The following is a 144179-nucleotide window of genomic DNA, read 5'->3' as shown; positions in this document are numbered from 1 at the left end:
CTTTACATTAACCATGGCGCAGTGTGCCGTACCCAGCACAGCTAGACAACAAATCGATAAATCATTGGTTGACAATACGCCGATCGATTAAAGAGGAATAATTTAGTATAGATGTTAATGCAGATGAAACTTGATGATAAAAAACAAAGGTACTTTGTTTGTTTGTTTATGTTTTTTCTTCTTTTCTTTCTTTAAAAGTTGGGATAATACGGCTTTGGAAGCTTTGATTGTATCATAAAACCAACACCCAAGCCCCAGGTACGCCTATTCCTGACGATGTAGCCTACACGAAGCATTTTGGGGCATCCCCTGATCCCTTTCAGAGTATAGGTCTAAATCTCAAGTCTTGACATATTACCTCCCCCCCCCCCGTCCCCTGCCCCCCCCCCCCCCTCTCTCTCTCTCTCTCTGAGTTCAAAGAGAGCATGTCCTGCATTCTAGTCTATAAGGCCAGCTCTCACTCAGCCTAAAAGTTTTGCCACAAAGGGAAACTCCACTCAAAATTAATAATCAAACACACGCAGCACTGAATTTGCATCAATATAACGAACAAACAGCCTTCCCTCCGCTTTTTTTGCGGATCAAAAAAAAAAAATCACAATAACCATGAATTTCCAAGGGTACCGGTATACCTTATTATTATTCTGTCTGTTACGGGGGGGGGGGGGGGGGGTAACATTGACATTGAGCCCCCTTCCCGGTTCCGCAGGCCCCCCCCCCCCCCCCCGAACTGAAATGATTCTTCGTTTTGTTCTTGTCATAGTTATAGCTTTTTTTTTTTTTAAGTACACCAAGATTATGCATAATGATTAGAGTACAGTACCTTCTAGAACTTGGTTGAGTACTCGTATATTACGTGCTTTTTTGGTAGTTGGATGGAGTCGCATAAAATTGAAATTTTGTGAAATATAACTTTTATCGTCTCCATAATTTCCTTTACTTTTTTCCACTATGTCATTGACATTTTTTAACGTTGTCAGAGGCTTTTAAGGGATATAATGCAAACGTTTCGGCTCATTCAAATCCTTTTCTTTAGTTGGTGGCGGATGCCTTGCTGAACAATGTACGCGAAAAGATGGGTCTGCATTCTAGACTATGTCGGAAGAGACATGACGTAAAATATCGTACGATGCATGTGTCTGTTCGCCTGTATACACAGAGATTATGCTGTCTGCTTCTGTCCTCAAAACTGCGCTGTCGTTACGTTTTTCCCCACTTCTAAGAGAGTTTTTAGTCTGCCGACAGTTTGCAGCACGGTATGTTCTCAGACATTTTTAAACGTTTACATGTTATGACTGTAAAGGGGGTCATTTAGAGCCCTCACGCCAGTGCGGTGTAGACGAGTAATACTATAGCCCGTTTGCAGAGACTGACCACAGTCCCACCCTATTGTTATTGCGTCATGTGTTTTGTGCGTAGAGTAGTTAGAATAATTTGTCGAGAAGTTCGTCTCTTTTCAACATTTTGGTTCATTCTCTTAATAGCGATTGGAGATTGTGATGTGTATTAAAACTCCAGTGATTCCCATTACTTAGCCGAGTTATTTTAGTATACTCACTCACATTTTGGGTCTTTTGCATGCATGTCTGCACGCAACGCTTTCCGAAATGATCTGGCAATTGCAATTGTACACTAAAGTGATTAAATTACGTTAGAGCGCGAGCGCATCATCTATTTTTGCAGCAGGCTGTTTGTGTTATTTTTTAAAGCATAATTTCAATCTCGAAGCAAAATTGAAAGGTCGTGTTAGTGTTTAAGTATGTAACTTAACATGTAGTTTCTATAAGGGACATATGAGTGTGTCTTGAATTTAAGTAATTTACATTTACAACTTAAATTTACTTATTCAAGATTTGTTGGTCTGATTTACTACCATTCACTAGGAATACCAGTAGGATTAGTCATATATTTTTCAAATCAAGAGAAAGCTCCCGCAATAATTTCAAAAAAAAAATATGATTGTTTACTGAATAGGATCTCTTGATCCTGTTTTTTTTTTCTCTTTTTTTTTCAGATCAGTGACATCTTTTATCACTGTATAAATATCACTACATAAATCTTTGATCACAGTAGACCCCCTATGATACTTTTTGCCATGTACAATTTGTACAATATCAAAGACAAAAATTATGTATTTGAAATCCTATTTGTTTTGTTTATTGGTGGACAAACTGACACATCCTGTTACAACTTATTGATAGGTTTACAGGTATAAACTTGACAACCTCGCCAAAGTTCATCTCGCACTAGTCAAAAATTGGCTAAGTCAAGGGAAAACTCTATTTGGCCCTGGATGTATATGAAAATGTGTTATTTCTATTACGTAAGTGTAAGTGAAAATTCTCGTAAATCAAAGTATCGTCCCTTGTCCCTTTGGATTCGAATTGGGCAAGGTTAACTGTATGTAGAAAACTTGTTTGAAATATCTATTTTTAGAGATTTCTAATGTCAGATTTACCTTTGGATAAATTGCTTGTTTGTTTATTTGTCTTTGTCTGTCTGTATTTCTGTATTTTCTCTCAGCGGGATCATGACCACAAATGGGCTGGATGACACACAAGTCAAGCTGCTTGCCGAGCAATGCATCGTGGTTGACAAGGACGACAATGTAATCGGAGCAGCAAGCAAGAAGGAATGCCACTTATACAAAAACATCAAGAATGGTGAGAGAAAGAATATTGAACACAGAGTGACACAGATGGGGAGTGAAATTGCATGAATTACCAGTATTTCATAGGATGACACTAAATTCGCTCGTGCAACAGTTGCTCCGGTCTTATTTCTCTAAGGACATATGGTTAGGGTTGTGATAGAGTTTGGGGGTTAGTTTGATGTTAGGATTAGGGTTAGGGTTATGTTTGATAGAAGAATTTGTGTTTGGCGTAGTGTGCAGCCATTTCATTCCAGCAATTGTCACAGTAGAGCAAATGTCATGGAACAGTTTTAAAGACATTCCCTTCCTTAATCATCTCGTTTTAAATTAGAATCTATGATCTGCACGACACAGATCAGAAATAAAAAATTAATCTCAAGTTCAGTTGAATAGTAATGGCATCACTTTTTTACGTCAAAGTAATGGCAACGTATTGTGTTTGTGATTTGAAAGTAATTGGCAATTAACATGGCCCTGGTTCCCAGGAACTTGAGCAGACCATTTTGCATCAGCAATTTCTTTTCCCCACACAAAAAGTACTTCAGCCATCATCAAACAAATATATAAATTTGTATGTCTGTGTTATTGTCTCTGCTATTACAGTGCATTGGCATCAGTTAATCAGAAATACTTGATTACATTATGTCTCCAGAATTTAAGTGTGAGAGCGGTAAAGGCATATTAAGCTCGACGGCATGATTGAAAGAATGCCTATGAACTGCAACATTGCATGAGTGTTGACTTTATTTAGGGTCATTTCACAAATTCCAAACTTTATATGCAGGTCTCCTTCACCGAGCATTCAGTGTTTTCCTGTTTAATCAGAAAGGGGAACTGCTTCTCCAGCAGAGGTCTGATGCCAAAATCACATTTCCAGGTACGGTACAGAGTAACCTCATTATGAAGATGTGGGATATAACAAAATCCTTTTATAATGAGGTGATTCTGCACATCCCAACTCTTTGTACTTCTTTGTTTGTTTTGTTTTTTTTTTTTTTTTGGTGTGTGTGTGTGTGTGTGTGTGCCCTGATATAGGGAGAATCCTGATATAACAGGGTAATTGCCATGTCTCTCTTTAGGTCCATGTTAGAATGATGTTCTCCTGTAGTCAAATTTGAGATTCTAATGAAATCAATGTGCACCTTGATTTGGCCTATGAATGTGATTATAAAGATACTGTATGTCACTACTGTTACAGACTTACAAATGTAGCAGTTGCTGTATGTTGTACAGATGTAGAGAAATATTTTGTTTTCAGGGAATTATGAAGTGTAGGGTTGTCCTGTCATCATGAGCAGTGATATGATCATGGTAGATGTTGGAGATAAATGCTGTAGAGATAGCTATTTGTGTACTCCTGTTGACAGACTATCAACCTATTTAGAACTTTGATAATTAGAGCTATGAGCTCCCTTCTTCATGAACTCAAGATGGAAGTAATAATCAACAACCTTTATCTGGTCTTCCTCCTGGTGAACTGCAAACTATCTCAAACCAAGACACATTCTGTGCAATGGCCAACCTTAACCCTATTCTAACTTGGCTATTTGAGACCAAGTTTTTACTGGGGGGTCAACCCCCTTCAGATCCTGGCCACCGATGGCATGATCACTGCAAAGTTTTGCCCGAACATAGAGCCGGGTGTCAACTACAAGATTATATGGTCATACAATGGAAAAATATTGATAATCAAGTTTTTGTAAATTAGAAAGTGCATATTTATGCATGAAATCATATTTTCCCCTGTAACTCTGTTAAAAAGACCGAAGGATTGCTACATTTTTTATCAGAATTTCTCAAGACATGTCAAACGATTTTCTTGCAAAAAATTAGTACAATCAAATTCAATTTGTTTTGTTTTTTAATCATTTTGTGAATTTCCGATGTATTTCATTGTTTTTTTTACCTTTTGTTTTCTATTATTTTTTGCCAAAATTTGATGCAGGCACTTTTTCAAGCTTATCTACATTAGAATTGATTAATTCCAATGATTAAAAGTTTGAATAATCAAATTTATATCAATTTAACAAAAAAAAAAAAACAATTTGCATTGGATATGCACACAATATCACAAATTTTAGCTGTTTTTGGGGTTGACGTGCATATGCAAAACATTATGTAACATAAAAAGGGTGTACCTGGACGTCGCTAATTTGGTTTCAAAATATGCGGGAGACTTCATGGAAACTAGTCATGAAATGGTATGGCAAAATCTTTGCGCGTTGTGGAATCATGGCGTGAAATGTCGAGGGGGGTCAATTTGACCCCACCCCCAACCAATTAAGATAGGGTTTTTTACTCGTGTGCCACCATGTGTTAAAAACCCCTTTTGTGCCACATTATTCTATGACTGCAATGCATGAGTGCTTTTTGAAAGCATACTGTTTTTCACATCTTTGTAACTTTTTATTAGAACTGTTAAGGCTGACATGCAGTGAGCAATCTTGGAGAGAAAATTCCAAGCTTTGCTGTGATGTAGCTTTTATGACAAAGTTGCAACTATGCTTCTTGCAAGTGGTCAGTAACTGCATTATTGTTCGGGTCTTGTAGCCATGACTAAGGTAGACACAGAGAGAAAATGAGAATTTACTCAAAACAACCGTATAAAACATTTAATGCTCTTCAATCACCAAACAACACAAGCTAAATGTATTTGTTTGAGGAATAAAAGTGCAAATGGAGCTTTCATTGCACTGTGGCATTTGAAGATTTATTGATCAGTTTTGGTGGGATTGTGAGTTTGAGCAAAATATGCAAACTTGATAAGCCATGTACTATGTAGGGTGTGTGAATGTAGCACATGAAGAGTGAAAAATTACACATTTTCATTATTTTCAAGGCTACTGGGCCAATACGTGCTGTAGTCATCCCCTCCATTTTGACGAGGAGATGGAAGTGAAGGGCGCCCTTGGGGTGAAGAGAGCTGCACGGAGAAAGCTGAAGCACGAACTGGGAATAGAGCCTGAACAGGTACCGTAAGCGACTGCATTCCAGTACAGATGCCAATAAGCTGTGTTCAGCTGTGAATCATGGGCCTCTACTGCATCATAGGGGAAAAGCTGATGGTTCTTGAGATATAACATTGTGGGGGGGGGGGGGGGGACCAAACTGGGGCCCAATTTTTACCTTTTCATTTTTTTCTTAAAAACACATGGTCAACTTTGTTCTCAAACTTGGCAGGCACTGTCACAAGGATGATAAGATATATTTATATATTTAATAGTACAAATTGGGACAATGAACCCATCCCCCTGGGAACCCCCAGCAGATCCCAGGATCCCCAAAGTTGAGAATCTAGAAGAAAAAAAAAAAGACAAAATCTTGTATAAAACCAGAAATATTTTGAGTAAGTACCTACCTTTCAAGGTTGTTTATAGCAGATCCAGGGGTGGCCCCATTGGGCTGGGACCAAATTTTTGAGCTAGTGGTAGTTTTCACATTTTGATCTTCTTTTGGAAAATGCTTGGTCAAATTTTCTATGCACTAGGCAGATAATAATTATCCCAGTGTGATACAAACAGACATTATCACCCCCAGGAGGTCCTCAAAGCCCTACCTCTCTCCCCCCCCCCTCCCCATTTGGTATGTTCTTAGGTAATAGTCTGCAAATAGCACATGGAAAGTGAGCTTGTGGTACTCGGATAAGCACTAGACTCCTTGGTGTCTTGTTTTATCACCTGACTATAAACAAAGTTTTATTTTTGCAAGACCTGATATTTCTAGCTGTTTTGTAGAAGACAGCATCACCCATGCTGTCTCCATAATGAAATAGATAACATGCCTAGCATTTAAACATAGAAGTTCACAGTGAAAATTTAAGTCATGTCTGTATTTGTCATTTTTATCAAAATTAGTAGTAGTATTAGTACCAATTCCAAGAACCAATATTAAGCATGGGTGCTTCATTGCTATGCTATTCATATTTTGTGCTAGGTGCCTGAAGAAGACTTCACGTACCTCACCCGCGTGCACTACCAGGCCCCTTCTGATGACGGTGTGTGGGGTGAACACGAGATTGATCACGTCCTCATCGTCCAGCGGGAGGTGGACCTAAAGCCAGAGCCAAACGAAGTCCAGGCGGTGCGCTACGTCACCCCAACCCAGCTGCAGGAACTCCTCGCAGAAGGGGATTGTGGGAAGGCAAAGGTCAGCCCGTGGTTTGCCAAGATTGCCCGGAACCTCTTGATTCCAAAATGGTGGTCGGGCCTGGATGACATCAAGAAATATCAAGATCCAGAGACAATTCACCGGTTATAGCATCCAAACAGACGCCCTCTCTCTTAGACTAACTTAGGTAAACTGTAAATACCTGGACTATCAAAGTGTCTGTCTGTATATTCTGTATGTGGTAACTCAATGACAAAACTAAACAAACAAACAAACAAACAAACAAACAAACAAACAAACAAACAAACAAGTTTATAGGTCAGAGTTCAGATCAGAAAACTCTGAAATAATGCAAAATGTTGCTCTCCCATGTGATTGTATTCTAAGACTAACTGACTTGCGTGTGATTCCAGATCATTATACGTACATGTATTTGTTATATGTTGACATCAGAGGTACATGGTATTCATCAAAGCCTGCAAATTTAAGAAATCTTTACAAATCTTCCATCTAGATTCTTGCTAAAACTAGAAGTGACAGAGCTAAGTTAATGTAACAAGTAAGTAGATTGTCCCCCCCCCCCCCCCCCCCCCCCCCCCCCCCGCGGCCCTGTCGGGTGGGGACCAAGTTACAGCTCAATTTTCACATTTTCATCTTGAAAATGTATGGTCAAATTTTCACCAAACTTGGAAGGTAGCATCTCTAGGGTGATAAGCTCTCAATTCGTTCAAACTTGCACCGTGCCCCTGCCCCCTCCCCCCCCCCCCCCACAAAAAAAGAAAGAAAAATAAATAAATGAGAAAGGAAGTTATGAGTAAGTACATTGATGACTGCAGTTTCATGTTTGTTCATAACAGATTTTGGGTTGCCCCCGTCATGAAAATCGTGTTTCTGATTGATGATTTAGTGTCTGCAGCCTCTTATCATTGCTGGATTATCTTGTATGACAAGTCGGCAATAACTCCTTGTGAAGGCTACGTCTTACTCTCTTTGATTTCTCGTCAGGAAAGGAAATTTATGATTTGTATACAGTTCACCTGGGCGATATTACATAAAAGGTGAGCTTAAATACTGTATTAACCGATTGAGGAAGGACTGATTTTGCTACAGCACGCATTTCCCATAGACACCTGCCCAAGTATACTTGGGACTCGTCCTTAAGGGGTTAAGTCAGAATATCAAAGAAAAATCTCCGAGTACTCACTTTTGAGTGGCTGATATCTGACCAACATTTGGTTCTTGGACTTTTCATGCAACAGTGTCCTCGAGACTTGTTAGATCATTGCGTCTAGACGTCTACAAATTTGATCATGTAGTAGTGAATAATGTCACCAACTTGTAAGAACAATGGAGACTTTAGTGAAATTTCATAACCTTTTCATTTGAGGAATGATTTTGATAAAACCTCTACTGTTTTGTTCAACTGATTTCTCTCTATTTGTTACAGCCAACTTTAACATGGCGCAGACTTGCACTTTACGGGTCGTACACATGAGCACTAATATGAGGTAGAATATTGTGTTTTATTCTGCTTAATGTGGTGCTGAATTTCAATTGTGTATCTTTGTTTTCTTTGATACCATGCATGCAGTAAACCATGTATGAAGAAAATGACATGTAACCCTAAAAAAAGTTTCATGTGCCAATTTTTTTTCCTCATCTTTTTAGGGACTTAAATGAGCATTACTGCTGTGTATGACCAGTTTTATTTTATTTTATCCTTGGAGGAGTGTGTCGGACTTTGAATCCATCATGGCATACAGTATGTCAAAAAAAAAATTACAATCGGTTTTATGCATTGGTAACTTCCAATAAGATTAAACTGTCTGCATGCTAGATAAAAAAATAAAAAATAGAATACTTGTATAACATTTTAGCTACATTTATATTTTGCAGAAAACCTCGTTCAATTTTGTTAAGGTCACGGAGAAATGTGGAAAGTTGTAAAGCAGGTCATGGGTCTGATTTTTCCAAGTTTAGCACTTAAATGCTCTTGGAACTGCATGATATTTGAACACAACTGACAGAACTGGGAGGGAAGGGATTCCTGACATGCTCTACAAAAATCCTCATTTTTCTTTGACAACTGAAGCAAATAGGATGGGGTTTCTGTAAGATGTGAGTGATAAGTTTGCGTACCCTTAAATTGTATTTGGATTGATTCACTATTTTTAAAGTTATCATTGTGGAGGTTCCCGTTGTATTTTTTGACATGTGGTATAGTACATGATTATGCTGAAAGGTATCATGTGTAGTGGTACAGTGCTTGATTTCTGCTGGACAGATGGAGACAAAATGAGTTTTTGGGTTCAACCTCCTTGCCAAATTTGCACTGGCATTGTTTAGAATAACTCTGATCACTTCTCTACTCTGCACCTAGCTTGGGCCAGTAGAGTGCGAAATGTGAAGTACAGTGTATATCCAGTCAGTATGATACAAAAGAAATCTTTTTGAAACGCTTTGCAAAGAGTTTATGGGACCAAAATCATGATCTTATTATCGTTGTCATTTTTTTTTTCATGATCATACAGCCTCATTTTCTCTTTCACTGCCAAGTTTGCTCTAGCTAAATTCATCCAATATTTTGGAGTTCTAGAGTTGGTGATTAGAAACACATCATTAACAACAATTAATACAACTGATAAACATGGATGTTGGAGGTAATAAAACATTATGATATGAACTTTCGTGTTGAATGTAATTACCTGCAACAGTTGATTCACACACCTTCTCTGGAACTGTGAAATAAAGCAACCATGTGACATTATGCGATAGTTTGTAAAGAGTTGATCGTTGTCCTTCATCAATTCCCTGATCTTTGTTATTCCCCTGAACTTCAACACTTCCCTGTACACTGTTACCACAGCGATCGCAAGTGGTATCAATAGCTTGACAATACTTTGGCCAGTAGATGACTTATTACAAATGTCACATGCGATGTGTGTGTGTGTGTGTGTGTGTGCTCATGCACTCAAGTGTTATATTTTACAGAAGATTTAAATGGGAAGTTACCAAGTTGGAAACAATTGAAAACAAACTGGAATTCAGAAGTGTTACCAAACGTCATGGATGCGACCTTGTTCATAGTAGATTGTACAAGAAAAAGAAGGCTTGACTTAACAACAAAAAACAAAAACAAAACCAGCCAATCTCAAATATTTCTTATCATGATTTTCCTCGTGAAAGCAACAACAAAAACAACAACATAGGAGCAAGATCACTGATTGTACACTGCAGTAGAATACCTGTTGAATGAATGAATTACTCTGCTTTCCCATCCGTCATTAGGCGTAGCTACTGGGCATTTTGCCTTTAGAAAAAAAAGTAATAAGTGAAAATATATATAAATCTGAATATATGTATATATGAAATATGATATATATATGTATGCCATGACGGTTTTTATGTTCTCATGTTATACATATATGTATATATATATATATATATATATATATATAACATATATATATATATATATGTATATATATATATATATATATATATATATATATGTGTATATATATATATATATATATATATATATATATATAATAACATAAGAAAATAAAAACCGTCATGGCGGTTTCCGCCGAGAATTGTGGTGCCGAAGACACGATGAAGAATTTTCCATCCGTCTCTGTGATACCTGAAAAATAGCCCTGACAGATTGTTAAATAATTTGTGTTGCTTGGAATGTGCAAGAATTATGTATCTGTGATCATCAAGGGATTTAAGGATTACTTGGAATCTGCATAGTCACAAGACAAAGGATGAAATGAAAGAATAATCACATTTGGCACAAGCACGAATTAAAAAAAAAATCATTAAACGTATGAAATCCATTCATTCAGTACTATCGTATACCATGGGGGGAGGGGTATGTTTGATTTGGGATGTGTCTGAAGGTTAAGATTTGAAATATCTTTCCTTGTACGATAGTCTGAATTATACTGGCAGTTTTAATAAGAATATACTAGTTTCTTGATTTAATATGGTTATTGAAAGTCACAGTTTAATATAGGCCTTACTATGTCTAATTAGTATCAACATATTCACTGGCATACGATACGTATGGTGAGTGAATTCCGCTAATCTAGATTGATTTCAAATAGGGCCTAAATGTACATATAATATATACATATATATACGTGATCTACAAGTATAATGACCAAAAACAACAGCTGGTGAATAAAAGGGTTACGACCGCTGATTAAACTTCGGATGTACTCAGTACCTCAGTGAAATGTAGGAGGATTTGTGATACACATAATGTCATAATCAGTAATTGAACGCCAGGAAAATTGATGTAGGCCTGCAGATGTACGTACACAACTTATCTGACATGACAAAACAGGTTGATTTTGATTAGCTCAAGAGCAACAGGATAAGGATCCATGTACGTATCTTAATCTGAAACTGAGCGGCGTCCGGACGGATTCATATGACTGCTGAGGAAATAAGTCAATGCATTTAAGCAAACATCTATACGACACCAGAGGCTTATTTTCGTTTACGATGGATTGTGACTATGAATATAGGCAATGCATGGGGATTATTATTCTCTACGTATAGGGAATAAACAGCAATGCCGCTTATTTTGCTACCAGAGGATTCAATTTGATTCGGTCCGGATGGAGCTTACATGGCTGCTAAGGAAAATGCTTTTAAGCAAGCATCTAACACACTACTGCGGCTTACATATTATATTTGTTTCCGATGGAAAAGAAGATTATGTGTTTGTTTGTTTTTTTGGTGTTTTTTTTAACGAAAGGGTGAACAGCAATGCCGTTGTTTATTACCGCCAGAGGGTTCGATACCGAGTACCGTAGGATTATTGAGAATCCGTGTTCTTATCCAATGAGCCACCTGTAGTGTTCCTCGTAATTTAAGGCTTTGTTTATTTATTTATTCTATTGAATATATGTAATTTTACAATAGATACAACTGTACTGTTGCCATATGAAATCGTTGTGCAGACGTATTGTTGTGATATTCAATTATATATGCACTCGCTTTGTATAGAAGTGTACATAACTATGCATTCCACAACTCAAATGATGTATACATCACACTTTAATTTTGTTCGTAACTGCACAGGAACGGCGCAGTGTTTTCAAAAGTGTGGGGGCCCACTTCCGGGTTTCATGAGCTAACAAAGTGATGACACCTTATGTATTCCTTTGTATGGTGCACAAAAAGTGTGGGGGCCCGAGCCCCCACGGCCCCCACGGCTGCGCCGGCTCTGCTGCATAATGGAAGTTGGATAAAGTGTCGATGTCATATCCGTCATAGTCCGTTAATTTTCTTCAAACGATAAACGATTGCTATAGAATAAAAAACCTCTAGCATTCGTTATACTATTATATAGTGTTGTAAAAACTTTAGATTGGTAACCTTTAATTGATTAGGGGTTGTTGTTGCAGATGTATCGAAAGAACAAATTATGAGTTTATTTTCAATATTCTTGTAAGCCTACAGAAACTCACGCGGAAGAAATATTGGCAGGTGATGACAGCAATATGTATCATAAGATTTGCATACATATTGGTGATCGAATCACTGCGTCCTGAAAATCTATGTCTTTTCAATTTTATGTCTTTCATGCATTTGAAGTTTGAGGGTATAGAAACCTGCTGTAAGGCAAAACATATTGATAATTCTTGTACGCAGTGGCGGCCACTATTAATTAGTACGAGGGGGTGGTCGGAAACACTGAAGGCGAACTAATCATACCCTCACGCGCGGGGGGGGGGGGGGGGCGCTATAACTATATACATTCATGGTGGCAAGCAGATTTTTTTTTTGAGGGGGGCCGGGGGGGGGGGGGTGAGACAATAATTTGCTCAAAGCGAGGGTATCTTCTTAGATTCCACAGGAAAATTGCATTTTGGAGTTAACATTCAACAGCTCTGTACACATTATTTAGTGGAATATTTGCAAAATTTCCAATAAAATAAGTTAGCAAAAAGTAATATTCAGGGACAATGTGAATGGCTAAATCATGGTTTCTAAAGAAACTTGAATTTTGCTTTAATGGACACATGAGAAATTTGTGAAATAACGATGTGAGGCATGATTTTGACTGGGTAACGACGGAAATAAGAAACGTTGCAGAATATAAAAAAGGTACGCCAGAGGTATTGCAATTTCAGAGCATACACGATCGTGGTTGCTGCGTGATGTAATTATATTCTATCACATGAATTACAATATGTCGGGCCATAATAGCAGTAGGCCTATCTATCGCGCGAGAGTTAATCGCACGCAGCAGTTAAAGGGAGGATACAGTTTTGGTTTAGATGGGGTTGCAGGTTTCAGACTTTGTTTGTATGTGTGTGTGTATGTGTGTGTGTTTGTTTGTTTGTTAGATAATGAGAAATCTTTTATGAAATATGAAGAACTTGTGATCCTTTAAGGGGGATACACAGTTTATTTGATCGGTAAATTGGTCCTGAAATGACTGAGATATCCAAAACAGAAGATCCTAATAAAATACAAGAAGCCACGACTGTTATTATGATCCCTTTGTTTCACCTTGTTTTTGGATATCTACGGTATTTCAAACCCGATTTTCATCAAATAAACCTTCAATTTCCCTTAAAACATTTCAAGGAGTGGTTTCTAAATATCTCGCAAAACGTTAAAAGGTGAATCCTCATCTCAAACCAACGCTATACTATCCCTTTAATACTAGTACCAGTGACATTCTACCAACCCGGAGCATCTATGGTAAAAAAAAAAAAAAAAAAAAGGGGGGGGGGGGGGGGACTCAAAGGAGTACTAATGTTACAGCCATTTTTTTTTTTTTTTGGGGGGGGGGGGTTAGGGGGTATATGAGTCTTGCCTTTTCTTTTGTATAAGTTTCTCCTCCTCCTTTTCTTTTCCTTGTCCTGTTTTTCTCTACCTATCTCTGATTATTGTTGACTCTCACTGTACCAGTTCGATATATGATTTTCATTATTTTTTTCTTACGTTTTGTATATACAGTGTATTATTCTTGTATTGTATTGTAAATTCGGGACCCTGCGGAAGAACAGACATATTTTGAAAATATGACTGAACAGGCAATCTCCCGTTTCTTCTGTACGTATATGCAATGTATATGCAACTTGCAATGTGTGTATTTTTATATGAAGACGGAAATAAGAAGAAACAAACAAACGGGGAGGGCGCTTCAGAAATAAAAGTCGTCCACTCCGATCGAAATTATCGTACTTTTTTTTTTTTATCTCAAAACACTCCAAAATATATCATTATTCTTGAAAATCACGCCAGCCAGACAGACTTCTCGGTAAACCCTTTCGATATCAATATTGCCTTCAATTAATTCCAAATGGTGACGACGGATTTTGAGCCCTTCTAAGAACTATTGTTTCAGCTTTGATTTTAGAGATGGACAAATTTTCTGTCACGTTTCTATTTATATGGCAAGCCGTCCTTGGAAAGGATATGTGAGAACATGCCCCGAGGGAACTTGCAGTTTCATCGCCATCGACAAATGCAGCGACCCCGCTATGAATGAGTATCATTAATATTGAAGTTAAATCTAGTCTTGATGAGTTCGATGACAGTAACAAAAGATGATTGGATTTTTACCACCCTTGCCGAAGGCATGTACATAGGATGGATTAATGATGGTCTTTCAATTTCTATGTAGGCCTAGTTCTTTTCTTCTTCTTTTTTTTTTAAAGAAAAAAAGAATGAAAACCTCATTTTCTATTCGTGTTATCTCTGCATGAAGACGAAATAGGGTTTGAATTGTCTCAGAGTGCGATAGTGCAATTTGCAAAGCCGGTATGTATCGTGGCGTACATTTTCTGTAACAAAACAAAACAAAACAAAACAAAACAAAACAAAACAAAACAAAACAAAACAAAACAAAACAAAACAAAACAAAAACAAAACAAAAAATACTTGCCGGCTGACGAAGGGAGAATGAAACGTCTTCATGTGAACTTAAGGCCGGTTCTTACATCACTCTCAGCACTCATTTAAGATCGTTCCCGCTCTTTTAATTATATTGTTCCCGTTTCAGTTATACACTGTTTCAGTACCAGTATCAACTACGCCGTTCCCGCGCTTGCGCAGACCATGGACCCTACAGAATAGGGTCCATGCGCAGACTTAGGCCTATATGCACCCGAATCCCGCTCTCGCCGCCGTAAAACGGATCCAGCCGATAGGGCCTATACATTTGAAATTTGCTGCCGACCAAACATATCTGTCAAGAGGAGGTCCAAGAGAGGATGAGCAAACAGTTATAGTGGGTTCCCACTGCCGATCAGATCTACTCGACCACGCCCAAATAAATTATTTTGGTCATGGCCGGGCTCGCTCGGCAAGGGCGATCTACCTTGATGATAGGCATTGGTCTGGCTTCCCATACGATATTTTTTGACAGTCAAAAATATTGTGTAGGAAGCTGAACAATGCCGAGCAAGCACAACCTCTATTAAATGTTATTCTGCATATCAAACAGATATGGGCTCTTTTTATTCAGGCATTGTTTATACTATTGCCCCTCGAGATCTCGGCTCCACGCTATTAGTATTATAAGTTTCCTTGGAGCAAGCTCCTCGGGCCATAGCATGGAGTTGTCAACAACGCCCCCAAAAGCAGTATACATCGCATCTGAATGGGGACCCTGGTAGATGCTTCCCGAACGGAAATACAGGGATGGAAAAAGTGTCAAAAATAATAGAATGCAATGTTATACATTTGCACTTAAAGTTCATCAGATGACATAAGACGATAAGTCATCATCACTTTAATTATATCTTTCTTCATGACAACGGCGATTCGAGTTCATATGAACAAGACTTGGCTTATGGTAACATGACCGCCAGTAGAAATATCCATTCCATGAACAAGTATGCTGTCATCTGTTGGCTGCTGTGATCATCTCCAACTTACTTAAAAATCATCACTGTGCTTACCGTGCTTGCACTTCGTTTTAGTTTGCTTGTGACTGGCTGATTATCATGTTTTATATTCAAGGTTATATCGTACATGTATTATGATACTGCTATATCCCCTTTCCTCCCCCCTCCCTCCCTCTCCTCTCCCCTTTCTCTCTCCCTCTCTAACACAGGCCCCTCCCTCCCTCCCACGACCCAATTTTTCAGCCTCCCCTCTCTTTCTCTCTCTGTTCACGCAATTAACCCTAGACCCGTTATATAAAGATGTTTACAACAATCCTATGTAGCAATCATTGCAGTTAAACAACCATTATAAGGCAACGATAATCACCCGATGATGGCTTTCAAATTGTCGCTAAATGTATGGTAACCGCAACTAAAAGTATATAGCTGCATGTACCTCTTCAGTGAGATGAGCATCCTGTTGAGCGTGGGTCTATTACAGTGGTTAGAATCGTGGCACAGTATTTGAATAATGGTCAAAACGCTTCCAAGATGCGTTCACTTTCTTTCATTTTAAAACGCTACAGGAGGGCGTCACCGTGCTAGTTATCATGTTGTCGTTATGATGATCGCAACTTTAAAGTAACTTTAAATGAAATCCCTCCGGTGAGTTATAGCCTCCAGCTGATCAAGCGTCAGTTTTCTGGTTAGAAACGGGACACAGCATTTAATAATGATCAAAACACCTCCAAGTCGTGTAGGACCTATTCTTTCTTCCATTCATTGGCCCGTATTCTATTGTAGACCAAGGTTTAAACCCACTGTAGATCCACTTTAGACAAAACATTGGTATAAACTCGGTTTAAGTTTGTAGCAGAATACGCACGAAAGACACGACATAATCCATTTGGCTGTTCATAAAATGTCACGCCACTTTATCAAATTTGATCTATACGTGCTCGTTCCATGGTCCATGCATCGTATTAGATCCTTATCTTAATGTGTACTTCCACAGGCATGCTACTTTATACGTCGGAGGACAAAGATCATCCTTATCTATGCGGTATCTCTCGGACATCGATATGATTTTGTACAAATTAGCTGTAATTGATTACGTTTGCAACTATGATATCTCTGGAAATCCACAGAGGTCTCTGGGTCATCCAATGTCGCGCGCTACAGGCCATGAAAGCAATCTAGACATTGCAAAGGGACGTGTAGTTTGTCTGCCGTATTGTTGTTGCAGTTAATTGACAAATTGCCCTACATCGAACCTACGACCTGATGATTTCCGGACAAGCGTCATCTTCACTAGACCACCGAGATTCCGCTCGACATTAAGCGTTGGTTCTAACCCTTGGCATGCAGCGGGGTATACATACTGCGTAATTTTTCAAATTCATGAAAATTTTCCGTCGAGATGTTTTCATTGCAACTGATTGACAAATTGCCCTATATCGACGTAAAGAAGCACTGAATTGATCAGTGTTTTAGTTGTAGCCATAATAAAAGAAATCATGGGCGTACGTACTCGAGCAGGATTCGAACCTACGACCTCCTGACGTCATCTCCACTAGACCACCGAGCTCCCGCCCGACAGCAAGTGGTGGTCCTAATCCTTATAGCATGCAGCGGGTACTGCGTAATGTATTCAAATTCATGAAATTCCGTGTTGTTGTTTTAAAAAGAAAATAAGAGAAAAAATGGGACCCTATTAACAGATATAAATCATTCCATGGAGACAATATGGACAAAAAAATCAGACCATAATGAATCTTAAACAAATCAAATATTATTACTAGATACGCAATATAATGTCTCCACGAGGGAGCTTATGATAGATGTCTCAACGAGGGAGCTCATAATGAATGTCTCCACGAGGGAGCTCATAATGTCTCCACGAGGGAGCTCATAATGAATGTCTCCACGAGGGACCTCATAATGAGTGTCTCCACGAGGAAGCTCATAATGAATGTCTCCACGAGGGAGCTCGTAATGGGTGTCTCCACGAGGGAGCTCATAATGAATGTCTCCACGAGGGAGCTCATAATGAGTGTCTCCACGAGGGAGCTCATAATGAATGTCTCCACGAGGGAGCTCATAATGAATGTCTCCACGAGGGACCTCATAATGAATGCCGTGCGCGAATACATGTAGCCATTGTATTTCAAGATGCCGATCTCAACTTGTCTCAAATCATCTGTTACAAGCAAGAACCACAGCGCGTCGCGAATTATGAAAAGATTAAGAAAAGACAATAAAATGCTTAGAAAATACGTATTGTTTATTACAATCAAATGTATGAATGAGTGTAAGGCACATACGTATAACAAAATGATAATGCGGTTTATATAAGATCATCTGCAATGGCTATGATGACAATACTCAATGAATAAATAGATATGAATGTACGAGAGACAAAAATAAATAGACTGATAAGACATCAATACCGATCTTGATAACCCTATTATTGTATGAAATGATTGTATCTTTAGAAACATAAATAGATGAATAATTGAATGATCTAACGCACGACCCGATAAAAGCACGGCTGCTCATTAAGAATATCAAATAAATGCAAGTACAATGGGAATGAGAAATTCAAACATATGATGCAGAGGATAACAATAGCTGATCCATTACTCACAGCTGTATGCCAGCTGGATATACAACCAACATAATTTTAGTGACAAAACATGACGATAATCCTAAATCTTAGGCGTGGTAAGCATCAAACAAATTACGTATTATAGTCGCTATAAACCCAACTGATACCACCTGTATGTTTTCTCGTTCCATACCTCCCCCTCCCTTCCTCACTTTCTCTTTCTTCTGTCTCCCCCCTCTTTTCTTTTTCTCACTTATTCTCCCACCACTTCTCATTAGTTTTTTTCTCTCTCTCTCTCAAAGTTGGGTAAAAAAAATAATCAATTTCCGTCCGGTCGCTTCGAGACATTATAGTAAGGAGCTCCAAGACTCATGATTACCTTGAATTCCCAACATTCATTATAACATCTCTATGTAGCATATCTCTTACAGGGCAGAGATCCTCTTATGTGCAAGCTGTCAAAATTGAATCTGACGCAAACAAAACAATAGAGAAAAAATCTAACCTTTGAAGAAGACGAAAAAGGTGGAACTCATTAAACAACCGAATCGTGATAAGAGCAGGGTTTGCTCTTAGCATCTCTTTGATCCGCCGATGTATGCTATTACTGAGAAGGATGTATTACTTTTCCTACTATACTGCTCTTCAGGAGGAGGTGTGAAGGGGAACAAGATTATAGTCAAAAGTATCACTCTGTCCCTGCGTGCGTGTGTTCCTCACACTACCGTATACACAACACCCAGACTTTGATCTCTTTTTTATTCTTCAGTCATGCACCACCGTCTGCCGTAGATTGCTTTCATCAGGTCAAATTCCTGTCCAATCATGACATAAAAGTTGTATATTGCTAATCAGTTTATACATTGTGGACACACTCTGAAAACGTGGCAACATTTGGCGGTACGATGATGACCCGATAATTAGAACGGCGTGAACTAAAATATGAGAGTTCATATCAGGACTGATTGCCTTTTGGTGGCATACATGAAAATAGTGTCATCCCAAGCTTGTCACCATTATTGAGGTCACAGAGAAGTAAGAACAACAGACTACTAGAGGATGGTGTCATTATATTTCTCCTTGTTAATTAGTTATCAAAATTATCCCTGATCATTTCCTTCTACTAGCTACTAGGTCATGTCTATCGGGGCCGAATTGCTTTAAAAGTTTATAAAAAGAGGCATGGTCTTGTGGTTGCTATAAGGATGTAGCGCATAATTATGAAGCACACCACCGGCAAGCTCCCGATTGGTTTTTATCGTGTTCTGGGAGTCTTGGGTTAGGTCTTATACAGTAATTGTCACTTTCCACGTGACTGAGATAATTGACCAATCACTGAGCGACACAAACTTTGCAAGATCACTATAAATAGTATCCAGGGGTCATTTAGCTATCATTGAGGGACCAAGCATTCTGCCCTTAGATCTTTCCGTAGTCCTTCGTCAACCTTTCATGCAGAGCATGATACCCGAGTATTTCTTTTAGGGATCTTCGTAACAGTATTTCAGTGGTTTTGATTGGTTCTCACAGGTCATTAAAATCTCGCTCACGATGCGATTTCCTACGAATACAGTTGCGATATATTCACAGATCACTGGGAGATCATTGAAAGGGCGGTGAGAACGTTGAACGCTCGTTGACTGGTCCCGGAGCATTTTCATTGAAAGCCCACTTCCCTTCGAAACTAATGAGAGAGTTATTTGAACCAGTTCAAAATCTGCCAAAAACTACACACAAAGATCATCGTACCGACAGGCCATATCATTCTTTATAGTGAGACAAGAAGCGAGCGCAACGTGAAATTTACTGGTGCTGTAATTACTGGGGGGAAGTTAGTGTCACTTGACTGTCCTAATTATGGCACGCGCACTTCGTATTATGAAAAGGACACGAACCCAGGATTTAAGAGTGTACTGTCGGGTGGCGTGATGATCGCCGCCATATTCTTTACAAAGATTGACGACGAGTGGCAAAACTATACAATGTAGGTAACGTCCAATCAAAGTAATTTATTTATTTATTTATTTCAGTTTTATTTCCTCAGGGTAGTCTCACTCTCAATTACCGGTAGCAAGTAGTATTGCATGCGCTCTCTCTTGTACAGATTCAGTAGTCATTACTGATTTGCTGTACTCTGAAACAGCCAGGAAGAACGACCAAATTAATCAGAAGACGATCTGAAATTGACAGTACTTCGACCATTTTCGACATAATACGAATCAACTTATTTGGCTGTTCGGAACATCGCAAATGCGCAAGCGTCAAAATAATCCACGGCGCCCCCATGAATCCCAAGTCTACGTGCATTTTACAAAATGTTCTAAGAATTAAATGGGTGGCTTAGGCCTACCTATCGGATGATATTGTAATATAATTATAGTGTTGTTCTGACGTATCATAATAACTTCAAACTATACTTCCATTGTCATCGGTAGTACACATCCTGTTATCGTTCTCCGAAGCGTCATTCAGGAAAACCAAAGTCGAATGTTGTTGTGTCATGGGATCGGCGTTAGATGTTGACATCGCGGTGCAATCCACGTCTGCGTCCGATTTCGACAATAGGGGATATATTTCGTCCGGCGCCGCAACACCACCCCCTTCTTCTTCAATAATCACTAGTATATCACGTGACGAATTGCACGCTGAATCGCCATTTTCATGATCACTAGCTCTCAGCTCGACGGCTTTCTCCAAAGTCTCGGGGATATCTATCGCAGCGATATTTCTGTCAGTACTTTCGTTACTACGACCAGTGGTATTCGAAAAATCTTCATTAGAGTTTCTTGCCGGCGCATCCGCGCAGGTCCGCATTTCCTGCGCGCGCGGTTTGTTTAGCACCATGAGGCAAGAGTTGACCGCGCGCCACCGCCTCCACAGTCGTTTGACGGTGTTGCTCAACTCGTAGCTGCAGAGGCAGAGCGTGAGCGCGTCGAGGCAGGCGTAGATCGGGAACAGGACCTCCGACGCCAGGGAGTCGCGGGTGAGGGCGGCGGACGGCTCGGGGCTGACGGTGACCCAAAGCATGTAGGAGAGGGAGACGATCACGAAGAGCAGGGAAAAGATGCCGAGGGCGAGGTGGAGGCGGTCCCAGCGGCTGAGGGTGATCGGCCGCCACTGAAACACAACAGTGGAGATAGTTCTGTTATCTAAGTGATGTTATTAATTAAGAGCATTTCATTATGAGATGAACTTGGTGCCTTATAAGTCTCATATATCATTATTATATCATTATTATTATTATCATTATTATTACTATTACATACAAAATGTTCAACTAAAACAATGATAATGAATAAGCAAAAAACAAACTCTTAAACACAGTATCAAAACTGCATGAAGCATATTCAGGAAAGGCGAATCAAGGAGCAACAGCAACAACTTTTTTCGTCTCTTTTATTTCTCGTCACTATAGCCTGGGCGCCTTCCTACGAATAAAAGAGAGGACAGGTGACCTCCTCTAAAACTCGCCTACATTGGCGGCTTCTCACCCAAGAAAAAGCGCCAAGTGGAGTTTTAAAGGAACAATGTCATGCAATGCGTGACCTCGCCTGTCAATCATTACTGAGGTACTAATATGACTGACAAAAGACATTGGGATGCATATTTCTTGAGACCAAGCATGACTTGCACGCTTCCGGGCAATTCCTTTTGTTTGTCATTTTAGTAACATGGAAACATACAAGTTATGCGCAGGAAGGTGCATTCCAATGTCTCTTTGTTTTTCATTCATAGACCTGTACTAGGCTCATATTACTTTTGTAGTAATTTAGCAATGAATGGCAGATGAGGTCACAAGCAGAACCTTGGTGGAAAAATTGTTTGGGCTCATTCACGTAATTATTTTGAAAAAAAAATAGTATACAGATTGTATTCATATTTTTTACTTTCTTATTTTTTTCAGCCACATAGGTAATGATGAGCGTATCATGAATCAAGACAAGCAAGTCAATGTGCATTTGCACTGCATAGGTCCTTTAAATGCTGACAAGAGGTTTGGGGCGTCTATATAGGCTCTAAAAGAAATCGTTTCTTTTTTTTTCTTCTAAAAAGGGCGAGTAGGCGAATTTTTAACAAGTCGCCTTTCCCCCGCATTTTAAGCTCCCGTATGACTTCGTAAACCCAAGTGATACGATTGTAATAACATGTAATGTCACCTACGGCGATGCACCGTGATTAATTCGCTATGGATTATCACAGTTTATTCCCATGCGTCATCACACTGAACTATTAAACGGAAATGAAAAGGCGGGAGGGGGTAAGTAGCCCCGGCAGAAATCGTTCGTCTGGTGATTACGAAAATTGCTCAAAGGGAAAAGGATGGAGTGCCAAACTGCCAAAGAACACGAGAGGTATTTTAGGCAAATGAGGTGAATGGAGAGAGAAAAAAGAATAAAAGAAGAACTTTAAAAGACATAAGAATAATGGAAAAGGTATGAAGAAAAAGGAATCAAAATGGGAAAGCGAACGAAAGTCGGCTAATGAATATGAAAAGGAATATTGAGAGCGGGTAAAGGCTTACAGTGAAAATAACATCTTCAAAAAAAAAAGGAAAAAAAAGAAACTCGGCTGGATTTGGGGATGTGCAACTGCACAAAGTATATGGGTAACGTTTGATTTTTATCATTTCCTTTTTCCAGCATGAATATCGACCTAATGATAATGTCTTTTCCCTGACTCGAATTAATAGTTGTTCATGGAGGCTCAAGTGCGCCACAACATGATTATTAGCGCCACTTACGTGCAAGATGTTTCGCACCGTCAGGGTGCGCAGGTGAAAGCGGTAACCGCACAACTCGCAGCTGGGTGTGCCGCTCTCCGCGATCCACCGGTTCACGCACGACTGATGCAGGTACTTGACGGAGCCCTCGCAGAAACAAGGGCTGACGAGACTGTACTGAACGGACCCGGGTTCTTCCGGCTGGAAGCAGATACGGCACACGGGGGTAGCAGTAGAATGGCTCGTTGAAGAAGTCTGCAACGAAAGGGGAAATTTTGATTTACTGAATACTGAGGGAAAATCACAGGGGGGAAATGTAAGGAAAATGTTGAGGAAGAGGATGAGGACATAAAGAGCAAGCCTGGGAGAAGATGGAGGAGAAGATGAGAAGATGGAAAAGGAGGATGAACAGAATGAGGAGGAGGATGAGGAGGAGGAGGATTAGGGGGAAAATAATGAGGAAGAGGATCATGACAATAAGCTGAAGGAGATGGGGTGAGGATATGGATTGGGAGAGAAAAGGAGATAAAGAGGGGCGAGAAAAGGAGAGAAAATGGATGTGTATTTACTCAAGCGGACACAGCAAGTACCCAATGAATGACAAATGCTATATTAAAGTTACCTTTTATTTGGAAAGGTCTCTGAATTATTCAAATGTTTGACTTTTTTAGAGCTCCAGACAGAGCTCCAGACAGCGTGTTATCTTTATGACTTTAAGTGATCGAGTAGCCTAAAAGTTAAACAAGAAGCCTGAGAAGGAATATAATATTAACCTGAAACACTACATCTCCTGAATCACACGACGAGGCCATTGACTCATTGTCATCTTCTTCGTCTTCAACGTCTTCCTTCTCGTTGCCATGGTCGTCGTCGACGTCGCCTTCGTCGTAAGCGTCGCTGTCCACGCTGTCCTTTTCCCCTCTAAACATCAGCCTGCCCTCCTCGCTGTCCCTGCTCGTTCGACTGCTGGTGACGATGGCGAACGGGATGGGCGAACAAATGAAGTGCGTCTCCGCGTCTACGCTGCGCAGTTGCGCGTTGGATGCGCGTCGCTGTGTGCGCCTCGCGAGGTGATGCGCCCTTCTGGCGGCGAAAGCGCGCGCAGCATCGACGTCATCCGTCTCACTCATCGCGCCTCTCGTCACGCGGGAAGGTAGACCTCGAATTTTCTTCTTTCTCGTCTTGACGAGTCGCCTGCTGGCCGCCGCCTCGTTGTCGTCCTCCGTGTCCACGGTTGTGGTGCCTGCTCGGCATTTATTCAGCGACGCGCTCACTTGCAGTTTGTTCGCTGGATGTTTCCTTCGAGAGAAGAATAATGATAATATTCATACTAGTCTGTGTGCTTTGAAGGAGAGAAAGGAGGGAAAAATAAGGGGAAATATAGATCGTGGTTCCTGCATACTCATTAGTTGTGATGCGTGATTTTACTGCTTGAGTCACGTAGCACCCAGTTCACTGAATATCTAGAAGCGAGTATTTAAAAGCTGTTATAACATCATCATAGTAACAGATGTCCCCCACCCCCCCTCTCCCCTTCTCTCCTGTGCCCATTCGAATTACTCGGCTCTCATCTACCTGTGTATGAATTTACTGTTAACTACAAATTTGACATGACGACCAATAATATTATAATTGTTTTGTTGAAAATCCGAGTAGGCCGATTTGAATTTCATGATTGAGATTCAAGTATTTGAATTTTTTCATTGTTTATGACTATTCTTGTTATGTTTCGAAATTACAGCTTCTACTGTTAGAAACTACAAATATCTGTTATTTCCTTACATTAAGTGGAAATTGTACTTTGAAGGAAACTGGCAATCATATTAAGCAAACTAGGCCTAACAGAAGCAAAATGTCGCTCACTCGTGGTTTGGCTGGTTAACTGATGTGCGGCCAGTTTCTTCCCTGGCCTCACTCTTGGAGCCTTCGACAGCTTTCTGTGGGCTTCTTTTCGGCTGATGTCGGTGATGGACGTGATGCCGCGGCTGGTCTTCTTTGCGATCCCTGGCAGTTCTTCTCAAGACGCGGAGCTCGATGATCTCGGTAGGCACGTACCGGAACTCCTCGTCTTCCGTCGTCGTCGTGGCGAAGTTGAACTCCGAACCGTTGAGATCATCCGAATCGCTGCTCAGCACCAAATCTGACTCCAAATCGACGTCGTTCCCGCGAATGAACACGCCCGGAAGAATCGAGTCTAATCGAGACTTTTCAGCGGACTCTGCTGCATTGTCGGGAGAATGTCGACCCTGAGGTCGGAAATGCTCTCCAGTGGGAAAAGTCGACGTCGTTGGTTCGTCATCGAGTTCATTCCCAGCTGATATAGACTGTCTAGATGGAGACGACATTTCGCTTCCTTTGGTAGCAGTAGGAGCGATATGTGGGTGTTCCTCCGCCATAGTTCACTGTCTACTGACTATCTACGTCGTGATGGCTTCGAGGTTCATTCTATGACGGGATAAATTTCAGTAAAAATACCGCTTGAAGAGGCTCATTTTGATGACTCCATGAATGCTAAAAACAGAGTGGATAACGATGGATGTGCAACGACCACAGTCATCAAGTTCGCTTTCATTTAAATGCAAAATGAGATACAGCGTGCGCTCAATCCACAGGGCGGTCATGATGGTTACGCGCATAATGTTATGTAGTGCATTGTCCATGCGCGAACGTGCGCGCATTCCTCTACAAGCTGCTGTGGAAGTACACGCCTCGATTTACTTCCTCATCATTCAAATTTACATATTCGAGGTTATAGAAAGAAAAAAAGAGCGTCAGTACAGGGGTGTACTGGTGTTGAATAAAAGTGTGTGAGGACAATAATTTATGCCAAGCTGCTGGAACACAGATACAAGCCCCCTCTCAGAAAATCTCTCCATACCCCATTGTGCGACATCCTTACATATTCATTTTCAATGTGTATAAGGGCCTATTATATTTTCAAAGGGCATTTTCACGTCTCTCTTATTAGGCCTAACTATGCCTAAACGTGATAGTACGAATGCATGTACCAATGCATATATAAAGCAGGCCAATACTGTCAAAACTCTAGGACGGCAATTGCCATTATTAATCCCGTATATACGTAAGGCACAAGGCACATGAATATTATAAATAAAAGGGCGCATCATTTGCGACAGATAATGATGAATGTTGTAAAAACATTTGACTCTTTGTAATCCAATAACTTCCTTTGTAGTCTTATTATCTGAGTTTACTCTGTTTTTCCACAAATCAGCCTTTCGCAAAAAAACAGAGCTCAGTAAACTGCAACGTCTTCAGAATTGTGCCGCTATTGTCGAATTGTGCCGCTATTGCCGAATTGCGCCTTCAGATATCTCTACGACAAGCGCCTTCTATTGATGCTGTCAACAAAAAAACCCAACTCAAAACCTACCTTTTTAATTTCAATTGACGATTACAATCCATGTATGTATTGTCTGGCTACTACGAGCAAATGACGAGTATTGTTCTCATGCTATCTTCTGTACTACTTCTATGGTAACATAATATTCTGTTCGACAGCACCATGTGTATCTTTTTTTAGGTAGTTTGAGCGCTTTAAGATTCTCTCTATAGTATTAGTATTCCATTTTGTATGTTTGTGTTTTTGCTCTGAGAGAAGCAAAGTTTCTGATCCTATAAGGACATTGTTGCTCAGAAGAACATAACTGCCTGTATAATAGAGCATATACAGTGGCGATAATATTATGACCACAGTAAAAAACAGTGTGGAATAGACAACGATATGGGAATAGGTAACAGTATGCTTTCTGCCACGTATACCCACCCTTTCTCTCGAACGCCAATGGCAAGACCGTTTACTCTGTCTTGGTACATGAAATATTTGGGCAGCGTATATCACGTGAAAGTCTCAAACCTGTAAACACATTCCCATGGAGAAGTGTACAAAATCGATAATCAAAAATTCCTATTAAATACACGAAAGATTCAAGCTTTTTTTCCTGGGCGATTTCCAAGTTCGGTCATCAGAATTGCAATGTTTTGTTTGTTATTTTTTCTGCTCAAACTGTGCACCCAATGTCCTTTAATAGATTACGCTCTGTCTCACTAAGAAATACCCAATATTTAGTATGCCTATAAATGAAATATAGTCCCCCTGAATTCTAAAAATGGGAACTGCAGACCTCCTTATGGGGTGCATTTTGTAATAATAAAAATAAAATCTCCCAAGCTCATTAACCACAACCAAAAAGTTTGCACAAAGCTCATAAGCCAGATTTGTCATATAATCATGTCTTCGTATTTACTTGGTTTCTCTGTTATACAAATTTGTGAGAAGACCAAGGGCAAGTCCATTCTATTTACGGGTGTGAGACCTGTAAGAGTGAAAATTCTTACCTCTCTATTCATCTTAATACAGAATTATTGCGTAATTTAGCAATCAGATGGTTATTTTGCTTTTTGTGCCGTATTTTGTTTTGCTTTGGGTATTGTTTTGTTGAGGTGGAGAAGGAGAGTCCCTCACATCTTTCGCATTGCTTGCACTTTTTTATTCAACGAGTGGGCCTTGGACAGAGACTATGATGCTTGATCCCAAGATAAAGGTGACGGGTAGTATCGTCCCCCTGACATGACTTTGAACTTTGGACAGTATGTCTATTGCTATTCAGTCCACTGTGGTTTGGCACATCATTCTTTTGGTTGTTTGTGTTTGTGTTTTCATGTGTGTGTGTGAGAGAGTGTGTGTGTATATGTCTACGTGTGGCAGATGTACGTGCAATGCTTGCAGTTTCTGTTCTCTTCTCTTTTTCGGAATAGCTAAACAAGCGCTGCTTCATGCAGTTGTCCAAGAATCGAAGTGAATTCGTTTTGTTGTTTGTTAATATCTAACTGTTGGATTGTGTTTTGTAGTATTTTTGTAAAGCTTGTGGATTTCACTATGTCGTTCATTACGACCACTTTGGGAACTGTTGTTTTATCCTTCTTTGGTTTCAAGATTGTCCAGTTTCTCTTGTCACTGGTTGCTAATCTTCGTCGTCTCATGTACATCAGACGACATCTTCCCGGGCCCAAGCCACACTGGCTCTATGGCAACGCCCGCGACCCGGGATTCAACGAGCCGGGATTTAAGTGGGAACAAGAAGCAGTGAGCAAGTACCGGAGACTTCTGGTCTTTTGGATGGGATGGAAACCGATTGTAATGCTCAACCACCCTGATAGCATTAAACCTCTACTGGCTACAAACATCGGAAGAAAGGTGTGTCCCAATGATACTCATACCTTGACCTATTATCAATTGACAAGAACTTGATAGTTAGGCCTATTCTTGTCATCCAAGTAAACTTCACAAAGATTATACAAGTGGGTACTACAAACGTGCCGAAGTTTAATTCAGCTCAATTACACTTTTTGTTTCCAATATCACATAAACTATTTCAAACAATAATTACAAGTAAATGTTATATGAAATACATGAAAATACACTGCATAAATTTGAAAGGGGAAAAAAAAATAAACGAGAACAAAACCTTTACCAGGCTGTTTGAACAAGCCCACTGTGTTACTGAAAAAGAGAGGTCTACGTGAAAGACGAGCACGTAAAGATGTTGGCTACTCAACAGATTGGAAGTAAAAAAAAAAAAAACCACACAAATCACACACACACACACACACTCACACACACACACACACACACATACACACTAACAACAACAACAACGACAACAAAATCGCATATTTTGTTGTTCGATAATTTATTAATCACGCAACTCATATTCCCTTAATGACATCACAGCAAGGTTATTCAACGAACACAGCAATGCTATGGTAGAGGGATATGATTTATTTGTAATCCTTTCATGTAACTTAACAGCGAAAACTGTTCAAAGTCAGGTCATTATATTTCATTGTTCACTTTGGTGATTATCTGCAGGATCCCTATAAAAGTAGTGACCTTATGTACCGGCATGACCGCAAATAGTCTGACATCTTCCGTATAATTTTTTATTTGCTTTTTTTTTGTATATATATATATATATGTGTGTGTGTGTGTGTGTGTGTATTTATATATATAAATATAAATATATATATATATATATATATATATATATATATATATGTATATATAAAGTGGCATTAATGAGACATGACTTGCAGAACACGGTGCTGACGGTGATGGACAACTCCTGGACTTAACAACTTGCACAACGTTGTTCGCTGACTTTGTTTTCTCGCATTCCACAAGGTCAATGTAACAGAAGATTATATAAGAAACAAAATGTTGCACGCATCTCATCAGATACCCCAGGAGACCGTTGGTCTATTTACCTTGCCGCATACTTATGATGATAGCGGGCGTGCTTTTCCTTTCTTCATTTTTTTTTCGTGACATCCGACATTTTGATAGGCGGGCAGACAGGTGTGCCTTTTGTTTTATGTTTTCTTCACTTACAATGATTTGACCTCATTAAGAAAAAGTCTAGTCTTTAATCATTTTCATTGTTTTCTATTCGTCATAAAATTTATTTTTTGTATGCGCGCAGGAGTTCATCAAACTGATAATCATTATTAGTATCGTTGTGACATTAACATGATTGTTAACATTATTATTACTATCATTATTATTATTATTATTATTATTATTATTACTATTATTATCAAAACGATTATTAATAGTAGTAGTATTATGAATATCATTACTATTGGTATTATCATTATCATCATCATCATTACCATCATTATTTTTATTATCATCATTATTATTATTATTATTGTTTTTATTATCATTATCAAAACGATTATTGATAGTAGTAGTATTATGAATATTTTTACTATTGTTGTAATTATTATCATCATCATCATTACCATCATTATCTTTATTATCATCATCATCATTATCATTGTCAATGTTATTGTTTCCATCATGATTATCAGGGGCACAGCCAGGAATTCCGTAAAGGGGAAGCGCCTTTGCAAAATTTAAGAGGAGTGCACGCACCCCCCCCCCCCCCCACCCTCATTATTTGGCTTTTTATTTCATTTGTTTAAACAAAAAATCAAGAGGGGACGCGCGTCCGGTGCGCCCCCTCTGGATCCGCCACTGATTACAGAACTAAATACATAACTCCCGTTTTCTTTCTCTGAATCAGGGTGACGAATATCGGGTTTTCAAGGACTGGACCGAGGGACTGGGAACCTTAGAGGGCGCTATTTGGAAGCGCCATCGCTCTCTCATTACGCCATCATTTCACTTTCAGGTCTTGAAACAATACCTGATGGTTATGAACGAGGTGGGTGGTCTCATGCAAATTGTTCAACCCTTCCTTCTTCCTTCTTTTTTTTCAGAGTTCATTTCCATAATAAACATATTGCTTCATATTACATGAATGAAAATAATGAAAAGCTAATACATGAAAATGAATAATCTTTATATTAGTATTAAAACCTTCAATTAAGAGCTTGTGTTATGTTGTCGTGAAATTCCTTTGGCGATTCTTTTTCAAAGCTATGACACGTTCTATTGTTTTTAAATGATTCATTGAAGAGAAAAGCATCTTTTTAGTATGAATGTTATCCTTGATTTACATGAAAAAAAAATGCGTAATGAAAAAAAAAAATCTATGCAATGTCCTTTCTGATAGTCAACGTGTATACGCTGAAAACAAAAACAAAATAAGATAGAGAAGCACTCTTCCATCCATAAAAATTTCCCAATCACTAACAAAATGTAATCATCTGTTCCTTGAGTCATTCTAAATCTTTCCTGCAAGTTTCATTTAAATCCGTGCACAACATTTTGAGTTATTTTGCACACGGACAAACAAACCAACAAATCAACGGTAATGAAAACACAACCTCCCCCCTTCAATGCCCGTGGCGGAAGTAAAATACAATGAATTTATTAACGTTTGTAGATGAGTTTCATTAAAGGTACAAGTTGAGGAGTCACTTACGCCTATTTTACACTTGCACATAGTGCCAAGTAGCGGCTTTTTGATGAACGATGTTAATTTGAAAATTCTGAATTCTTTTCTGTATTAATGATTTATAAATCAAAGTAAAACGAAATTTCAATAGGACTACCACAAAATCTTGCAGATTCAATAGGCCTATAAGTCAATTTCCTACTTTACTTAATAATGGTCCCCTCTCTCCCTGCGAGTCTGTTTGTGTGTGTTTGTTTGTGTGTGTGTGTGTGTGTGTGTGTGTGTGTGTGTGTGTGTGAGTGCGTGTGTGTGTGTGGTAGTATGTATCTTTTTTCATATGGGTAACAAAACTTGGAGTCTTTTTCTTTTTGATTTCAAACATTTGATTGGCTAAAATTGGTATGGATTATCATATTATATTCTGAAAATTGATGTCAAAAATTTACAGAAGAACCATTAGGGTTAATGACATCTCCATTACAGCTTAAATTTGATTCGAACCACCGTACCTAGCAAGACCGGACTGGTCTTTAATCAAAACATAGAAATTAAATGACAATACACACTTCAATATGACCTTTGTGTGAAACAGTCACGTGCTTCTGAATGCTACTACTTTTGATGACACTACTCAATAAGGACGTTGTATCAAAACGAATTTTGGCTTTCTTTTAAAATTTTAATGTCCTGACAAAAGATTCCACGTGAAAAAAAAAATCACCGCCGTTGTTTTTCAGATGTGTTTTTAGGATCAAGATTTTCCATCTTACATTTCTACTGTTAATGTTGTATAGCTACATAATATCCTCTATTTCAACGTACTGCATATGATTCATTTTATTCGTCTGTACTTTTAAATTGTAAATTGTTATGAATTTTATGCGAGGACCCGTTGAAAAACAGCTCTATTCTGAATGGGTCTTCCCGTATTGAAGTGAATGAACGAATGAATAAATCTTCAGTAATATCTTTATCCAAGTATTTCTCCACCCAAGCTATTTTTATGGCATGATTGAAAGACTGCAGATCGTGCGGAATGATGAGCCCTCTTTTTTCATTTTTGGATTAACGGACCTTGGACCTTAACGGACCTTCGGAATAAGAAACTGGAACCGAAATTTAATGTGCATACATCAAAATATCTCGTGACTTGTTTAATGTAATTCCTTAATTTTCGTGTGCTTGATTTCTTTCTTATTTTTGAATAATCATAATATATAGGTGCTAATTGTATAAGATTGACATAGAAAAAATGTTGAGCATCTGGATCCTGTGTAACTCATTTGTTTCCTATCATACATTTAATCTTTTCAAACTAGATTTAGCACACTTCTTATATTGACACTTAACCCCCATATTATGTCCCTAGAATTTCGATGCTACTATAATATGACTTATTATTTTCTTAAAGGCAACTTTTGCTTGTTGTCATTTTGTTTATCTTTGAAAGGTCTTTTTGGATAAAGTATTGTTTCCATTACAAAAAAAAAAATGTGCGCTTCCTTCTCACAGCTGTCTCTGGCTGAATTGTTCCTTTAATCTAGGCATTGGATGTCCTGATTGACAAACTTCACGTCGCTGCGGACCAAGGGGAATCTGTCAAAACACATGAAACCATGTCACTGCTATCACATGACGTCATACTCCGCTGCGCATTTTCCCACCAATCAAATTGCCAGCAGAAGGAGTCACGTGAAGTGGAGGTCTTTGAGAAACTGACGAATATCTGCGCCTACAGGTAGTTCGACACCATCTAAAACTCTGCATACAGTGTGTAATCTCCTCGCCAGCACGCTGGCATTAGCTTTATCATGCGATGATATCGTGTTAAAAAACAAACAAACAAACAAATAGAAAAATCCCGCAAATTAGGATTGCGATTGAACGCAGCTTTGAGGAAAATGTACAACGCTCTATGAACGCTCCATAAGCATTTGTGATTGTCAATTTGCAGTAAACGAATGTATACTCAAGAACATTAAATGTAATTCTCTTAAGTCATGTTTTGTGGAAAGAACACTTTGATATTATTCATGTCAGTACAGGTTAAAGAAAGGAAGAAAATAAATGAATATACAGCAATGGAATCGATTTTTACATGGTTTCTGCCAACGTCATCAGACTGTATATCATTATTATCATAATTATTATGATAAAGCAATAATCCACAGACATGTGGAGGAAACTTAAGTAAACAATGGTGAAAGGAAACAAAAATCAAACAGAATATATGAGATGTATAAATGTAAAGAATTAACCCTCTGCATGTTTATCACTAAATTTTCTTCAACAGAATGTTCAACCCTTTGATGTTCTACGACTTTATCTTCCGGTTATCATCCAAGTACAGAGAGTGGAAAGAGAGTTATTCGTACGTGCATAACGTACACGATAGGATCGTCGCCGAGCGGCGACGTGTATACGCCACGGAAAAAGAGGTAATCCCAGAGATCAAGAACGTATCAACTCGATCATTTCCATAAACCACCTGTGAGTTACTCTCTTAATAAAATCGAGTGAAAATATTCACTCTTAAAGGAGTGAATACAAAAAAGAGTGAATTTCGAGTGAATTTCGAGTGAATTTCGAGGTTAAATGTTCATTTTCACTCGTATAGAGTGACCTCAGGGATCGCTCCAAAATCTTCGAGCGATCCCTGAGGTCACTCCAAAATGAGTGAAAATGAACATTTTCACTCAAAATTCACTCCAATTTCACTCTAAATTCACTCTTTTTTTGTATTCACTCCTTTAAGAGTGTATATTTTCACTCGATTTTTTTTTAGAGAGTAAACGATTTCACTGGCATTTTGAGGGACTGGCGTAGAGAGGGTTCAATGGGGAATTCCCCAAAACATGGAATTGAAATGAGATTTATTTACTAAACAAAAAAACAAACATCTTCAACAAAGTCACACAACAATTAATAGTTAAGATATAGTTTGGCAAAAAAGAACTGGCAATAGCGTGCAGGCTAGTCGAGGCCAGTCCTTTCAATGATATAGATCATAATATAACGTATTTACAATATTCACAGAAGAATCATTGTTATATTATGTACATAATTATTTACATGTTTTTATAAGGGATCATTACTATATTGATAGAGAACAGATACTTTCGCAATGATATCTGAAAAACAATACGGGTGAGCAATGCAGAAAGATTGAAGTATCACACAGGACAATTTTGAGAAAACTTGGTGAAGACTCGGTCACGCCACTGTCCGTAACTAAACTTAGGTCTGCTGTTTCCAACTGTAGGCCAATGAAATAGCAAGTCACAATAATTGTGCATTGTACTTACATTGCTGTTCTTTGTTTTTGAAGCCTGAGAAGAAAACGATGGATTTTCTGGACACATTGCTGCTAGCAAAAGATTCGAATGGCAACGGACTGAGTGAGAAGGAAATACGTGACGAGGTATTTTTCAGTTTTTTGTCATGTTGTTTTATTTCTTTGTTTGCTTTTAAATCACCTGATATTCAGATTAAATCTTTATTCAATGATGGCATTAAAAGCTTTCGAACCCATTGAGCCAAGATCAGGCTCTGGTAAAAGATCATCATTCTTAGAAATAGTAGATTGATTTTTGCGAGACATCCCTGAAAATGTTTATTTTGCGATTAGAAGTTATTTGTGAAAGATATCCTTGGAAATGCTTATTTCATGATAAAGATTGAAAAAATGATGTTTTATGATAGTTAAAAGTGATATGAATCATACGTGTTAATCGTGATTCTGCGTCAGTTGTCGATTTTAGAGTGAAGAGATAATGACGTATACATGGTATATGAAAGTCATTTCGTCATTTAACTTTCATGTTCAATTTCCTTCTGATGACATTAAAGGTAAACATGTTCATATTCGCCGGTACTGACACCACCGCAAGCGCCCTCACATGGTTACTGTACACCTTGGCTCAGCATCCCGAGGAACAGGCCCGAGTTCAGGAGGAGGTCGATACGCTATTCGAAGGACGAGATGACGACAGCGTTCGATAGTATGTTCATATAAGAGTTCACCGTATTACTGATCTCGCTGCATGCGCGATTGTGATAGATACACACCAACACATACAAACGTATTCGTATACCATTGTATACGTTAATTCCTAAAATTTGTCTGTAAATGAATTGATACAAGTGTCGATTAAATATTATGGGTAAACCTGTCGGGATGATACCAATATTCAGGGTGAGTAAAATAAAGTTAAACTAAGAAAATTGCTATTCATTTTAAAGATCATCTATGAACGAAGGATATCATTCACGTTTTGAAGGAGCGTTTTATCCCGAACCATTTGGTATCATTTTTGTATTGTATAATTATGTTCACGCTTGGATGAGCAAGTGGCATTGTTTGCGAGAGTGCAAAAATCAACTTGCGCAAAAGTATAAAGTGAGAGACTGTATTTAATGTATCACATAAGATGCATTGCATATGATTTTTCCCCAGAAGCAAAGTCGCATGTATGCACAGCAGTTGTGACACACACACACACACACACACACACACATACACTGGTCAAACACACTAACGCACATATAACAATGAGATGAATATGCAATGCATCTCAATAAAGTAATTCTCTCAGTTTATACTTTTGCGGAAGTCGATTTTTGCACTATCGCAAACAATGCCTCCTGCAGACTCATCCAAGCGTGAACAGTACATACCACACAAAAGTGATATCAAATGATTCGGGAAAAAAAAAACACTTCTTCAAAGGCAGAGCACTCTTTCGTTCATTGCTGGGTTTTAAAGTAAAATGACAATATTGTGAGTGTCAACTTTTGTTGACTCACCATGTAGTAATTGGTTCCTACAACACAGTGAACAAAAGAAGTCGTATGATAAATGCAGCATTTACATACTGTAATATAAACGATCTTTACAAACTGGTCTTATGTCATATGATTATGAATTAAATAATATTTGGTAAGATACCGTAACTGATGGGGACCGTGTTTTGTTTTCGTTTTCAGCGAAGATCTGAAGAAACTAACTTACACCACGCAGTGTCTCAGGGAATCGATGCGCCTGTACGTAAATGTTCCACCATTTCGCGTGTTGAGGGAATCGCTGATGGTGAATGGATTCACCGTTCCCGCGGGAACCAACGTGATGGTGAACAACTACCAGGTCCACCACAACCCGGATGTGTGGGGAGACGACCACATGGACTTCAAACCTGAACGATTTGAGAGGGCCAACGTCGAGAAGCGAGACCCTTTTGCTTTTGTCCCCTTCTCGGCCGGAGCTCGCAACTGCCTGGGGCAGCAATTCGCCATGGACGAATTGCGGGGCGCGGCGGCACGGATCTTTCGCAGGTTCAGCGTCAGCCCAGTGAAGGGAGCCCGCCCCGTCTTCCAAATTGTAACCAAGCCAGACAACGAAATCCTTCTCAAGTTTATTCATCGTTAGACCGTGCTCGAGCCACATTGCGTCAGAGCCCGCAGTATACAGAATTTGAGAGAATAACGTCAAGATGATTTTGATGAAAATTAGAGAAAGAAACAAGGCAGAGTTCGGTGATGGGACTTACGATCTTTAGACATGTTGGAACATGTCGTTAACAGTGGTTAACGTGTTAACTAGTCACCCCTTTCTCCCGATTAATTCGCTCCTTTCATTCAAGAGAGGGCCCCGATCTGAACGTACGCCACAAATATTTATGAACATAAATTACACATTTACTATCACATACACACATCTAATCTCGAAACAAACTTTTCACATTTTTGCACGATGCACCAACTTTTCATTTCATTCTTTTCTCCACTCAGTGAGTGCAATGGTGTGGGCTCAAGTGTCTTTTTAATTTGTCGAACTGTATAGACAACTATTTCTGAGGCTAGTATTCTCGTGAAGCCTTTGCTTATGATGATTGTCTCTTTTTTCTGTTATATTTGAAGTTGCTTTATCTGTCATTAATTGAACGGCGGGTACGTGTAATTCCTTTCGTACTTAAGATAACACCTGCTGGTCTTTATTTTGCATTATCATGAAATAATGTACATTTTCGTTAATCATTTACCTGTTTCATCTCTTAGATTCAAACAATACTACACTCAACAACTTTGTTCAAATGACTTTTTATTACATAATGTGTGTGAAAGAGAAATGTAGAAATGAAATCAACCAATCAAATCAGTCCAAAATGTATCGATCAAATGACCAATGCGTCCCTATACTTTTCCCGGTTTGTGCGTAAGAATATCAAATTTGCTGTCCATGACAACCGTAACTGCATGCAACAAACTACAGCACTCCTTATGATGCCAGAACAATTTAGTTTGACTGAGCCAATCCTTCCCTTAGAAGAAATTTCCTTCAAGTAGCGAAACCTACTGTAGAATTCATTCCAAGCAAATTGGAAAGTTTGTAAACAGAGCAAGCATGATGAATATTGTTGAACGGTAAAATTAAGAAATAATGGTTATGTAGACAGTCATCACTGATATAGTTTTGGGTTCAATGTGGAAGACATTTTGATGTCGCGTTGTAAATAATCCAGTATTATGCTATACGAGCTTCTTGTATTTCTCACTAAGATAAAAAGCAACTTCTAGTTGTTTGTATGTATGTGTATTAGTGGTGGCAACGCGTGACTTGATTAGGATTTATTATTTCATTTCTACCTCGGCTTGTTGTAAGCACCACGTTGATTACAAATTTGCACTATGTATTCTTCATTGTCGATATTACTATTCACTTTTAAGCGTTGTCCTTGACCCACAGTTTTACAAGTTACCTTTTATGTACGCCCCATCATATTTCTGTTACCCCTTTGAGACATCTTTATACTATGATATGACCATTAATATTTGTGTTCAGTATGTTCTTTATTTGAAGCGATCAAAATATGTGGTTGTATATATTTTGGTGGTTGGTTTATATGTTGTGTTAATGTCAATGGATTTGTTATTTATTTTATTTAACTCAATTCAATTCAAATCTTATTTTCAATATCACAAATTCTTCAAAAATGCAATTGCAAAAACAAAAAAAAAATCAGTGTAATACACAGTTTATGAACATAACATAAATGGTGAAATAAGCAAGAGCATAACGTACAGCAAACTATTTGAGAAAAGTGATAGTGTTATTGGAAAGTAAATTGAAGTGAATTGAATCATGCATCATGAAATGATTTAAAAAAAACAACAAACATTACGATTAGTTAAGTCATGCTCCCTCTGCCTTCACGCTGGTCTCCCTGGCAGTCGCTTTCTCAGTATATGTCCCTAATGTCCCAGAATCTGATAGGCAGTACATGGCTATAAAAGCCCGCCAAGTTGCTATGATTTTTGACAGTGATGAAAATACTCGCAGATACTACCTGACCCCAAGGACTCTCAGGTTGACCCAGGTACCCAGTTTTTTCAATTAAATTCAAACTTTATTTCATTTTTCGAAAAGAGCATAAACATTTCACTTTCATTGGTAACAGAGAATAAGGTTACATATAATCAAAACAAAGTAAAATTGAAAAGAGAACATAATTGTGGAACCTTGGGGTAACAAATAATGTTGTAATGAAAATTGACTGAAGTGATATAGACGATATAACATTACACAAAATATCGAAAAATGGAGGGACCCACTGAAAAGGCAATGCTTGTAGAATGTGGGCCCCTCAGGTACAGAATGTCAATAGAAAATGAACTGATGCAAAAAGGGGAAAAAGATTGGGAATAAAGTCAGATAAAAAAAAAGATCTGGGAGCCCAATAAGAAGACAGAGTAACGGACAGACACACATACACACGCGAATGAACATTAAACGAGACTGAGACGACAAAACTTATGAAAGGGGACTTAAATACAAGACTGAACGAGACAAGGTTGACATAATAGAAGACAATACAGCGGACAGAAAGGAAAAACAGATCCAGCGATCCTCGACAGAACTATATCGAAAAAATAATGGGATGCGAGGAAGGGATACATAAATATGGAAAAATAGAGAGAAATAGATGCGGAGGTAATACAAGTAGAATTGAATCTACTCAGTAAGAGTCTCAGGACAATAGGGACGAGAAAATATGTGAGAGTATATTATTGGTAATCAAAATTCTTCGGAAAAAATAAAAATGAGCCAACAGGCTGATTCACTTCTGTAGGAACATAACATTGCAATAAAAACAACTTTAATATCCTTTTAAATGAAAATATAGAAGGTGAATTTCTTATGTCATTATTCAGAAAATTCCAATATGTTGGGCCAGTATAAATAAGTGTGTTCTTAGCAAGAATCGTTCGTAAGAGAGGTAAGTGAAATTCATTGGAACGTCGAGTGGGATAGTCATGGAATGATTGATTTCTTTGAAACATAGAATCGAAAATGGAGGGGAGGGAGTTGTTGCTGTACGTATACATAAATTGCCCCAAATTAAATAAATACAAATCTTTAATTTTTAGCAGCTTACTGCATTCACAAAACCCACATGTCTATTAAGGTGAACTTGTCCTTTAATTTAAACGGGGTGCACGCGATCCCCCCCCCCCCCCAATTTTTTTTCTTTTGTTTTAACCAAAAATAAGGAGGGGCGCGCCCCCGGTGCGCCCCCCTCTGGATCAGCAACTGATGTCTTCTTTTTCGAGGACTTGGTTGAGGAGAATCTAGATGGTAAAGGTTCTCGCTGGGACTACATTGATGGAGAGCAATCATGTAGACATTAGACTTGCGAAGCTCCCGATTACATTTGATGATGGCACTGTGTACTACTTACACTGGAAAGTCCAAAGTTGGTCATGCTGTGCGGCGAGCACACGTTCTCCGTGCTCCTTCGAAAACCACGACTCTCTAGTTCATTGAGCTTGCCTTGCCTTCCCAGTTTGAGGATAATTAGATCCTTGCCATCTAGCCTCGTACACACTTCCCCATCCATCTCCCCTATGAAAGAATTGTCCCCGGGTCCCCCAAGTGGTCCCCAGCATAGCATGCATGAACCGCATTCCCATTTATATTTGTGCCAAGTCAACCCCATGTGCATGGAGGATACAGGTCAGTCGGGTCTACCGATTCCCGATTGGCATGCGGCTCCGTCTGCCCAGCCCCATGGAGAGGTATCCCCAGGCCGATCTTTTGAGTCACTGGCCAGGGACTGTTGATTCAGACAAGGTCCCCCCCCCCCCCCCCTCAGACTAGGCGTGCTTTCCAGGAACTCCACGCTGAACAAAACGGTATGCTCTCTTCGTCAGTCAAGGGTTATAATAGTGCTTCTTGACCATTTCAAGCTGTTGTAAACATGGGCCCAGTACAACCATCTCAGCGCAGGGGCCGACTCCCATTGTGTTCCCTAGACAAACTTGTAGAGTTGCAGGAAGAGATTGATAACCTTGAGGAACTTAGCATTTTCGCATGGCCTGAGAATATTGGCGTCACTGTCGAATATACCAACCCATCTTTCCTGGTAAAAAAAAACAAAACAACAACAACAACCAATGGTGGTCAGCGGCTGGTCGCAGCCTTTGCTGATGTGGGTCACTATTCCAAGCCCCGGCCTTCAGTCCTACCAGATGTTGATTCCACATTACGTAAGGTTGGTCAGTTGAAGTAGGCCTACCATATCGCGTCAGACCGTGCAAGTCATTCTACCAAATACCTCTTTCCCATGAGTCGATGAAATACTGTGATGTGGCCATAACCCTTCCGAGGTATTCATGTTTAAATACTCGTGCAATGGGAATGCCAGGTTCTGAGACTGCCTTGGAGGAATTTATGTGTCGAGTACTTGGAGACTTTTTGATCGAATGTATCGTTGTCAAGTTGGCTGATGACTTGTACTGTGGTACTGACACACCGTAAGCCCTGTTGCAGAATTCTTGAGAACTGCAGGCTGTAGCTGCCGATGGTCCCCGCCAAGACTACAGTATGTCCCAATTATACCACTATCCTATAGGTTGGATACGGTCTGAAGGAACCATCAGTGCAAGTCCACCCAGGCAAGGTGACAACACTGTCAACCTGCTCCCCTCACACAGCAGCGAAAGGCATGAAATCTTTCATTGCTCGGGAACTGTGGACTCAACGTGATCAATTCCCTTGTGAGAAAATTCCCATGAGTGACAAGGATATCACCATGACTCGGCACAATAGGCGCCTTGCATGGCCTTATCTAGTGTCAAGTCTAAGGCGCATTACCTTCCCAGACCCTGACATTCCCTTCGGAATCGGATCCATTTCCGCACAGATCGATCCCGCTACCTTGTTTGTAACGTTGAGAATGAGTGGTGCAACATCCGCAAGCGTGTCTGTAACCAACTTCGTTCCACTTCTAACCATACGTAACGTTTCGATTGTTTGAAAGTTCCTTCAGACTTTCCCTATTATCTACGCAGCAATATCAGCCTCTATAGAGTGCGATGATGAGAGTAGATCTGCCCTCCACCACAACGAAGAACCATACCATTCCTCCGCCAGATCCTCCTGATATATCGGCAATGTCTGATGACAAAATTCCCCCTGGAATCCCCCTGATGTCATGTGGTTGGGCCACTTTCGAAACTCCTGATATCCCACATGAGCTTTCCACCCCACACAATGAACCTTCATCCTCGGCTGCTACCCCATAGCAGTGACTTCCATCAACCCGCGACTTTCCCCTCAACCAACAGGTGATATGCCCAACGAAGCCGCCGTACTCCATCTTATCACACTGATCATATCCTGAAATAGATGATTTATCCTTCTTCATTTCTCAGTTTGTAAGTTTCATTCGTGTATAGCATTGTCCTACAATCAAATCATTAAGTTTCCATCATGTCAGTGTATGTTTATCATCTATGAACCATAACAAATATACTTTGCTTCGTGTTCAGTAATGCATCTTGTTTTTGTTTGTTTGTTTGCTTGCTTGTTTGAATTTGGTAGTATATATTTAAGGTGCGTATTCAAAAATCTAATACTCCACCATTCTGTTCTATCTCAGTGCCGGGTAAAGAAAAAAAAACCCAAAACAAGCCTATATGGCATGCTTGACACTATTGTATATTACTATGTACTCTCAGCTGATTTGATTTGATTTGATTTGATTTGTTTTGATTTATTTGTTCTCTGTATAGCACATCATTTACAATATTATTCTTTCTTTTTGTTCAGCAACATCATAAAACATAATTATGTACATTATGGTACACAACACTATGGCTATTTTCTACAATTTCAGCAGTTTTTAATGACGTAATTACATGCGTTGTGAATCACCATTCAGAGCGGGTGATAAAAGAAAGGGATCCAACATGATGCTCGTGGAACAGGGGTAAGGAAAAGGAGACAAGAAGTCGCGTAATACACTGTGGATTCTATGGCAGCTGACATGCAGATTATTTATATTTCCCCCCATACATTAGCTGTAATAATAATGATAATGATAATAATAATGATAATAATGATAATAATAATAATAATAATAATAATAATAATAATGATAATAATAACAACAATTATTATAATAATGATAATAACAACAACAATAATAACAACAATAAATTTATATAGCGCATTTTTCATAAACGTCATACATGTACACATGGTTTACCAGTGGGCTATCATGTAAACCGAATGCCGTATTGTATGTACTTAGACGTTATCAATACAATGTACTATACATGTAGGCCCCTACCTTATAACGTCTCAATATTTCTTATCCTTTGGGACTTTTAGTGTATGTTTGTGGTCTTAATGCTCATTTTAAACAGTCAAGGTGGCTTAATTCTAGACCGTTCTTGCCGCAGTTGCTGTGTTTCTGCTTCGGCCAGTAATGAATCTACTCTACAGATTGTATCTATAGGCCATGGTCTCTCAGCACACCAACATCATACATTATACCCCCTTTTCAGTGGTATAAATGGTTTTGATACATTTTAAACCTGTTAAGCCATTAGAGGTCACATTGCTAAATCATTGTCATATTTCTCTACACACAGGAGTAATTATCATTAACCTTTTTTGAAAAGTTTATCTTGTTTTCGTGCGACAAAAAGAAGAGCACACACATCTCATGAAGAATCAATAATATAGCTATGCAATATTCATTAACACAACAGCCAATGACACTATGAAACAGTCTCATGAAAAATACCCCGTGTACAAAGTGAATGGCAAAAGAGCGTGTCACAAAGAGTGTGCTAGATAATAAAAATGGATCAGCAAACGGCGGAACCCTGGACATTACCTGTCTGGGTTTAAATAAACAATGAAAGGCACTTTGAACTTGATCATTTTTGAAGTCTTGATGTCATGCAAGTTAACGTTGTCAAAGGGTGCCGTTTAAACAGGGATAAAACACAGTCACACACGCACGTACATAATGTGCACACGCACACATACACGCTCATCAATACACACGTACATGTATTAAATGATAGTACTCATAATTATACGATCACAGTTTTGTGCACTGCGAATTAAGTAATAGTACTTGTGGATACCTTGCTCGAGGTGCGTGTATGTAAACAGGCTGTGGACATCATAATGTCGCTTATTACAAGCATTTTTGGGACTGTTGCTTTATCCATCTTTGGTTTCAAGATTGTCCAGTTTCTCTTGTCACTGGTCGCTACTCTTCACCGTCTAGCGTACATCAGACGACATCTTCCCGGGCCCAAGCCACACTGGCTCTATGGCAACTTCCGCGACCCGGGGTTTATGGAGCCAGGTTTTAAGTGGGAGCAAGAAGCAGTGACCAAGTACCGGAGACTTCTGGTGTTCTGGATGGGATGGAAACCGATTGTGATGCTCAACCACCCTGATAGCATTAAACCTATACTGGCTACAAACATCGGAAGAAAGGTATGTCCAAATGATACTCATAACTGAACCAAAAGAACAAGATAGTTATTTGATAACATTCGACTTAGATTTCGCAAAGATTACAATATACCTGTAAACTTGTCGAGGTTTACTCCATATTGAATTCAATTGAATTCAACTGTATTTCCACTATCATATAAGTTCCATCAAATTGGTAATTTCAAATCCATATTAGAGATTTTCATGTTTGCAATTGAAAAAGAAAACAAGAGAGTTAATAACCTTTGTCAAGCTGTTTGAACAAAATCATTGTGTTATTGGAAAAACGGTCCGTGTAGAAGAAAAGCTTCTGGAGGTGTGGGCCTTTTTATGTCATTTTCATTCATTTATTTGTTTCTATATCCAAATGTCATATTGATAATTTACGATTATGCAAAATTATTTCACGAAACATTGATATAATTGATAAGCTTAAATTTTCTTTTCCTTTATCGTCCCTGCTTACATTATATTCATCCCTAATATTGCCATATTTAAATTATGGTATTCTCGAGTGGGGGAAATATACATCAAACACTCTTAGATAAATTACTTCTAATACAAAAGAAATCACTCCGTATCATATGCCATACTGCATTTTTGCCTCATACTGACCCGTTATTTTTTAACACAAAATATTGACAATTAAAGATTTGTATTTGTTTAATCTAGGACAATATGTATGATTATAATCTTCCAAATGTATTTGAAACAATGTTTCGAAGAAATCAATCCATTCACAATTATCGAACAAGGACATAGAATAATTTCTATTTACCTTTTTTTAGAGCAATGCTGGCTCAGAACACATTCATCTACGATGGGCCGTAGTATTGGAACTTAGCTCACAACAATATAACAAGAGCTCAAACTTTGAACTCTTTTAAGAACAAATTAAAAAAGTGTTTGTATTGAGATCTTACAACATACAACCGAATTAGTTTCGTTTCGTCATCTCAGTCAAGTCATCATTAAAGCATCAAACAGTTATGTATAAATCATTTTTCTATTAGAGAAAATAATCTGTTAAACACAAGTCCTTGTCAGATAATATTCCTACACTGCAAAAAGTCCCGCGGTGTTAAATAGTGAACACCGAGCTGGTGTTAAATTTTCGGTGCTCATTTATGGTGTTAAATCAACACCTCCTGGTGTCATTTCCAAATTTTAAACTGTTTTTGAAGAGTTTCTTAGTAACTGCACTTCTTGTTGATTTTTAATTTAAACAAGACGATCAAGAATTTTACATTAAAATACTAGATTTTTGAAAAAATATGAAAATAAATTTACACCACAGTAACACCAGCTGGTGTGGTCTCTTATTGAAGCTGGACGGGTGTTAAACTATTGATATTAACTCCAACAAATATCAAATCAACACCATGTGGTGTCATATTTTAATTAACACCAGTACGGTGTCAAAATAACACCAGGTACAGTGTCAAATTAACACCACGAAGTGTCAGGTGAACACTTTTCAACACCATCACAGTGCATTTTCAACACCCGTGGGTGTGGTCCTTTATTGAAGTTTGACCGGTGTTAAATTTAACACCCGTGGTGTTAAATCTAACACCGATGTTTTTACAGTGTATTATTGTACCGTATATACCATTATGTCTATTCTCTCCTTCTTCTATGTCCGTTCTTCTGCATTGATTCTTACCCGTATAATTATGTACAAAATTCTTTGCAATATACTCAATCCAGGTTGTTGTTTTTATCATTACTCTTATATCATTAAATTCTGTTTGCTTGTGTCCATGATGGCACATGCTGTAGTTTCTTTTTCTTTCTTTTTTCTTTTTTACCTTCCCAATTTGATTTCATGTCAGTTAACATCGGTTCGTTTGATTTTGTTACATATCCGTTTGTAGCTTCGTTAATTCATTATTCGCTGTCTTATGTATTATCTGAGGGTCCCTTATCGTACAAGCTTTGCTTTTTAGTGGGACCTCCATTTGAAATCCCATCGTTAATTGTACTTTATGCATAATACTATGTATATACTTTAATACAATTATGTGTCTTTTTCATTTGTTACTCAATTTCACATGTACTTTACTTATCGATATTACTCTATATAGATCGGGTTTTCAAGGATTAGCTCGAGGGACTGGCCATACTAGAGGGCCGTTGTTGTTGGAATATCTAAATTTGTATCATTGTACTCATGTATCAATATTAATCTAATACTTCTCTCTCTCTCTCTCTCTCTCTCTCTTTCTCTGCATCAGACTGACGGATATCAGGTTTTCAAGGATTGGACCGAGGGACTGGCTATAATAGATGGCGATATTTGGAAGCGCCATCGCTCTCTTATTACGCCATCATTTCACTTTCAGGTCTTGAAACAATACCTGGTGGTCATGAACGAGGTGAGTGGACTCCAGCAAGCTGCTCAACCATTTATTTTTCATTCAAAGTTTATTTCCACAATAAACACGTTGCATGCGTCATCCCCCAGTTGAAGTACAACATGTAAAAACTTGATTTAGCATTAAGCATAGAATTGCAGAGATTGTCATTTGTTCTCGTGAAATTCTACAGGCGCTTCATTATTTTCAAAGCTGTGACATGTTTTCTTTGTTCCACATGCTTCGTCGAAAAAGAATGACTTTAAAGTACGCATGATATCCTTGACATTACGTGAAAATATGAAATGAAAAAATAATGTATGTAGTTATGAAATGTAAGTTCCAAAGTATGATTACTTCCTCATCTAAAACAATTATTTAGAACCGTGAATATCTTGTCTTTGAGCACAGAAATATTGAGTTCCTGTCGAGATTCCCCCTCCCCCCCCCCCCCAAGAAAAAAAAAAAAACTTTTGCCGATACGATTCACTGAAGTTATTGCAATTTTACAAAGATAAGTCATGGCGGCGATTTTGTGTGTGTGTGTGTGTGTGTGTGAGTGAAAGAACTTAAATTGAAAACTACGAATTCTATTTTCAATCGGCCTTCTGTGATTCAAAGGAAAACGAAAGACTCAATGATAAGTTAGTTTCGTAGTTTATTTGATGACCTGGTTACTGCAACTATTGTTTTATGGCTGTTTACATAGTATGAGTAACTAAGTTTTGAAACTTTATCTGATTTGAAGAATACATTTTATAAGCCTGATATCTCATGGATTCTGTGTTCATATGATATTCATACCACTGATGTGTTTTTTTTTTGTGCGTGTTTGCTTCTATTTCATTCTCGAAGAACTACATGTAATGATAGTGATAATGATAATAATAATAATGATAATAATTATAATAATAATAATAATAATAATAAGAAGAAGACAATATTACCATAAAGTGTTGAAAGATCTTCAATTCCATGCCTTTTATGTATGAATTTTCTTTAATTCTACAGATTTGGATTGTGATTTAGATCATAAAGATTCTCACATTCAGAAAGGACATCTGTATACTTAAATACATTAAAGAAATCTATTGGCCAAGAAAAATGGAATTCACCCACTGAGTATTTCTGAAGAATTCAAAGCTCTATTACATGAACTTCTTTCGATAAATCAATGAAACACAATTATGATCATCGCAAATGCTGATGTCAAAAAAGTTGCCGAGTGTTAACGCAGTTTCATTTAACTTCAAAATCCTTTCTTAAAATGATAATTCCTACTTAAATATGACTGGATTAGTGATGAAACTTATAGTTTAGCACACTTTAAAAGAAATATCATTTAAGACTTCTACTTTATGAATGCAGAAAATTCAGTGTACATACATGGACATGTTTTGTCATTAGATGAGCCTAATTTGACTTAGGTCTACTTATTATTGCACATATTGCCGAATGTATGTGGTGTGTTGTTGTTTTTTGTTTTCATTTGCTATTCTTGAATAATCAAAACAAAGCTGCCGATAGCATAAGACTAAATTTCCCTGCATGCGGTTTCTCTGGAACTTATTCATTTCATCCTTTGAATCCTTTTTAGAATTCTGACAATGTGCCTCTGTGACTAATTGGTATCTCTTGTTATAATATTCGGTTCATTGATTGGCTTGCTTGTTTGTGTTTATGGTTTTTCGGTGACTAAGTTTTTGTTTATTCATTTTTTAACCCCATTCCCTACTACAAATAAAGAAAATTTGTGTTCCTTGTTCACAACTGTCTCTGTCTGAATTAAACCTTTAATCTAGGCATTGGATGTCCTGATTGACAAACTTCACGTCGCTGCAGACGAAGGGGAATCGGTCAAAACACATGAAACCATGTCACTACTTTCACTTGACGTCATACTCCGCTGCGCATTCTCCCACCAATCAAATTGCCAGGAAACGGAGGCACGTGAAGTAGAGGTCTTGGAGAAACTAACGAATATATGCACATACAGGTGATTCGACATTATTCTAAAACCCGCATAGTCTCGGCATTTGCTATATTATGGAATGATGTTGTGCTGAGGAAGAAAAAAAAAACCGGGATTGTTATTGATCACAACTTAATGTTCGAATATTAGGGCAAATATAATCTACGAAAGGTTGTGTAACGCGACCAACCGCACCGAACGCGGTCGTCAGATGGAACGAAGTAAGCCTTGGGGGCGGAAGTGAAGAAATTAACCGAGTTACATAGCAACACTGGACTCGTAATTTTACATTGTTTCTCCCAATCTCACAGGCTGTCGATCCCAATTATCACACCAGCTCAATAATCCACAAGGATGTGAAGGAAACTTCCGTAAAAAAAGAGAGAGAAAAAAAGAAAAATCAATACAGTATCTAAAGTAAAAAAATTTCAGGAACGATTACGCCCACTCTTTTTTTTTTTAATCACCTGAAATTTTCCTCAACAGAATGCTCCATCCTTTGATGGTCTACGACTTTATCTTCCGGCTGTCCTCCAAATACAGAGAATGGGAAGAAAGTTGTTCTTACATGCATGGCATACATGATAAGATCGTCGCTGGGCGCCGACGTAGATACGCCACCGAAAAAGAGGTAACCTGAGGGATCATGAATGTATTATTTTCCTTATACTGTCATGTTCGAGGGCTTATTTGCCTATAAAGTGTCGAGATTGTGGCCCTTTTTTTTTCTTTTTGAAGAGTGTCGAGGTTGTAGGCTATATGATTTACAGGGTGTATGCGACACCCTTTTTGCAATGTCAAGCTCGTGGACTGTACGACTCGTGGGTGTAGAGATCGTGGGGTGACACCCCCTCTCCCCCCCCCCCTTAACGAATAGGGGCCCCCAGACAGAACCCTCGGGAAGTCACTGGTTTTATTGTGATTTTTGGTATTATTTTGACTTTTTTTTTTCTAAATGCCAAATGTGTCTGTGTGTGTGTGGGGGGGGGGGGGGGAGGTCCTTGGGGCTGTTCACCCCGTTTTGCGCTCCCTTATTTCATAATCTTACATTTTGCTCAAGGTCTTATCAAAGGCCCACGTTAGATTGACGACCTAGGGAAAAGAACCGATCAACAGAGACGAGTTTTACGAGTTTTACGCTGATCCTAGGAATCCAAACAGAAAATACAAACGCATACTGATGGCCACTTTCATTGAATGTATACAATGCACCATTTAAGTTTGCCGTTTCTAGTTGTAAGCTGATAAAATGATAGCCACAAATATTGTCCATTGTATGATGTTTATCGTTTATCTCTGTTTATGAAGCCGGAGAAGAAAGCGATGGATTTTCTGGACACATTGCTGCTAGCAAAAGATTCGGATGGCAACGGACTAAGTGAGAAGGAAATACGTGATGAGGTACTTTCTAGCACTTTTGTTGTGCTATTTGTTTCTTTGTTGGCTTTTAATTCACTAGATATTCAAATTGAATTCGTATTTGATGATAAAAATAGGGTTACACTTTGTTATTCGGAAGGTATGTTATTCCGAAAGTTTGTTGATCCAAACTCGAAATAAAGTTTGTAATAGCAAAGATTCTTGTACGAACCTTTTTTTTTTCCATTTTCAGATTAATAAACCTTCGGAATAACGGACCTGATTTAATTTTTTGATTAACGTATTTTCGAAATAACAGATTGTAACCTCCGGAACAACGCCACTAATGTGTGGATTAATGATCCCCATTTCATTTCTTTTTTCTTTGAATAACGAGCATCTACAACATGTATGTACATGGAATTTGTGTGTTTCGGAATACCGAACCTTCGGAATAAACGTAACTTTCGGAACAAAGAAAATCACCTGAAAATTCAAGCTTGCAAACCCAACACCTAATTAAGACTTCGGTAACAGAGCATTACTCTTAGGAATAGCAGACATGCTAATTTGTAAAAGATAGCTCGGTAATATAGTTCGTGATAGAGATGAAAAATATGTGCCTTCACAGTTACTATGCCTGCGCTATGAGTCTTAGGTGCTAATCGTGATTCTGCGTTATACAGTTGCAGATTTTACAGTGTATATTGACACGATTGATAAGCATACAAGTGATAGATTTATCATTTATTAGCCATGGTCTGCTTTCCGTTCTGATATCATGACAGGTAAACACGTTCATTTTCGCCGGCACGGACACCACCGGAAGTGCCCTCACTTGGTTTCTGTACATCATAGCCCAGCATCCCGAGGAACAGGCTCGAGTTCAAGATGAGGTGGACACACTGTTCGCAGGACGAGATGACGACAGTGTTCGATAGTAAGATTATGTTCGACTAGTCCATCGTCATACTATTTTGATGAACAAAGAGGATACTGTGAGTTCTTTATGAATAGCTTATCTTGGCTGATCCTCTCTAGCTCTATCTACATCCAGTCTTCTCAATGGCAAACAATGGATGCTACCCAAACACATTATGATGAGGGTCATTATCACAAAGACTCTATACAGTTCTTGGCAGTACACTTATCAACGTATACATGGCAATGCATGGTATAGATGTTATACGTAAAACGGTCCGGATTTTATACCAGTCGTGCTGGCCTACTGCTTCCCGAAATGCAATAGTAGGAAAGGAAGACCCATCCGGAATTCCAGTGATATGAATTATCATTACAGATCGGTATTACTTTGTACTAGAGTGAATGAGATAATCATATACCGTCATTTATGGGAATCATGTTTTGTTTTCGTTCCCAGCGAAGATCTAAAAAAACTAACTTACACCACGCAGTGTCTCAGGGAATCGGTGCGCTTGTACCTAAACATCCCGCCATCTCGCGTGCTGAGGGAACCGCTGAAGGTGAACGGATTCACCATTCCCGCGGGAACCAACGTGATGGTGAACCTCTACCAGGTCCACCACAACCCGGACGTGTGGGGAGACGACCACATGGACTTCAAACCTGAACGATTTGAGAGGGCCAACGTCGAGAAGAGAGACCCCTTCGCTTTTGTCCCCTTCTCGGCCGGAGCTCGCAACTGCATCGGGCAGCAATTCGCCATGGACGAATTGCGGAGCGCTGCGGCACGAATCTTCCGCAGGTTCAGCGTCAGCCTAGTGAAAGGAGCCCGCCCCGTCTTTCAGGCTGTAACCAAGCCAGAGAACGAAATCCTTCTCAAGTTTAGTCACCGTTAGACCGTGCTCACGTCACGCGTCAGAGCCCGCATTATACAGATTTTAACAGAATAACAGCAAGCTTGACGTCAAGACGATTTTGAATAAAATTGGACAATCAAAGATACAGGGCGTAGAGACAGGCAATTAACGATTATATCAGTAATACCGATCAAAATTTAAATCACCAATCTGTTCTACAATAAGGTCACTGTGTTTAATAGTCTACAAACTCTCCCCTTACTTCGGATGTGTAGGAATGACAATTTGAACGCAATTGTAAGGAATCAATGCTTTTGTAATAAAGATGCCTTGTCGACCTTGGACTACTAAACATAACAATGCCGGAAATTTGAAGCTTGAGTATTTGTTCCAAGTTAGATCGTGTCACTGCCGGCAACCAGGGACAGCATGGTGATGGTAAGGTCGCCGCCCGGAAAGCAGTAGATGACAGTTTTGATTTCAACAGGTTACTTTTTTCCGACACGTTTATTAATTGCGGTCTTACAGATTTCATTGGTAAAGAGAGCAGACAAAGAAAACTCATCCTTTATGATATAGAATTTGTTGTCAATGTTATTATATTATAACGGGTCCATGTAGAAAGGAAAAAAACCCCACTATTTCTTAATCCTCTTTACATGCTTGATGCAGGGTAATTGAGTTCGTACTGAAGCCAATCCCTTTCTTGGAATTGATTTCCTTCAATAAATAGATATGTGTTGTCCATTTCTTTTCACTCAAATGAGAAAGCCTTCTCACAGATCATGTGGGTAGGTCTACACAATTCAATTGAGATTGACATTTATTTCCACTTGTCAAGAAAAACCCGTAACAGTATAAATTACACAAGAATTATTTCATTATTTAATAGAAAACACATGATATAAGTATTATGAAGTATACAGAACTATACAGCATACACTTTCATTAAATGACAAAAAAATATCAGTGTACACTTGGAAGATGGAGAGAAAAGTGAATATTGAAATGGAAAAAAAAAGTAGCGTACTGAAAAAGCAAAGCTTGTAAGACATGGGTCAGACTCATTTGAAACGTAATATTTACTAAATATAATCTGAAATGTATATATATATATATATATATATATATATATATATATAATGTTCATCTTCGAATATCCCACGTGTTGAACTTCGAATGTTATTATAAGAAGAAGAAGGAGTCTGGAATACGCCATTTGTAGATCCAACACGGTTTTTATTGGAACTACAAATGGCGTACTCGAGATTCCTTCTTCTTATATATATATATATATATATATATATATATATATATATATAAATCATTATAAACAGCAGCTATTTTCAAAAAGATGCATAATACATTGATAATGTTGAACGTTAAAATTTAAAAGATGTGTAAAGAGCCACCACTGGTGAAATATTCAGGTCAATGTGGAAGACATACTGATGTTGCACTATTAGTGAGGTTCACACCTAGGCCCCTTTACCTTAAGGTTTTCTAAACCTCGAGGTTTTGTAAACTAAACTCCAAGTTAGCGTAGATGTAGACGCATGTAGTTTTGAAAACCACGACAAAACCTTAAGGCGAAGACACCACGACAACACCACAAGATTTCTTAGGGTGTTGTCGTGGTTTAAGCGCGTAGTTTAAGCGCGCTGTGGCAGCGCGCTTAAACTATGGGTGCGTTTATAAGATTTTTCTTTTGGCCAGAAACAGTGTTTTGAAACACTGTTTCTGGCCAAACGGTGATTCTAGCTCGAAAAAAATTCTTATAAACGCTCGCCGTGATTTGAAACAGTGTTTTGAAACACTGTTTGTAAACGCACAAAATAGTGCGTTTACAAACAGTGTTTCTGTAGAAACAGTGTTTCAAAAATCTTATAAACGCAACCGCGATCGCAAACACTGTTTATGTGACGTCACAATGCCTTGCGCGCACCCTGTTTGACCTTTTGCCGAGGAAAAACTGCGCAGAGTGAGTTGCGCAATGGCACAGTCTGAGCGAGTGCCCCAACACGCTCGGAGAAAAATCTTGTAAACGCTCTCCTGACGAAAGTGTGATTTGAAACAGTGATTCAAAACAGTGTTTCTAAACAGTGATTCTAGGCCCGCAAAATCTTATAAACGCACCCTATGACAGATGTGAACGGAGTTTTGTTAACCACGACGCTCAGTTTTTTGCACAATAGTGCGCAACCCTATGTGCAAACTAGGCGCCCTTTATTTTCTATCGTAGTTAGCTTTACCTCGAGGTTTTGCTAACTGCATGTAGGTGTGAACGGCATCGAAGTTTTGTCGTGGTTAGGGGAACGCATTTTTGCGCTCGTAGTTAGTATATATAGTATAAAATATAGTTAGTATATATATATATATATATATATATATATATATATATATATATATATATATATATTTATATATATATAACATACATATATTGCGTGATTGTGTATGTATATGATTATGTATGTAATACAAACACACACATATACACATTATGTATATACATGTATACAGTTTGGTGACAGTGTCAAGCAAGCAAGACTACCAAGTTATTTTGTCGTCACTTTGTCCTACTTTGTTGTTGCCAGTCCAGAACATTTTACCGTAATACAAGTAAACGTCCATTCATTTGCACAATAGCATTTCTAAATAACTTTTTTTCTTCCTTTTTTTTTTTTAGGGGATGGGGAAGGTTATGATGGTGTAAACAATGGATGCGATGGGGAAGAAAAAACGCCAGTCAGTTATAAACCAGTTATCTGCCCATATCTGCATGTGACGATGGTATTATGTTTTGATCCCATAACAACCTACACACACACACACACACACACACACACACACACACACATACATGCACACAGAAATTGTTAGTCGGTTGAACCCTCAACCTGAACTTTGACCTCGCAAATTCCCATCATCTCATGGGATGAATCGTCTCTTCAGCTGGCAGGGCGTTTAGGACTTAAAGGGATAGTATAGTTTTGGTTGAGACCTAACTTGAGGTTTCTACCATTTTTGGTGAGATAATGAGAAATCTTTTATGAAATATGAAAGAACATATAACTCCAAGAGGAATTCAATGTTTATTTGATGAAAATTGGTTTTGAAATTGCTGAGATATCCGAAAAAGAGAGATCCTTATAAAAGGTGGGACCCATGCACCTTTTATTACGATCGCTTTGTTTTACTTTGCTTTTTGATGTCTCAGCCATTTCAAAACAGATTTTCATCAAATAAACCTTGAATTCCTCTAAGAATGGTATGGTATGTACTATTTCATAAGTGGTTTCTTGGTATCACACAAAAGTTAAAAGCCCAATTCTCATCTCTACCAATATTATATCATCCCTTTAAAACTTTATCATGAAAACGAACAAGACTAGGATTTAAAGACTATACCTGACACTCCTCCCCCACCCTCTCTTCAATCTGTCTCGAAAGATTCCCCCAACGGCTGCAAATTGAGATAAATTCCTGCAGGCGACCTCCGATGTAACCTCTTTGTCGCAGCAGATTGTAGCGATTATACACTCTGCGTATATAGAAAGTATAAAGACACTTTGACTTTATTTTCCTCTTATATTTCATTGTATCTTTGTAACCTCTGAACCTCGTACTGAATTCTGCCAAATGGTTAATTGCATGGGCATACTGTTGATGTCAAGCATCAACTAGACTCATGTTACCGACATTTTCCACTTCTAACGGGGCCTGGTGGAAATTCATGACAACATAAGAGACATCGAATGGAATCTGTTAACATTTCGCTGTTGCTGTTGTGACAGAATTTTGCACATTACTTGAGGGATGAAATAAGATTTTTTTTTCTTCAGTCAATTACGGACAAATTAAAGCTAATAAAAACTGTCAAAGCTAATTAATACAATGACATCCCAATTGATAGTTATGAAAAAAAATGAAATGTCCGTCTGCAATGCTGTTCTGCATTCTAGAGACGTCTGTATTTGTACATCGTAATATAATTCGCTTTTCTTTGTGCATAAACATAATAACAAATATAACAAGATATTCTTGTTGAACAGGTGGATATGTTTGCTGTTTTGGTTATGTTTAACAGGGATTAAACATTCGAATGACACTCGATCATGTCAAAAAAATATACAGCGAACATAATCATGCTGATATTTGTAGCTGATGTGCGATTTTTTTTTTTCGAAATGCAGGGCACGACCTCTAAGCGGAATACCACACTCCCAGGCCAACAAGGATACTTCCTGCTTGGGCTAAACCAAACACGAAAAGGCACTTTGAACTTGAACAATGCCTTAACATCTTCAGAGGGTGCGGGCTAGAAAGGGAAAACACATAAACATGCACATTAACGTTTAATAGCATACAGAGTAGAATTACACATACCGGTGTACACACACATATTGCACGCACAGCTGAACAAGCAAAATGAGCACTTGTGTAAGCGCTGTAGACGCCATAATGTCGCTCACTACAACCATTTTGGGAACTGTTGTTTTATCCTTCTTTGGTTTCAAGATTGTCCAGTTTCTCTTGTCACTGGTCGCTACTTTTCGTCGTCTAGTGTATATCCGACGACATCTTCCCGGGCCCAAGCCTCACTGGCTCTATGGCAACATCTTCGATCCAGGGTTTATGGAGCCGGGTTTTAAGTGGGAGCAAGAAGCAGTGACCAAGTACCGGAGACTTCTGGTGTTCTGGATGGGATGGAAACCGCTAGTAATGCTCAACCATCCCTCTTGTCCTCATGAGGTAATTCCAACAAAGAATATACATATTGAGAAAATAACAAAGTAGGTTTTAACATCGTGACTCTGCATAAAACAAACTTATCAAAATCAATGAGTGGTATAGATTTTTTCTGATGTTTTTGTTATGTCGTATGGGTTTGCATGGGGTTTTTACAATAGTCAGAGCTAGAAAACTTTACCACTCTGGAAGAAATATGGGATCTTTAATTACTTAAAACAAAAAGAGTTTGGCATGTGCGGGAAGGGGAGGGTAAGTCATTAAAGTAGAGGTTTGGATGTGTGTGTGTGTGTATGCGTGTGCGTTTGCGTCGATTTGTTTGTGTTGTGACATCTTAATGTCAGGTTTAAGCGTGAAAAAATATAGTAATTACAGTATTCAACAGTGTTCAATACACACACACACACACACACACACACACACGCACGAATCAAATGTATAACAATTCATTAGATGTTGACTTTACCGTCATGTCTTCAAACTTACGCTTAAGAAAATGTAAGTTGTTTTTTTTTGTCTGTTTGAGGCAATTAGGTCATTAACTTTAACGAATGATGAAGTGAATGTAGTTACAATTTATCTTTTAGTTGATCTCACAACTTCGTTTGAAGCCCCAATTACTACAGATTAGCTTTCATGGACTCCATAACGTTAACGTAACAGAATCCCATTACATTGTGCTCCCAAGGAGACGTATAGGGGCTTTTTAACTTTTCTGCACGTTGTGAGGGTTTTTTTTTTTTTTTTTTTTTTAAATGACAACCGAAATTGTAACAGTCGGTTGGTATGCTAAACGATTTGATATGATGCCATCACAAGATTTTGGTAAGTCCCCCGAACACACACCCTCTCTTCTCTCCCTGTTTATATGTATATGCACACACACACACGTACTAGACCAGACTATGAATTTATTCTGACAAACCCCTGTTTGCATTTTTTAGTCGTTTTTCTACGTTTCATAGTTCATCAACTTATTCTTGAGATTTACAGGCTCTAATAAGGAAGCCGTTATGTGAATGATTCTAACAGATACTAGTAGAGTTTTTATCGTTACTGTGATAATTTTTTTCATTAACACCGTTGTTTTTGTTATAATGTTTATAGTATTATACTTTCATTGATATTTCTCTCTTTGTTTTTTTTTTCTTTCTCTGAATTAGTCTCAATTATATCAGGTTTTCAAGGACTGGACCGAGGGACTGGCTATAATAGAGGGCGCTATTTGGAAGCGTCATCGGACGCTCATCACGCCATCATTTCACTTTCAGGTCTTGAAACAATACCTGGTGGTTATGAATGAGGTGGGTATTTAAAGGAACTGTGCACCTTCATACACATAAGGATTGAGAGAATGCAGCAGTATCAGTAGAACATATCAGTGAAAGTTTTAGAAAATGAAATCAGACAATCCTGTCAAAAGTTATGATTTTTTGAAACTTCTGCACAATCACTGCTCGATGAGAAGACTACTACAGTTTATGATGTCATTGTGTACAACGTCAAGAGAAAAATATTTAGAGAATTTAATTTTCGGTAAAAAGTACACATTCCCTCGACTCTCTAACGATACAATTAGGGGAGTATAATTCCCCCCTGCCTTCTAAAATAGGCAAGTCAAGTGCTCTATTATTATGCGAGAAAAGTGAAAACATGTGAAATTTTCTTTTTACTGTCGTTATATCTTTGTATATATCATGTGACATCACAAGCTGTAGTAGTCTTTTCACCCAGCAGTGACTGCGCAGACACTTCAAAAATTCGTAAGTGAAGGGATTTTCCGATTCGCCCCCAGCCTTCGCTGATGTGTTCTACTAATGCCGCATTCACTCAATCCACATGTCTATGAAGGTGAACTTGTCCTTTCAGCAGTTTGCTCAACAATTTTTCTTATTATTGCCATAATTAACATGTCACTTCATGCCGAAAAAGACTATTAATTGAAGTACAATTCGCAAAAAAAAAAATACTTAGCATTGTAAAGACTGCCATTTCTTCTCTTGAAATTCTAGAGGCTCTAGGTAATATTCCAGAGCATAGATATACTCTGTTCCAAATGCTTCATTGAAGATGATGATTGAATTGAATTGAATTGAATTGAATAATGACTTGAAAGTTATCTTGTTACAGTTGTTAGTTATTCCTTATTTTACGTGAAAACATACATGCGTAGGAGTTGCATAATGTTCTAAGTTCAAAATCAAATTTCCTCTTCCGTAAACATGGAATGGCGAACATATATTATGTGACTTTGAGCCAAGAAAATATTGAGTTGTTAAGTTCAACATCTCTGTGCACCCGCCCCCTTCCACAGTACATGTACTGACGTTTGCAGATTAGATTCACCGAAGTTATATTTTTAAAAGGTCACGTACGCCTATGTTTGTTTGTTTTTTTCGTTTGCATTGCCACTATAGATTCCATGATATCACACATGTGCACGCTATAAGCGTTGTTACGGCGACGATCTTAATTATGTGCTAGTACTGACACCTAGTAGGGTAGGGTACAGCGATTGTGCACGTACCTTCCGCTGCGCTGATTAGGTGGACGCGCGCGCTAGATACGGCCAAGCGCAGCGCGTTAAGAGTACACAAGTGTTACGTCCGGGTCCGCATCCGGGTACTTTAGGATGCTATGAAGCGGACCGCTTGGATGCTTGCATGTTATGAAGCTGTGCTGCGCGCGCGGGGGCCAATATAGGGAGTTTTTGCAAGCACGACCTAGCCGGTATTTGAGAGTGCCGTGTGCAGAATTTGCCTCTGCGCATGATCAAATCCGAGAAACGCCCCGTCCCGTGGAAAACGAGTACGGTATTCGAAAATATAGTGTTCGGTCCCGATGCTGGGCTGGAGTGAGCCAGCCAGCCAGTCAGCCAATCAGTGATCAGATTCTTGTCCCCACAGCTCCGTCCTCACAGGAAAGTGAAACTGCTTAGATATGGGGACTGGAGTCCTTTATAGTGCGGGGACTGTCACAGGTGATTGCTTCCGCGTATTCTCGGTCTTCCCGTGTTGTAGCGAAAACTCCCCATTGTTAAATTTAGGCCGGCAACTTAAAGATAATACAAAGTTTTGGTACCTCAAAAGTTTCCCTGAATTTCCTTGTCTTAGTTTGTGTTTCAGGTTAAAGTACCTTTCATATAACTAACACTGTGGGACTTACTCGCCCCAAAGTGCTCTCATGTCTTAGTAATCATGCAATAATGGTTTCGTACCAGAGCCGCCGCCGTACGGCAGCGAGGTAGTACACGTATTGTACGAAACCATTATTGCATGATAACTGCGACCAGCAGCGTGCAGCGGCCCCATACGCATAGCTAACACCAGCAGCCCTATACGCATAGCTAAATGGGGCTTCGCATTGTAGCATTTAGAATCATGACAGATTTAGTATTGCGGGTAAATATCAACTTAAAATCCAAAAATTTCTTCAATTTGAAGACTTACCAGTTAAGTTGAAGTATTGATAACAGGCTTTGGGCAACGTTTGGTTTTGCCAATAGTCGCTAGTCCCTTTCTGTTCGAATTGATGACTGAATGTGACTCGATCGAGAGGACCTTGGGAGAGCTACACTAAATTGACGGCCAGGGCATGCGCACACAAATATCTTATTCGTTCATGGATTTGAAATTTGTTCGCATGTGATGTGTGCGCATGCGCTGGCCGTAGTAATCAGTGTATGTAGCTCTCCCAAGGTCCTCTCGACCGAGTCACATTCAGTCATCAATTCGAACAGAAAGGGACTATTGGCAGAACCAAACGTTGCCCGAAGCCTGTTTTCAATATTTCAACTTAATTGGTAAGTCTTCAAATTGAAGAATTTTTAGGATTTTAAGTTGATATTTACCCGCCATACTAAATCTGTCATAATCCTGAATGCTACAATGTGAAGCCCCATTACGCTATGCGTATGGGGCTGCTGGTCGCAGTTAGTTGCATGATTACTAAGAAATAAGAGCACTTTGGGGCGAGTAAGTCTCACAGTGTTAGTTATAATATGAGAGGTACTTTAACATGAAACACGGAAATTCAGGGGAACTTTTGAGGTACCAAAACTTTTTATTATCTTTAAACCATCAGAAACAAGCATTCATCAACCCCTTGTGAGGTGTATACCAGTAAGACTAAGCAAATTGCTCTACATCTGGTTCCTCTGTGGAACTTTACCTTTTTCATTCTTTCAAACACTTTAGAATTAACACACTTTTACGTTAGCATGCTCCTTAGAATTCTGACAATGTATCTCTCTGGTATTTTTTTTTATTGGTTTACTTGTTTGTCTTTACGCATTTTTGTAAGTTATTTTTTTGTTTGTCAATTTCTTAAAGAAAATCTAAGAGGGTCCTCGTTCACAACTATCTTTGCCTGAATTGTTTCTTTAATTGAGGCTTTGGATGTCCTGATTGACAAGCTTCACGTTGCTGCTGACCGAGGGGAACCGGTCAAAACACATGAAACCATGTCACTACTTTCACTTGACGTCATACTCCGCTGCGCATTTTCCCACCAATCAAATTGCCAGGAAAAGGAGTCACGTGAAGTGGAGGTCTTGGAGAAGCTGACGAATATCTGCGCCTACAGGTGATTTTTCTTTCTTCTTATTCCTCTTTTTCTTCTTCTTCTGCACTTCTACCAACTACTACCATCACCACCACCTGTACTACTACTACTACTACTACCCCTTTTTCTTCTGATGAAGTCTGGGTCCTTCATTCGCTGAAGATTCTTTTGTAGACTGTGTTCAAGTTTTACAGTATGACTTCCTTTCAATATTGCACAAAGCATGAATACATCCGGACGAATTGCTCCTTACATAAATGTTCTCCTGCTCCAAGCAGTAATCATTTATTTTCTGTCAAATTGATATCGGAATCTTGGAAAATTCATGTTAAGACGTTCACAAGGGCATGTTGTTGTTGTTGTTATTTGAATTTATTTGGCGTTTATCATTCCTCAAGGAATATTTACACCAAATCAATATTCATAAAATCACTTTAAATTTTTCAAATTTTACCCTATATTATTTTCATTTTATTGATAAATAATTCAAGATAATACGTTGTATCAAAATGAAATCTCCCTCACTGGCCTCGGTTCGAGCTGCCCAATCGACGATCGTATTTTCTGGCCAGCCCGGCTCGGTACCTTGAGCAGACTTCTCAGCAAGGAGGGGCCGTGATTGGCTGTCCGCCTGCCTAGGCCACTCCAATACACGAGAGGGGCTCGACCGATGCTCGTGATTATTCCTAGTCGGGAGTATTCAACTCGAATTCTATCACAAATTTACATTAATCAAAAAACAAAACAACGCTAAGATATAAAGCAAACATCTGGGTTGTGTGCAATGTGCAGAATGATTAAATCAAACATATACTAGTACTTAATATCTAACAAAATTTTGTGTTAGAGTGAATCTTCTTGTCCTCTGGACATACTGAACGAAAGCACGCATATGCTTTAAGTTAGTACTTCCTACAAACTGCAAAATATGGCGCACATCAGTGATATCTATTTCTGCTAATAACATAACATTTCTGACATTTTTGTAGTCGTATGTCAAGCCACCTTGATTTTTAAAGTTACATAAACATAAAAACATTTTTGTATTACTCATGCTACTAGTAATGCAGATCAACCGAACCGTACCGATGCGATGGACTCGTGTAGGCCTACATTGCTTCTCCTACTGCCACAAGCTGTAGATCATAATTATCATGATAGCCCAGTAATCCGCGGAGAGATGCAAGGAAACTTCACTTTAAAAAAGACCAAAAAAAAAAAGGATCAATCGTGCAATTAATGCTCAGGATTCCCCCATTTTTCCTATATATCATCACCATAAAAATGTTTTCTCGCAGAGTGTACCATCCTTTGATGTTCTACGGCTTTTTCTTCTGGCTGTCCTCCAAGAACAGAGAGTGGAAAGAGGGTTGTTCTTACATGCATGGCATACACGATAAGATTGTCGCAGAGCGGCGACAAAGATATGCCTTGGAGAAAGAGGTAACCTGAGAGATTATGATGTATTAATTCGATCAATGCCACTCATCACTAGTCTTGTTGGTAAACTTTTGCACAGCCAATGCAGGTGGGGGACTATATCAGGGTCAATATTAACACCCGCCCCTCCCTCCTCGGGCGCATATCCCACGAGTTAAACCGCCTATGAGTCATACAGGCCACACATCATACAGTCCTAGAACTAAAGTGAACGACGCCAGTAAGCTTGACATCGAATGAAATAGGCCCACGAGCTTTACAGGGCCACGAGCTAGACTCTACGCAAATCAGGCCCAGCTCGACACTAGTACAGGCAGACCCACGAGCACGACACTAGGCGAAAAATGCCCGCAAGACGGACATTATTATACAAATAATGACTACTATGAGGGGCACAGTTAAAATTATGGGCCCAAGGTGATGTCAAAACCATAACTATGCCCGAAGCGAAGCTGAGGGCATAGTTATGGTTTTCACATCACCGAGGGCCTACATAATTTTAACTGTGCCCCGAATATCAAGCTGTCATTATTTGTTTTATATAACGAAAATATAGATTCTTCTTATCTGATTGGTTAAAAGGTTACCTGAATTAAACAATGACTAAAAGCAGCACTCGTAATCAACGCTGATCGACAGCGCGGCGCGGCGGTCGTATCATTGGTGCGTACATAATGAATGAGCGATCTATGTGTCTCCAAACCTATTTACAGGGCACAGTTGATTCAATGCCCCGGGCGCGGCCACCCTAACCCTAACCCTAACCCTAACCATAACCAAAAACCCTAACCCAACGTTTTTCCCATAAACACGCGCCATGCATCTGACGTCATGACGTTTTTGATCAAGAATGGGGCACAGCTATTTTCATGACTCCACTTTTAACCAATCTGATGAGAGGAATCTATATGAGGTATATAAATAGATCTTAATATACGCAGTGTCGGTGTCGTGGGCTTTTCTTGCCAAGTCTCGAGCTCGTGCTTCTTTGCCTATAATTGACGAGTTCGTGGGTCATTTTAATGACGATGTTGTTGTTGATGATGTTGTTGTTGTGGTTGTTGTTGTTGTTGCCGTAAGCGTGGAGCTCGTGAGCTTTAGGATATGTGGGCTGTATAAGTCATGAACCTTTCTTTTTTATAATTTTAAGAATTTTACCAAAAATACATAGAAGAAAATCCTTACAGTCGTCTTACAGGCGCACTTTGGCGCGTTTGGTGCTGATCCCATGGATCCAAACATAAAAACGCATAGGCTCTACCGATGGCTTCTCTTCTTGAATGTATAAAATGTATAACCATTTCAGTTTGCCGTAGAAGCGAATACAATGTTAGCCATACAAGTTAGTTATTACATTGTTTTTTTTTATTTCTGTCTTTTTCTGAAGCCTGAGAAGAGAGCGATGGATTTTCTGGATACATTGCTGCTAGCAAGAGATTCGAATGGCAATGGACTGAGTGAGAAGGAAATACGTGATGAGGTACTTTTCAGCTCCTTTTTATGTTATTTGTTTCTTCGTTGGCTTCAAATCACCAGATGTTTAGATTAAATCTTTATTCAAAGGTGAAAGTCAAGCTTGCAAACCCAAAAAGCCTGAAGGAGGGTCTGATATCGGATCAGTTTTTCTTAGGAATAGGATAAATGCTTTTTTGGTGGAAAATATTTACGGCAATAATATACAGATGAAGAAATATGATTCTTTATACTAGTTACCATTCCAGCGCTACGAATCAATCCAAATTCAAACTTTATTTTATTTTTCACTTTTTTTTCAACAGAATGTACAAGAAACAATATGATAGATTTGACATGCGAGTCGTTTAGAATATACATAGTCAGACAGGGATAACAACATGTTCATGTCTACATGATCAGTACATTAAAAAAAAAGAACATACACTCTATATTTTTTACTCTCTGCGAAAAACAGTGGAGGTACCCACTCAAAAGACTATGCTTGTATAATACCTCTGAGAGAAAGGGGGAAAATAAGGGGGGAGGGGGTGAAAGCTTACAACTACAAAGAGTGTGGGAAACTGGGAAAGTCGGGAATAATGATGATAGACGATAGATATTAATCACGATTATGAGTTGGTTCTTGATTATACAATGTAGGGCCTATATTCTAAAATATTGAAAAAGGTTCGTCTTGAAATAAGTAGCCATGGGTTTGCCTTTCGTTTTGATGACATTACAGGTAAATACGTTCATTTTCGCCGGCACGGACACCACTGGAAGCTCCCTCACGTGGTTTCTGTACATCATGGCCCAGCATTCCGAAGAACAGGCCCGAGTTCAGGAGGAGGTCGACACACTGTTCGCAGGACGAGATGACGACAGCGTTCGATAGTAAGTTCGACGGATTCACATACAGATTGTGTTGCGCGATTGTGACAGAGTTGGCAAAAAACCCGTCCATCAAGATTTGTTGAAAAAAAAACCACAACAAATCAATAAAAAACAACACTTTAGTTTGGTATTGCTGTACATTGTGACAAAGATAGTCCCTTTAGTATATAGCATTTCCACACTTGAAAATAAAGGATTATAACATGGCAATAGCTGACACGAATTTCATTTTAAACAAAATTCAATGAAATAAAAATAGTACAGCAGAATTACCAACTATAAAAATGTGAATAAGCACGCATACTCTCTCTCTCTCACACACACACACACACATAGGCACACACACATGTATATAATTGTAATGTGTGTGTGTGTGTGTGTGTGCATGTGTATGCGCATGATAATGTATACATGTTGATATCAGTGAGTAAATTTGAACTGAAATTGCATGTAGATGCTATTAAACATAATGATGAGGTTCATCATCACAAAGATTCCATATCATCAACACATACATGATTAATTATGAAATAATGTTATACGTGAAACGGACGGGGTTTTGTCCCACACGACCTGGCCAACTGCTCCCCAAAATACAATAATAGCAATGAATTGACGCTTTCGGAATTCAAGTAATAATTATGAATGATCTTTGCAGATCGCCATGACATTGTATAAATATGATTAGATAACTGGTAAGATACCGTCATTGATGGGGATCGTGTTTTGTTTTTATTTTCAGCGAAGATCTAAAAAAACTGACCTACACCACGCAATGTCTCAGGGAATCGATGCGCCTATTCTTAAACGTCCCACCAGGTCGTGTGCTGAAGGAACCGCTAAAAATAAATGGACTCACTATTCCCGCGGGAACCGACGTGCAGGTGAACAACTACCAGCTCCATCACAACCCGGATGTCTGGGGGGACGACCACAGGGATTTCAAACCTGAACGCTTCGAGAGGGCAAACGTCGACAAGCGAGACCCTTTCGCCTTCCTCCCCTTCTCGGCCGGAGCTCGCAACTGCATCGGGCAGCAATTCGCCATGGACGAAATGCGGAGCGCGGCGGCACGGATTTTTCGCAGGTTTAGCGTCAGCGTAGTGAAGGGAGCCCGCCCCGTCTTTCAGATTGTAACCAAGCCAGACAACGAAATCCTTCTCAAGTTTAGTCACCGCTAGACCGTGCTCGTATCACATTGCGTCAGAGCAGAGAATTTAGGAATAAAAGCAAAACTTAACGTGAAGATGATTTTAATTTCAATATAGGCAAACGATTTACGGTTAAATCAGTAATTCCGATTAAAATTTAAATCACCAGTCCGTTCTAGAAAAATGTGATTGTGTTAGTCTTAAAACTCTCCCCTTCTTCTGATGCGTAGGAATATCACATTTGAAAGTAATGGATTATTGTTTTCATTTAACATGCCTTGTCCGCCTTGGAATACTTGACATGACAATGTCAGAATAATGGTCCGTGTGGCTACCGTGTAGCTGCCGTGTTGATCCGGGTAGATGCTGTGTTTGTCCGTGTAAACTCCGCGCTCTTCCGGCCTTATCCGTGTAGCTGCCGTGTTGATACCGTGTGTACAGTCATGTCAATGCTCGTCGACACTTCATCGAGGTCGAAACTATCCCGGATCTTCGCGGATCTCCCCGGATCACCATATATCTCCTTGAGAAATTGTGTTTATATGTGACTGGGCCCCAACTTGACTGGCAGCAATAAGGCCCCAGTCGAAACACGGATCCTTAAGGATCTACATGGTGATCTGGGGAGATCCAGGGAGAACCGGGGAGACTTAGTGTCAGTGTTTATCTAAAAATAAATTATTGTAAACAGTAGCCATTTCCGACTACAATCCCATCAAGATAAACAAGTTACATATTCGTCATGTGAAAGAGTAACAATGAAAATAATATGTTTGGAGCCGTCACTGGTGTACATGTAATTAAGGTCGATATGAAAAACGCTCAGGGGGGCGTTTCATCAACGAGTTCGTCGGAGTTTTCACCGACGAATTTGCTATCAGCCAATCAGACCAAGAATTTCATTAGCTTTTAACAGTTGTCAGTGTAAATCCTTGCGTCTGATTGGCTGATAGCAAATTCGTCGGTGAAAACCCCCGACGAACTCGTTGATGAAACGCCCCCCTGATGTTGCCTTGTATATTCGACGAGTTCTTGTGTTTATTTCATACCATTTCATACCAACATATAGCACCAACTTATACACGTTTGTATGATGTGCCTGCGTGACTTAATTGGGATTTATGGTCCAATTTGTACCTCAACTTCCTCTATAGCAACACATTTATCGCAAATACCTTATTTACATCATGTACTCTTGATTGGCGGTATTTGTACTCATTTATAAACGATGTGTTCGACTTAAATTTGTGTGATTAATATGTATTTTTGCTGACAAAAAAATGCTTATAGTGTTTCATAGTTTTGCAGTTTTGTAAAGTATTTCCGGTCTGTAGGTGTGGTATATCACAATCTGAATTTCAACAAGGTAGATGATCAAGAAAAGTTTTGATGTTAAGTTTTAATAACATGAAGATAACCAAATTCAACCCTCAAAGGCAATAGATTTGCAGACAAAATTATATGTTGGTATAGCAATGGAAATAATGATGCGCACTTAGATTTGTTCGACTATTTCTACAAGTTTTGATGTTAAGTTTAAGTAACATGAAGATAACCAAATTTTACCCTCAAAGGCGATAATGAGATATGCAGACAAATATGCAGTGTTATATTGCAATGTAAATACTGATGCGCAATAAAATCTGTTGTCGACTAGATCTACTTGTGACTATCACGGATATTTCCATTCATTTTATTCAATTTCATTATATTTTCCATAACTAAATAATACAAAATAATTGCACAGCAGAATAATTGATTTATACAAGAAGGTGAAATGTCATGAAGTACTGATACAAAATATGCAAATAATAATACAAAAGTATAGTACATGAGCAGCACCTGCAAACACAGTCATGTAAATACACGTGATTTACGTAGCTGATCATCATGAATTCACTGTGAGTTTAAATGGCCCTCTCTAGTAAGGAATATGGTGGTGGGGAATTATGGAAGGAACTTGCACAAAAAGCAGGGCTTGTACAATTAGTAAGTTCCGTGAGTAAAACGAAAAAACAACAACAAAATGATTCACCCTCGGGTGAAAACATCGCCCATCCCCCATCATGGGTGCATGCTCGCCAGCCAGCCAGAGTTGAAGAAGTGACTCGGACGAGTCACGACACTCTTCTCTCCGCGATATCATCATACCACCTGGATGAATCAATATCTACATCGAAACAATGGAAATAGTTATAACAACATTATAATAAAAGTAGGCCTAATGATAATGTATATATTAATCTTATCTAATAATTTGTGTAGATATCAATGTTATTATATCCAGCGTTCAGATTGTTTCAGTTTTCTTTTCCTGTACTTTTTCTTTCCATCCATTTACTTTTGCCGCTAGTAGAAAAAATGCCCATTGTCCTCTGAAAAAAAAAGGCTTGGAGGTTTTTTGATAGCTTTCTTGTATTTCTTACTATTACTCTCTCCCAGTGGCGTATCTAGGGGGGGGGGGGGGCAAGGGGGGCACGTGCCCCGGGCGCCACTCCTTGGGGGCGCCAAAAACGAAAAAACGAAAAAAAAAACGAAGAAGAAGGAAAAAAAAGAAAAAAAGGGGAAGAAAAGGAAGAAGAAGAAGAAGAAGAAGAAGAAAAAGAAAAAGAAGAAAAAACCCTCGCCCGGACGTGGGGGGGGGGGGGGGGGCAGAAAACCAAGTCAAACAAGATAAAAACAACACATGAAGATGATGCGGACAAAATGACAATGTATATTGTGTTCACACATGTCATTTTATATTTAGCAGGCAAAATGTCACACGGAGCAGCGGCTGCAATTTCTTTCGTTCTGAAGCGATCGCCGATTGGATCAAAGGAGGGCGGCAACGGTTTCGAACATGGGGGGGGGGGGGGGCGCAAAAAATAAAACAAAATAAGAACAAAACGTAACGATGACGCGGAAATATACAAATTTCGGCTCACTTGCTCGTACTAATTTAGAGTATTTTTTTAAGTCCTCTGTTTGTTGGTATAAATCGTTATCTAAGTAAAGGCCGTCACTATTATCGTGATTGGAATTGTGAGATTTAGTAAGTAAAAAAATGACAAGAATTCCATGTCTTGTAAGCTGAAATACAAAATTTTCGGCTAGCTCGCTGCGCTCGCTCGCCAAAGTTTATCAAAAAAAGAAGAAGATAAGAACAAAACGTGATGATGACGCGGAAATAAACAAATTTCGGCTCACTCGCGCGTACTAAGATGAAGTATTTTTTCAAGTCCTCAGTTTGTTCACTCGCGCATAGTAATTTAGAGTATTTCTTTAACCCCTCAGTTTGTTGGTATATAAATCGTTAGGTTATCTATTAGGCCGTCACTATATCTTGATTACAATTGTAAGATTTAATAAGCAAAAAAATGACAAGAATTCCATGTTTTGTAAGCTGAAATACAAAAATTTTCGGCTCGCTCGCTGCGCTCGCTCGCCAAAATTTGTCACAAAAAAAAAGATAAGAACAAAACGTGATGATGACGCAGATATATGCAAATTTCGGCTCACTCGCGCGTACTGAGTTGGAGTATTTTAGTTTGTTGGTATAAATCGTTATCTATAAGGCCGTCACTACATCTTGATTAGAATTGTAAGATTTAATAAGCAAAAAAATGACAAGAATAAGAATTCCATGTTTTGTAAGCTGAAATACAATAAATTTTCGGCTCGCTCGCTGCGCTTGCTCGCCAAAATTTGTCACAAAAAAAAAGATAAGAACAAAACGTGATGATGACGCGGAAATATGCAAACTTCGGCTCACTCGCACGTACTAAGTTGGAGTATTTTAGTTTGTTGATATAAATCGTTATCTATAAGGTCGTCACTATATCTTGATTAGAATTGTAAGATTTATTAAGCAAAAAAAGACAAGAATTCCATGTTTTGTAAGCTGAAACACAAAAATTTGCGGCTCGCTCGCTGCGCTCGCTCGCCAAAACTTATCACGATTTAAATCACTCTCAAAAAGACCCCTTTTAAGTGCTTGAAAAAGCATCCAAAAGCATAAAGTCCCTACCAGGATGGGGTTGGGGTTGAACACTTTTTCAGAAATTGAGGGGCGTAGATTTCCGCGCTTGCCCCGGGCGTCGTTTTTCCTAGATACGCCACTGATCTCTCCCTCTATCCTTCCCTCCATCTTTCACTCAATCTGTAATGAACTTTGAAAATTTTAGGAAATAGTCATGGTGTGTAGTCAGTGGCGTATCGGGGGGGGGGGGGCAAGGGGGGCACGTGCCCCGGGCGCCACTCCTTGGGGGCGCCAAAAACGGGGGGAAAAAACGAAGAAGAAAAAAGAAGAAGAAGAAGAAGAAGAAGAAGAAAAATATCCTCGCCCGGACCGGGGGGGGGGGGGGGGGCAGAAAACCAAATCAAACAAGATTAAAAACAAAACATGATGATGACGCGGACAAAATGACAATGTTTATTGTCTTCACACAAGAATTCCATGTTTTGTAAGTGGTAATACAAAAAATTTCGGCTAGCTCGCTGCGCTCGCTCGCCAAAATTTATCACAAAAAAAAGAGAGATAAGAACAAAACGTGATGATGACGCGGACAAAATGACAATGTCTATTGTGTTCACACATGCTATTTTATATTTAGCAGGCAAAATGTTACACGGAGAAGCGGCTGCAATTTCTTCCGCTCCGAAGCGATTGCCGATTGGATTAAAAGAGGGCGCCAACGGTTTCGAACATAGGGGGGGGGGGGGAGGCGCAACAAAACCCCAAATCAAACAAGATAAGAACAAAAGCTAATGATGACGCAGAAATATACAAATTTCGGCTCACTCGCTTGTACTAATTTAGAGTATTTTTACAAGTCCTCAGTTTGTTGGTATAAATCGTTATAAGGCCGTCACTTTATCATGATGGAAATTGTAGATTTAATAAGCAAAAAATGACAAGAATTCCATGTTCTTCTTCTTCTTCTTCTTCTTCTTCTTCTTCTGATTAAGTCTGCCTCCTTCAATAGACTGAAGATTCTTGCAGACTGGTGCTATTTACATTATAATACAATTTATTTACAGATATTTACAAGCACATAGAAAATATGACGAAACAAATCAAACTTGTTTGATTTATGTTTTGTAAGCTGGAATAAAAAATTTTTCGGCTCGCTCGCTGCGCTCGCTAACATTTATCAAAAAAAAAAAGAACAAAACGTGATGATGACGCGTAAATATACAAATTTCGGCTCACTCGCTCGTATTAATTTAGAGTATTTTTTCAAGTCCTCATTTTGATGGTACAAATCGTTATTTATAAGGCCGTCACTATATCTTGATTAGAATTGTAAGATTTGATAACCAAAAAATGACAAGAATTCCATGTTTTGTTAGCTTATATACAAAAATTTTCGGCTCGCTCGCTGCGCTCGCCAAAATTTATCAAAAAAAAAAAAAAGAAGTAAGAACAAAACGTGATGATGACGGGGAAATATACAAATTTCGGCTCACTCGCGCGTACTAATTTAGAGTATTTTTCAAGTCCTCAGTTTGTTGGAATAAACCCTTATCTATAAGGCCGTCACTATATTTTGATTAGTATTGTAAGATTTAATAAGCAAAAAATGACAAGAATTCCATGTTTTGTAAGCTGAAATACAAAAATATATTACATTTAAATCACCCTCAAAAGACCCCTTTTAAAGGGGCATAGTCCCGGTGGTGTAGAGGGCGCTGTTGAGCTGTCATCAAGAGTAAAGTGTGTAGTTGTTGCTAAGTAACGTTGCCTGCGTTGACTTCTCTGCGCATCGCGCAGTCTGTAGTAATGCCGTGGTGCGTGCGTATGTGCTTGTTATCATGACATCACAAAAGAACTTTGCTAAAGCTGTCTTCCCCCTCACCCGAATCATGAGCCGAACTGTGATCCGACCACTGACTACAGTGAATCGGACTTCTTCGGACTCGGAGACGTGTGCCAAAGCGTAAGCGCTAGAGAGGAGCCCTGGCGATAGCGTAGGTCTCTATAGGAAACTTGCGCCGTGCGCCCGCGTACGCATTTGACTAAAACACCGGGACCATGCACCTGTGCTTGAAAAGCATATCATGTAGACTTTTTTTAAAGTCACTACCGGGATGGGGTTTGGGTTGAACCAGAGCGGGTTGATAGATAGAGTTGCGACACTGGGGTACAAAGGTCACGTCAAATAGTTCCCCCTGGTCGTCGATGTCGACGAATTATTTCTACAGGGTTTTCACATAGGCGCACAGTACTCAGACCCAGCGGCAGTGTGAGATACCATTGTTGCTTGCGACGGGAGTGTGACTTGTTGAGAAAAATGTCCTGTCTCAGAGACTCCAACCCCAAGCACCTTCTGATCTGGAGATTTTCCTGCCTGAAACCCCTAGCAAACGGGAGACTCCAACTTGAAGTGCGCGAAGAGCACATCACGAGCGCGAATCCCTTGTTGTCTAGGGTTCTAGATGCTCTCTCGCGCTATCTAAGGCTAAATTTTCAACATACAATGAAATTAAGTAAAAAATCATTTCAAGCGGGAGAAATTAGAACTCAAGCGGGAGAACGGGAGATTCTGCAAAAATGGGCTTTCGGCGGGAGACTCCCGTCGAAAGCGGGAGAGTTGGAGTCTCTGCTGTCTTTACGGCAGTCATGTAAACTTAGTGAAGTAGAAAAAGGAGTACTAACTGTCGAAGTCAAGGAAACGGATGCAAACAACCGGAAAGGACGAAATATTTTCAGAGTTGTTTTAACGCTCCTGGATGATGTTGATGGGCGAACGTCAAAATGTAAGGACGGAAATATCATGTAGTCCCACTCCTTTACAATTGTTGTTGTAATTCAAAATCCCGGGCTGTGGGTCTTTATTGTTGTTATGACGACGAGGTGAAGCTATTTTGCACTCTCGCGCAAAACCCATGCGCGGAGCGCGTAACTCTACTTTGCGCGAGCCACGGAGCAAAATGACAATGAATGCATTGTTTGCGTCATAATACGGTACGCGGTTTTCTAAGGTCTTATCGACATCATACGACCAGGGGGAACTATTTTGAGGGATTGACCAATCAGCGCGAACTTCCGGTGTCGCAACTCTATCTATCAACCCGCTCTGGGTTGAACATTCTTTCAGAAATTAGGGGCGCAATTTTCGCGCTTGCCCCGGGCGCCGTTTTCCCTAGATACGCCACTGTGTGTATAGTGACATGAATGTGCTGCACTGTTTGACGGTATTGCTCAATGTGAAGAATTGTTTAGTGATGTCGTGCAGCGAATAGACAATCGAATCATCTCTCTCTCTCTCTCTCTCTCTCTCTCTCTCTCTCTCGTGTTATCCCTCTTTCATGGGCCTTATACTCACTTGGTTGTATCAAAACATTTATTCATGCATAGGATCAATTGTAGCTTGAAACTAATAAATAACAACACATGAATTTGAACTTTATTTTTTAAACACGCTTCAAGCAATTCGGGTAATGATAAATGATTGAAAAATCTATGCCTTTTACTAAATTATTTCATGTACCCATGTATGTGATTGTGATGGATATCGAGGATTGTTCGTGAAATAAAATATGTTCAACATTTGATTATTCCTCTTGTCATATGGGTATACTTTTGGCGGTGTACTGCCACTAGTTTGTTTTGCAACTTGGAGGGCAATGAGGTTGACTCACATGAATAGGAATTCCTGATTAGTTCACACTTTTTCAAACTAAAGAATGAAATCAAGTCAAATTTGACCAATATATATATACATATATACTGTGTCAGTTATATATATATATATATATATATATATATATATGAAGCACTGGCAGTGTCAAGTAAGCAAGACTAGCAAGTCATTCTGTCGTCACTTTGTCCAATTATGTTGTTGTCAGTCCAGAACTTATATACTGTTTAATTATGCATCCATTTTGTTTTGCTCAATAATAACGTTTGGTTTTTTTTTCTTTCCTTTTAATGGAATAGGAAGGTTATAATCGTGTGACCCCAAGCAATGGATGAAAGAAAAAACTTAAAAATACACGCATCCGTTTGTATCTGTCAGAGAAGATTGCATCAGATTTTCATTCCTTAATAACGCATGCACAACAGAGAGAGAGAGAGAGAGAGAGAGAGAGAGACTCACACACACACACACACAGACACAGACCCACACGCAAAAAAAAAGAAAAAAAAGTTCTGAGTTGTGTTGAACCCTCAACCTGAACTTTGACCTCGCAAATTCCAATCATCTCATCAAGGACGAATTGTCTCTTCAGCTGGAAGGGCGTTTAGAACTGTAGTGTAACCTTTATCATGAAAAAAGACTGGATTTAAAAGACTACCAGATATCCCCCCTTCTCTTCAATCTCAGGGCCTCCAGATATCCCCCCCCCCCCCCCCCCCCCACGTCTGCAAATTGAAAGAAATTCCTGTAGGGGACATCCGATGTCATCTATTTGGTGTAACACATTGTAGGGATATACTCTGCGTACAAAGTATAGAGACACTTTTGTGTGTCTTCAACTTTCCTCTTTTATATCATTGTACATGTATTATTTTGTAACCTTTGAACCTTGTACGGAATTCTGCCAACTTGCTTATTGCATGGACATACTGTTGATGTCAAGCATCTAGAAGACCCATGTTGTACAACTTTTTCCACTTTAAAAGTGGCCTGGGGGAAATTTATGGTAACATGGCAGACATCAAATCCAATCAGTTGTGGTAATTCGCTGAGTTAGTGACGGCATTTTATACATTACTTGAGGGAAATAAGATTTTGTACCAAGTAAGAACTGATTCGTATGTGTGTTTGTGTGTATGTATATTATGTGTGTGTGCACTGTTAAAGCTAATGAATAAAATAACATCCCAATTAGTAGTTCTGCAAGAAGAGTTTTGAAATGTCTGTCTCCAATGCTGTTTTACATTCTCAAGATGTCTGTATTTGGACTGTACTTGACATAAATGTGCTTTCATAATTTTGTGCATAAATGAGCATAACAATGTTTGTTTGTTTGTTTTTTTTTGTTTTGGTTGGTTACCTGAATATGTTTGCTATTTGGCCATGTTAAATACAATGTATAGGCCCTAATTTAAACATTCAAATGACGCCCCATCTTGTAAGAAAAAAAAATGCACAAAGAACACAGTCATGTGGATGTATTGTGTAGTTGACGGGAGATTTTTTTTTCCGAATTTTTAGATAACCAGGCCAGTGATGGATAGTTCCTGCTTGCTCCTGTTTACACAGCCAAGAAAAGGCACTTTGAACTTGAGGCACTTTGAACTTGAACAAGGTCTTGTCATACAGACTAACTTTGTCAGAGGGTGCGGGCTAAAGAGGGAAAACACACAAACACGCACACACGTACACACAAATAGAGCATATATAGAGTAGAATTACACATACCGGTGTATACACACGCATAGAACGCAAAGAGAAACAAGTGCTCGTCTATTCTGTTGCTCAAGGTACGTGTTTGTAAAGGCTGCGGACGCCATAATGTCGCTTATTACGACCATTTTGGGAACTGTTGCTTTATCCTTCTTTGGCTTCAAGATTGTCCAGTTTCTGTTGACACTGGTCGTTACTCTTCGTCGTCTCGTGTACATTCGACGACATCTTCCTGGACCCAAGCCACACTGGCTCTATGGCAACCTCCGCGACCCGGGGTTCAACGAGCCTGGATTTGAGTGGGAGCAAAAAGCAGTAAGCAAGTACCGGAGACTTCTGGTGTTCTGGATGGGATGGAAACCGGTAGTAATGCTCAACCATCCCGACAGCATCAAACCTCTGCTGGCTACAAACATCGGAATAAAGGTGTGTCCCAACGATACGCGTGCAGTAACTAGTAGATCTAACATTTTACAAATTAACCACAAGAACGAGATTTTGATAGCATTCGAAGGAATCTCACGGAGAATACAATTAGTGGCTACCTGCAAAAAAGAAAAAAGGATGAGCTGGGCCCTAAAATGTGTTTTTAAATCGTTATATTAGGTCAAGGTGTGGAATAAATACTGAAAGTATAATAATCACACACACACACACACATACACACACAAATTAGATGTATCTTTATATATTAAGTTCACTAAATATTGACTTAATAACATGTCTTTTAAACTTATTTTAAAAGAAGTCAGATTAAAAAAAAAAAAAAATCTGTTTGATGGAATTAGTCATGGATCACATAGTCATAATGGAGTGAGAGTCGTTATAAAAATCCGGTAAAGGAAAATTCAGCAACGCATGAAAAATAATCAGGACCATGATGTCTGAGGTTATATACACTAAATACATATTTTGTTCAATTATTATTATCATCATGAGCGTTATTCTTGTCATTATCGTTAACATTTTTATTATGTAATTATCATTGTACTGTTAGCATTGGTCTATTCATTTTTTCTCTGCATCGGGGTAAAGAATGCAGTATCTGGTCAAAGATTGCTACAAGGGGCTCTCTTTATTAAGAGGGCTTTATCAAAGGGTTTTAATGATTGATCTGTCTACGCAATAGTGTATAGTCTTTCTTTTTTTTCGTTATTTTCTTAGAACTAATATTTCATTGTTTCATTTTATCATTCTTGAGTATAATCTCTTATATGCAGTGTACCTTTCTGATGATTGTAAGTGAAATGGATACTATATCTATGATTGTCATCGTTTTTATTGTTATTATATGATAACATTACTGTCATCAAAACTACTTTTTCTTTCTCTGAAAAAGTCTGACGACTATCAGGTTTTCAAGGAATGGTCCGAGGGATTGGGTCTCTTAGAGGGCGCTATTTGGAAGCGCCATCGCACTCTCATCACGCCATCATTTCACTTTCAGGTCTTGAAACAATACCTGGTGGTTATGAATGAGGTGGGTGGTCTCCATCAAGCTATTCAACTATTTCTTTTTCATGCAAAGTTTGAATCTGAAGAAGATTATAATCGTTATTATTGTTGTTATCTTTATTATCATATAAACTGTTATTATCTGCCATAATTGAAAGTATTTCCAGTGCAGATCACATTCAATTCGACCTGCCTGCAATGACATGTGCATCATAGGAAATAAACCAGAAGAGTGTGAAAAAAGTCCCTAAATTTGACTACGTTTTGTAATCTAGCATTACTTGCAATTATAACATGCAACAAGAACATCGTTCCAAAAATGCTTTTTGCCTATATTTCAGAATTAAATGTCCCGACAAAACATTCCATTTGTTTATTTTTGGTTGTTGGTATGTTTAAGAACACCTGTCACTTGGTGTGAATCCAATAGGTACCTCTCCACTCAAGATATCGTCAGTACGGCATGATGCGGCCTCTTAAGATCACCTTCGCCATAATCACTTTACTGCTAATGCCTTTTTAGCCTGTCAAAAGAATTCGAAAACAATATTTGGACCTCCATAAAAACAACAAAACATTTTAAAGGATGTTATAATTGGTTTCATGCTCACTGGGCATATCAACTTTCATTGACTTTGTTAGCATTGGGAGTTATAATAATATTTGCATTAATCATCTAAATTCATGCATTTATGGATGTTCTTATAATTCTACATATTTGAGATTAGTTATTTTCAGATGGTGATCCTAATCATGAGGACAAGTTTTATGGGGCACCAAGTGTCGTACGGTCGATTTCGTTACGAAATCAGTCATTATTTCCGTCGACGAAATAACTGATTTCGTGACAAAATCGATCATGCGACACATGGCGACCCATAAACTTATCCTTGGGGTAAGCTATCCTCGAGGTTAAAGATCACCGTCTGAATGTAACTATCAAGAATTCTGACTACTGTGATTAAGGTAAAAAAATATTCTTACATTCAGAAAAGGAAAACTTTATACCTTGATACATTCAAAAAGAAAACAAAAATCGGCGGCCATGAAAAGGAATGTACCGGTGAAGATATGGAATGTATACCGACTCAGTATTTCCGAAGATTTTCATTTTTTACATGATTATTCTTTCCCTTTGGTTGCGACTGAATTATGTAAATCAGTGAAAACTTATCATCGTGCCATCAGGCCATGAATGTTTCCGAGTGATAAAATAATTTCATTTTAAAATTATTGTAATCTCCACCTAATTTGACTGCTTTCTGGAGAAATTTATGAATATAGCACACTAGGTAACAACATTCTACTTTATGAATGCAGAAAATCAAATGTTCAAACATCGTGCGAAATGTTTTGTGACTGAGTCGAGTTTCGTAATATCGAGTGTTTACTCATACCTTCTGCCTGTTTGTTTGTTGTTGATTCCTTAAAAAAAAATAATGTGGTGATGTTCTTTCCGCCGGAGGTTCGTTAATCCGAAAATGAAATAAGTTTCGTTATTCTGGACACACGAATTCCGTATACCTAGGTGTTCGTCAATTCGAAAATGAAAAAGGGTTCATTGATCCGAACTTTATATTTTGTCACGTTAGTGGCATTATTTCGAGGTTCGTTATTTCTAAAGCTCGCTATAATGTGAAACAAAAAAAAAAGAAAAATAAGAAAAATGGTTCATTAATTCAAAAAGGAAAATGTTCGTTTATCCGAAAATGAAAAGAAGATGAACGCTAACCCTCGCAACAATGACCCTGCTTTTTTTTTCTGAATAACAAAACCTTTGAAATAATGAACTGTAACTGAATATCATAAGCGTCAATAGTAGCAAGACTGAGAAACTTGCTTGCATTTGGTTTCTCATGGAACTCATTAACGAGTGTTTAACTCATTCAAACACTTACTTCTTTAATCAATGTCCCATTCTATTTACCTAAACACCCCACCAAAAAAAAAAAGAAGTATCTTTAGAATTCTGAAAACGTGACCATAATTATGACGTATTTTCTTTTTGATTTCTTTGTTGATTCATTTGTTTATTTCTGAGATTGTTTGGTAATGAGGGGTATTTGTCCTAAATTTGTCTTCTTATTCACTACACTCTCTGCCTGAATTGTTCCTTTAATCTAGGCATTGGATGTCCTGATTGACAAACTTCACGTGGCTGCGGACCAAGGGGAACCGGTCAAAACACATGAAACCATGTCACTACTTTCACTTGACGTCATACTCCGCTGCGCATTTTCCCACCAATCACATTGTCAGGAAACGGAGTCACGTGAAGTGGAGGTCTTGGAGAAACTGACCACCATCTGCGCATACAGGTGATTCGACATTTAATCTCATCGTCAGCACGCTGACGTTTGCATTATGGTACGATGATGCTGACATGTGATGAGAAAAAAGAAGAAGAAGAAGAAGAAAAAAAAAAGAATTGTGCTTGAACACGCCTTTGAGTGAAATGTATAACAGTCCAGAAAGCAAAAAGAGCGAAAATTTGAGTAATTCCATGATAGTTTCCTCATCAAAGAATCAATATTTAAAAATCTATCTTTGTCTAATCAACGTTTCCTTCATCTTCTGCATAAACTCCTTTTCATCTTCATATATCTTTTCTATACATCTAACACATTGTAACATTTTAAACTGTACATAGTGATAACAGCATTACAACACGTCATAATATTTCTAATTGGTGTCACTTGTAAAACAGATTTAGTACTTTAAAGTAGATGTGAATTAGCGACAAATCAACCAACATGAAGATGTTAATCAGTATGTTAACTGGATATGTATACAAAATGTGCACAATAGCTTATCAAAAAGCGTTTTCAGAATAAACTGTCTTCAGTTACGGTTTATTGAGAAAATTTGTGATATCTGATTACTTTTTGTAGGGTGTTTTGTTACACAACTAAACTATTCATAAGTATCAAAGAATGTGATAATTCAAACATTCATTCACTGGCTCCCTCTGTTAAATACTGATCTTAATTGGATAGTTTGAATACATTTCATAACCATAATGATATCATCATCAAAGATTCAACATTCAAAAATATCATCTTCTTATATCAACATCTTCATCTGCATAAACTCCTTCATTTTCATACACCTTCCTTATACAACTGCATTAAGATATTATATATTTTAAAAATAACATGATGATAACAACGTTGCAACACAATGCAACAAACAAATAGACGAACTTCCATTATTCATTTATGACCACTGAATCCCTTGATCGCGTGGCGATTGAACATGCGGATGGAATTTCACATTCATCATCCTGCATGGTTAAAATGCATTGGTTAACCCCATTTTTAATCACAAGGAATTTTCTTCTACAGAGTGTTTCACCCGTTGATGTTCTACGACTGTATCTTTCGGCTGTCCTCCAAGTACCGAGATTGGAAAGAGGGTTGTGCTTACATGCATGGCATACACGATAAGATCGTCGCAGAGCGGCGACGAACATATGCCACGGAAAAAGAGGTAACCCTAAAAGAGATGAAGTCAACGGTTAATGGTAAAATTCCCTTCTGAAGACAACAATTATCATGAAATAGAGGGGTACAAAAGCGTTATGAACTAAATGTTGTTGATCGAGCGAACTTACACAAAAGTACGCATATAACGACTCTCCGGAAATGTGAACGATGTATCATTCAGTTTGCCGTTTCCATTGCAGGTGTGAGCTGATAATAATAATAATAATAATAATAATAATAATAATAATAATGATAACAATAACGATGATTATAATAATAACAATCATAACGATAATGATGATGATAATAGCAATAACGACAATGATGATAATAAAAGCTAGTCTTTCACATAGCGCATTTTAATCTTAATAAGAATTTCATTGCGCTTTATAGATTATTATGATGATAATACATGTATTGTAGAGCCACAAATACTGTCCACCGTATGATCAGGCCCGTAACTAGGATTTTTATGGGGGAGGGGGTTCAAACTTGGAAATAGTGGACCTTTCTGAGGGAGTTAAGCAACCAAAGCGGGATAGGGTCTCACTCTGGGAGGGGTATATTTTCAAACGTAAAAACAATCAATTCTTCACCTTTGATAGTTCGGTTTGACACATGTATCAGCCATGAAGAAAAGTCTCTGATCATCTTCGTGCCTACATACTGAATTGTTCTTATATAAACGCGCCGGAACACTTTTTTTTTTTTGAAGGGTGTGGGGGGGGGGGGGGGGCAAAATCTCGACGGGGGCACATTATGTGACGGTGTGAAATCCTCGGCGAGGGAGCGAAGCGACCGAGAGGGGGTACCACGGTAGGGACTTTTTGTAGAAACAGAGTACAAAAGTCGCATTTATACAGCATTTAAAATCAAATTTCTAGGAAATTACACATAATGGAAAAAAAGGACTATGATTACAACATACGGGGGGTACATGTGACGGTGTAAGATCCTCGGCTAGGGGACCGAGCAGGGGGAGGGGGGATACCCCCCTCCCGCGGCAGGGACTTTTTGTAAAGACAGAGTACAAAAGTCGCGATTAAAAAAGCATTTAAAAGCAAATTTATAGGAAATTAAACTTAGGTAAAAAAAAAATACTGCGAAGGACTGTGATTATAACATGGGGGGGGGGGGGGAAGGGCACATTTTGATGTAACGGTGTGAGATCCTCGGCAAGGGAGCGAAGCGACAGAGCAGGAGGAGGAAGTGGGAGGGGGAATACCCCCTCCCACGGTAGAGACTTTTTGTTAAAACAGAGTACAAAAGTCGCGCTTATAGAGCATTTAAAAGCAAATTTCTAGAAAATTAAACATAGTGAAAAAAAAAGATGCGAAGGACTATGATTATAATATACGGGGGTATATTTATGTGAACGAGTGAGATCCTCGGCGAGGGAGCGAAGCGACCGAGCGGGGGAGGGACTTTTTGTAAAAACAGAGTATAGATTCGCGTTTATTGAGCATTTCAAAGCAAATTTCAAGGGAATTAAACATGGCGAAGAAATACAGTGTGAAGGACTACGATTATAACATACGCGGGTACATTATGTGACGGTGTGAGATCCTTGGCGAGGGTGTTGGAGGGGGGTAAAACAAACATCACTGCGAACTACTATCATCATAACTTATTAAAACTGTTCATTTTATTATATGTACGGGCAGAGCGAGCGAGCCACTTTCACTAATTGCCATTCGTCTGAAATGTATTCATTAAAAGCTTAAACGTGGTCGCATTGTTCTAGCAATAAGAATTATTCTTATACTGCTAAAAAGCATAGAAGAAAGGGAAAATGTAAGGTTTACTAAAGGTATGTTTCAGGGGGCACACGAGGTACCATCTATACACTAAATTTACTCATAAGTAAATATTAGTGTATAGATATTATAGTGTATATTAATAATGAATCATGATTATGATTGTTACAGGGAGGACTTGGGAGAGGGGCAAAAACTCGTTTTGCCCCCCAAAAGTTTATGTGCCACCCCTAACCGCCCCCCCCCCCGCTTCCGGCGCCCTTATTCTTATACCTATTATCTATACCAAGTTCAGCATCATCCTTCTTGTATTTGTGTTGCTGAAGATATCAACCACCTTTTCCAGGTTGATCACTTTGTGGTAGTGAATATGGAGAAGCGCAAGAGACGTTAGTTGAGTTTGGGTCACGCTGGCTTTTTGTTTTTGTTTTTGTTTTACTTTGGTTGTTGTTGTTTTATCTTTAAAAATCATTCTTCTGTCGTATTTGGAGCTTTGGGAAGAAGTCTCTACTTTTTTTTTTTGGTTCAAGCGGACCCTGCTCGCTAGCGGGGGGGGGGGGGGGGGGGGGAGGGTTCATTCGAACCCCCTGAGCCCCCCCCCCCCCCCCCCCTAGTTACGGGCCTGATGATGTTTATGATTTTCTGTTTATGAAGGCTGAGAAGAGAAGGATGGATTTTCTGGATACATTGCTGCTGGCACAAGATTCGGATGGCAACGGACTAAGTAAGAAGGAAATACGTGATGAGGTACTTTCAACTCTTTTTTATGTTGTTTGCTTATTTAATGGCTTTTGAATCATCCGATATTCTCATTTAATCTTTACCCAGAAATGAATGAACGAGCTCGAAAACACCAAGCATAAAGAAGCTTTGATATTAGATTTGTAATTTTAGGAATAGAATATAATAATATGTTATTTGCTGAGTTAATCCGTTAATTTTCATGACATGATATTTCAAAGAACGATCCTGTATACTAATGATGTTATGAATCATTTGTGTTTATTGGGATTCTGCGTTAGTTTCAGATTTTACAGTGGAGACATAAGTACGACGTGTTTTCAAGTCGAATCGTCAATTAGCTCTCATGGTCTGCTTTCCCTTTTGATGACGTAACAGGTGAACCAGTTTGTTTTCGCCGGCACGGACACCACCGGAAGTGCCCTCACGTGGTTTCTGTACATCATGGCCCAGCATCCCGACGAACAGGCCCGAATTCAAGAGGAGGTCGACACACTGTTCGCAGGACGAGATGACGACAGCGTTCAATAGTAATACCATGTTTGACGGGTTTCTGATAAACACAGTGATAAACACACACACACACACACACACACACACACACATGTATGTATGTGCGTATGTATGTATGTATGCATACATGTAATACGTCTAAATAAATGAATAAGTATATAAATAAATATGTATATATAAGCCTATATGTACATATATATATATATATAATCTATATATATATATATATATATATATATGTGTGTGTGTGTGTGTGTGTGTGTGTTTGAGTGTCTGTGCGTGTGCGTTTGTATGTATACATAACTGTAATAATAAGTTATAATTATAGTGATTGAATAAATTGAAACGAAGTGTACATTGTTATGTTGTGTGCGTTATTCGGTGAACAAATAATATAGGCCTATACTCGAAGAGTAACACTGGAATCATTTCAGAGATTTTGTCAGCTCAGGGGTTTAGTCTTTATCAAAAACTCAAATGATGAAGGTCATCATCACAACGTAAATACTACCCTAAATAACGCTTATATTGTACGTGAAACTGTCTGGGTTTATCCCAATAGCAGACCTATTGTATCCTAAAATAAAATGATAGAACAGTTAACTCAAGTAATTATTTCTTTTTCTTTTCACAGATTGACACGACATATTATAACTGTAAATTGAAGAGTTGTTTAGATACACTCATGTGTAAGAATCATGTCCTCCTTTTTGTTTTCGTTTCTAGCGAAGACCTCAAAAAACTAACTTACATAACGCAGTGTCTCAGGGAATCGATGCGCATGTACGTATACGTCCCGCCATTTCGTGTGCTGAGGGAACCGCTGAAAGTGAACGATTTCACCATTCCCGCGGGAACCGTCGTGGCGGCTAACACTTACCAGCTCCACCACAACCCGGATGTTTGGGGAGACGACCACATGGACTTCAAACCTGACCGCTTCGAGAGGACCAACGTCGAGAAACGGGACCCCTTCGCTTTCGTCCCCTTCTCGGCCGGAGCTCGGAACTGCCTCGGGCAGCAATTCGCCATGGACGAAATGCGGAGCACAGCGGCTCGGATCTTTCGCAGGTTCAGTGTCAGCCTAGTGAAAGGAGCTCGTCCCGTCTTCCAAATTGTAACCAAGCCAGACAACGAAATTCTTGTCAAGTTTATTCACCGCTAGACCGTGCTCATACCACATTACGTCAGAGCCTGCAACCAACAGACCGACAGGGTTTGGTTTGGTTTGGTTAATCTCTGCATTCAACAAATACAAATTCCAGTTAATATTCCAAAAGTACAAAAATAAAGAAAGATAAATGCAATGATTAAGATTTTTACAAATTGATGTCACACACGTAGAAAAACAGGCAAAAGAATTACGCATGTGATAACATAAGAGGTATAAAGTATTTAGATATTTTCTCGTAAATGAGAAAGATAATTGAATGCAGGAGACTCATCATGGGTGGTTATCGAGGGAGTAGAACAGGCCTCATCAAAAGATAAGAATATCTGGCAACTTGTAACCCTCTATAACAAAAGAGTGATTGAGTAGGTGCAATGCAATGGCGGATGTTGGTGCAAAAAAAAAACAAAAAAAAAACAAGTCTTTGACTGACACACAAACACACACACACTCACACAAATCAATGTGAAAATTATTATTTATTTATTATTATCATGTGTTCTTTTGATTTAAGGAGTTGAAAATCAGTTTTGATTGATTGTTTGACTTGGCATGCTTTGGCCTATAGGTAGCAAAAATACAAAACAAACCAAAACAAGAAGGAAAACCAGTCATATTGCCGGATGGATTTAATTTGGCGAAGCTAATCCCTTCCCTTGGAATATATTTTTCCCGAGAAAATAAAATATTATGTAGATTTGTTTACACAGATCAAACAGAGAGGGACTAAAATGTTTAAAATGTATCAAAATTTTTTGAAGAAAATGACATGTTACCACTGGTGCCGTTTAAGGCTCAGTGTAAAATATATTTTGATGTTGCAAGCGTTATGCATAATTCAGTATTATAATCATATCATCATTATCTTTTGTTGAAAATTCCATACTGTGTAGGATGATGAATCATCTTCTTGTATGTAGGTGGTAGCTAGCAACGCGTGACTTGCTTGATTATTTTTTTTTACTTTAATTTTCACTTCTGCATGCTGCAAACATTATATCTATTACATTTACCTTAAATGCTTCACTCTTTATAGTCTTCATTATCGATATTGCTATACATTCATATTTTTTCTAATATGTACACTCAGCAAAAAAAAGAAGAAAGAAAGTAAAGATATTTTCCAGTTAATATTTTTCATATTCACTATCAAAGATCATCTCATTGGTTATCAATCTGGTAGGTTTGTACAAAGGGAAATTTTACGCATCAGTGAAGGCATTTGTTTTTGTCCTCCAAGACAGAAAAGTAAAAATTGCAGAATTGGACATATTGAAATTTATTTGCAAATGTCCTCCAAGATAGCAATGATAACAAAAAAACAACAACAATTTAACACAATGAGATTCACGAATAAATTTGTTTCCTTTTATAATCATGACTCTGAAATAAACTCGATTTGTTATGGTGTTCCACAAGGCTCCCTCTTAGGTCCTCTTTTATTCATTTTATACATCAATGACTTCCGGAACTCATCCTCTCTGCTGTCTTTTCTTCTGTTCGCAGATGATACAAGTCTCTTTTATTCTCACTCAGATCCTTATGTTTTGCTCGATTCTTTGAATAATGAACTTAAGCTGGTATTTGAGTGGATTCAGGTCAATGAATTGTTGCTTAACATCAATAAGACCAATTATATGTTTTTCAGTAACAATAAAATCTCTTCCAGGTTTAGTTTTAGTGAATGGTTTACACTTAAATCAAATAGATTCAACAAAATTTTTAGGTATCTATATTGACAGTAACCTTTCATGAAAGGTACATGTTGATTATTTATGCAAATTATTGTGCAAGAATGTTGGAGTTATTCACAAACTGAAATATCTCTTCCCAGAGCCAATATTGCATTTTTTTATACAACTTTATTACTACCTTACTTGAATTACGGAATATTAGCCTGGGGGAATTGCTCAAAGACTAAAATCAATTCGTTATTTTTGATTCAGAAAAAGGCCTTGCGGATTATAAATCGTGCACAGTTTTTTGATCACACTGTACGAGTTAAATACTGGTGATCTTCCTAGTATATTTTCTCCAATATTTGCTAGAAACAGTGATATCCATACCTACCCTACAAGACACAGTGAATCCTATCATTTTTTCCCCTGTTCGTACAGTTTTAGCCCTTAAGACAATTACATCGACAGGCCCTTCTTTCTGGAATGAGTTAGATTCGGTTGGGTTTCAATCAAGTTCTTTAAGTTCCTTTAATCAAAATCTTAAAGCCAATTTTCTAAAATCCTATGTTATATATTTTGCCTTAATCATTTGAAAAATTTCTGCATACTCAAATGATGCCTCGCTCGGATGACTTCATTAGTTTGATCAACTTGCTACTTTTCTTAGCATTTATACCATAAGTTCAATCATAAACATCATACTCTGTACATTCCGTAAACTTTATAATGTTCTCGATATCTTGTATTTTTGCACTTTACCCCACTTTTGACATTGATATACTGTACTAAAAGCCTATGTTATATTTTTGGAGCTCATATCTTACAAGCTTTGTTTTTTAGTGGGTTCCGCATATTACACATTAATTATACGTCCTTATACATTTGTGCAATATTGGTTCAAACTGACCATTGTGTTAAAAACATTTCTTTTTCAAAATCAATGGAATATAAAACTTGTATGAAATGTGGATTATGGAACATAAATAATCAAAACAAAAACATAGTGGAGAAACTGAAGGTGGAACATAAGCATTTTCTATCAATTCAAACTTGAAAGACATAGGTAAGTAAGCCCTAAAGGTGATAAAATCGACAGATTTTTTTTTCATTCTACCTGTAATTAAGGAATTTAGGAATACATGAGACAAATTCAAGAACCAAATATTATTTCAAATTTTCTTAATTTGGAATAAGATTTCTATTTTTAAAATTTCTTTGTTATCGTAATGCTTTCTTTTATGTCTTTTGACTGCGGATTTGCCAGAAGATTCTTCATTTTCCTCCATTATTTTTTTGCCTTTCTTTGTCTTTGGAGGGTTACAGAGACATTAAAGAGATGATAGGTTGATTTTTGCAAACTTATTTGCATTTCTATTGTGTTGAATTTGTCTTTTGTTGTCATTATTGTGTGAAAGAGCAAATACGTTTGAATAACAACTTGTCCATTTTGCAATTTTTACTTTTGCGCCTTGGAAGAGAAAAACGAATGTGTTTACTCATTGTCATGATATGAGATATTTTGTATTTGTCACGTAATAATTATTTTGTCTCATTTTGTCAATGTTCATCATGTAGATCATGTAAGAGAGCGATATTACTGTAATGGTCAGAATAGAAGTGCAGCTTAAAAAAACCCCAAAACAAACAAACAAAAGCCTGCAGCAACATGACCAAATAAGGAGATTTTGCAATGCACAATGAAAGTAAAAGAGAGTGATTTGGAATTAAATGTTTTGGGGATGAGTAAACCCTACATGACGTCAAAATACAAGGAAAGGGTATCCCTGGTAGTATGCCTCATACTATCTGGTATGTGGACGTCATTCAAAACGTCAAACACAAGTTTCTAGCTAGGTCAAAACAGGACCACTTCAAAGAATTTTGGTTTCCGTGGACAGGAAGTGATGACGTCAAGCAGAGGCTTGACCAATGCAAAATGAGATACTCGGGAAAGTTTTGACAGACAGAAAACGCCAACCAATAAGAAAAGGGGGCAGGACTTCTATGAAAACTTTCTAGGAAGTCACTTCATTTAATTGATTTTACATGGAGACCTATGGTCCAATAAATGTATAAATATGCAACGCTTAGGCACAAAATTCAGATGCCATATAATTTGCGGAACATTCAGGACCGGTACTTCGAGATTGCAAAGTTAGATAGTAGCAGAGTATTATATGGAATCAGTGTGATTCAGGGATTGTTGCATTTCGGCTCGGACAGCCTGACCGTCCAGAAGAGAATCTAGGAGGATTCGAATTTAAACACCAGCAACTGTTGTAAGTACACGATCATTTAATTGAAGTTGTTTGTGCCTTGTAAGTTTCTATGTAATTCCCGATATGACATTGTATGTGTGATGTTTGTATGACAAACCGAATTCTAATTGCATTGTGAAAGAAACAGAGACCTAGAACAACGCTTAGATTTTAATGGGCTGATTAATCACCCCTACTCAACATTGAAAGATAATGATGCATTGTGAAACATTATTATGGAAATTATGTGTGGCTAATCAGTGGTAATGTGATGGAATATAAATGTGTTTCGTTTAAGTTACATGAATAGAATCAGGAATAACCAAAGATCACAAATTATAAGGGAGGAATCATGTTACCAAATTAACAGAATGTTTAGGGTTCCAGAGAGAGAGAGAGAGAGAGCCACAGTTTGGGGTTCCAGAGAGGACCAGAAGTTGGGAAGCCAACGACCAGAAAGGGGAGACGACCCGCTACTTCAGGCAGGGCATCGTCGACAGCCTAGAGCAACCAAGCACGGGAGCTTCTATAATAAACCACCGAGCAGAGCAACTTAGCTCAAGACCAAGTGGAATTGGATATCTGTATTCAAGTGTGTACTATGTTATCATTGTAAACCATCACAGCTTCGAACAGGTATAATACATCTCATTGATTGTTATATCGTAAGAATACTGTGTGATTGGCTACTTATTTCGAGGCACTTTAGTTGCGCAAGTCAAAAGAGTTGATTAATAATGAATGGTCTGCTAACAATCTGCTGCATTTTGAGAGAGTCAACCTTTGACTATAGAAAAGATCCCAGTCGCAGGGAGGACTTTCGTTCCCCACATTCAGAGGAAAGTCCCCTGTGACACTCATGCGTAAAATTAACCTAATCATTGACCTACTAGGTTGACAGCTAATTAAATTACCTTTAACATGGAATATAAAACACCATTTTAAGCCAGAAAGTCTATAAGAAAGATGAAATTGAAAAGTGTTTACTCTCTCTTTTTTTTTTGCTGAGTGTGGTATATGGAGGCCTATTTTACTTTGACACAAAGTCTTGGTTTTTGAAAATGCTTCAATTTAATTTATTTTTTGTTCTGTTACTATGGTATATATCAAAGTCTAGATATTCAGGAAAATTGTTCGTGTATTGTAAAGTTTGATATCGACCCTTGACAACGAAATCTACCCCCAACAGGAAAACTAATAATCGAACAAACTCACAATTATGATGATGATAAACAATAACAATAGTTATTTTGCAAAAGTAAAGTTAACATATTCAAGTCGGCTTCTCCTCCTTGAATAGAGCGCCTAAGTTCACCTCCTGCGAAATCTTTCAGTATGATAACGCGTAAATAGATCCTTGCCATTTGATTAGTCGTCCAATTTCACTATGACGGCATCATTCGTGCAATTGTGGCTCCATTTACCGTGCAATTTCGGGGCCCGGCACCCTCCGTAAAACGTTTACGTTTGCATGCAGTGTGTGAATACGACAGCGCGCTAGCGTAAAGCGTTCAGTGAGCACTCTCTAGATCTCAGATTCTCTCGTGTTTGTGAATTAATAAAACATCGAACGACAAGGATTATTTCAGGTGTTATATAAAACAAATAAAACATGTATATATTTGTGTAACGGAAAAAATATTTCATTCGGTGAAAGATGAAATCTTTGATGAATTCAATTCTGCTGCGCCTCGTTGAATGGATCATTTCATCTTTCACCTCATGAACACCTGTCCATTACACTCATAAACATTCATTGTTCACGTATATCATATAACGCCTGAAGAGATCCTTGTCCTTTGATTGGTTGTTTGACATTGATCATTCGTCTCATTTCACGATGACGTCATCATCCGTGCAATTGTGGTCCATTTACAGTGCAATTTTGGATCCAAACGATTTGCTCCATTGCACGCTCGCCGAAAGCCTGGCACACTACGCGTGTAAAACGCTTGCGTTTGCAATGTGTGTATGCGACAGCGCGCTAGCGTAAAGCGCTCAGTGAGCACTCTCGCGATCCCAGATTCTCTCTCGTTTCTAAATTAATAAAACATCAAATGACAAGGATCGATTTTATGCATTATATAAAACAAATAATAAATGTTATTCATTCGTGCAATGGACAAAATATTTCATTCGGTAAAAGATGAAATGCTTGATCCATTCAACGAGGCGCAGATCTTTTCATCTTTCACCTCATGAAATATTCTGTCCATTGCACTCAAAAACATTCATATTTGTACAATAATAAATGTTTTTCATTCGTGCAATGGACAGAATATTTCATTCAGTAACTCAATATTTCATTCATTTAACTCGGCTGCGCCACGTTGAATGGGTCATTTCATCTTTCACCTCATGAAATATTCTGTCCAATGCCCTCATAAATATTTTGTATACCATCACACTCATGACCATTCACTGTTTGTATAACGTCAACATGTACACTTCCTGCTAGGGCTTGGACACACAAGAAACTGGACTATGAACTTAACCAGTGTCTCGATGACATACGGGTCAACCTTCTAAGGGGTGGCTTCAGAAGGCAGTGACAACACAGCACACACACACGGACATCGCTTTATGATATTCTACGATACTACACGTACACAATACGCACATACCCACATACACAAACACATTCTTACATAAATACGCATTGCGAACAAGCGCTCGTGAATTCTATTACTACTTCAGGAAAGGCTTTAGGAAAGGCTGTGGACGTCATAATGTCGGTCATTACGACCATTTTAGGGACTGTTGCTTTATCCATCTGTGGTTTCAAGATTGTCCAGTTTCTCTTGTCACTGGTCGCTACTCTTCGTCGTCTCGTGTACATCCGACGACATCTTCCTGGACCTCCGCCACACTGGCTCTACGGCAACTTCCGCGACCCGGGGTTTATGGAGCCGGGTTTTAAGTGGGAGCAAGAAGCAGTGAGCAAGTACCGGAGACTTCTGGTGTTTTGGATGGGATGGAAACCGGTGGTGATGCTCAACCACCCTGATAGCATTAAGCCTTTACTGGCTACAAACATCGGAAGAAAGGTGTGTCCCAATGAAACTCATAACTGAACCAAAAGAACAATGCAGTTATTTGATAGCACTGTAATAGGTTAAAAAAGATTACAAATGGTTACCAGGAAACCCATCGAGTTTTACTCAATTCAGCTTTAAGTTCCAATGTCAAATAAATTTCAAGTCTTTGATAAAGCAATATTTACAAATCGATGTAATGCAATTTATGCAAGCATGTATCTACAAATTGAAAAGAGAAATAAGCAAGTAGGCCTACATACGATTGATCAAGCTGTGCGAACATGAGGCTCACGTAAAGGACAGGCTTGTAGAGATATGCACGTGGAGATATGGTCCACTCAATTGAATTGAAGTGCAGATAATGGGAACACATAGAAGCATTCGTTTTCATTTTTAATTAATTTGTTTCTGTACCTTTATCATGAGGAAATGTTAACAAAGAAAATACATATTGAAGATAACGATGAAAGTAAATTTTGACATCGTGATTCAGCATAACACAGACTTATCAAAATCAATGAGCAGGATAAATTTTTCTACATTGTATATGTGGTGTTTTCTTAAAGTTTCATTGGGTGGCTCAGGGCTTAAGACATATAGTACAAAGCGTAATGACCCTGGAAGATGAGATCCATGATCTGTATTTACTTTAATGCAAAAGAAGGATGTGCTGGGGAGGGGGCTATACGAACATGGAAAGAGAAGCTTTTGGTGTTTTATGTATAGTATGATACACACACACACACTAAGAAATGCGGGTTCAAATTTGAACCCCAGAATTGTCGCTATACATCCACCCTATAGGGTGCAACTTTGCAACCCAGTAAGCAATTTGCACCCGTAGAGGTGCAATACGCTGAATTTTGAACCTGCAGGGGTGCGAATTTGCACCCTCAGTTTTGTGCTAGTCAAGGGTGCAAACATGCACCATAAACATCAATACACTGTGAATTGAAAATTTGGACCACGATTATCAAGGTTTTACTCGTAAGATCAAACTTACACTCTGATGGATATGTCTGCATGTTTGTAGGTAGGAATATAAATATTTAGAGATTTAATTTTCTACTTGCATAATAAAAGATGCAAATGTGCACCCCAGGGTGCTGTTATAGGGACAAATAGGGTGCACATTTGAACCTTTATTTTTTAGTGTTTATATATATAATTAATATATATTATATATTATATATATATTCATCAAATTCATGAGACATTTACTACATGTAACATGTCTTTTAAACTTATTTCAAAAGAAGTAATTTTTTAATCTTATTCGGGCAGTTAGGTCATTAACTACGAACAATAATGTGAGTGTTTTTACAATTCCTTGATCGCACAACTTCGTTTGACCTAAAAAAGAATACTGCAGACTCGCTTTCACGATTTTCTGTTCAGACGATTAATTTAATAGAAGAAAAGAATCAAAGTGTTGCACCCCATCACATTAGGAGCTCCAGTTGACCCATGGTCTATCACCCTTTCTGCAAGTTGTGATGGCGGGAGAGTTCCTACTTTATTTAATGACAACCGAGAGAATATTGTAACAGAGAGAAAATACAATAAAATGATTTTGTCTTATGACGTAAAATCCCCCACACCCTCTCATATATATATATATATATATATATTCATATATATACATATGGTTTAATGCTAGACCAGACTGTGAAGTAATCCTGACAATCCACTGTGTGAATTACTCTTTTGTCGTTTTACGTTTCGTACTTTATCGACTTATCATTCTGGAGATTATAGGCTTTAAGGGGACAGTTTAGTGAGTAATTCTAATTATCACTGTTCTTGTAGTCACTGTGATAATTGTTATTTTCATGATCACCGTCGTTTCTATTATGGTTATATTATTTCTTTCTCTGAATCAGTCTGAATTATATCAGGTTTTCAAGGATTGGTTCGTGGGACTGGCTATAATAGAGGGCGATGTTTGGAAGCGCCATCGCTCTCTCATCACGTCATCATTTCATTTTCAGGTCTTGAAACAATACCTCGTGGTTATGAATGAGGTGAGTGGCCTCCAGCAAGCTGCTCAACCATTCCTTCTTTTTTGTGTGAAGTTTATTGTCATGATAAACATGTTGCTTCATGCAAAAAAAAAAAATAAAAGGTCTAGCAATTGTATTTCAATGTGTAAAAAAATAGCATTAAAACCTAGAATTGCAGAGACAGTCATTTCTTTGCTTGAAATTCTATATGCACTTAATTTCTAGAGCTATGATATGTGATATTATGTAATATATTTGCTCTGTTGGTTCCAAACGCTTCATGGAAGATGAAATTGATATTGTAGTTAACTTGTTACAGTTTATTTGTTATACTTTAATTTTACGTGAAAATAGAAAATGCGTAATTGTATATAATCAGTGCGAAAACAATATGATCATAGGAAATCTTAAGGCCAAAAAGTTATCACCTACCTTCAAACCTTTTTTAAAGCGATTAAAATGTTATTTCCCGCCAAATTATGACTGCGTTCATGGTGAAACTTACAGTAAAACACATCTAAGAGTAACATGATGAAAATGTCTGCTTTAAGAATGCAGAAAATTCACTCATCAAAATGTTTTGTGATTGAATGAACCTACTTAATAATTTTGCGTGTTTATACTCTACTATACCAACTGCATGGTAGGGTCATTTTTTTATTTGCCATTCTTAGAGTAACTACCACTTAGATATCAATAGTGTGATTATACTTATATAATTGCTCTGCATGTGGTTCCTCTGAAACTTACCTTTTTCATTCTTTCAAAAACTTTAAATTTAGCACACTTTTTACCTTATATTGATCCTTAGAATTTTTCAGTATGTCTCTGTGATATTTGGTTAACTGGTTGTCTTGTTTGATTGTATGTTTTTATGACTGAGTTTTAGTTTATCTACTCTTTTTCGATAAATAAAGAAGTTCCTTGTCACAGCTGTCTCTGCCTAAATTGTTCCTTTAATCTAGGCAATGGATGTCCTGATTGACAAACTTCACGTCGCTGCAGACGAAGGAGAACCGGTCAAAACACATGAAACCATGTCAATGCTTTCACTTGACGTCATACTCCGCTGCGCATTCTCCCACCAATCACATTGCCAAGAAAAGGAGTCACGTGAAGTGGAGGTCTTGGAGAAACTGACGAATATCTGTGCATACAGGTAATTCGACATCATTAAACAATAAAGTAATCTCATCAGCACGCTGATATTTGCTATTATTAGTATACATATCGCAATATACATTATATATATTCATTTTCTTTTTACTTCTACGGCTCTCCTCCGTATACAATAACAAAAGTCAGTCCTATCATGCCTATAGGTCGCTTTAGGGGGACTCTTAACCATTGTCCCTAATACCTCTCAATTGCGTCTAATTCATAGTCCTAGATCGGTAAATTTTTAAGTATATACGTAGTAAAATTAACATCTCATGAATACAATGCGCACACCAGCTGGTTGTAATATCCAAGGTGTTGGTGGAATTTTCTTAGAAAAAGACACAACTACCATCGTCTGATAATAGCAGTTCTTCAGCATAGTTATGAATCTGCAAGCCAATCACATGCAATATACGTGCAACGGGAATGGTTCCTCTGCCAATCAGAGCACGTCTATCATACGTACATTAAAATGGCGACTTACAACCTGACAACTATAGCAAACGGCGACGTTGCGATATGGATACAAATTTTTGCAATCTAACCTCGGTACTGTTAGTATTTCCATTGCACAATTGCACAAAGTTAGAATAATGCTACATAATGTGGGTTTCATTCATGCCAAACTTGTTTGGAGGTAAAAAAGAAGACTAGAAAAAAAATCTGTATGAAATTAGGGATAGGCCTATGGTAGCGTTTGGTCCTAGCGCGACCACGGGCAGACCCCCCCCCCCCCTACCGTAGGGGTCTAGGGCAATTTTACCCCCTGATGAGTAGTTACAGCGGACCCTTCCTCTGGCCCTAATTCTAATCCTAATCCTGAACCTAATCCTAACCCTAATCTTTACTATAACCTTACCACTAACCAATATTTGGCCGGGGGTAATTGCCCTGTGGGGGTACTAGCCCGGATACGTACAGGAGACAGCCTTCGATCTGTATAACGAGGGGATTCCGTGAAGCCATGCAGACGTAGTCTCCGCGGAATATAAATCCCAAACGACAAGATACAGACCGACCTTTCGGTCAAGATTTTCCCCATTTTTTTATTTTCATTTATCATTATTGGTCTTCTTCAACAGAATGTTCCATCCTTTCATGTTCTACGACTTTATATTTCGGCTGTCCTCCAAGTACCATGAATGGAAAGAGAGTTATTCGTACATGCATGGCATACACGATAAGATCGTCACTGGGCGGCGACGTAAATATGCCAAGGAAAAAGAGGTAATTAGAGAGATGTACTAAGAGAATGTACTAATTCGATCAATACCATTCAGCACTTGTGTGTAAACTTTTGCACAACCAATACAGGTGTTACCAAGGGGGGGGGGGAGGAGGGTCAAGAGTCAATGTTAACACCCGCCCCACCCTCTTCCGGTGCTCAGCCCGTTTCATACAGTACACGAGCTAGACACTGTAGTGAGCATCGTCCATGAGCTTGACATCGAACAATATAGGCCCACGACCTTCACGGGCCACTAGCTCAGCTCTACACTAGGTAAGGCCCATGAGTTCGACACTAGGCAAACAAGACCCATGAGCTTGACACTAGGCTAAAAAGGCCAACAAGAGCGATATTATCACGGGGCTTAATTGTGCGCAGTGCCATGGGCCTTTTTTGTTGCCTAGTGTCGAGCTTCTGGACTTTATTTGCCTATTAACAGTGTCGAGCTTGTGGGCCCTATTCGCCTAGTGCCGAGAACATGCATTGACCTTATTTGGTTCGTGTCGACCTGTTGGGTCATTTTTGCTTAGTGTATGGAGCTCGTGGGCTGCCCCCTCCCCCCTTTTGACTGTATGACTCGTGGGTATCGAGCTCATGGGATGACCCCCCCGCCTCGACTGAAAGAGGCTCTGGAAATATCCCTTGAGAGTTCATAGGATTTCTTATGATTTTTTTTCTTATTTCAACTTTGTTCCAATTGCAAAATGTGTGTGTGTGGGGGGGGGGGGTGCGTGGTCGAGAGGGAGGGGGCATTATGGGCTGTCCCCCACCACCGTTTGCGGCCCCTTCAATTTGTGTATTTTATATATTTGCTCAAAGTTCAATCTGAGTCCACATTGGATTGACAAACACGGGAACAATAACACAGTGAATAAAGACGAGTTTTACGAGAAATGCATAAACGGTTTACAGACACCTTACAAGCACACAGCGGTGCTGATCCCATCAATTGTAACAGAATATCCCCCCCCCCCCCTCCGCATATTTATGATTACTCTCCTTGAATGTTTACAGTGTTCCATTTCAGTTTGCCGTATCTAGCTACAAGCAAATAAAGTGTTGGCCATAAAAGTTAGTATTTTCCATTGTATTCATTTTTGTTCTCTTTTTATGAAGCCGGAGAAGAGAGCGATGGATTTTCTGGATACATTGCTGCTAGCAAAAGATTCGAATGGCAACGGACTGAGTGAGAAGGAAATACGTGATGAGGTACTTTCCAGCTAAGTTAGTTGTGTTCTTTGTTTTTCAATAGCTTTTCAAATTACCCGATATTCAGATTAAACCTGTATTCAAAGATGTTCAAGTACAAACTTTCAAACCCATTGAGCCTAAATCAGGCTCTGGTGACAGATCAGTTTTTCTTAGAAATATTAGAAATGCTATTTTGTAAAGATATTCTCGGTAATGTTTATTTCATGATATAGATGAAGAAATATGATATGAAATATGATTCATAAAATGAATTGAAAACATCTCGACGGAAGAATTCCATGAATTTGAATAATTACGCAGTACCCGCTGCATGCTATAAGGATCAGAACCAACACTTGCTGTCGGGCGGAAACTCGGTTGTCGTAGGTTCGAATCCTGCTCGAGTATGCACGCCCATGATTTTTGTCTTGGCTACTACTAAAACACTGATCAATTCAGTGCTTATTTACGTCGATGTAGTGCAATTTGTCAATCAGTTGCAATGAAAACATCTCGACGGAAGAATTTCATGAATCTGAATGATATGATCCTTTATGATAGATACCATTCCAGCTGCGCTATGAATCTTAATGATAGGTGTTAATCGCGATTCTGCGTTAGTTCCTTATTTTACAATGTACATTGACAACATTGTACAAGATTCGTCATTTATGATTTCATAGAAATTGTCTTCTCTACATTACAGGTAAGCACGTTCATTTTTGGCGGCACGGACACCACCGGAAGTGCCCTCACGTGGTTTCTGTACACCATGGCCCAACATACCGAGGAACAGGCCCGAGTTCAAGAGGAGATGGACACATTGTTCGCAGGACGAGATGACGACACCGTTCGATAGTAAAACCATGTTCGACCGGTTCATATAGAGATTGTGTTGCGTGATTGTGACTGAGTTAGCAACAAAGACGTTCCTAAAGATTTTTCCAATACTATTCATTCACTTTCATTCAATAAAAGACGTCCCTTTAGTTTGTTGATACTGTAAATCGTGACAAGGACAGTCCCTTCAGTATACTGTATACCATTTCTGCACTAGGAAGTAAAAGAAAACAAGGCAATAACTGACACACACACGTCATTTTTCATTCTAAACAAAATTCAATGATATGAATCGATGTGCCTTAGTACAGCAGAATTACCAACAAAAAAGATGTGAATAAACACACATATTTACACACGCACACACTCACACACACACACACACAGACACACATACTGTGCGTATACCCCCCCCCCCCCCCAAAAAAAGGAAAAAAAAGAAAAAAGGTAATCAAACGTTGGAATGCTACTATTTCATGATTGTGAGCTATGGAAGAAGACTTCTTCTTTCCATTGATACTTTCTTATTTTGACAAATGTCATGCATGACTGAGCACATGATCTTTAAAGACAACAATGACAAACTGCACTTTTTCCAAGTTTACGTGAATTACATAATAATATAGGCCTATGTATGTGTGTGTGTAATGTATGTATGTTTGTGGAATAATGTATTCCTAAAATCAGTGATTAAATGAACGAATTGAAATTGGCGTGTACTTGACTTGGTGTGTGTTATTAGATAAAACTAAAAGGATACTGTGAGGAGAGGAGTATAGCACTTGAATATTTCTCAAAATACAATAATAGCAAAGAAAGACGCATTCTGAATTTAAGTCATATATATGAACGATCTTTACATATCAGCACGACTTAGTATGAGAGAGTCAATGAGATAATTGGTAAGATACTGTCATTGATGGGAATCCCGTTGGTTTTTTTTCTCTCTCTCTCTCTTTCCGTTTCTAGCGAAGATCTCAAAAAACTAACTTACACAACGCAGTGTCTCAGGGAATCGCTGCGCATGTACATGAACATCCCGCCATCTCGCGTGCTGAGGGAACCGCTGAAGGTGGATGGATGCACTATTCCCGCGGGAACCAGCGTGGTGGTGAACATCTACCAGGCCCACCACAACCCGGATGTGTGGGGAGACGACCACATGGACTTCAGACCTGAACGATTTGAGAGGGCCAACGTCGAGAAGCGAGACCCCTTCGCTTTCGTCCCCTTCTCGGCCGGATCTCGGAACTGCATCGGGCAGCAATTCGCCATGGACGAACTAAGGAGCGCGGCAGCACGAGTCTTTCGCAGGTTCAGTGTCAGCCTAGTGAAGGGAGCCCGACCAGTCTTCCAAATTGTAACCAAGCCAGACAACGAAATCCTTCTCAAGTTTAGTCACCGTTAAACTGTGCTTTGATCACATTGCGTCAGAGTCTGCACTAGACAGAGTTTGATTTGTTTTGGTTCAGTTTATTTCTGCATTTAACAAATGCACATTAAAACTATATCCCCCCCCCCCACCAAAAAAAGAGAAAGGTTAATGCAATGATTTAGATTTTATCAAGATATCTCATAGGTAGAAAAACATAGGCAATAGTATTACAAAATGAACAGATAAAAACATGTAAATGACATAAACAGGATGAGGTAAATATTCTCCAGTAAATGAAAGAGATAACTGAACGCAGCAGACCCACCATAAGCGGTTAACCTGAAAGCTAAATGAAAGCTTATTTTAATTCTATCATCATTATTGATTTAAAAATACCGATACGTGCTTGGGATAATATTCAGTTAATGCATGACAAGGTTTAGACTATCATTTAAGGATTTTAAGATGCTTGATGTTTATCCATTGCATAGATTATCTCTTTGTAGGGTTTTTTTTTGTATGATTCAATTAATGAGAATTCGCCACATGCGCTGCCACAATATTGTTCATCAATTCAACATGGTTATAGAACAAGGCCAAAAGAAGGTGAGAATTTTCATATAACAAAATTTAAGACGAGTTTCCCAAAAAGGTGTGTTTATCTTACCAAGGTACAAGATTTTGGAATGACCGTCCAGTCAAAATTAGAAAGAAAACATCAAGATCAAATTTTCGTAAAGCTGTCATAGAACTTTAAACGTGCTCGTGAGATATTGTTAACATCTTATGTTTATCCTATTAAATGTAAAGACTTTCTGTTTTTGTTAGTAGTTGACATCGTATATGACATACAATAACAATTATCAGTATATTCACCATGGAATGAATTATTGTTCATCCATTTACCCTTAAAGCGAACTTTGCTTACTTTGCTCAAATGCTTTTGTCTACCGTGGACCCAAATTGTGGAACTCACTTCCTGCTGAAATGAAAAATTAAATTAGTATTGAAACTTCAAATCCAAGTTAAATGATGTCCCTATATGTGCACTGGACTTATAATGTCGCTGCATGGTATTTTGTATATTTATCTCCTATGGCGACCAGGGATGACATGTCATAGCGCTTTGCATCCAGTGGAAAAGGCGATCTATAAATGTCTACTATTATTATCATTAAAAATAATTCTATTCAGTTAGTAATGAAACACCGAACACATCGCATAAACATTTTCATAAACTCAAAAGAATTTCCTCATTTCTTAAATGCGAATCTTATTTCATCAGACAAGCTGTTATGACATTCTGACTGTATGTCGACTTCCTCGTCTCATGACCCTTTTGTCTTGTGTTTGTTTGCCGGGTTTTATGACCGGGTCTGTGTGTTGTTTGTTTGTTTGTTTGTTTGTTTGTTTGGATGTGCGTGTCTGTCATTGTCCCATTCCATTACTTGTAGGCCCTACATCTTTCTCATATCCCTTCTGAAGCTTATATTCCCACTCATCCATGTACTCACGCATGCAAAGACTTAACTTTTTCGTTTTTAGTCAGGGAACTTGCTAATAAAAATTGTACAAGCTCTGCTTTTTGTGCAAGTTCCCTCTATATCCATATCCCCATATTCCTTACTATAGCGAGTGCTATTTAAACTCACAGTGAATTCATGATGATCAAATATTTAAATCACATGTATTTCTATGTGTTTGTAGATGCACTTATACTTTTGTATCATTGTTTCCATTTGCATCAGTGGTCTATGACACTTCACTTTATTGCACAAATGGATTATGCTATTTTGTAATTATTTTGCATTATTTGGATATGGAAACAAATCAATGAAATGACATGAAATCATTGTACTTTTATTAGCACTTAAATATCCTATTGATAGCACGTGACTTGATTGGGATTTTTTCTTCAGTTTAGACTTCATCGTGTTGTAAACAATGCATTTATTACATTTATACCTCATTTACTCTTTGTACTCTTATCTACATCACTATTCATTCATACGAGTTTTGTTCGTCATAACTTTTCTAATGTCTGTATGTATTTTCTTTTGACACAAAGGCGTGGAGTTTGATAGCCCTGCAGTTTAAAATATTTATACTCTGAAGGTATAGGTGTCAATTAACACGAAGCACATAAGAAATTGTTCGTGTTTTGATTTGGAAGTTGATAAAAACCATCGATAGATTACTAAATTTTGTTTAGAACAAAAATATCAACAGTTGTGATGATATCACAACAAAAATAATATTGATGTTAAAATATATCTTCTATATTATGTGAATGACATCAATAATAAACAGGTGCAGATTGTTTTGCATTTCTTGCAATGTTGTCAATTGTATTAATATACTTCTTGTCCCATGAAATAGATTTAAAATTTCTGGTTTCTATTATTTCTCTCTCTCCCGCTCTCTTTGTCTTTCGTTCTCTTTTTCTCTCTTTACACACACAGACACACACACATACACATATATATTATATATATATATATATATATATATATGCAATTCAATCCAATTTTGTTTCATACTTCTCGTATATATCAATATTACATCAAAAGTAATAGCACAAGTTCTTCTACCTTGTCAATAATGTACAAATCAAACAAAAACAGTAAACAATGCACACACATGGTATATGCAGTAGTTGTAATGATAATTGGTCGAAATCTCGGTTTGGGTTGTACAAAGAGAAATATGATGGGACGTACATGAAAGCAAGCTTTCATGTAGGCAAGCTTTCATATATATAATGTATATTTCTCTCCTTTATTCTTCTTTTTCTTTACACTTTTTAATAAGATGCGTGAGGTTTTGAATTTGAACCCAAACAGTATATGGGAAAGGCGAAAACATTTTTACCTTTGAACACTATAAATTACTTATACTGGGGACAGAGTTTCGAAATTTATGATAATTGGGATGAAGAATAAGAATATTTTCGGACTGTATAACAAATTGCAGTGAACAAGGATGATGACATGGCAGGGTCACCATAAGAATGCATGATTTGGGGCTCAAGGAAGCAGAACAAAAGAAAAAGTCATGCAAAGACAGGTGAACTCATGAGCAAGCGGTACTGTAATGAAATGACTGACTATATTTCTGAAATATGTTACCCCCCTATGTCATCATCCTTTTCATTGTAATTTGTTTAAGTTTTTTTCAAAGTATTGTTTCTGTGCTCAACAACCACAATGAATTCCACAAATTTATACACGGAGCTGTTGATTTTATGTGCTACATGATGTAAACTTATGAAAAATCTTCTGGAGTTGAATCAACCTGAACTGTGTGACCTTGTGCACGCATCTCACAAAAGATGAATAGTCTCTAGGAGTTCTTATGCTGAAAACTTTATTATGAAAACGGCTGGCATTTAAAGACTATCTGCCCTCCCCCTTCTCTTCTGGCTTCTGAGATATAGGCATACTTTTGAAACTTGCTACAAATTCGAAATAAACCCTATATATTAGTTGTCACTTTTCTTGTGCCATTCACACACATCCCGAATTACTGTAATGCTTTCTGAAGCTCGAGTTGTGCAGCGCGATGCAAAAACCATTCATTAATTTTCATGGGTATGCATGCGGCTTATGTCGTGTGATTATTCTTTACACAAAGTATGAAGTCACTTTATGGGTGGCTCCATTTTACCTTATCTTTTTAATGAACTTTGTACGTCATTTTATCTAATGGCACTATCATGACACCACTCCTATTTTTTTTTGAACCGGACCGAAAATGTGCTAATAGCAGTTGTAGGAGTTGCTGTTGCTATTGAGGCAGTTTTTTTTTTCACATCGCTTGAAGGGAAATAATAATCTGAATAAAAAGGACCTGAACATTTTCGTGTGCATTTTGTAAGCTAATGACTAAACTGTGAATATAGTGTTATGTTTCCAATTTCTGTTTTTGTTTTTATTTTGTTTTTCTCAAGACATCTGCATTAGGATTGTACGGAATATAGAATTGATTTTCTCTTCGTTCCTATTAAACATGACAAAGTGCTCTGATCGGACAGCCAGATAAGTTTGGTTATGTCTAATCATTTGCAGTTCACCGTGTCAGATATAATATATATACATATATATATAAATATATAGATATATATATGCATATGTATATATATTACAGCGCATGTTCTCTAAATGGAAAGTAACTCAATGTCAACAACATCCTGTTTCGGCTTGCACACAGAAGAAACTGCAATGTGAACTTCATCAATGTCTCGATGACATACGGGTCAACCTTGTCAAGGGGTGGCGTCAGAAGGCAGGGGAAATACAACATACACGCACCACACATATGATGTAGCATTATATTCTATAATACATACATGCATACATACATGATTTATAAACATACGCACAGCGAACAAGCGCTCGTAAGTTCTGTTATTCCAGGTGCATTTTGGAAAGGCTGTGGACGCCAAAAAATGTTGCTTGTTACGACCATTTTGGGAACTGTTGCTTTATCCATCTTTGGTTTCAGGATTGTCCAGTTTCTCTTGTCACTGGTCGCTACTCTTCGCCGTCTAGCGTACATCCGACGCCATCTTCCCGGGCCCAAGCCACACTGGTTCTATGGAAACATCCGCGACCCGGGATTTCACAAGCCGGGCTATGTATGGGAGCAAGAAATCGTGAAGAAGTACACTAGACTGCTGGTGGTGTGGATTGGATGGAAGCCTATATTTATGCTGAACCACCCCGACAGCATCAAGGAACTCTTGAGTAGTACAACCATCGGAGCACTGGTGAGTCTCTGAACATTATTTTCCCGAACCAATTCCCAGGTCGGGGAAAGTCGTATAAGATGCCCACCTCAAACAATACAGCATTGTATAATCGATGAAATGTGTTCAACAAGTGATGTATGAATTAAGAAGCAAAATTATAAGACGATCAAATTCCTCAAACAAAAACAAAAAACGGGTCTCTTTGTGTGTTGACTAAAATTGCTGCTGTTGTATGTGTATCTTGAAGTGTTTTACATCTTTGTCCTTGTATGTACCATGATTATGTTTGTGTGTGCTGCGACTGTTTATGTTCGCGAATGTGGGTATATTTATTAGTAATGTGCGCGTGTGTGCGTTTTGCGGGGGAGATTAACAGTTAGGAAGAAAAAAGGTATCGAAATATAATAATGATAATGATAATAATAGTAATAGTAGTAATAACAACAACAATAATAATAATAATAATAATGATAATAGAGAGACTCTTATAAAGCGCTCATTCTACCAAAAAAAAGAAAGCTCACAATTCTATTTAATGGTCTTCTTTATTTTTCGGACCACTAAATCTTAGGTTCGGATCAGTAAAACAGGGAAAAAAATGTTCTTGTTACATTACCTTGATTATGTTGTCCTCCTCAGTTATATGATATTTATTGAAAGTAGGCCTACTTGAGATTCTTATTATCCATCTGTATTTGTGTCTTTTTGTTCCTTCTGTTAAAAATTAGAAAGAATTACAAGATAATCAATATCAGACAAAGGCCAATATCCCAGTCAAGCAATGATATTCTCCACTCAGTACCGTAAAGCATCGAATTGAATGGAATTATGACTTCTTGTGGGTTACAAGGGCTAATAGATAAACAAACATGGAACCATTGACTTTGACTTTCATCGAAAAGACTGGGCAATGAGGTTAAAGTGCTTCGTGGAGAGGCACAAACCAGGGGAGCCAGGGGACTAGATCCAGGTACCTCACGATTGATTAGTCTTATTCTCGAAGCCGCAACAGGTTTTTAGCTCACCTGAGCCAAAGACTCGAGTGAGCTATTGCGATCATTCATCGTCTGGCAGTGGCCGTATGCTGTGCGTCGTCCGTCGTGCTTCGACCTTTTGCATTTTCATCATCTTCTTGTAAACCCAAAGACAGATTTTCGCTAAACTTGGCAGGTAGCATCCCTATGGAATCAGAACCTGAATTCAAATGTTCAAATGCGCACAACTCCCATCTCCTTGTCCCCCTCCCCTCCCCCCCCCCCCCCACCATTAAAGGAATGTTTAAAAATCTTCTTCTCTAGAATCAGAAGTAGGCATTTAGAGCTATTAACGTGATGCTATGACTAAGTGCATAGATAACTGTAGTTTCAAGGTTGTTCATGGCGGACCTGGTATTGCACCTTGGGCCCTTAGAGTGGGTCCATCTGTTGTCTGGCTCAAATTCAACATTTTCATCTTCTTGTTGAAAATGCATGCTCAAATTTTCTTCAAAATGGAAACCGTTTTCTATTATGATTGGGGCACCCAGGGTCAAGGGGGGTGGGGGTGGATAGGGGAGACAAAGCCCTGTGGGGGTCTTTACATAATACACTCAAACCTAAAATGATAAGCTAAGTTAAAGCTGCGAGTAAGTAGATTGGTTGCTGCTGTTTCAAGTGTATGCATGACACATAGGAAGGTTTTGATTGATTTGATTTGATTTGATTTGATCTATTCTCTGTATAACATCTATTATTTTTAGCTATATAATCAAACATGATATACACAAGTATTATACTACTAATAATAGCTAGTTTCTACAATTTTAACAAGTTTTAATTGCACATACATCTGTGACGTAATTACATTATACGTCTGGGAGACCGAGAGGGCTTTATTTTCACATTTTCATCGTATTCAAATTGCATGCCTATATTCTCAATATTTAAAACTTTACAGGATTGGTGTTATCACCAAGTTGACAAAATATTGTATATGAATTTCATTATAGGTATTGTCCACATTTGGTATATTCAACAATACTTAACATTGATTATCATACTTATTAACATGTTTACACTGGTTGCTTCTATCCGTAACTCAATTTTAAGAACTATTTTGAAGCAGTAAAGCTGGGTATTTGTTTCATCTACAAATGGTTATGTCGATTAAAATGACAGGAGAAGTATTAATGATAGTCATAAAGGATGGTCTGGTTACTATTAGAATGCATTTCTTTACTTTTGAGCTTTTTTGAAACAATATGTAACCTAAATCAATATTTGTTTCCCTAACGAGGGTGACGAATACAAGACATTTACGGAGTGGACCGAGGGACTTGGCATCTTAGATGGCGCTGCTTGGAAGAGGCACCGTCGCCTTCTGACGCCATCGTTTTACTTTCAAATGCTGAAACGATACGTTTCCACCATGAATGAGGTTTGTCTTCTCAGAGTTCATGAGTCGTTCATACATGCTTTAACACCTATCGACACAGTCCCACCCACACACACACACAAACACACATAGGCCTATGTATATACGAACACAGATAGCAATCTTTAACAGAGTACATCTAAATACCTTTCATTATGATATACAGTGAAAGTGTGGCGTATCTTCAACAGCCTTACAATCAGAGTACACGTCAATGAAAAAGTATTTTCAGAGAACATAACGTTGCAGATAGTATGACGTGTTTTCAGACTAAATGAAATTAACCTAAACATTGACAGTTTTACTATGTCGAGGGCCTATGTCAAATATTGCAATTAAGATTGCACTTTATATTTTACGGGCGAAAGGCAGAGATATAAGGCATATACATACGATTCTGTTCTTGCAGACTGCCGATGTCCTAGTGAATAAGCTGTCGAAAGCTGCTGATTCGGGGGAATCCGTTCAACTCTCTAAAACAGTGGCACACTTCACCAGTGGCGTCATCTTCCGCTGCGCATTCTCGTACATGTCTCATTGCCAGGAACAAGAATCACGTCTTGTCAACGTCATCGACCAGTTGACCGGTGTTATCGCGTACAGGTAACAGGGAGAGACCTTATACCAATGTATATCGGGTATTTACCAGGTATATTCCTTAAACTAACCTTTAATAGAAACTTATATATATTGTACATGTGGATTGATTGAATGCAATATAATACTAGAACACATGGGTGAAGATATGAGGGAAATCAGGCATATTCGTTCAAAAGTTAAGAAATGTTAAAGTTTCTGGAGCCACCATCACTTTCATTGGTGTGTTCTAATAATATTACTGCATTCACTCGATCCACTTGTATATTTGGTGAAATAGTATATTTCAGTGACTAATGCACGTGATTAGGGCAAATACTTATGCCTTACGAAAGGGCAAGAAATTCATGTCATCTCGCAAGTTCTGTAACAAAAAGTGAAATGAGTTTGTCAGAATTCTTCATAAACGTTTGTGTATGTGTGCGTGCGTAGGTTGGAATATCCATCTGTTCTAGAACAGCGTTCTTATTGCAGAAATTTCCGCGATTACAGACGCTGAGGAAACATGCAGCATGAAAATAATCATGAAGAAATATACCTGTGGTGTTAACAAGATGTGTTGATGTTATCTATGTGCCACCTTCACTTACTCGTGTTTCTTTTGCCTATGTTTCGTTAAAACTTCCAAAATATAAACGACGAATCCATCAGAATATACACCCCTCTGATGTAGTACGACTTCATCTTTCGACTGTCTTCGAAACACAAAGTATGGAAAGATGGTATCCGCTACATGCACGGTATTCAGGAGCAGATTATCAAGGAACGGCGACAAAAGTATGCTGAGGAAAAAGAGGTGAGTGCTCAATTAATCATTCGTGAGGATGATTCATAAAAAGTGGGAAGGAGCTGATTGTTACTGTTCAGATTAAAAAAAAAATGAAGAACGATACACCTTTTGTGACTTCTTAACTTAGCATATGAAAGTTTTTACCGTTCTTACTTTCTTATCTGCAAAGCAGTTCTTAAGTTTTGATATCGATAAGTGTTTTGAATTGATAGGTGTATACCAGCAACATAATCATTCGAAGAGATTGTTCACAGTCACATAAGCGAGGATAACATGGCCATTTGTATTTTGCTTATGCATTGTGTTGGTTGTCTCATCCTATTGCATCACTCTATAAAGCTCCCAAAGAAGGTGCTCGATTTCCTCGACACGTTGCTGTTGTCTCGAGATTCAGATGGCGAAGGACTGAGTGACAAGGAGATCAGAGACGAGGTAAATCATTAAACGCTTCCTTTTAAAATGGGAAGATGAATAATTGATGTTAATGTAACGGTAATATATACTCTAGCATGGTATGTTTGCTTGTTTTATTTCGATATCAATTTGCAGGAGAGAAGCAACATTATCTGAGGTTGCAATGTCGGTCTACATTCTTTTTTTTAATCTTAGGTGACGACTAAGCTTTGTTCGGTGTGTTTGAAGGAATAGGATAAAACAACATGAAGATAGTAATCTTCTTTTTTAGTGAGGAAAATTTCGGCCTAAGTTTCGACTTTTATCTACGTGATAAGAGCCAGGTATCGACCATCCACAAGCATGGTTTTGAATGAATAATGATAGCAGGTTAAAAAGTCTGACGACATTCTGTTCAGAACTTGTGGATCTACAAAACGTTTACTGGCTTTATAACAGGTCAACGGGTTCATCTTTGCTGGAACAGACACCTCCGCAAGTGCGCTCACATGGTTCTTTCGGATTATGGCCAAACATCCCGAGGAACAGGTCCGAGTTCAGGAGGAGATCGACCGGGTGTTCGCTGGCAGAGATGACGACGATGTGGCATTGTAACTGTCAAATTAAAAGAGGGTGATGTAGTCTACTGATTCAATTTTCATCCATTCATGCTTCCTGCCTCCATCCTTACTCAATCTGACCACAGTCTGTAACCAGACTTTTAACCCTAGTTGTTGTTTTTGTTGAGAATCGCCTTTTTCATATAGGGCATGCACAAGAATGAGATAGCAAACCGGTATATTGAAATGAGCTTTGCAACTAGCCCGAGTCAAAGGCCTCAAGTGAACTATTGCTATTATGCATGGTTCGGCGTCCCTTGTACCTCGCCCATCATCCTCGTCCATCATTGTGCGTATCCTTTCGTAAGGGCTGCGTCAGATTGGGACGTATTGATCCTAACGTAATTTTGAGATGCGTTAGCAAATGTTACTCATCGTTCATAGAACGCTTGGCGCACATTATGTTGTTGGCTGTTCGTAAGGATTCGGGGAGATTCGCTGGAGCTGATTTATTTATTTATTTTTTTTTGACATGGTCCAAATTTTGAGTGCGTGACAGCGGAGGGCCATCAATCAACATCAATGTATATGATCGGAATTCATTGTTTGGACGTTTTGCACGCTCGGTGTGCATATTAAATTCCTCTTCCATACTTCCAAATACGTCTAGGCCATCTGAAACTTTTACAAACACAAATAAAAATAATAAAAGCATATTCCAACTTACTACAACGTTCACAAAGCGTATACATTTTACGTGCATGACGCTATTTTACTGACAGAGAAACGGCAGTGCTCAGTAGAGGTAGCGTTTTGTTCTGTTACGTCACAGCGGATGCGAGTAGCTCTCTCAGCTCACCAACAAATACAAACTTGTATTTAGGAATCCTCTGATTTCAAGTCCTGTACTTATAGAAGATTGTGCTTTAAGTACTTTGTGCTTTAGGTGCGTGTAATTATATGGTCGCAACAATAACAGTGGGGGCTTGTCCGGGAGTTGAACAAGGGACGTCTCACAGGCTATTACAGTCTTGATCTAATTTCAGGGATCTGCACAACCTATGGAATATCGTTTGTTTTTCACGAGCAATCTTCACGTGTGTTTGACCTGTCCACATGTTTGCACTGAAGATGATCTTAGATACAAAAAAAAATATTCAGGTACAATTATACAATTTCGTCAAGAGAATCTCTTACATCATCCAGTCACCTTATTAGCGTCCATAGATGAATTATCCGTGATTCACAGACGAATGATCTTCTCAAAATAATGTAAATCGGTGGGCACAAGATACGGTACTCCAGAATGCAAAATCCACGGTGTTATGTGTAGAATCCAACGTCGTGACGACCGGGTCTAGGCAATGTGCGACTGATAATCCACCAAGTGAATATCTACTAAGTCATAGCTTCAATGTAGCAATGTCCATAAAAACGAACATGGAGTCGTCCACAAAATAAGCGAATCAAAACCAACCAGATCAGCAGGTTAAGTATAGGACAAGTCGCTTCAGAGACGGAAGCGACGTTTCTTGCTCTCAGTGCTCTTCTTATGTTACTTATGTTGGTCGCTTCAACCATTCTGGAACCTTCTGCAAACGTCTAAAGTTTGTAGCTATAATTCCAGAGCCTTCCTCACACTCTGACCCATTTTCTATTGATAGGAAAGACCTTATTTCAAACGAATAGAAAGAGTTGCTCTGTTGTTTTCAATCGTGAGATTCTCTACAGTGATCCAAAATAACAAATAATCATCACAGACATCATGTTCAAACTATTATCACGTGAATTAGGAAAAGAGAACCCTAAATACACGACCCGGATTGATTGTAATAATCTATTTTAATGTCTTTCTCCACGTCTGTCTGGCTCTGTCTCCATTGATCTAATTATTTTACTTTTTTGTGTATCTATATGTGTGTATAATAGTACTACTGAATTAATCGACTTGCTCCTTTTCCTTTGCATTCATTTTCCAGCGATGATCTCAACGAACTTACCTACACGACTCAATGCCTGCGGGAATCGATGAGGATGTACTCGAACATCCCACCATTCCGCTTGCTGAGGGAACCGCTGAACGTGAACGGATTCATCATTCCCACGGGATCGGAGGTGATGGTGCACGTCTACCAGATCCACCACAATCCGGAAGTGTGGGGTGACGATCACATGGAATTCAAACCTGACCGTTTCGAGAGGGCCAAAGTAGAGGAGCGAGACTCCTTCGCTTTCGTCCCCTTCTCGGCTGGACCTCGCAACTGCATCGGGCAGCAATTCGCCATGGAGGTGCTCCGAATCACTGCGGCTCGAGTCTTCCGTCGGTTTAGCGTCAGCCTGGTCAAAGACTCGTTGCCAATCTATAAGATCGGCACCAAGCCAGAGACCGAAATTATTCTCAAATTTCATCACCGCTAGAGGCGCTCTTATAAAAGCTTTAGTAAACATGGATGTTAATCATAGATTAAGATATGATTGTACGAGGAAGATGTAACACCATGCCACTTACCCATTGCATTTATGTCCTCGTTTATCATGTTTATAGCACCGTCCTATATATACAATAAATCATTCTCTGACTTCGACAAATGAACTTAAGCCATTTTTTTTAAATGAATAAGTTTCAAAATATTATGTTGAAATCACATCAAATCCAAACATATAAATTCTATTTCAATCCAAAACTTGTTATTCTTTCCATGTTTCATATATCTAGCTCATGCACCATGTTTATTTCTGTATTACTCCATGTTAGTTATATTGTGAGGACAAAAAAAGCTGAGGAAGATAAATAACGCAAGGTTATTAACCAATGGTGACCGGCGACATCCTTTGTCATCATTTTATTGTACCTATATATATCTATATCTATATCTATATCTATATCTATATCTATATCTATATCTATACCTATATCTACATCTATGTCTATATCCATATCTATATCTATATCTAGAAGCACATGTATACGTGTAGGCGTATAATGGGAGAGATCGTTCCTACTCGAAACGTACGCGATGTCTTTTATGTATGTATGTATATGTATATATATATGTATATATATATATATATATATATGATTATATATATTTAGATTTAAAGAAATGAAGAAATAAATTGGTCACGCATTTTGGTTAATAAAGCACAGTGTATACTCAAATTCTTGCCGTCCTGATAACACAGTAATTTGTGCACAATTTAATAGATTCGGTGACAGTACCCAACCCTGGGGCGTACCAGTGTGCCAATCAAAGATGGTTCACATTCAGTTATTTAGTTTTTTTTTTTAATGACTTTGTACAGATGCATCGTATTAAAAGTTCACGTGAGCTACCATTGCATAACACCCCAAAGTGTCTATGTTGATACAGTGCATTTACCAGTGCGTCTGTGGAGGATCGCTTACGTTGATATATAGGCCTATATATATGCAAATTGATATCTATCCATGCGTTTCACGAAAAAGGACCTCCGAGATTTTGTAGCACGATTCTTTTCAGACACTTCATTACAACAAAATGTCAGCGCGATTGGCCGAAAGTCATTGTTGACTGTCGGTCTTTTGTTCCTGGGTATATGCTTCTTACAACACTATTTCATGTTTTAATGTGATTGTGACGGAGATCTCTTGTTCATCAAATAAAAAAGGCTAAGATTTTATTATTCCTTTGACTATCCGGTTACATTTTGGTGGTTTATGCTTTCACTATTCTGTTTGCCATACAGACTTTACTTTTCTTTTCTTTTTCAGATGAAAGGAACTTGTACATGGAGTAATGTACCCCTTTAAGGCTGACTTCGTATTGCAAAATTTGATTAGGTCAAACACAAGGTGGAAATAACATCATGCTATAGATAAAAAACGAATGACGATGTTAGACTTTAGATACTGGCTACTCATACGCTGTATTTTGTTCTCACATTGGATAGTCAGTCCGAAATTAGCGTACAGCCATTCGTTTGCACACTACAAACTTCCCCTGTAACTTCGCTCTCTCTCTCCTTTCTTTGGGTAAGAAGAGGCTAGAGGTGCAATCCTGAGTAGTAAATTGGAAAGAAGAGAACATTTTTTATGAGTCGTGTTGAATTAACCTGCGCCTTGGCCTTGCAAAGTCCGCATCTCGATCGTAAAAGATGAATAATCTCTTCGACAGGGTGTTCAGGGCAGGAAACTTTACTATGAAAACGACTGGCATTAACAGACTATCAGCTCCACCCGTCCCTTCTGTCACCTGCATATATCATAATTATAATCATATATTGCTATACCTGCTGCAATCCCCTGTACACAAGATTCGACCTCCAGTGCCATTCACACATACAAATAAGCGCTTTTGAAACTCGATTTTCGCATCATTTGCATCATTCATGTGTGTGAATGCGACTCTATTTTGTTCTTTCTAGATAGGCCTACAAAGTAACTTGTGTATGATTTAATTTTCTACGAGCTTTTACATGTGAATTTTCTGCCTCTGTTACTATCACGGTTCCAGTAGCTCAGATGTAATAATATTGAATACTCCTTTTCTGTCTCGAAAGTTTTTCGAATTATTGGAACACTTAACATTTTTGAACCGAAAGGAAAACGTTACTGTATAATAGGCCTAATAGCAGTTGTATCGGTTGCTGTTGCTATATGTATCATTGTATTATTTTTTCTGAACATTATTTGAGGGAGATAACAATCTGTATGAAATGGAACTGAACATTTTATGTCAATTGTCTTAGGCTAATGAAGAAACTGTCATCCCTATTGGTAGTTCCGTAGGAATAGTTTCTTTCTCTATTTCTGTATTGGACTGGGCGTAATATGAATTTGCTTTCCCGTGGCATGACTACCAACATAAACATGCCAACATGTTTTGATTGGACAGCCTGCTATGTTTACCATTTGATTATGTTTAATCCAACCCATTCAATTGACGTTCACTTATCAGACAAAAACGGGAAAACATAAGGACGGAATATATGTATGTTGTTGGCTTGCTATTGCTTTTTCTTTTCTTTCAAAGTGCAGAGCATTTTCCTCCAAGAGGAAAATAACAGATATGATTATGCTCTGGCTTGCACAAACAAGAAAAGGCACTTTGAACTTTACAAAGGGCTCGATGACATACAATTCACCTCTATCAAAAGGTGCGGTATAGAAACGGACAAAACACACTCACAGATATATAGACATGCACATAACACATATTGTTAGCCTATACATGCGATAATAATACACAAAATACATTGACGCATATCAAAACAAGCGCTCGTGAATTCTGTTGCTCCAGATGCATTTTGGAAAGGATGCTGACGCCATAATGTCGTTCATTACGACCTTTTTGGGTACTGTTGCTTTATCAATCTTTGGTTTTAAGATAGTCCAGTCTATCCTGTCACTGGTCGCTACTCTCCGTCGTCTAGTATACATCCGACGACATCTTCCCGGGCCCAAGCCTCACTGGCTCTATGGCAACATCCGCGACCCGGGGTTCAACGAACCGGGATTTGTTTGGGAGCAAGAGGCCGTGAAGAAATACCGCAGACTGTTGGCGGTTTGGGTTGGATGGAAGCCCATGGTTATGCTAAACCATCCGGATAGCATCAAGGAACTCTTGAGTAGCACGACCATCGGCAAAATGGTATGTCTCCAGAAACAAGGTAGCTGAAAATCAGAGAAAATATTTATTTAAGTTCATATTTCTTACTCCTACTATGTTAAAGAAAATTTAATTGGCTGTCACAATGGTGGGTCAATAAAAAAAAAATGTGCATGAGTGAATACATTCGTTTTTGTCTTCTAAGGCATAAAAGTAAAAATTGCAAATATGAACAAGCAGTGATTCATGGGTTGGGACCTAAATGCTCTTCCACATAACGATGAAAGGAAAAGGCAAATTTAACACTATAAGAAACATGAATAAATTTTCAAAAATAATACATGTACTACGATCTCTGTAATGCCTCTGTAGCCTCTAACAGATAAAGCAAGGTTAAAAGCATTGGAGAAAAATGAAGAAACTTATGTCAAATCGAAAGTCGTCGTTTAGAAAAAAAAACAATACTAACAAAAATGGTAGAAATTTGAAATGTTATTTCAAATTAGGAATTGGCTCTTTAATTTGTCCCATGAGTTTTTAAATTCCTAGATTCAGACATGAAATTAAGAAATTCTGTCCATGTTATCATATTTGCGGCTTACATTCTATGTCTTTTGAAGTTTTAGTTGACCGAAAATTCTGACTCTCCCCCTTTAGTTTAACGCTTTGTCTTTGTTTGAGGATGAGAGATACAAGAGAAGTACGACTTGAATTTGCTATTTCATATCTCTCATTGTGTTAAATTGATCACATGTGATTGCTATCTTTAAGGGCATTTGCAAATGACTGACAAAATGTCAATTTCTGTCATTTTTACTTTTGTGCTTCAGAGGACAAAAACGAATATGTTTATTCATGCGTGAAGTTTCCTTTAGTATTAACCTACCAGGTTCAATGTAAATTAAATTACCTTCAATATGGTATATGATACAATAATTTTAATCTCAATCTCCAATCAAAAATAAGAACTAGAAAAAGTGTTAACTTTCTTTTTCATTTTGCTGACTGTTTAATCAATCACATCTACTGACTTTCATATTATTTACTGACCGATCGTCAATCGCACTCCAACCGCTGATATTCATTTGCTGACTTGAAAAAAAAAAAAAACTTTTTGACGGACCCTTTTTTCCCCGTTGAAGTTGTGACGCGTTGTGACACTGTAACTGTATCAAAGCTAGTTCATAAACCGATGACGATCGCTGACTTTTTATATTATTTGTTGACCGATTGCGAATACAGACTCAAACCGCTGACATATATTTGCCGGCTCTAAAACAACAACAACAAAAGAAAAACACCGCCTTTTTCGGAACCTTTTTTTTCGGTGTTGTGCCAGTTTAACTGTATCATTGCTAGTCCATAAACTAAACCAATAACCAATGACTATGGAACCAATGACTTTACTTGATATATATACATATATATGTATATGTATATATATATATATATATATATATATATATATATATATATACATATATATATGGGCTCGACTGTAAAAACATCATACTGAATGGAATGTAATCACGACTTCTTTGTACTGTACCATGGTTGCCAATACTTCGACAAACATAGAACCAATGACTTTGACCCCATCGAAAGACTATACTTAACGTTCGTCACAGGAGAAAAACACAAGCCACTGCTGCCGCGAAACTACAGATCCAGGGACATTGCGATTGATAGTCGTAGTCTTATTCTCGAGCCCCGCAACAGCTCTTCTTTCTCACTGTTAAATGAAGGCCGCTTGATTTGTTTTCGGAGGGTCTTCGCCAAGGTATCTCGATTTAAACAAGGTACTAGCATGAGGATACCTATGCAATAAGATCATGCTTTACCCATCTTCTTAGTTTCCTGAATAGTTTAAAGCTTCTCTGCTTGGTACAACATTGTTTTTTTGTTTGCTGAATGTATTCTGAATCTATTTTTTTTTTCCAATGAGGGTGACGAATACAAGGTATTCAAAGAATGGACCGAGGGCCTTGGAATCCTAGAGGGCGCTATTTGGAAGAGACACCGTCGTCTTATGACGTCATCGTTTCACTTTCAGATGCTGAAACGATACGTCGCCACCATAAATGAGGTTTGTATTCGCAAGAGTTCATGCTTGAACACCCCCCTCCCCACAAACACACACTCACACTCTCTCTCTGTACTATAGTGATTTAGAGAAATAATGTATAACTATATCGATAATAATAATGATGATAATGATACTAATGATAATGGTCTTGATAATAATAATGATGATAATGATACTAATAATGATGGTCATAATGATAACAACAATAGTAACTAACAAGGGTAAATAGCGCATTGAATGTCCCCCAGATTCTGCATGTGCTCACGTGAAGGGACGACCATGGTATACAAATATACAAATACAAATTGTAAAATATACAAATTGCAGGAATATTAGATATATTAAATATACACATTTAGAACATACAAATTGCAAGAACACGCTTTTGATAAGAGGGATACATGTACTTTCTGTTCCTATAGACTGCCGACGTCCTAGTGAACAAGCTGTCAAAAGCTGCTAACTTGGGAGAATCCATTCAACTCTCTAAAACAATGGCAAACTTCACCAGTGACGTCATCTTCCGCTGCGCATTCTCATACATGTCCCATTGCCAGGAACGAGAATCACGCATGATCAATGTCATCGACCAGTTGAATAGTGTTGTCACGTACAGGTATCAACGAAAACTATACTTTATCTTAACTTTCTTTATCGTGATTTCGTCCTTCCCCTCCCACTTCCTCTCTCGTCCTCACTGTTACTATACACCCTTTTTTTTCTCCTTAAAAAAAGAAATCCAATCCAAAATGTCATCAATTTCATAAGAAAGAGAAAACAATTCCCGGCAGAGCAGTACAAAAAATGATCAAAATAGGATAAGATAGGATTCGCTTTAAATCACCAAGTTGATGATGTCATGCTCTCACAATTCATTGATATTATTATTATTATTATTATTTTTTTTTTTTTTGGGGGGGGGGATGGATTTCCAATCTAAACACAAAGAATAAGAATCCCGAGTTCGATTCCCGCCAGGACTTACGTCCTTGGACAAGATTTTTTTTTCCAACCCTCCACGTCCCTCTCGACCCATTTGTCAGAACGGATCAGAACGGGCATCTGGCAACAGGCGCGCCGGAAGCAGTTTTGGATTGGGGGGGGGGGGCAAACATTGGAGGGGGCTCAAGATTAGACCATGCATATGTTACACAATATACACATACACACACACACACACACACGCACACACATCTATTATATATATATATATATATATATATATATATATATATATATATATATATTATGTAAAGTGGCGTACGATGGGTCGAAACATGGTGGGAACCATAAAGTAATTTTGACGGTCTGTATGCTTGTGCGTGTGTGCGTGAGCAATAATGGGACTACAATACATTACGGAATGTGATACATTCAACAACGCAGTCATTGAGGAACATTGTAAGTTTTCCTGACATGGATTATGGAATGACGGTGTGAAACAATCGACAAATTATATACCGTCAGCAACATTTAAGGTGAATGGCATAACAATAAAATGCGAGCGAGCGAAGCGAGCGAGCTTGAAAATTTTGATATTCTACAGTTCCAAAACTAGAGTTTTAATTGTAGCTATATATTTCGCTTTGGAAATAAAAGGGGGCGCATCGGGCTTAACTGCTGGCAATTATTGGCAGCAACATTAGGAGAATGGCATAACGATTCAATGCGAGCGAGCGAAGCGAGCAAGCTTGAAAATTTTGACATTCTACAGTCCCAAAACTGGGGTTTGTAGCTATATCTTTCACTTTGGAAATTAATGGGGCGGCGCATCGGGCGCAACTGCTGGCAATTACTGGCAGCAACATCAGGAGAATGGCATAACGATTCAATGCGAGCGAGCAAAGCGAGCGAGCTTGAGTATTTTGATATTTCACAGTCCCAAAACTCCCGTTTGTAGCTATATACAATGTATATCTTTCGCTTTGGAAATTAAGGAGGGGGGCATCGGGCGCAACTGCTGGCAATTACTGGCAGCAACGTTAGGAGAGTGGCATAACGGTTCAATGCGAGCGAGCTTGAAAATTTTGACATTTTACAGTCCCCAAACTCCCGTTTGTAACTATACCTTTCGCTTTGGAAATTAAGGGGGGGGGGGGGCATCGGGCGCAACTGCTGGCAATTACTGTCAGCAACATAAGGAGAGTGGCATAACGCTTCAATGCGAGCGAGCTTGAAAATTTTGACATTTTACAGTCCCAAAACTCCCGTTTGTAGCTATATCTTTCGCTTTGGAAATTAAGGAGGGGGGGGGGGGGGGCATCGGGCGCAACTGCTGGCAATTACTGTCAGCAACGTTAGGAGAGTGGCATAACGATTTAATGCGAGCGAGCGAAGTGAGCGAGCTTGAAAATTTTGACATTTTACAGTCCCCAAACTCCCGTTTGTAACTATACCTTTCGCTTTGGAAATTAAGGGGGGGGGGGGGCATCGGGCGCAACTGCTGGCAATTACTGTCAGCAACATTAGGAGAGTGGCATAACGATTCAGTGCGAGCGAGCTTGAAAATTTTGACACTTTACAGTCCCAAAACTCCCGTTTGTAGCTATATTTATCTTTCGCTTTGGAAATTAAGGGTTGGGGGCATCGGGCGCAACTACTGGCAATTACTGTCAGCAACATTAGGAGAATGGCATAACGATTCAATGCGAGCGAGCGAAGCGAGCGAGCTTGAAAATTTTGACATTCTAGAGTCCAACAACTGCCGTCGTAGCTATGTTTTTCGCTTTAGAAATTAAGGGGGAGGCGCACCGGGCTCAACTGCTGGATGCGAGCGAGCGAAGCGAGCGAGCTTGAAAATTTTGACATTTTACAGTCCAAAAGCTGCCGTTTGTAGCCATATTTTTTCCCTTTTATTCATATATATACATATTTATTTTATTTTCTTTGTTTATTCATTTATTTTTATTATTATTATTATTTTTTTTTTTTTGGGGGGGGGGCTTTTTGGGGGGCAAAAATGCGTTTTGCCCCCCCCCCCCACTTTTTGGATTGGGGAGGGCGGCCGCCCCCCCCCTGCCCCCCCCCCCCCCCCCCCCCCCACTTCCGGCGCCTATGTCTGGCAACGCTAGGGTAATGATACTGGCACAACTGGCAGGGTTCTCTAGTAGAGCAATGGAAACACTGAAGTGGCTACCCTGGATTACAAAAAATAAGACCTTATTATTACAATTATTAACACAGCATCTTCATTTTGATCTTAATTCCGGTGAAACAGAATATTCTAGTGAAAATATAAATGCACCGCCCATCGTGCCCATGCTATACCGCCAATCATATTCGTCTGTTCGTATATCGTCTAGAACATGTCTGGCAGAGTCTAGCAGCATTTTCAATGCTAACATTTCTACAATGACTACGGCAACAATATAAAAGTATAGAAATATAATTGTAGCGTTTCCAAAATGTGATCCTTTCTGTCTATCAATGCATTCATTATTCACACGTGTAAATGTTCTTTTTGCCCATATTTCAATGAAAACTTCAAAAACTTCAAAATGATCGACGAATCCATCAGAATGTACACTCCTCTGATGTTGTCCGACTTCGTCTTTCGACTGTCCCCGAAGCACAAAGTATGGAAAGATGGTATCCGCTACATGCACGGTATTCAGGAGCAGATTATAAAGGAACGGCGACAAAAGTATGCTATGGAAAAAGAGGTAAGTGGTGACGTCACAATTAAAGGGATGGTACAGTATTGGTGGAGATGAGAATTGGGCTTATAACTTTTTGCGAGATACCAAGAAAACACTTATGATATAGTACAGAGCATACCATTTTAAGAGGAATTCAAAGTTTATTTGATGAGAATCGGGTTTGGAATGACTGAAACATCCAAAACAAAGTAAAACAAAGCGATCGTAATAAAGTGTGGGTCCCACACTTTATTAGAATCGCTCTTTTTTGGATATCTCGGCCATTTCAAAACCAATATTCATCAAATAAACGTTGAATTCCTCATAGAATTACATGCTCTTTCATATTTCAAAAGAGGTTTCTCATTATCTCACCAAAAAATGTTAGAAACCTGAAATTAGGTCTCAACCAAAACTATATAATCTTCCTTTCTTCCTTTTTTTTTCAACTGAAGCATGACTTTGTATTATTTTTTTTTTGCCAGTATGCGCTCCTATGTTTATTGATACCATTTATTAATTGCAAAGACAAATGTTTTTTTTATTTTATTTATTTATTTATTTCACATATTTTGAAAGAGTTGCTTGCTCAGCAATGTCTGGTTTTCAGCAAGGCCCTTTTTAAAAACAACACATAAAATGTACGATACAGAAAATTAAAATTGCATAAATAATATACACATTTAGCTGTAAAATGTTACAGAATACATAAATCATTAAACAACAATTAAAGCTGAATACAACAATTCAATGGACATTATTAGACATCATAGATGAACTGTGAAATCATCAATTTATGTAACTGAAATGAAATAACACAATTTCAATTCAATTAAAAAACAAGTGAAATTACAAATCTGCGAATCCTATGGTAATGCACTGAAGAGTTACGATTATGTAGATGTTGTTTGTGTATATGTGTGTATGTGTATATGTGTGCGTTGTATGTGTGTGTGTGTGTGTGTGTGTATGCGTGTATGTGTATGTAGGTTTGTAAGTTCTGTTCTTTGTTTATGATATAAAACCTGATCAATCTTGTGTTATGTTTTTGTTGAAAAAGAAAAAAGAAGAAGAATGAAAATAAATTAATTGAATTGAATGAATTGAATTGAATACAATCCCTTTAAGCTAAGAAACTTGTCTATTTTTCTGACAGGCCAAATCAGTTTGTATGGGTTCATCTGTAGTTTGTAATGTTGATATTACGGAAATGGTATGAAACGAAACTTCGAGTCCATCTAAATGCTAAAAGTGAATGCTCCTTATTCAGTATATCAGTGTTCAGTGTATTCATCTGTGAATCTAAATCTCAGTGGGCTTGCAGATTTCTTCCTCTTCTTCCTTCTTTCCTTTTGTATTTATGATGCTCCAATTAATCTTCCCATGGATTTTTTTTTTCCAGAGGGGCCCACATTCTACAAGCTCTGTCTTTTTAGTGGGTCTCTCCATTTTTCGCACTTTAAGCAAGGTTATACATGAATTTCATTTCGACCACTTCTGTTTCTTTTTTTTTCTACAATGTATGATTACTATAAGGTCCTAAATTATTGTACAGTCTTTTCATTGTATAATGTTCTGTTTACCTTATTCTCTGTTGTCAAAAGAAGTGTAACATATATGTTTTGTCGAAAAATGAAATAAACTTTGAATTGAATTAAATTGAATTATCGTTTTAATTTGCCGTAGGAATGTTTGGAAATGATAGTGGAATTTATCGTTACTTGCACCATTTATCATTTTCTAGAATATATCGCTTTAATCATAAAAGGAATTCCTTGGGGATCACAGAGCCCAATTCTATAGACGCAAGCTTAGGAGAACAGACATCGTGTTTTATCCAAAATTGGCCATTCGTGATAGAAGGTAATTCACGAAAAGGAGGGATGAGAGCTGAATGTGATGATTGCCTCCTCGGATATAACTAAAAATAAGATTTTATCATGCACACTTCATCACTGAGTTATGCTGCGTTGTTATTGTCCCCATGTCTTGTATTCAAATTGTTCTATCGTGTACCATTAAAAGCTTTTGTGAAAAAAAAAAGGTTTTTCAAATCAATGAAATATCTCCGTAATGACTAGGGTCTATAGTGTTTGCTGACGGCTTGTTGAATTTGTTGAACTTCTTGACAACCACACAATAGAAATGCTCGATGGTGGAAATCCCGTTTAGATGCTCCTACTTTGTTATTGTCAGGTCGTAAAGGCTAATTCATGTCATGTGAGAGTATGAATCAGCGGGTCAAGTCTTGACCAAAGTATTATTGTATTTTGTTTGTGGTTGTATCATCCTATTGCATCACTCTATAAAGCCCCAAGAGAAGGTGCTGGATTTCCTCGACACGTTGCTGTTGTCACGAGATTCAGATGGTGAAGGACTGACTGACAAGGAGATCAGAGACGAGGTGAAATCGCATCCCTCTTTCATAGACTTTGAATACAAAAGATCAACGGTAATAAAACGGGAACATAATTGTAAAGCATGATATGCTTCTTGTTTCAATATCAACTCGCTGGAGGAATGATATTATTCTAAGGTCATTATCCTTATTATTCACCTGTTTTTGATAGTCATCTCCTGCATTTCTATCACATTTTATGCATAATATGTTTAAGTTGTCTCTTGAACAGCCGGTACGAGAAACCTTAAATTGTAAAATGCATGATGATACCTGGTTGCCTTCATTTTGTGTTATGAACAAAAACAACGCTGAACATTTAAGTCAGTCATTTTCGTATTTCCAAGTATTCAACCAGTAAATTCACACATTACAGTGTACAATTCGATAACTTTCTTCAGTTGACTTTGTGTTACATTCTTGTATGAAAAAGATTAGAAGAAATGAGATAGGTTTCTGATAATGAAATCGAAGTTATTGAACAAGAGAATGCAATGTACAGATGTCTTTGTCTACTGTGTTGGAGGAATTTGTAAAAAAAAAAAACCAAAAAACAACGTAGAAATAGTGTGAAAGTGTGTTGTTGGTTTTTTTTTTTGTCTCTTTGGTGCGTCAAATTTTGGCACCAAGTTTGATATTTAACCTTTTTTCGAACATCTTCCACAATCAAGGCATTTTATAAACGTATCAATGACAACAAAATTCAACTCGTGGATCTGCAAACCGTTTCTGTTGTATCAGGTCAACTTGTTCATCCTTGCTGGGTCAGACACTTCCTCGAGCGCCCTCACATGGTTCTTCCGCGTTATGGCCAAACATCCCGAGGAACAGGTTCGAGTTCAGGAGGAGATCGACCGAGTGTTCGCGGGCCGAGATGACGACAACGTGACCTAGTAAGAGACTCAAGGCATAGTATGATTAACACGACTGAATTAATTTCCATGTATTCAATCTTCCTTCCACGAAAGTGCACGAGAATGTGGCAGCAAACTTGTATAGATATCGAAATTCTCATGTTGCCCTATTCGTCTTCCCTCTGAATCAGAGGTGGCAAATAAAGAGGCTGCACTATCCAAACAAAAAGAAACAGTACATTATTTTGTTATTTTCAGTCCCATGATTCTTTACAGGAAATGGTAAATAGTCATCATAATCCGCGATCACATTAAAACTCATATCACGTGACTGCAACCACTTTACACTTTCACGGATAGCATCACAATTTATACCGGATTATCGGTCAGGGATCATCCTTGCCATCTCTTGCATTAGGCCCTACCAGATAAACACAGAGGGTACATCTGACATGATCCTTGACGTTCCTGGCGGGAAAGTTTTCATTGCGGAGTTCACTGTTGAAAAAACCTTAGATCCTTTATTTAAAGGTACCGTGTGCCGTGTACCGTGTATAGCTGCCGAATACACTCGGATGTGGATGTGGGTGTGTTGTTGTTGTTATTATTTTTTGTGCCCTTCAACTTCCGAATCTTGCCAAAGGCGTACATCATTGTCCGTCGCATGGCAGTTTGCACTGTCATTATTCACTCGTATTGTTGAAATGTAGTGAATTTCAAGTCAATGTTATAAATACGGACCCCCGGTGTCGACGGAGTGGCTCGGATGCTTCGGATGCTATGTACATGGAGTAAACGGTGCCTTCAAGGAAAAGAAAAGACCCAAACGTTACTTTGATTATCAACATTTCTACGATTTTATTTTGTTTTATTCTGTCGCGCGTTCTTTAACTATTTACTTGTTTATGTATCTGTACTGTTATCTGTTTTAAAATTGAATTATCTGATTTGCTACTTTTATACATTCCTTTTTGCCAGCAATGACCTCAACGAACTTATCTATACGACTCAATGCCTTCGGGAATCGATTAGAGTGTACATGAACGTCCCGCCCTTCCGCGTACTGAGGGAACCGATTAAGGTAAATGGATTCAGCATTCCCGCGGGAACCGAAGTCATGGTGCACAGCTACCAGATCCACCACAATCCAGATGTGTGGGGTGACGACCACATGGACTTCAGACCTGACCGCTTCGAGAGGGCCAATGTCGAGAAGCGAGACCCCTTCGCTTTCGTCCCCTTCTCGGCTGGACAACGGAACTGCATCGGGCAGCAATTCGCCATGGAGGTGCTCCGACTGACTGCGGCACGAGTCTTCCGTCGGTTCAGCGTCAGCCTAGTCAAAGACTCGCTGCCCATTTATAAGATCGTCACCAAGCCAGAGACCGAAATCCTCCTCAAATTTCATCGCCGCTAGGTGCGCCTACCCATTGAATCTCTGGTATCATGTATACAAATAGTATCGTCCTGCAGCGCAGCAGTAAACCATTCTTTGACTTTGAAAAATGAACGTTAAGACAAGTTAAACCCCTTGCAATTTAAATGAGTAGACTTTTGGCATGTACCTATAAAGACGGTATTAAAAAAAAAAGACATACGCACCCACACACTCACTCACATTTATATGTACTTGTATAAATTGTTATGCATTATTTGATACGCATACGAGAAGTAGCAAATTAAGGTGTGCAACTGAATCGTTCTGAAAACTGTAGTTACTACCCAATACTATTACCATCCGCAATTGACTCGGTATTAGGTTCTGGTGTACCCTTCGTACTGCAGTATTTGACAACACATTATGCAATCTGATTCTGGTTACATTTAATTCATAACCCCCCCCCCCCCCCACATGGACCCTGATACCACACACCCAGCAAACATTCTACCACTTACAATTGTGTACCCTTTGGATCAGCGAAAGACGGAAAATGACCGCCACAGAGCCCATTATTTGATGGAAATGAAAAGAAAGTTGAATTAAATTGAATTGAATTGAATTGAATTGAATTATTCTGTACTCTAATAAACAATCCTCCATATCTCAACCGGCGGCATTCTTTGTCATCATTTTACCTCACCTATGCATGTATGTATATATGAATGTATCATATATATATATATATATATATATATATATATATGTATATATAATATATATATAATATATTTATATATTTATATAATATATACATGTAATATAATATATATATGTTGATAAGGTAGTCCACGTGTTGGCAAGATAAAAAGATAAGTAACAAAGCTGCAACAAAGTTCATGCTGTATTCACCAACGGTTTATTTCTTCACACAAATTTTCGAGCGTCTCGCCGCCCTTTCTCAAGTGTTGATACTGAGAGAACAATATCAATAACAATAACAATAACAGAATTTTGTTATTGTTCTCTCAGTATCAACACTTGAGAAAGGGCGGCGAGACGCTCGAAAATTTGTGTGAAGAAATAAACCGTTGGTGAATACAGCATGAACTTTGTTTCAGCTTTGTTACTTATCTTAATTATATATATATATATATATATATATATATATATATATATATACATATGGTTACATGAAAGACAAAGAGAGTGGAGGGAGAACTCGTTTACCATGGAAATGGATCCAGTCAGGGCCTGATTTGGGCGGGCTGCCCGGCCAGTATACAGATAAGAGATCGCTTTTCGAAAGGGTTTCCGACACGGTACGAGTACGCTCCAAATATTCAAGCCTCAGAGTATATAGACCTAAATAGCAAGAGTCACCCATAGCGTGGGCATCCATACATGGGCTCAATTCATGACTATGAACGTTTGCGATATCAAAGCATCCAATTAAAAGTGTGTGCTCGTTCTGTACATGCCTCCTCGAATAGGAAGAGTATATTGCTTAAACGGAAGGTAAGCAAAGGAATTTCCTGGACACTTCAGTATTCAGTACCACTGTACCAGGGAAATACAACATTTATATTTATCACGCCCGCATTACAATTAATCTCATTTAACACTTACTTCCAAAAGATATGACAGTTACATCTTGTAATTTCATAAACGACAAGTAAACCCACACAAATGAATTATAATATGAACTTCGTTTCTTATTATACTTCAAAATCTGTTAAACAGTTCTTGTAACTGATGAATGGTTGGGGAATCTATGCTTCTTGCAACACTATTTCCTGTATCAAAACTCTGCTGCTCGGGTCCTCAGTGGAACGTTTCGGTCCTCCAACATTACCCCAGTTCTTAAAAATCTTCACTGGCTATCAGTATCCAAAAGGATAACGCTTAAAATTCTGCTCCATTCATGGAAAGCAGTACATTCTTCAGCTCCATGATATTTGCGAAACCTTGTTTCAGAATATGTATGTCACCGGCAGAAACCTCCGTTCATGTAATAGTCAACAATTAACAGTTAAAAGAATGATCTCGACTTTCAGAGAATACGAAAAATCAACTTATGAAATAATACAGAGCATGCTATTCTAACACGAATTCAAAGTTTATTTGATAAAATCAGTTTTGGAATGACCAAAGTAAAACAAAGCGATCATAATAAAAGATGGGTCCAACCCTTTGTTACAATCGCTATGTGTTGGATATCTCAGCCATTTCAAAACCAATTTTCATCATTCATTATAAATGATGAATTCCTCTTGGAATTACATGCTCTTTTATATTTCATAAGAAGTTTTTCATTATCTCACAAAAAAAATGTTAGAAAAGAGAAGTGAGGTCTCAACCAAAACTGTACGATCCCTTTAAGTTTGACTCACAAGAATTTCAAAGCTTGATTGGTTCAAACATTTCAGACATGAGATGGAAATGACATCACGATAGATGAAAATTAATGACAATGTTAGACTTTGGATACCAGCCATTGATGTCTTTACTTTGTCCTCAGTCCAGGACATGAAAAGCGTACATCCATCGCTTTGCACACTAAAATCTTCCCAGTAACTTCACTCTCTTTCCTTTCTTTGGGTGAGGAGAGGTTAGAAGTGCGAACCCAAGAAGTAGATGGGAAAGAAGAAAACATTGTTTAAGAGTCGTGTTGAATTAACCTGAGCCTTGACCTTGCAAACTTCGCATCTTGTGAAGGATAAATAGTCTCTTCGACAGGGCGTTCAGGACAGGAAACTTTATTATGAAAACGGCTGGCATTAACAGACTATCAGCTCCTTCCCTTCACTTCTGCCTCCTGATATTTTTTTTTTCACCTGCTGCAAATTCAAAGAAATCCCTGTGCATAAGATATTACTTTCTAGTGCCACTCATACATATTAATGCTATTTGAAACTCGAGTTTAGCATCGCAATGCAAAATCGTTCTTTTATGTGTCTGAATGCGGCTTGGTATGTTGTATATATATACATACCCCATTCTTTACGTGGCCTACAAGGTAACTTATGTGTAGCTTAATTTTCTCTAAGCGTTTATCTCTGAATCTCGTACAGCATTCTACATTGTTGCTATCACGCTTCAGATAGATGTAATCATATAAAATACTCATTTTCTTTACAGAATTCTCTACGCGGGGTCTAGTCAGTGAAAATTGTTTGAACCACGGGAGCACTTCATAATTTTTGATAGAACTCAAGACGTTTACGATGGCAGTTACAGCAGTTAATGTATAGTGCAGTTTTTTTAAAGCACATCTTGAGGAAAAAATAATCTGTTTTAAAAGGGACCGAACATTCTTTATGTACAATGTGATTCGATGTTATCCCTGTTGGTAGTTCAGTAGGAAGAGTTTTATGTCTACATTTCTTTTACATTCTCTCGAGACGTCTGCTTTGGGACTGTGCGTAAAACAAATTAGCTTTCCTATGGCATGCCTACCAATATAAACATAACAATATGCTGATTGGACAGCCGGATATCTTTGCAATTTTGTCATGTTTAATGTCATTCATTCAACTGGCGTTCACTCCATTTGTCAGACAAAAAAGAAAGTATAATGGAGAGAACTGTGCATTGTTGGTTTGCGATTGCTTTTTCTTTTTCTTTTTCTTTTCTTTCAAAGTGCAGAGCATTTCCCTCCAAGGGGGAAAGAGTAGATATGTTTATGCTCAGACTTGCACAAACAAAAAAGCGCACTTTGAACTTTGCCAAGGGCTCGATGACATACGGGGTACGAGTCACCTCTATCAAAAGGTGTGGTCTAGAAACGGACAAAACACACTCACAGATACACAAACATACACACACACACATTATATATGTAATACATGTGATGGTAATACACAATACACGTTCACGCACAGCGAAAAAAGAGCTCGTGAATTCTGTTGCTCCAGGTACTTGTTTGTAAAGGCTGTGGACGCCATAATGTCGTTCATTACGACAATTTTGGGAACTGTTGCTTTATCCTTCTTTGGTTTCAAGATTGTCCAGTTTCTCTTGTCACTGGTCGCTACTCTTCGCCGTCTAGCGTACATCCGACGACATCTTCCTGGACCCCAGCCACACTGGTTCTATGGCAACATCCACGACCCGGGTTTCAACGAACCGGGATTTGTTTGGGAGCAAGAGGCCGTGAAGAAATACCGCAGACTGCTGGCGGTGTGGGTTGGTTGGAAGCCGATGGTTATGCTAAACCATCCGGATAGCATCAAGGAACTCTTGAGTAGCACGACCATCGGCAAAATGGTAAGTCTCTGAACATTATCCCGAAATCAATTTGGCTGAAAGTCAGAGAGAATGGCCACCTGAGTTAGCCTCAATTGAGACCAATGTTGGCAGTTTACTGATTACATTTCCAATCCTCGTTATAATTCTCACTCCTGCCATACTTGACGATGAAGAGGAGTCATTCCACGAGACCGACACCACGGCCCATAAGTTCGACATTGAATAAAGGTCCGTGAGCTAGTCCTAAAACCCTTCAGCCATACAGCCCATGAGCTCGACACTAGGCAAATAAGGCCAATGAGTCCAACACTAGGCAAACAAGGCCGACGAGTTGGACACTAAGCCAAATATATATATATATATATATATATATATATATATATATATATATATATGTATATATAAGAGTTCGACACAAGGTAAAAACGACCCACAATTTCGACATTACATCAGCACCTGATCACGGGGATTAATGTGTCGGTCTCAGTGGGGCTCAGTGGGGCTCAGTTTCGGACTCATGGGCCTTACTTGCTGAGTGTCGAACTCATGGGCTGCATGACTCGAGGACTATATGATTCGTGGGTGCGAACTCGTGACGTGCACCCGATGAAATTGAGTTTTGTGATACCATCAAGTCTTGGGGTCATGACAGACTTAGTTTAACCTTACATATTAAGAATATACGTTTTTACATCGTATCCCTATATAGATATGATAATTTTCAATCTATAGCCTTTATATTTTGAGAACATTTCCAGAGGCCATAAGAAGTGCAAAAAGTATGCATTATCTGAAGAGGCTGGCCCTCCTAAAATTTTCTTACCGTATTTAGTACCTAAAATCATTGAATCTTTTGGAATGTCTTGTCCATGGCAACCTCCTCAAACAAAACAATTTCAATTTCATTCAGGAAAGGGGCCTATATTCTGCAAAGTATGCCATATTACAATATTATGACATAAAATCATTAGAACTATGTCTAGCAAAGCACACATCGTTGGCATTTTCCTTGAATTTGAATGACTTGAGGAAAGCTTTTGACATGATTGCCATAATTATGTCAATCCATAAATAATCTAAATTGGGCGTAGGATGTGCATTGTCCTTTTTTGGTTTAAACATTGCTTTCCAAATAGAAACAGTTTAAGTGTTTATCAAAAGTTTATTCCCGCTTTGCTATCACTAACTTGTGCTGTGGCCCAAGGTTCGATTCTGGAACTCGTCCTTTTTGCGTTGATAAATGTGTAATGAACTAAATGTGTTCTGAAGTCTTTTTTTTTCCCCAATAAGGGTGACGAGTACAAGGCATTCAAGGAATGGACAGAGGGCCTTGGAATTCTAGAGGGCGCTGTTTGGAAAAGGCACCGTCGCCTTATGACGCCATCGTTTCACTTTCAGATGTTAAAACGATACGTCGCCACTATAAATGAGGTTTGTCTTCTCAGGGTCTTCATACATGCATACACATCTATACATACATCCACACCCAAACACACATACACACACAAATGCACAGTTATTAAATCTCCAACGATGTATTTCTGCTTATTTATCTACATACCTGTCATTAAGCAAAAAATAAGAATAAAAAAGATAAAAAACATACCCATCTAACGATTATCATACAGGTATTGTGTTATGCATCTTAAATACCCTAATTATTGCTCGATATTGAATAAGTAAATACGACTTATTTACGAGAGTAGTGTTCAGTGAAAATAATCGTTGCAAATAGTAGGCATAACGTGCTGTCAGACTGAACGAAATGAATTTAAACATTGAGTTTCAGAATAGTAATGTCAACCATATTGTTAGCTTTGCACTTTCTATTGAGGCTACAGTTGGAGAAATAAGGCATGATATTAATAACAGTATTGATGATAATGATGCTAACAATAATGATCATAATGGTAATAACAATAATGATTGACAACGCTATATATCGCAAAAACACTGTCCCTTTTCGCTACTAAAAGAAGAGGGAAGACAACAACTGAATATGCAAACTACAAGAGTAGGCCTATACAATTATATTTTCTGTTCCTGTAGACTGCCGACGTCCTAGTGAACAAGCTGTCGAAAGCTGCTGACTCGGGGGAATCCGTTCAACTCTCTAAAACAATGGCACTCTTCACTAGTGACGTCATCTTCCGCTGCGCATTCTCGTACATGTCTCATTGCCAGGAACGAGAATCACGCATGCTCAACGTCATCGACCAGTTGACGAGTGTTCTCACATTCAGGTATCAAGGAGAAATCATACTTTGTCTTTATCTGTGTAGCTGTGTACTTTATCTGTGTACTTAAACTGTGTAGGAACAGTATAACCCCAGTCTTTCCTTTCCACTCTTTCCAACCTCCCCCCCCCCCGCTCCCCTTCCCTCTTCACTACCTGTCTCATTCTCACTGTCCATATACACTCTTTTCTATCCTTTAAATTAGAAACAGCGTCTTCATTTTGACCGTAACACTGGTGAAGCAATATTATATTCTAGTGGAGAAATTATCCATCTGCTCTTATATCGTCGAGCAGTGTTTTCATTGCAAATATTTTAGCAATGACTACGGCAACAATACAAGAATATATAGAACATAATGTACACTCCTCTGATGTTGTACAAATTCCTCTTTCGAGTGTCCCCGAAATACGTACATCTGTTTGTATATCGTCTAGAGCATATCTTGCAGTATCTAAGAGTGTTTTCATTAGAAATATTTCCGCAATGCTACGGCACTAACATAAAAATATATAGAAATATACACGTAGTGTTTACAAAATATGATGCCGTTTTCTATCTATCATCTTCTATCATAATCATTCACACGTGTAAGTGCTCTTTTGCCCATATTTCAATAAAAACATCGGAAATCAACGACGAATCCATCAGAATGTACACCCCTCTGATGCTGTACGACTTCGTCTTTCGACTGTCTTCGAAACACAAAGTATGGAAAGATGGTATCCGCTACATGCACGGTATTCAGGAGCAGATTATCAAGGAACGGCGACAAAAGTATGCCATGGAAAAAGAGGTGAGTTGTGATGTCACAATTAAGCAACGGAACCAGCCTATCAGTTTTCCTTGACGAACGTTTGAGGACTTTTTCTGACAGGCCGAATCAGATTGTATAGATCCTTGTGAATGATCTATCTTAATTTTCGTGGTTTGTAATGTGGAAACAAAAGAAATGGAACGAAATAAAACTGCTCTCTATCTGAAAATGAATGCTGCTTATTCAGTATTGTATGAATTTGCAGTAGAAATGTATGGAAATGATCATAGTGGAATTAATCGCAATGTGCATGTTTTAGTTGTATTATTTTCTTTGAAAAAAAAATTCTTGTTTTGATCAAATCCTTTTGGGATCACAAAGCCATTTATAGACTCAAGCTTTAGTTGAATACACATCAAGTTTATTCCAAAATTGGCGATTCGTGATCGAGGATGACTCGTAAAAAGAGGGAGGGGAGATGATTGTGATGCCTCCTCAAAAATGTATATAAATGAAAAGAATAATCATGCACATTTCATAACTGAGTTGTGACGTCAAACCATTTATGCTGTGTAGTTATTGCCTCACGTATCATCTATTGTTCTGTCGGCTGTTGTTGTTGTTGGTTTTTGTTTTTTTGTTTTGTTTTGTTTTTTTTTTTGGGGGGGGAGTAGTTTTTCAAATCATATCTTATCTCCAGAATATTACTCGTGCCTGCTGACAACTTGTTGACTTTGTTGAATCCTTTGACAATCACAAAATAGACTTGGTCGATGGTGGATATCTCATTTGAATGCTCCTACCATTGTTATTGTCTGGTCGTTAAAGCTAATTCACAACCACTAGAGAAGCACTCCGAGAGCGCATTGTAGTTTATTTCAGTTGTCTCATCCTCTTTGATCACTGCATAAAGCCCCAAGAGAAGGTGCTGGATTTTCTCGATACGTTGCTGTTGTCTCGAGATTCAGATGGCGAAGGATTGAGTGACAAGGAGATCAGAGACGAGGTAATCAAAGCTTAGCGCCATCATGTAGAAGAACAAACAGAAGAAAATTTGTGCTGAACATTCACTCTTAAAACATCCGAGTCAGAGCTGACCCGGAACTGGGGCCGTTGGGGTCACACACCGTTCCGGGTCAGAAATGACAAGGAATGGGGTCAGATATGACCCCATTCAGAGTCATGAGTTGTGTCAGGGTGACCCCATTCGGGGTCTTCATGACCAAATTCCAAGTCATTCTTGACCCGGAACGGTGTGTGATCCAACGGACCCAGTTCCGGGTCAGTTCTGACCCGGATTTTTTTAGAGTGTTTAACTCAGTCATTACTTGTTTCCAAGTACAAGTATCTGCACTATCAAATTCAAATATTACTCAATAAACTTGTTCAGTTGCCTTTGCGTTACATTCTTGTATGGAAAATGAATGCAGAAATGAAATAAAATCTATCAAAAAATCAAACTTATTTGAGGCAGCAATGTGAATCCGCATGTTAAGAGACGACTACGCTTTGTTTACTGCGTTTGATGGAATAGGGTGAAACAACGTATAGAAATACATATTGTACTATAAAAGCTTTTTTTTTTCTCTCTCTCTCTCTCCCTCTCTCTTAGCGCCTCCAGTGTTGGCACCAAGTTCGACATTTATCTTTTTTTCGACTATAATCCGCAATTATGGTATTTTTAGATAATAGTAACGATGACAACAGAATTAAACTTATGGATTATGCAAACCGTTACAGGTCAACGTGTTCATCTTTGCTGGAGCAGACACCTCATCCAGCGCCCTCACATGGTTCTTTCGCGTTATGGCAAAACATCCCGAGGAACAGGCCCGGGTTCAAGAGGAGATCGACCGAATTTTCGCGGGCCGAGATGACGACAACGTGACATTGTAAGTGTGAGAGTGTCAGGGCGTAGTCTGGTCTACTGATATATCATTTCCATGTATTCCATAAGAGGGCACAAGAATGTGGTAGCACGCGTAAACCTGTATATCAGAAAAATCTGTTCATGCCGTGTTGCCCTATGATTCCTGTTTCCTCTAAACTTAGGCCTAGATGTGGCAAATAAAGAGCCTGCATGCCCGTTCATTATCCAAACGAAAAGAAACAACGCTTTTGTTACTATCAGTCTCACGATTCTTTACAGCACTTGGCAAATTATCATCATAAAACACGATCACATAAAAACCAATATATAGTGTGACTGCAACCCGGCCCTTTTACGCTTTCACGGATCGCATCACTGATCATCCCGGACTATCGGTCCGTGCAAGTGTGAAAGGGGCCTCGAGAAGCCCACACGTTTGATCATTAATATTAGGCCCTACTTGAATTTTTTTTTCCATTTTTCTTTTTTTTTTTCTTATCTAGGCCTATTATATTGATTATGTATCTGTTCTACAATTTGTTTTCAAACTAAATTAATTGATTTGGTCCTCTTTCTATATATTGTATTATCAATGCCAGCGATGATCTCAACGAACTTACCTACACGACTCAATGCCTTCGAGAATCGATGAGGGTGTACATGAACGTCCCGCCATTCCGCGTGCTGAGGGAACCACTTAAAGTGAATGGATTCACCATTCCCGCGGGGACCGAAGTGATGGTGAACGGCTACCAGATCCACCACAATCCAGATGTGTGGGGTGACGACCACATAGACTTCAAACCTGACCGCTTCGAGAGGGCCAACGTCGAGAAGCGAGACCCCTTCGCTTTCGTCCCCTTCTCGGCTGGACAACGGAACTGCATCGGGCAGCAATTCGCCATGGAGGTGCTCCGACTGACTGCGGCACGCGTCTTCCGTCGGTTCAGCGTCAGCCTGGTCAAAGACTCGCTGCCCATTTATAAGATCGTCACTAAGCCAGAGACCGAAATCCTTCTCAAATTTCATCGCCGCTAGAGTTGCTGTTACAAGATAGTCATCTGAACATGGATGTTTACAAATCGTAGAAGATGTAAAGATGCTGGAGTCGAAAAGGGTCATGTGCTTTCGATCCAGGCAGAATCTTCGTCAGAGGCAAGTTGACCATCAATGACCGTCATCTTGCCTCTGACGATCGAAGATTCTGCTGGGATCGATCAAGCTAGGAGTTGTGAAGTTTAGATTAGGTAGTAAGGTCAGTGCTCCTGATGTGTATCCCTATACACGTAATGTTGTGAAGTTTAGATTAGGTAGTAAGGTCAGTGCTCCTGATGTGTATCCCTATACACGTAATGTATAGAATCCGTCTTACAATAAATCATAGTTTGATAAAATGAACATTAAGAGAACCTTATCCACCCTTTAGTAGTAATTAAGTATAGATTCTCATCAGCCACCTCCCCCTTACCCTTCTAAAAATTCAAGCAAGCAAACAAACAAAAAAACAAACGAAAATTCAGATACGGGCACAAGCACCCACTCATGGTAATGGTCCTCTAGCCGCATTTAAATGTACTTTTTTGGTAATTCTTTGTACTCTTCATTGTTAAGTAACGTATGTTTTAATCTTCTGGAAAAAATGTTAATCATTAAATCGAATATATTATATGAATACATACATTTTTTATGTGTATGTCTACGTCCGAATGAGTATATTATTTTAAAAAGGATCATTTTCCTGTTGTGAAATCGTTCTCTCATGAAATGTTAAAGAATATTACGCTGTCCTCTTAAGAGTTCTTTATCTATATATATTTTTTTTATTTTATTTTTTTTTTTTTTGGGGGGGGGGGTAGTATGTTGGAATAAAATGGAATCAATGAAAGAATTAAAAAAAATCCTTTAACTAAGTTATAGACGTATGCTCTTTAACTGTAATCAATATTTGCAAAGGAGCATTTCATTGACTGAATTGAATTGAATCTCTATATAATACATTCTGCTCGTACTTTAAAGACGTTCATTTGAACAAAATCAAACAGTTTATGTCAATGGGTATTTTTGTAATGAACGTCATGGTTTTTTTTTTTTGCAAAGTGCTTGAAATGCCCAACTCCAATACGATTGCTCTAGTTTTCTTTCATTTCTTTTTTACGCGTGGATCAACTTTTGCTCTAAAACTTTTAGTTTTATACGGCTTCTATCATTTCTTTTATTGTTGTTCTCTCTTTTCCCCTTTTTTTAAGCTGCGCACAAAAACCCACTATTTTCATGTAAGAAAAAAAAAGAAAATATGGAAAACACACAAGTAAGCCTCCGCAATGAAATGCTACTCTTTATTTATAATCACTTTTTTGTGCCATCCGCAAGGTTATCGGAAACCCCCAATCTGGTGTGTGCATGAGCCTTGATTTATTTGAAATGAACCGGAAAGAAATTTAGACCGAGGTCACGAAGGAAAGTCTTTTGACTTCGCCCTAGGCACCACGAACCTCCCGCGTGACTCTCCGCCTCCCTGCCTCCCGGTTTTGTTGTTCTAAAATGCTATATGATTCTGAAAATTCAATGTCACTGGGGGTAGATATTGTAACGCAGTTTCCTGGCATCACACTCCAATCTTTATAAGCACTTTAAGCTTTTGCCACACCATGTATTTCATCAAGTCACTGTCAGAAGCTCATTGAGCCTTTCACTTGCCATGGAGAATATATCAAGGGATATTTTTCGTTTTTCATGCTTAATCATAGATGAACTTTATACAGATTTGTAAAATGCAGTGTATACAATAATTCTGCCTTTCACAGGGTCTACATAGGTTGAACTGCAAACACCAAGATCTATTAGCTGTTCAGTTTTAAGTTAAACAAAGCACAGTCTCGCCCTGTCTCGCTTTTCATAACAATCTTCAGTGCTTTTTTGCAAACTTCATCTTTATTTTCAGTTATTTCTGACTTTGTGCTTGTGTCGATTTCTTTGCTGGTGCTTTTTTCCCCTTTAATTATCCATGCGCTTTGAAGTTTATTTTCTTGAAATTCTTTGCTCGCTTGAGGTGCACGAAACTTAAGAGATGATTGTTTTTTTTTTCTTTTCGAATATCGGAGGCGTTACGAACGCATGATGAGTTTTCGACGTGTACAGTATACATTTAATTTGCTTTATGTGGAATGTGAAACGCGTCATTCATATCCAAAATCAGTATGTTCCTTTTTGTTTTAGATAAAACCCTGTATATGTCGTCAGGTTATCATGATCTATAGTTATGTGTAAAGTAATTCCTGTTATCAGCTTAAACTGTGTTTTACATTCTATCTGTATTTTAAATGTTCCTGCTTTATTAGCACTGCTGGTATACATGGTCGCTGATTATTTGCTTGCTTTTTCTCTTTTGATACATGAAAAATCATTGTAATGGCAGACCCTGTAGAGGATCAGTTTTGCTAATTCTGAATAAACAAAACGCCTGAATTTTACCAGTTTCTGACATAAAAAAAAGACAGAGTGTTTATATCAAGGAGACAAAAGTCTGTAAGGGGGGAAAAGTCGGTTATTAGGATGCTCTGAAAATATATCTGAAAAACACAAGCACAAATAAACACACACACGCACACACACACACACACACACGCTTGACACCCAATCGACTCTGATGACAGATAACATGGGTACATCATCCGCCCAAACATGCCAAAGACGAAGTGCTGATTCGTTCTGCGTCATCGGTTTGTTTGATGGATTGTTTCGGTGTTTGTTTGTTTTTCAATGATGTGAACAGTTTAGTCAATGGATTGTAATTGAATGTCAGTGTATTTACAAACGAGAAGGTGAATGTTAGCGAGGGATGAAAGTTGAATTTTGAGTTTTCTACAATTTATCTCCTTTCACGAATGAAATTTGAAAGATCGCAAGTTACTGCTGATCTATGATTTTTAATCACAACATGTTGCATGTTGGGGAAAAGGACTACGGGACTCGAACCACGGGTTCTTGCTATTTCTAGTAAGATTTAAATATATATATATATACATATAGATGTAACTGTCAGATAATTATGAAACCGATGTGTATATGCATAGGCCTTAATGTTTTCCTTAATCATTTACATTTTATACGAATCTATGTTACTTTCATTTTCTATCATCAGACTCAGTCAAGGAATTTAGAAAAAACAAAACAAAAACCTATTATACAGCCTGTACATGCGTTAAACTTCATTTCATTGTCTGTGTTAGCCACATCACACGATCATCACCAAATTCAAAGTTACAGATCCGCAGCTTTTGAGCCTCATGCATTGTATACGCGCAGTGCATATCTAATTTGATGTTTGCCTGTATTCCGTTCGCAGCTTGATTGAGACTGTTTTTTTATGCCGTAAAGATTGCGCATAAAAATAAAAACCAGCAATGACTCATAGCCTTTTATAGTTTGGTACTATCTGCCAATCCTTTGAACTTTTGGATAGATGAATCTGATCACATCAAGCTCGAAATGAACGTCATCATCATTATTCTTGATTTTCTTCTTATTACTTTTATTTCAATCATTATGCCATGCAAAGAATATTTTGCCTGCTGCGATACCATACCTGTGAACCAACAAGTTCGTTCGTGAAAATGATATTAAGAGTATAAATGTTTATGATTCTTTGCTTGAAAAAAATGTGTATATTTATGATGCTTCGCAACACAAAAAAGACCACCACTGAAACAAAATGGTAAATACGCACTCCTTCTTTTCTTTTTTTTTAATCTACGCTTTTATATTTGTGGGATTAATTGGCGCTTACTTTCGGCTGAGGCGGAGCGATGGAGGGATGACTGCTTCTTGTTAAAGTCATTATGCAAGTGTCTTTCTTTATTCACTGTTCTCCAATATAATCCAACGCATTTACACTTAATACATCATGTTTAAAACATCCCCCCGTGACTTTTCGGTGGTTGTTTACGTTTGCACACATAAGAGGTGGTGAAGACAAGGGGCATGAGAAGCGGAAAGGAAGTGGGAATAGAAAGTTGCTGTCAGCATGTCAGAAGATTAGTTGATCTTGTCCAGAAACAGAAACCAGAGAACTGATAAGGAGCTTGACTTAGGAAGGGTGGCTGTGAGATGGATGCAGTGTCTGGGAAGGATGACTATGAAAATTAATGAATGAATGAGACATATTATTGTCCACAGCTGCATCATAAAAATGAACATAATACTTCTTGCACAGACACAATATACGCGTCTTTAATTGGTTAATGATTCGTTGATAATGTGTCTGTCGAACAGAGTTCAACGAAAATTGAAGAGCAAATATCCGGGTATGTGTATTGCACTGAAATTCTTTACAACGTGGAAGAGCGAAAGCGGATTGGACACTGTGTTCGAGATACGATCTGTTGTAAATCAAAGAACAGAGTACATCACATATATGTACGTGACGTCTTACCTTGTCCTATTTTTGTTTAACCCAACCCTGTAAGCACTTGGTGAGAGCTATCAGAAGGTACAGTCAACACTGCACTTCCTTATACGCACCCTAACTGCCAAACTCACTCACTCTTGCCTATTTCCTACACGTTGACCGTAATTATGCCTGCTTTTCAGAGGCCGTCATTGAAATCAAGCATCCCCTAAACATGGCGGTATCCATTATTTTTGTTCGTAATAATTTGACTGAATAATGAACGATTTCCCAATTTTTGTAGTTTACTCCAATACGCACAATATATTGCTCATATCATTTTTTTTAATTTGTTTGTAACGTTTTATTCACTTTGTGAAAAACGCAGTAATGAAATCAATCTGTCAATCAAACAAACAATCAATCAATCAATCAATTAATCAATAAAACGATCAATCACTCAATAAATCAAACAATCAATCACTTAATCAATCAATCAATGGATGAAACATCTGATACACGCTATTTGTTGTCATTTATGCTCTTGTAATCTGTATACATTTTTACATGCTGCTCTTGCGGTAAGGAACGAAATGTGAAAATTCAACAAAAATATGATATCTACACGTAAAATGAGAATCTTCAATTGCAGTATGATAATTATTCGTTTCGTCATTATTTCAGACGAGATATTTCCGTGGTGATAAGCTTAATAACAATTTCGTTTAAATCGAAAATCGTGTAACGTGTAAACCATAGTTTATACGTTTCTTTCTGGTCTCTCGTTTGATTAGCTAGTTAGAGGCATACCCTTTTTGCCCATGAAACAAAAACCCAGCATTCGTTCTTTAAAATAGCTGTAGAATGTGAGTTTGAGATAGAAACAACCTCTGTAAACATTTGAATCAGTATAATCGATGTAAGTATTGTTAGATAAACAAAATATGAACAATAGTTATAATAAAAAAATTTTCCAGACTAAACCGTACAACACTTATGGTTAAAGGGGATGGCTAGTAACTGATCAGTGGGAATCAGTGGGAATGCTGGGGGATGATTGTTCCAGTTCTTGTGGGATTCATTTAAGAGTACATCTATTGTTGTGTGAAAATTGTTTGCTTCAGAATGGTCTCATATTCAAGTAATGTGCCGTTTAATGTTTCCAGGCTAGCATGTCTGCTGATACAGTGACGGGGCCTTAAACTGCACATTACTTGAATATGAGACCGTTCTGAAGCAAATAATAATCACACAAGAATTGGAACAATCATCACCTAGCATTCCCACTGATTCTCACTGATCACTTACTAGCCATCCCCTTTAAATGAGAAAATAGCAATATCTCCTTAGGCTTTATTGCAGAAAATAGATACATATATAATCTATATATGCGCATATATGTAGATATAGTACCATGGTAGGATGATTTGTGATACAACAGACCTACACATAATTATGCATCAAATGCTATATCTTGAACATCTTTTTAATTACTGTTCCCAAAGCTAAAACAGGACCTTTAAAGTACAAAGCAGCAAAGTTTATCTACAAGCCTCTGTTTTACACCTGTTGCAGTATATTTGATAAATAGTATGATAAAAGAATGAAAAAGTAAGATAAAATACAAAAACAACATCAAATTAGGACCAACAAATTAAACAGATGAATGGATAAACAAGACTCCGCTCTGTCTTCACAAGCATACTAATCTATAAAGACACTTATCATGCAAAAACAAAGCGTGTGGTAAAATCAGTTAGGTATAAAAAGCGTTACAATTGACTGTTCTTGAGGGCGATCTGAATGTATATTGCTCCTGAAGACCGAGTGATCCATAAATCGATAACGGACTTATTAGGGCAACATTTTTATTTTAATGACAGCCAATGAATAGACTACCTTTACAAGCACGACAGTGGGTACATGGGTATATTGGTACATATATCATGTAATTGTTTCTTAATTGAGAAGGAAAAGACTTGGTTTTATTAAATCATTCCTGTGCTGAAAGAGGTCAATATTTTACTGGAAAGATTTAGATTTCATTTCATAACAAACAAACATGGAAAATGCATTTTTGAAGACATAATGAAAGAGGAGTCTAACCCTATATACAGCAGAAATCGATATACTTATGAAACAAATTATTTCATATTCTTTAAAAAAATACTGCCAATTACAGGTTATGCACATAAGAATATTTTCACTAAACCGTGCGCTCAATTGCAAGGCTACAAATTTTTAATATTTTTTGGTGCAATATGTACGGGAGATTTTATGTTTCGTTTTGAGGCATCCTTTCAGTCTCGCATATCACCATCAGCTTTCTCTCCTCCCGGTGCATGGTTCGCTGAGTCCTCGATCTCCCCGTCGCACTCCACTTGCTGTCTTGCGTGATCATTGACACCGGATCTTCCCGGTTCCTATGTCGGCGAACACAGGAGCAGGTACTGAGCAGGACCTTCCAAAAGTCAGAGAGTCTTGTCCAGTAGATGATGGGGTTGATGATGGCGTTGACGTTGACTAGCCACCATCCGATGAGGTAGAGGTTGTAGAACCACGGGACGGTACGATAGATGCCATAGTGTGTGTCATACGTGTTGTTGAAGGCGGGCTTTGTCCAGAGATACAACATGCAGAAACACATGACCACCCAGCAGGCAAAGTTAGAGCAGACGATGAGCGCGAAAGTGCACAGTATCTGCTTGTTCTGCCTGACGCGGTGAGCGTAGGCGCCCTTGTTGAGTTTGACATCGCGCGTAGACGCTGCTATTGTGACGTACACGATGCCGTAGACAAGCGCACTGATTCCAATCACCGTCAACAGCATTATGGGAGAGATGAAGTAGAAGAAAAGGCTGGCGTGAAGGTAGTATGTACCCATGTACACGCAGAAAACGGCGAGCCAGATGACCACACACACGACCACGCAACGAGGCGCCGTGACCAGTTTTCGGCTGTTAAATGGGTCGATGCGGATAATGATCAGCCGATGAATGGCCACGGTGAGTGTGCTAAGGATCCCTGCCATCATTGCAGCTCCGAGCACCCTTGACAAGTAAGGCGTCTGAAAGACATAGAGACAATCATCAGCATCGGTATTCTTTGAAGTCATAATTGACGTTGTCAGATCAATTCTATCAGGGAGGTCACCTCCTTGATTATGATCAAATCACTGTATGGTGATTGATAGTCAAAACAGACTTGTCCCATGTTTTACTGTATTTTTTTTTAAGCTCTTGACTTACAACAAAGTAAAACCGTTAAAAGTCAATGTCGGGTGACTTTATCCATCATTCAGTACACTGTTGAAGCTCGCACGCATACATGTGATCAATCTTATAGGTAGAAGACAACTCGTTCATACTAAAAAAAACAAAAACAAACAAAAACAAAACAAAACAAAAAACAAACAAATTAAACAAGGACAAAAACGAAATGTTCAGATGAAATCCACTTTTGCCACTCGGCAACACACACAGAATCTGCTCCTTGAAATGTGACAAGTGTAATAGTTATTCATACGCTTTCACTCGAAAGCAAGAATGCCTTCTTGAATGGCCATGCCTTTAATGTGGTAAGGAACATACTCGATGGAGATCCACAAGAAAGTCTGTCGTCTCATTCCACCTGTATTTACTCTACACATACACGATTTCAGGAAATCTGTTGACATAATGTCTTAGATACATTTTGCTGATGATAATTAGGCCCAAGTCATCCGTAAACTGAGGTGGAAACTGTTGCAATCTTGCTATATCATAATAAGGTGGGAAATGAAAATGAAACAAAGTTGAACTTGAACTTCAACCTAACTTACATTATCATTTACTATATACTTGCATATTTACGGAAAAGTGTGATACCTCATTTAACGAGCTACTACCTTTAAAAGATATTGGTGACCATTTTTTTTTAATGACCAACTCAGTATGCATGAATAATATCAAGCAAATCATTCGCGGGTAGCTGATACAATAACTTGCCCTAGTTATTTGAAGATATATCAGCAACTTTGTTTGAATTCATTTTCGAAGAAAAAATTCATTAACCATTATGATTAGAATAAAACACCCGGATAGGTTGATTGTACGAATTGCCCGTTTTTGTACCTCGACAATTTTCTCGATTTGTGATTTTGCACAATTCCCCCATACAAGTTTAGCATATTTCAGATACGGCAAAATGAGCCTGGAACACATACGTTTTGAAATTCAATTAGCAAAGAAGTGTTTCAGTTTGTTTAAATATCCAGTATTTCTTGAAAGGAACGTACATAAATAATCGAAAAGAAATTTCGGCGGGTGGCCGATAAAAGATCCTAAGAAGTTTGATGGTTCCGCTTGTAGATGATATTTATCATTTAGTTATCTAACATCGGGCAGGTGCATGACAGAATAGCCAATTAAATAAACATAAAAAACAACGACAAAGCATATATTGAGAGAAAATTGATGTTTGATTGAGTCCATATTTGAACTGACGTTAGTTCCATTTTCACCATATCTCAGAAGGGCCATACAAAGATAACGGTCATCGGAAAACATATTTAAAAAGACAAAATATTTGATGAATTTGCGAAATCATATATAAAGAAGATTGATGAAAAAGAGAGAACATCGAAGAACCAAGCAGGATAATTTTTAAACTATCTCTAAAGTCATTGAAACTGACAAACTGTTTACTGTTGGCTAAAAGGAATCTTCACCAGTCCATCATAGCATTTGAGCTTTTTTCTTGTCAATGAAAATTAGCAAAGCAAGGTTTTAGATTTTTTTTTCAAAATTGAGACCCTCATAAAATATCACATTCAGTTAAAAATGATTAGATACTTGATAGCTAAAATGTACAAGAATTTGGTAAACAAAGGTAAAAAGTGGTCAAAGAGAAAATTAGAAAGGAACTGCTAATATTTTCTCTTTTCTTTAAATATAGATTAGAACCCAAGATTGGAACAACTTTACAGCAAATCCCGTAATCTTCATTTAACTATGGCACTATGTCGTTAATAAAGTGCATGATGATATCATGTTAAGGAGACAAAATTACAGATTACACACTTTTTCAACAAAAAGTTAATACATTGCATTAGTTTTATCATAATATCCAGCATCTTTTTTTAACTGATTAACTGTATTCGTGATCTCGTCTTCGGAGTAGGAAACACACATAAACGTTTTAAATTGATAGTAACTGGTGGCATATAAATTGCAAGATTGGGCTGGAAGATGAACAAAACGCGTCAGTCTCGTGTAAAGAGTTTTGGTTTCAAACACAGTGTTTTGAGACTTTGTTGGTCCGGATCTATAGTAGGCCTACACATTATCAATCTCCGGCCATGTACACCCTTGGTATCATTTTTGTTTTTATAGAAATCAAACTGTCACTTAAATAGTTCTTCTTGCACAGCAAAGAAAATTTCATGAAAAGGACAGTGAAGAAATTACAAAGATTCTTAAGCAGTTCAAATAAATATTATGCAAATGAGTGAGCTGATGATGTCATTCCCTCACAATTTTCCTTTGATTGCTTTCAAAACAACTGAATAAAGTTCAATTCCTTTGCTAGAAAAGTGTAGAACGCACTGTGTGTTATTCATGGCTGAAAAAATATAATGTAAGTCAAACATTTTGAGAAAGGGTT

The 144179-nt window shown here is 38.3% G+C and overlaps 9 protein-coding genes across 9 annotated transcripts; all 9 read left to right on the top strand.

Moving 5' to 3' along the window:
* Positions 1-2530: 2530 nt before the first annotated feature.
* On the top strand, positions 2531-6979 carry LOC139739038 (isopentenyl-diphosphate Delta-isomerase 1-like). The gene is made up of 4 exons (XM_071649653.1): positions 2531-2663; positions 3438-3530; positions 5493-5623; positions 6587-6979. Exons 1-4 carry the CDS (start codon positions 2531-2533, stop codon positions 6908-6910), a joined length of 681 nt encoding a protein of 226 aa, XP_071505754.1. The 3' UTR covers positions 6911-6979.
* A 20870-nt stretch (positions 6980-27849) lies between these two features.
* Positions 27850-36260, top strand: LOC139739036 (ultra-long-chain fatty acid omega-hydroxylase-like). Its single transcript, XM_071649651.1, has 7 exons — positions 27850-28167; positions 30059-30199; positions 32380-32573; positions 33129-33273; positions 34164-34256; positions 34685-34836; positions 35822-36260. The coding sequence occupies exons 1-7, from the start codon at positions 27850-27852 to the stop codon at positions 36258-36260; spliced, it is 1482 nt and encodes a 493-aa protein (XP_071505752.1).
* Positions 36261-43316: 7056 nt separating this feature from the next.
* LOC139739035 (ultra-long-chain fatty acid omega-hydroxylase-like) lies at positions 43317-51142 on the top strand. Its single transcript, XM_071649650.1, has 6 exons — positions 43317-43634; positions 45872-46012; positions 48275-48334; positions 49272-49364; positions 50111-50262; positions 50704-51142. Exons 1-6 carry the CDS (start codon positions 43317-43319, stop codon positions 51140-51142), a joined length of 1203 nt encoding a protein of 400 aa, XP_071505751.1.
* Positions 51143-55567: 4425 nt separating this feature from the next.
* LOC139739034 (ultra-long-chain fatty acid omega-hydroxylase-like) lies at positions 55568-65388 on the top strand. Its single transcript, XM_071649648.1, has 7 exons — positions 55568-55858; positions 57019-57159; positions 60246-60439; positions 61717-61861; positions 63246-63338; positions 64056-64207; positions 64950-65388. Exons 1-7 carry the CDS (start codon positions 55568-55570, stop codon positions 65386-65388), a joined length of 1455 nt encoding a protein of 484 aa, XP_071505749.1.
* Positions 65389-74782: 9394 nt separating this feature from the next.
* On the top strand, positions 74783-83972 carry LOC139739033 (ultra-long-chain fatty acid omega-hydroxylase-like). Its single transcript, XM_071649647.1, has 7 exons — positions 74783-75122; positions 76036-76176; positions 78276-78469; positions 79496-79640; positions 82048-82140; positions 82513-82664; positions 83374-83972. The coding sequence occupies exons 1-7, from the start codon at positions 74805-74807 to the stop codon at positions 83810-83812; spliced, it is 1482 nt and encodes a 493-aa protein (XP_071505748.1). The 5' UTR covers positions 74783-74804; the 3' UTR covers positions 83813-83972.
* A 6512-nt stretch (positions 83973-90484) lies between these two features.
* On the top strand, positions 90485-98624 carry LOC139739032 (ultra-long-chain fatty acid omega-hydroxylase-like). The gene is made up of 6 exons (XM_071649646.1): positions 90485-90802; positions 93762-93955; positions 95040-95184; positions 96302-96394; positions 97083-97234; positions 98186-98624. Exons 1-6 carry the CDS (start codon positions 90485-90487, stop codon positions 98622-98624), a joined length of 1341 nt encoding a protein of 446 aa, XP_071505747.1.
* Positions 98625-103038: 4414 nt separating this feature from the next.
* On the top strand, positions 103039-110579 carry LOC139739030 (ultra-long-chain fatty acid omega-hydroxylase-like). Its single transcript, XM_071649645.1, has 7 exons — positions 103039-103359; positions 105616-105756; positions 106163-106348; positions 107024-107146; positions 107480-107572; positions 107993-108144; positions 110073-110579. Exons 1-7 carry the CDS (start codon positions 103039-103041, stop codon positions 110509-110511), a joined length of 1455 nt encoding a protein of 484 aa, XP_071505746.1. The 3' UTR covers positions 110512-110579.
* A 2627-nt stretch (positions 110580-113206) lies between these two features.
* Positions 113207-134392, top strand: LOC139739029 (ultra-long-chain fatty acid omega-hydroxylase-like). Its single transcript, XM_071649644.1, has 7 exons — positions 113207-113723; positions 115627-115767; positions 130336-130529; positions 131175-131319; positions 132194-132286; positions 133021-133172; positions 133750-134392. Exons 1-7 carry the CDS (start codon positions 113373-113375, stop codon positions 134186-134188), a joined length of 1515 nt encoding a protein of 504 aa, XP_071505745.1. The 5' UTR covers positions 113207-113372; the 3' UTR covers positions 134189-134392.
* LOC139739027 (cytochrome P450 4B1-like) lies at positions 122494-124074 on the top strand. The gene is made up of 2 exons (XM_071649642.1): positions 122494-122696; positions 123636-124074. Exons 1-2 carry the CDS (start codon positions 122494-122496, stop codon positions 124072-124074), a joined length of 642 nt encoding a protein of 213 aa, XP_071505743.1.
* Positions 134393-144179: the final 9787 nt, after the last annotated feature.

The sequence above is a fragment of the Diadema antillarum genome, unplaced genomic scaffold, assembly GCF_040938485.1.
Source record: "Diadema antillarum isolate AM-2024a unplaced genomic scaffold, OU_Dant_1.0 seq00000780_RagTag, whole genome shotgun sequence".
Lineage (NCBI taxonomy): Eukaryota > Metazoa > Echinodermata > Echinoidea > Diadematoida > Diadematidae > Diadema > Diadema antillarum.
The sequence above is the reverse complement of the archived record's forward strand: the minus strand, read 5'-3'. Positions and strand labels throughout refer to the sequence as shown.

What these genes read in the sequence shown, in the direction of transcription:
- LOC139739038 (XM_071649653.1), top strand. Translation starts at nt 2,531, where the DNA reads ATGACCACAAATGGGCTGGATGACACACAAGTCAAGCTGCTTGCCGAG. An exon ending in ATACAAAAACATCAAGAATG is followed by an intron (nt 2,664 to 3,437) that starts GTGAGAGAAAGA and finishes CTTTATATGCAG; the next exon opens with GTCTCCTTCACCGAGCATTC. An exon ending in TGCCAAAATCACATTTCCAG is followed by an intron (nt 3,531 to 5,492) that starts GTACGGTACAGA and finishes ATTATTTTCAAG; the next exon opens with GCTACTGGGCCAATACGTGC.
- LOC139739036 (XM_071649651.1), top strand. Translation starts at nt 27,850, where the DNA reads ATGTCGTTCATTACGACCACTTTGGGAACTGTTGTTTTATCCTTCTTT. An exon ending in ACCTGATGGTTATGAACGAG is followed by an intron (nt 30,200 to 32,379) that starts GTGGGTGGTCTC and finishes CCTTTAATCTAG; the next exon opens with GCATTGGATGTCCTGATTGA. An exon ending in ACGAATATCTGCGCCTACAG is followed by an intron (nt 32,574 to 33,128) that starts GTAGTTCGACAC and finishes TTTCTTCAACAG; the next exon opens with AATGTTCAACCCTTTGATGT.
- LOC139739035 (XM_071649650.1), top strand. Translation starts at nt 43,317, where the DNA reads ATGTCGCTTATTACAAGCATTTTTGGGACTGTTGCTTTATCCATCTTT. An exon ending in AGAAGGAAATACGTGATGAG is followed by an intron (nt 49,365 to 50,110) that starts GTACTTTCTAGC and finishes ATATCATGACAG; the next exon opens with GTAAACACGTTCATTTTCGC. An exon ending in GATGACGACAGTGTTCGATA is followed by an intron (nt 50,263 to 50,703) that starts GTAAGATTATGT and finishes TTTCGTTCCCAG; the next exon opens with CGAAGATCTAAAAAAACTAA.
- LOC139739034 (XM_071649648.1), top strand. Translation starts at nt 55,568, where the DNA reads ATGTCGCTCACTACAACCATTTTGGGAACTGTTGTTTTATCCTTCTTT. An exon ending in GATATGCCTTGGAGAAAGAG is followed by an intron (nt 61,862 to 63,245) that starts GTAACCTGAGAG and finishes CTTTTTCTGAAG; the next exon opens with CCTGAGAAGAGAGCGATGGA. An exon ending in AGAAGGAAATACGTGATGAG is followed by an intron (nt 63,339 to 64,055) that starts GTACTTTTCAGC and finishes ATGACATTACAG; the next exon opens with GTAAATACGTTCATTTTCGC.
- LOC139739033 (XM_071649647.1), top strand. Translation starts at nt 74,805, where the DNA reads ATGTCGCTTATTACGACCATTTTGGGAACTGTTGCTTTATCCTTCTTT. An exon ending in ACCACCATCTGCGCATACAG is followed by an intron (nt 78,470 to 79,495) that starts GTGATTCGACAT and finishes TTTCTTCTACAG; the next exon opens with AGTGTTTCACCCGTTGATGT. An exon ending in AGAAGGAAATACGTGATGAG is followed by an intron (nt 82,141 to 82,512) that starts GTACTTTCAACT and finishes ATGACGTAACAG; the next exon opens with GTGAACCAGTTTGTTTTCGC.
- LOC139739032 (XM_071649646.1), top strand. Translation starts at nt 90,485, where the DNA reads ATGTCGGTCATTACGACCATTTTAGGGACTGTTGCTTTATCCATCTGT. An exon ending in CTACAAACATCGGAAGAAAG is followed by an intron (nt 90,803 to 93,761) that starts GTGTGTCCCAAT and finishes CCTTTAATCTAG; the next exon opens with GCAATGGATGTCCTGATTGA. An exon ending in ACGAATATCTGTGCATACAG is followed by an intron (nt 93,956 to 95,039) that starts GTAATTCGACAT and finishes CTTCTTCAACAG; the next exon opens with AATGTTCCATCCTTTCATGT.
- LOC139739030 (XM_071649645.1), top strand. Translation starts at nt 103,039, where the DNA reads ATGTTGCTTGTTACGACCATTTTGGGAACTGTTGCTTTATCCATCTTT. An exon ending in GTACAACCATCGGAGCACTG is followed by an intron (nt 103,360 to 105,615) that starts GTGAGTCTCTGA and finishes TTCCCTAACGAG; the next exon opens with GGTGACGAATACAAGACATT. An exon ending in ACAAGGAGATCAGAGACGAG is followed by an intron (nt 107,573 to 107,992) that starts GTAAATCATTAA and finishes GCTTTATAACAG; the next exon opens with GTCAACGGGTTCATCTTTGC.
- LOC139739029 (XM_071649644.1), top strand. Translation starts at nt 113,373, where the DNA reads ATGCATTTTGGAAAGGATGCTGACGCCATAATGTCGTTCATTACGACC. An exon ending in GCACGACCATCGGCAAAATG is followed by an intron (nt 113,724 to 115,626) that starts GTATGTCTCCAG and finishes TTTTCCAATGAG; the next exon opens with GGTGACGAATACAAGGTATT. An exon ending in ACAAGGAGATCAGAGACGAG is followed by an intron (nt 132,287 to 133,020) that starts GTAATCAAAGCT and finishes AAACCGTTACAG; the next exon opens with GTCAACGTGTTCATCTTTGC.
- LOC139739027 (XM_071649642.1), top strand. Translation starts at nt 122,494, where the DNA reads ATGACAACAAAATTCAACTCGTGGATCTGCAAACCGTTTCTGTTGTAT. An exon ending in GATGACGACAACGTGACCTA is followed by an intron (nt 122,697 to 123,635) that starts GTAAGAGACTCA and finishes CCTTTTTGCCAG; the next exon opens with CAATGACCTCAACGAACTTA.